Source organism: Panicum hallii, chromosome 3 (genome assembly GCF_002211085.1).
Source record: "Panicum hallii strain FIL2 chromosome 3, PHallii_v3.1, whole genome shotgun sequence".
NCBI lineage: Eukaryota > Viridiplantae > Streptophyta > Magnoliopsida > Poales > Poaceae > Panicum > Panicum hallii.
In genome coordinates this window covers 54,438,479-54,581,649 of record NC_038044.1, presented here as the reverse complement: position 1 = coordinate 54,581,649, position 143,171 = coordinate 54,438,479, and the positions used below count along the sequence as shown (strand labels likewise).

The 143,171-nt window shown below is 46.2% G+C and overlaps 7 protein-coding genes, 2 long non-coding RNA genes and 5 pseudogenes across 11 annotated transcripts; 6 read left to right on the top strand and 8 right to left on the bottom strand.

The window, feature by feature from the left end:
* Positions 1-4,258: 4,258 nt before the first annotated feature.
* On the top strand, positions 4,259-6,013 carry LOC112885501 (annotated as a pseudogene).
* A 15,157-nt stretch (positions 6,014-21,170) lies between these two features.
* LOC112885796 (L-type lectin-domain containing receptor kinase IX.1-like) lies at positions 21,171-23,972 on the top strand. Of its 2 annotated transcripts, none has more exons than XM_025951443.1 (3): positions 21,171-22,093; positions 22,262-22,781; positions 22,862-23,972. In XM_025951443.1, the coding sequence occupies exons 1-3, from the start codon at positions 21,178-21,180 to the stop codon at positions 23,553-23,555; spliced, it is 2,130 nt and encodes a 709-aa protein (XP_025807228.1). In that variant the 5' UTR covers positions 21,171-21,177; the 3' UTR covers positions 23,556-23,972. The 2 variants fall into 2 exon arrangements, with proteins under 2 accessions (XP_025807228.1, XP_025807227.1); XM_025951442.1 differs by having other exon boundaries at positions 21,172-22,093; positions 22,229-22,781.
* Positions 23,973-31,947: 7,975 nt separating this feature from the next.
* Positions 31,948-32,421, bottom strand: LOC112885500 (glucan endo-1,3-beta-glucosidase GII-like). The gene has a single exon (XM_025951108.1). The coding sequence runs from the start codon at positions 32,419-32,421 to the stop codon at positions 31,948-31,950; it is 474 nt and encodes a 157-aa protein (XP_025806893.1).
* Positions 32,422-33,492: 1,071 nt separating this feature from the next.
* On the bottom strand, positions 33,493-39,793 carry LOC112885499 (annotated as a pseudogene).
* Positions 39,794-44,048: 4,255 nt separating this feature from the next.
* LOC112885498 (acidic repeat-containing protein-like) lies at positions 44,049-47,554 on the top strand. The gene is made up of 2 exons (XM_025951106.1): positions 44,049-44,129; positions 47,195-47,554. The coding sequence occupies exons 1-2, from the start codon at positions 44,049-44,051 to the stop codon at positions 47,552-47,554; spliced, it is 441 nt and encodes a 146-aa protein (XP_025806891.1).
* A 32,535-nt stretch (positions 47,555-80,089) lies between these two features.
* LOC112885802 lies at positions 80,090-82,173 on the bottom strand. The gene is made up of 4 exons (XR_003227258.1): positions 81,998-82,173; positions 81,796-81,889; positions 80,519-81,720; positions 80,090-80,427 (listed from the first exon to the last, which is right to left on the bottom strand). It is a non-coding gene; the product is annotated as an uncharacterized LOC112885802 (long non-coding RNA).
* Positions 82,174-82,739: 566 nt separating this feature from the next.
* LOC112885797 (L-type lectin-domain containing receptor kinase IX.1-like) lies at positions 82,740-85,200 on the top strand. The gene is made up of 3 exons (XM_025951444.1): positions 82,740-83,658; positions 83,768-84,290; positions 84,372-85,200. Exons 1-3 carry the CDS (start codon positions 82,752-82,754, stop codon positions 85,063-85,065), a joined length of 2,124 nt encoding a protein of 707 aa, XP_025807229.1. The 5' UTR covers positions 82,740-82,751; the 3' UTR covers positions 85,066-85,200.
* Positions 85,201-91,565: 6,365 nt separating this feature from the next.
* Positions 91,566-92,215, bottom strand: LOC112885497 (glucan endo-1,3-beta-glucosidase GII-like). Its single transcript, XM_025951105.1, has 2 exons — positions 91,793-92,215; positions 91,566-91,676 (listed from the first exon to the last, which is right to left on the bottom strand). The coding sequence occupies exons 1-2, from the start codon at positions 92,213-92,215 to the stop codon at positions 91,566-91,568; spliced, it is 534 nt and encodes a 177-aa protein (XP_025806890.1).
* A 395-nt stretch (positions 92,216-92,610) lies between these two features.
* On the bottom strand, positions 92,611-97,786 carry LOC112885496 (annotated as a pseudogene).
* Positions 97,787-101,720: 3,934 nt separating this feature from the next.
* On the top strand, positions 101,721-104,146 carry LOC112885799 (annotated as a pseudogene).
* A 5,268-nt stretch (positions 104,147-109,414) lies between these two features.
* Positions 109,415-110,064, bottom strand: LOC112885495 (glucan endo-1,3-beta-glucosidase GII-like). The gene is made up of 3 exons (XM_025951104.1): positions 109,808-110,064; positions 109,610-109,721; positions 109,415-109,525 (listed from the first exon to the last, which is right to left on the bottom strand). Exons 1-3 carry the CDS (start codon positions 110,062-110,064, stop codon positions 109,415-109,417), a joined length of 480 nt encoding a protein of 159 aa, XP_025806889.1.
* Positions 110,065-111,013: 949 nt separating this feature from the next.
* LOC112885801 lies at positions 111,014-115,243 on the bottom strand. The gene is made up of 3 exons (XR_003227257.1): positions 114,804-115,243; positions 114,382-114,389; positions 111,014-111,332 (listed from the first exon to the last, which is right to left on the bottom strand). It is a non-coding gene; the product is annotated as an uncharacterized LOC112885801 (long non-coding RNA).
* Positions 115,244-115,585: 342 nt separating this feature from the next.
* LOC112885494 lies at positions 115,586-117,662 on the bottom strand (annotated as a pseudogene).
* Positions 117,663-121,974: 4,312 nt separating this feature from the next.
* LOC112885798 (L-type lectin-domain containing receptor kinase IX.1-like) lies at positions 121,975-124,629 on the top strand. Of its 2 annotated transcripts, XM_025951447.1 has the most exons (4): positions 121,977-122,307; positions 122,376-122,847; positions 122,980-123,532; positions 123,614-124,624. In XM_025951447.1, exons 2-4 carry the CDS (start codon positions 122,433-122,435, stop codon positions 124,305-124,307), a joined length of 1,662 nt encoding a protein of 553 aa, XP_025807232.1. In that variant the 5' UTR covers positions 121,977-122,307; positions 122,376-122,432; the 3' UTR covers positions 124,308-124,624. The 2 variants fall into 2 exon arrangements, with proteins under 2 accessions (XP_025807231.1, XP_025807232.1); XM_025951446.1 differs by having other exon boundaries at positions 121,975-122,847; positions 123,614-124,629.
* Positions 124,630-143,171: the final 18,542 nt, after the last annotated feature.

The window sequence follows — 143,171 nt, the reverse complement described above, 5'->3', positions numbered from 1 at the left end:
CAACCTCGAAAACCTCATAAGGTGGCAGAGGAGAGACATTTGGCACCTCTAGAACTCGTCCATTCAGATATCTGTGAGATGAATGACGTGTTAACAGAAGGTGGAAAAAGATATTTCATGACCTTGATTGACGATGCAACTAGATTTTTCTATGTGTACTTGTTGAAAATGAAAGATGAGGATCTTAACTGCTTTAAAATCTATAAGGCTGAAGTAGAAATCCAACTTGAGAAAAAGATCAAATGACTTAAATCCGATCGAGGAGGTGAATATTTCTCTAACGATTTTGACTTATTTTATGCGGAACACGGCATTATTCATGAGAGAATGCCTCCCTATTCATCTGAATCAAATGGGGTTGCCGAAAGGAAGAATCGCACGTTGTCTGACTTGGTTAATGCCATGTTAAACACCGCTGGATTATCTAAGGCATGGTGGAGGGAGGCAATATTGACTGCATGTCATGTCCTGAATAGAGTTCCCATGAAGAATAAGGAAAAGACTCCTTACGAGGAGTGGATTGGGAGAAGACCTTCACTCTCTTAGTTGCGCACATGGGATTGTTTGGCCAAGGTTAATGTGCCAATCAACAAGAAGCGCAAGTTGGGACCTAAAACTGTGGATTGTATCTTTTTGGTTATGCACATCACAGCATTGCTTATAGATTTCTAGTAGTTAAATCAGAGGTGCCTGATATGCATGTAAATTCAGTGCTTGAGTCTCGTGATGCTACCTTCTTTGAGAATATTTTTCCTATGAAAGACTCGCATGTTATCTTTTAATTACCTCTGAATGAAACAGTGAATACAACTCTTAAATCTGTTCAATTTTCTGAGTATGATGAACACACACTTGAATCAAATTATGAGGAGATTCACAGTGATGCTATTAGGAGGAGCAAGAGGCAAAAGACTGCAAAGTCTTTTGGTGATGATTTTATTATTTATCTCATAGATGATTCTCCCAAAACAATCACTGAGGCATTCTCATCTCCTGATGCGGATGATTGGAAAGAAGCTGTCCGTAGCGAGATGGACTCCATTCTCTCCAATAGAACTTGGGAGCTGGTCGAAAGACCGTATGGTTGCAAACCTGTGGGTTGCAAGTGGGTGTTCAAGAAGAAGCTTAAGTCTGATAGTACTATTGACAAGTACAAGGCTCGTCTTGTGGCTAAGGGTTACACCCAGAAAGAAGGCAAAGATTTCTTTGATACTTACTCACCTATTGCGAGATTGACCACTATTCGTGTTCTACTCTCCCTGGCTACCTCGTATGGTCTTCTCAGCCATCAGATGGATGTTAAGACGGCTTTCCTGAACGGAGAGCTGGAAGAGGAAATCTACATGACACAGCCTGATGGGTTTGTTGTAGAGGGTCATGAGAACAAGGTGTGCAAGTTGTATAAATCTTTGTATGGCCTGAAGCAAGCACCTAAGCAATGGCATGAGAAATTCAACTTGACACTCATATCAGTAGGTTTTAGTGTCAATGAGGCTGATCGATGTGTGTATTACCGCTATGGTGGGGGTCAAGGAGTTATATTGTGTTTGTATGTCGATGACATACTGATCTTTGGCACTAGTCTTGATATGATCAACGAGGTCAAGATATTCTTGTGTTGAAACTTTGATATGAAAGATCTTGGTGAGGCTGATGTTATTCTCAACATCAAGCTGATCAAGGGAGAGAATGGGATTACTCTTTCGCAATCCCATTATGTGGAGAAAATGTTGAATCGGTTTGGCTATAAGGATAGCAAATCTAGTCCAACTCCCTATGATCCGAGCTTGATCCTTCGAAAGAACAAAAGAATTGGCAGAGACCAATTGAGATATTCACAGATAATTGGCTCACTCATGTATCTTGCGAGTGCAACGAGGCCTGATATCTCTTTTGCTGTTAGCAAGTTGAGCCGGTTTACTAGTAATCCGGGAGATGATCATTGGTGTGCGCTTGAGCGCGTAATGCACTACTTGGTGGGTACTGTGGAATACGGGATTCACTATTCCAGTTTTCCTGCAGTACTGGAAGGATACAGTGATGCTAATTGGATATCGGATCTAGATGAGCTGTATCCCACCAGTGGATACGTTTTTACTCTTGGCGGTGCTGCTGTTTCATGGAGATCATGCAAACAGACGATCCTGACGAGATCTACTATGGAGGCAGAACTCACAACACTAGATACAGCTACAGTGGAAGCCGATTGGCTTCGTGAGCTCTTGATGGACTTACCTATTGTCGAGAAACCATTACCGGCAATAATGATGAACTGTGACAATCAAACTGTGATTGTCAAGGTAGACAGTTCAAAGGACAATATGAAGTCTTCAAGACATATCAAGAGACGGTTAAAATCAGTCAGAAAAGTGAGAAACTCCGGAGTTATCACTGTGGATTATGTCCACACTGAGAAAAATCTGGCTGATCCATTCACCAAGGGGCTGTCACGTAATGTGATAGACAATGCATCCAAGGAGATGGGTTTGAGACCTGTATAAGCTATTCCCTCGTGGCAACCCAACCTATGTGATCGGAGATCCCGTGAATTAGGATCTGGGAAGAACAAGCTAGAGGTTAATATGAGAGTAACCTTTTATACTCACTCGAGAAGGATGCAATACTCTCGATTACTGCATGGTATGTTGGCATTAGCCTTAATGTATTCTGTTGGCTTTAATTAGCAAAGACGTTATCCTACAGAACGTTGTTGAAAGAATACACCTATGTGAGCTCGACTGTTGGACGGTAGCAGTCTGTGAGATTCGGGTGATCTCTATTAAGCTCATGAAGAGATCAGGGAGTATGACCTATATGCTCCAACCGCGAAGTAGCCTACTGGAGGTCAAGTATCAGTTTGACTATAAGTGAAACTCATTTGCACAAAACTTGCAACTCAAGGCTTACTCCATTGTTCAAGTTGTAAATGAGTGTAACTTGCTGTTCTAGATGGAAATTCAACTCAACAGTCTCCATTGAAATACTGGAATATCAAACAACAATGGGTTGAGGCAAAATCATAATGAGACTTTGAGATTTGGTGGGGGATTGTTGGAATATTTGGGCCTAGCCCATGTAAATCTAAATAATTCCTATAAAATCTCAAAGGCCATTAGTGCATAGGTGCATGGCAACAAGTTAGTTCCACCTTGCTAGTGGAGGTGGTGGGAACCTAACTTAAATAGTTGGATGCTCTCCATGCTCTTACAAGTGTGGGTGAGAGGAAGAAGGAAAAACACGTGCGCGCTCGCTCACCTCGCCTCGCCTCGCCTCGACGGGCTCGGGCTTCAGGCGAAGTGCACGGGCGTGCGACGTGCGCGTGAATGGTCCGCCAAAATTCGGGTCCAATCCTTGTAGGCATGTGGCTTCTTTTTGCTGATCCGGTAAAGAGCCGATCGGCTCTCCGGTCTCGAACGAAAGAGCCGATTGTTCCCCGTGATCGGCTCTTCGGTAAAGAGCCGATCTGTTCTCCGGTCTCAGACGAAGGGCGCGCAATGTGCGCGTCAAAGGTCCCGAAATCGGTTGAAAGCCGATTGTTCTCCGGCGGCTTCCTCTTGCCACTTTGAATCTGTTACGGATTTCACGCGCGGAATTTTTGGGACTCGTAACCGACTAGGTTTTTGGGACACCAAAAACCCTACGGTTCTCCTTATAAATACGCGCGGGTGCCGGCACAGAATAAGAGACACAGAAGAAAACCTAAGACGCACAACACACCTCGACCTACCTGTTGCACTGCCGCGTACGCTACTTCATCCCGTTCGTCGGCGTGCACCGGCGATCGGGTGAGCAGATCTCCGGAACCTCGTCCTCAGTGATCCTGCACTGGGAGAGGGCAAATAAGGTTTTGGGAAGCGCTCTGCGCGACTGCTCGAATGATTCCACATCGCCGTCCGCTACGTCCTCGTCACCACAGCTCGTCTACCTCCTCGTTAGTGGGGCGCGACTCGGCGTCATCAAGCACGCGGAGGTGCTGATTGTCACCGTCGTCATCTTTGCCTGGTTATTCCAGTCACACAAGAAACGTACGGTTTTCTGTCGCTAACTCTACCTTTCATACCTAGTATGATCTGGTTAGGGTTGATCTTGATGTTGTAATATTTTATCTTAAATTGCATTATGAGCATGTTTAGATCTATTCGTTTTCTGTACGCAATTGTCATCATGGTCATGATTTATCTTCGGATTAATTTAAAACTAGAACTCTTATTTTTTCCAACATCGGATACTAGTAACTCCATCCACGCTGTTGAGTCTGATGTCCCGGCTAGCGGCGGAGGCTGCCGTCTCCGAGCTACTGCTGGCGAAAGGGAGCCTGGTGTACAAGGGATCGAAAGGCATCTCGCAGGTGATTTACGGGCTGGCACAGTGCACCAGGGACCTTAACGCCAGCGAGTGCAGCAGGTGCCTCACCTACTTCGTCGAGGAGCTGTTAAGCAGCTCACTCTCGGTAGAGATCAACGACGCCGTCAAGGGCTACAGCTGTAACGTGGCGTACAAGATTGGGGAAGACTTCGATAGCAGCATTCGACCTGCTATAGCATCGGCGCCCATGGCGCCGTCGACGATTGCACAACCACCAGGTAAGTGTTTGCAACTATCTCAAACTAATGCAACCAATTTTCTTGTAGTCACATTATTATCTGTAGTATACTGATAATCCTACGTGATGAAATGGCTAATAATAAAAATTGTGGTACAGACTTGTTCCATGAGAAAGATCCATCGCCTCGCACCAGACCGACGTTGGGGATAGTAGCCGGCGTAACAGGTGGTTCTATAGCTTTCGTCATCTGCACCGGCACCTTGGTTTGCATCTTGTTGCGTCACCGCAGCATAAAGGCAAGAGAGCGAGAAGTAGATGTGTTTGATGATGATCCTTTGGGAGATAACACGTTCGAGAAAGGAACAGGACCAAGACGATTCCGATACAGGGAGCTGGCCACCGCAGCCGGCATCTTCTCCGATGAGGAGAAGCTTGGAGAAGGCGGTTTCGGGTCGGTGTACAAAGGATACTTAAAAGATATGGACCTTCGGGTTGCCATAAAGAGTATCCAAGAGCTCCCAGCAGGGGAGAAAGGAGTACATTTCTGAGGTGAAGATCATAAGCCGTCTAAGGCATCGCAATCTGGTGCAGCTTATAGGCCTGTGTCATGGTGGCGGTGAGCTCTTGCTTGTCTATGAGCTGATGCCCAATGGAAGTCTGAACTCTCATATTCATAGCCAGAACAATGTGTTATCGTGGCAACTCAGGTACCACCACTAGCAGTATCTCCCGCTTGCTTTGTTAAATTTATTAATTAAAGGCTCATATTTATTGCGTTATTCCTTTAGGCATGGCATCGTGCTTGGAATTGGATCTGCACTTGTGTACCAGCACAAGGATTGGGAGCAGTGTGTTTTGCACCGTGACATCAAACCGAGCAATATCTTGCTTGACGCCTCCTTCAACGCCAAGCTTGGCGATTTCGGGCTCGCTAGGATGGTCGACCACGAACGACAATCTCATACAACTGCCCTTGCCAGCACTATGGGGTACATGGACCCAGAATGCATGCTAAGTGGTAGTGCCAGCACCACATCCGATGTCTACAGTTTGGCGTCGTCCTCCTTGAGATTTGTTGTGGCCGACGCCCGATCATTGTAGTAGAAGACAGCGGACAATACGCCACCATGCACCTGGTGCAGTGGATATGGGAATGTTATGGTCGCGGAAGGATCATCGACGCCGCCGATGCACGGTTGAATGGTGAATTTGATGGTGATGAGATGGAGCGTGTTATGATCACGGCTCTCTGGTGCGCGCATCCCGACCGCACCCTGAGGCCATCCATCAGGCAAGCAATTGGCGTGCTCCGGATGGAGGCACCCCACCAACATGCCGGTGGCGACATTCATGCCTCCGATGCATCACTTACAGGGCGAATCTGGGGCCACGACGGGCAGCAGCTGTGGCAGCGCAGGCACCAAACATTCAAGCATCGCGACCAAGATGTCTTCCTTGCTGAGGTGACAAATCCACCGATATTGAACAAAGCTAACTAAATATTCCGGGTATTACTCTGGTATGTCCAGGATTATTAGCAGCATGTCAGACCACTCCCAATAGGAGTTTCATTATTATTTAATATGGTGACACATAAGCAATTTGGATGATATGATTACACATGAAAAGCAGAGATCAATAGAAGTAGTTTTATCTACATGAAACTCCATATATTCACTCAGTGGGGGACCCAGCAACTTCGATGAGCCCGGGCGCCTCCACTCTACATCTCTACATATGCTGTTATCTAACAACTAGACATTGAAGAAGTTAATGAAGTTAGCGGACAGAGAGCCTAGGCTGGTGCCCAGGGTCGTCGGGCCCTGGGTCCGCCCCTGTATTCGCTATTGTTTCCATGTTATTAGAATGTGTCTTATAATTAAATGCAACATGCATATATGAAATATGTACCAAAATTGAAACTATGCATTTGGGGGGGGGTGTTTCAACATCAATTCATTGTTGTTTGTTGACCTGGAGTTCTTGAAAATATCGACCCAAAACTTGCCATTATTAGAATTGGCCTAAAGCATTTAGTTTGCTACTTTCTACCGAAGATTTATGGGAAAGATTGAAGCACTATATGTGGGACAGGTAGTCGCAGAATCACTCATAGCACTATTGTACTGCATAACATAAGTAGGAAGGTTCATTATAAAGTTCCGAGAGATAATAGCCATCAAGTTCCTGCAATGTTGAGCAATGACAAGCGATCTTGTAAACGAAGCATAAGAATTACTCTCTTCATTTCAAATTTTAGTTCGTTTTGATAAATTAGGATACATAAATTTTGCTATGCATGTGGACACAATGTATATATCTAGATATGCCTAGCAAAATCTATGTATCTGGATTTGCCAAAACAACCTACAACTTGGAACAGATGGAGTATCAACTCAGGGATTCTGGGAGTTAATTGATAGTAAGGCTCAGCATAATATTCAAGGATCTAACTATGTTTTTCTTCAAAGTTTATTGTGCTTAACTATTGTGCACTGATTTGATTGAAAAAGTTGAGCCGCTAGCTGGGCTGCTCTGAAATTGATGGTATATATGCTAACTATTCTTGATCTATGTAAAACCTTATATTGTACAAGAAATGTGTAATAATCGAGTGTCCAAGAGTCCTACACATTTAATAATTGCCTAGCCAACTAGTTTGTGCATGTAATCGGTTAGACTGTTGTGTAATCGAGTGCCCAAAAGACATTGCCGTTGGCCTTAGATGCTAGTATGGCTTGGTAACTTTTGTGTGTGTCGATAGAATTTGAACTCGTGGAGTGGTCGTGGTCGAATGATCACAACACATGGGATAGCTAAGAAATATTTGTGAACAACATTATCCGCATTTTATTTGTCCTGTACGCGGTGGCTCCCTTGTCCCCGAGTCCTCCCTCGTCCTCGAGCTTGAGCAGACGATCTAAGTCCTCCTCCAAGTCAAAGAGGGACTCAAAGCGTGTAGCCTCCTCAAATTTTTTTGAGTCCGATCCGACTAGTTCCGGTGCAGCACGAGTTGAAGTCGCGTCGAAAATAGACATCCTCTCGATCTTCCCGGCGAGATCGGGGAGCTGCAGTTCGTCGAGGTTGTCAACAAACTTATCGAGGTCGCTGCATTGACTTGGTGTAGAGGCCTCCGGCATCCTGGAGTTGGCTAGGTGGCCGTTGAAGCCACCCGAGCCGTTGGCGACGCAGACATACTCACTTGACTATTGGAACTCAGGAGTATTCCACTTTTGAGCAAGCTCCTCCCAGGCTTCTGCTGTCAAATCCCCATACTTGTCGAAAGGGTTCTCGTTCTACTTCCAACACTTTAAAAGCATGCACAACAAAATAATAAATCTGCATAAGCGACAGTAGATAATGAAAAAATGACAGTAAATGATAATAGTAAGTGACAACACTTTACTTGTTCTTGTAGCTCCTCCAGGCTTTAGAGATGATCTTCGTAGCATACTTCGTAGCCTTATCATGCAACTCTCTCGGATATTCAACATAGGGTTGAATATCGTTTGCGAAGATATTCTTTTTGTCATCCCAAGACAAGTCATCGAAATGTTCCAAGGTGAGTGGCACCCTTTGCCGGGCAGCGAGACTACGAACCCGTCCTAATCTCACTTTGACTGACGGGTCTTCAGCTGCTGCCTCAGAATTGACCCGGCCACAACTTTTCACATCTGATGGCCACATTGTCTGTGACCTTTTCTTTTTGACAGCACGAGACGTGTTAGCTCCTGACTGCGACCGTGACAGCCGTTCTGCAACTGCTCTATCATCTGTAGGTTGCTGCACACGGTCCTCACCGCCTGCCTCTTGCTGCACACGGTCCTCACCACTGGAGATCATGCTACACAAGAAAGAAAAATGAAAATCAGATACAACCATAGAGGAAGAGCCATCCATCTCTCTCATTACATTAGTTGATTGGAGGAAGAGAAGTAAAACTCTTTCCATTGATCACATCATACTAGGAAAAGGAAAACTGAAATCATAGCACGACGAGCATCGCATGCTAACCAGGGGATTGAATAGGGTATCATAGAATGTAGCATATTGTCTGAACTTATAGGGTCTTTCCTTACACTAACTATACTCTTTTCTACTCTTCAAATATATATAATACCTAATTCAAATATAAATAATACCTAATTCAAATATATATAATACCTAATCCAAATATATAATACCTAATTCAAATACAGGTGATCTACTACATGGATGAAAAGGAAAAGGAAAACTCTCATTACCAAACTAGGGCAAGGACGGCGTCGCGGGTCCGGGGAGATCGGGGAAGGGCTCGGGGTGGCGCTGCGGCGATGGTGGCTCGGGGCGGCGCAGCGGGCGACGGTGGCTCGGGGCGGCGCCGCGGGGCTGGGGACAACGGCGCGACGGCTCGGGGAAGGCACGACGGCAGCGGCACTCGCGGGTGGTGCGAGAGGACGGCGGCGGCGGGAAGCAGAGCACGGGAATGGCGTGGGTGTGAAAATTGGAATAAAGTCCCAAGAAGGCAGAGGGGCGGGCCAAATGCGAGACGCGCTGTGGCAGAACCAACCTGAATTATACCGGCTCAAGTACGCGAGTCCACTCCAGAGGGCTCCAACGTGCTTCAAATGGTATAATCCCTTGGCCTGTCGGGTAACGTCCCGATAAACCACCGATACACAGGATCAAATAAGGTTACCTCACACGAAGGTGAGTCCAGAGATACAATCACCATCACATTTTATATCACAGAGAATTACATTAGAAGAGTTTCCAAAAGAAATACGAAGTTTTAAACTTAAAGAAAACATTACAAACTGTTGAAGCTATGATCTTTAGCAGCGGAAAACATACGCGACGATTACAACACGTCGTTAAGACGGATGTCATGCTAAGCCCGGGCACGACATCACTCGGTATCATCAATGTTGGCCGGGGACGGCTCCCACTCCGCGGACCAACCTTCTGGAAGAGAGTAGGGCCAAAACAAGGAAAGAGTAGGATCTTCAAAGGCTTTACCTAAAAAACATAAAACTAGCAAGGCTGAGTATACTAATACTCAGCAAGGCTTACCCGGGATTGGGTATACTTTAGCCCATAACTAGACTTATGAAAGTGTTGCAGAGGCTCTGGGCTCATTTTAGCTGAAAGGCGACTAAGAGTATAACCTACTTTCAAGTTTTAGCTTTCAGATTCTAGCTTGATTAGCCATTCTAGGTTAGCACCTATACGAAACAAGCATGATAGATATTATCATCCACCAAGATTATCTCATCAACAATAACACTTTTTACTCAATGTGGTAAAAGGGATAAGTAGTCTCATGCATCGTGAGAGGCGAACGATTCGAATCGAATTTAACCTTGCAAGGTAAACCTAACATACACGCTTGGAATACCAACAGGGCGTTCCGAAGCAACCGTTTCCCTCATATTCCGGGTTATGGATCAGGGCCACCACAAGCGACTGCAGGACCGTACGCACATCACTCGTGCAGGACATACGTCTGTAGCGCGACTGCAAAACCCGTATTCCTGTTTGCCATGCAGAACGTACTCCCACACGTCGGTGCGTGTGAACATAAAATAAAGGTCGAGTGGTGGAGACAAGTCCATTTGCCGGGCCATTCGGGTACTAGGCTTACCGCTTACCATATTTTGCGGCATGTGGCTAGTACTTTCAAAAACTTAGCCACCACTACCACACATTTCGACCTTAAAGATTTTATCAAAACAGACAGGGTAAACTTCCAGGTCATGACACGGTACATGACCCTGTCCGTCATCCTTATAGTGGTTGCAGAATAGTAAACATGCAACTCCTATATCGCGCGAGTGACAGGAAATCACCCGACTTCTGCCGGTCCTATTTAGCAGAGCATCTAAGCGATAAGGACTCGGGAGCAATACATTGGATTCCTAAGATCTTATGCAACTAGGGTTTCATCTCAACTCCTAGACTTAATGCAAGATATAATATATATAGACATAGATTGTAGTGTAAATAAAGTAGTGGGATATGTCCGGGGCTTGCCTTTACTGGTGGGGCTGAAGTCAGAAATGTTAATATCTTCCGAACTTTGGTTCGGGGCTTCATTTGATCTCTTGGTGATGTTCATTTGATTTTCAGGAACATCCTCCGTAGACTCCGGGGAGATCTCGTAGGTACCGTTGCCGAAGTAATCGTATCTACATGCAATGCAACATTTCATTCAAAGTATGCACATAAAACTACCTTACTTCACAATTCAATTGCAATCTAGCACTCATATAACATACTATTTACATATCAATCAGAAAGATCGGAACTAAACTTAGATAGAGTTTTAAGAGGACAACCAATTTGGATCGGCTACTTGTTGAAGATTACAACAGAGCCGATGGAAACAACATGGGTTTAGCCGATTGATGAATGCACCGGGTTCCTAGATGATCGATGAAAGCATCGATTACCTTGGCAGAAGGATGATTCCTAAAGCAGTTGTCTTAATTGAGATGTGCTTAAGTGTTATTCTAGGTAACTAAGTGTGGTTGTATTGACTCGATTATGTCAGCACAACTATTTGAGTGACGTACAGCCGATTGGAGTATGGGTAAGGATATATGATCGATAGGTGTAAAGCTGACCTCTCAGTCGATAAATCGACTGATAGAAGTGTGTGGACAAGGATGGGGAAACTAAGGATTGATCGGCCGTGTTTGACCGACATGGAAAAGCAACCAAAAATTGGTTTGGGTCGGCCGATTGGCAAGAACCCTAAGATTGTGTGTGCATCTCCACTACATCGACTATGTGCAGTCGATGTAGGATAGGACAAAAGAATTGTATCGGCAGTAGCCGATACTAGAAAGGTAACAATCGTATCAGCTAACCAGCCGATGGTAGAAGTATCGACTGACAGCTGTTACACAGAAACATCCTAGACTCAAGGGAAACGGATGCCTAGCGGCTGAACAGATAGTCAACGCTGAAGCATAACCGCAGAGATGTTTTGGCTAAGCAGCAGACACACAAGAACTAACGGGGATCCTTATACGACAAGGAACTTAAAGAAACAACAATCAAGACGAGGATAACATCTTGACGGTAGGGACAGGAGCATTTGTGTGATGGATTAACTAATTACCACACTTTTCCACTTGAAACATACATCTTATGATTTATCTTTCAGTTAAAACACATGCATACAATATATGGTACAAACAAAGCATTCATTCCCTAACATTTAACCTAGACCACAGATCAAGACTTTCAATTCAAGAGCATAACACAAACTCGTAAATGTTCACTGATTTGAAACAAAGAAAGTTTTGAAAATTTTACAAAGGACACCCTAGAACTTTCTAAAACATAGCAATCAAGTCACTGGTCCGGGAAAACAGATAACAGGAAGTTAACGACGATATCCCGGCAAAAGAATCGCCGGCATTAAGAAGATTCAAAGAAACAGGGCAAACCTTGGGGCAGTTTCGGATGTGGAGGAAGAATGGGCGGAAAGTGAATTCCCGTGATGAACAGGATCGGCGATAAGATGAACTCGCCGATGACGAGATGTCGTGAGTGACGAAGAAGCTTGCTGGAAATGGTTGCCGTGGGTGGAAGATGGCCGAAGGAGTAGTCTCCGTGGTGACTCGTGGTCTTGCTCGGTGATCGACGAGGAATAAGAGCTGCTGGAAGTCGTGAATCCCTGGAACGAAACGATGGAGCCGAATGGGTTCACTATGCCATCTCCTCCACGAACCTCCAGGGTCCATCTGCTCACGAGCTAAACCTTCTTTTGCTCCCGCATCTCTGGCCCTCAACCTGTTCGCGCGTAGCCTGTTGCTTTGCATACGCACGTGCCTGCGGGAACGAGCTAAGCCGGCTGTCAGTCCTGCGTTGCGTGTCGGACCCGTGTCGCATTGCTCCTGCTTCGACCTCCGCACGGATAAAGGGAGCTTGCCGTGCGTGCCTCCTCTAAGCTCGTCATGCCTGACCGCCGCCTTCGCTCCGCAACTTCTCCTTCCGACTTGCCGCGCTATAAGCGCTTCTCCGCCTCCACGAGGATCAAGGGAGCTCACCGCATCCGATCGCCACCTCCACACATCATTGCTCTGCATGTCGTCACCCTGCATAGTTATTCTTCTTCCTCCTGTTGTCGGGCTCGCACTCGCCTCGGCCTTGCCGTGTTGCAGGTCCCTCCGCGACCGTTCTTGCCAAGGTACTACCGTGCGCGACCTCGTCGCCCTTCGTGCGAGTCGGTCCCGAGCCGCCACGCCTCACCTCCGCTCGAGTCCTGCTCCTGCACCCACACGCCCACGCCGCCTACATCTGCGCCGTGCTTGCTCCAGCCTTGCCATGTCATTCCCGCGCATCCACGCACCAGAGCCCACTCTGCTCCGCCGCGCACGTGCTACTCGATCCGTGCGCCCGCATCACCAGCTTTCGCCCCTGTCTTCGCCACTCCCAAACCGATGCGCTGTTTCCACTGTGCTGCGCTCCAACTCTTGTTCGCCCAACGCCCGCGAGCCAGCGCCGTCTCCTCGCCTGAAGCCGTCGGCTTCGCTCCTGCGCTCGGCTCACGCGCGCCACCCGCGCGCACGTAACTTCCCTGCACAACGTCGCCAGTTGCTCCCGTTCCAGCGCGCTCTGCTCCATCCCTGCACAGCCGGCCCCACTCCAATGCCTGCCTCCACCCGCTCCACTTCACATTCACGCTCTGCCTAGGCGCCGCTCCGCTGCTGCCTGGCCATCGCCCACCCGCGCGCCTAGCCTGGCCGCCAGTGTCTGCCGCTCGCCAGCCGCCGGCCCAACCGCTTGCGCGCGCGCCCGCACACGCTGCCGCCTGCCACCGCGCATGCCTCCACTCGCCCACACGCGCCCGGCGCCTACTCCGCACTGCCTGCTGCCACGAACCGCCTGCGCTAGCCTCCGCGCCGAACCGCGGCGCCCGCTCCTCCCGCGGCCGGCTGCCCGAGCCACGCACTCCTGGGCCCGCTGGTGCCGCTAGCGCCGCATCTCCCGCGCGCCTGGCCTGCCCGCGATATGCGCCGCCAGCCCAGCCGCAGCTAGCGCCCAGGCCTCCGCTGCCAGCCGCCGAGCGCCGGCCCGCTCCGCTTCGCGCGCGCGCCTGGGCCGTGTGCTCCCGCGTGCCCCCGAGCTCCGGCCGTCACCCGAGCCCGTGCGCTCGCTCAGGCCCATCGCTCCGTGCTGGCTCGTCCGGCCGCTGGCCTGCCTCTTGCTACTGCTGCCTGTGTTGACAAGAGAAAGGGGAAGCAGGAAGGGATAGAGATGGGGAAGAAGAAGGGAAAATGGAATTTAACAGAGCATGCGCCAGTGGGGAAAGGAAAAGAACAGAGACGCCAGGATAAGGGAGAGGAGAGAAGAAGGACGGATGGAATTCCCCAAGGACTTATACGTAATTATAGAAAATGGCAGGGACCTGGTTGTAAAACAAAAATTTCCCGTTGATTTAAAACCCTAATGAAGAGATGCCCAAAATGGAAGTTGGAGAGTTTTTCAAGCTCTACAACATTGCTTTAGGGCTCAAGTTCAAAAACTCAAAACTTGTATTTTTACACGTGCATTTTTGAACAAAAGTTGGATTTGTATTGTGTTTGTCCTAAAGAATGAAATTTTATAAAATTCAGGACCTAAATGCAAACATTTATGACACGTCATGATGACGGGATAGACTCGTCATAATGATTGGATAGACATGTCATGATGACTTGCACTTTTACACTCTAGTCCTGAGTAAATTTAAAAGTTACTTTTGTAAATCAGACATTTGCATAAAAGGACTTGTACTTTTATAAATTCACATAAATACCCTTATTTTTACCACTTTACCCAAAATTTTTACACAATTCACTACACACACATTTCAAATAAAACTTTCAAATAAACATACATTTTTACAAAGGATAACATAAGAAAAACATGTTTACCAAAACCACCTTTCACTTATTTTGAAATTACCCCCCATCCAAACACATTTTGCAAAAATAACCCTAGGTTTTTCTGTAATTACAAAAATACCCTTTTTACTTACACTTTAATTTTTTAAAAGTTTCACATAAACATACATAAGGTTTATACAAACAAACATATATTTCACACTAACAAAATATATGCCTAGCATTATAAATACACGAACTATCACACGCGCGTCAAGTAAGGCGCGTCTCTCATCCCAAATGCGAGACGCGCCTTAGTTGACGCGCATCTCGCATTTGGCCCGCCCCTCTGCCTTCTTGGGGCCATCCCCGTGTACCTAATGCGAGACGCGCCTTAGTTGATGCGCGTTTTGGATTTTCTCCCCCCCCCCCCACCCACTCACGCAATTCAGTCTCCAGAACTAAATTTGTTCAGTTCCAGAACTGAACATACGAATTCAGTTCTAAAACTGAATTCTTTTCAAATTTTCACTCAATTTTAAATCAAAACACAACACTTTCATTCAAATATTCACGCATTACCATATTTCACAAAGCAACAATTAAAGTCACACAATTACCATATTTCACAAAGGAACAATTAAAGTCACAAAATAACCGTATTTGACAAAGGAACAATTAATATACATTGTGTGCCCAATCATTTTGCTACTTTGCGTTGCTCCCTTGGTTTTTTGAAATTCTTGAATTTTTCTTGATGGTCGTTGCGCAAGTAGGGAGTTTCGTTGGCCGATGGTATTCTTGGCTTGATCATTTAGGTGGCGAAAGAAGGTATCTCATCAAACTGATCAAACTCTTCCTCATCGACCGCATTCTCAACACCGACGATTCGCCGTTTTTCAGGTATAACCACCTTGAGTCTTTTGTTTGTTGTGTCAGAAACATAGAACACTTGAGCCACATGTTGTGCGAGCACGAAAGGGTCCGTCTTGTATCCGTGACGACTAAGATCGACACTAATAAACCCGTACTTGTCTTTTTGTACACCTCTATTTGCATCAACCCAATTGCAACGGAAAAGAGCTATGTTAAACCGTGAAAGTCAAGCTCCCATATCTCTTGTATTTGGTACGCGGTTTTGTCCTCTCCGTCAACATCGTAAGCATCAACACGTACACCACTATTCTGATACATGCTTTTCTTATCTTGTCGTTCGGTGTAGAACGTGTATCCATTTATGTCATACCCTTGGTATCTCATAACGGTGAATATAGGACCAAGAGCCAACTTTTTGAGTTGTTCACTTATAGGAGTATCTGATCGTGAAATTCGATTCCGGAGCCAACCACAGAATTTTTTCATGTGTTCCTTTGCTAACCATGATTCACTGTGTCCAGGATTCTCTCTAAGCAACAGCTCCTTGTGCTCATCGAAGTACTTAGACACAATGTCCATCTGTTGCAACACGTGGAAATGCTCCATCTGAAATAAATCTCGATCTGGAATTATAGCCTTCTTCCCGATCGTCCCCGTGCCTGTGAGCCTCCCCTCATGACGAGACTTGGGAACACCAACCGGGTTACTCGGTTCAGCGTAGTTTAGGGCCCACTCAATGGCTTCCTCTGTACAATATCCTTGTACCATGCTGCCCTCGGGGAAAGCTTGATTTCTTACTAGTGACTTCAAGATGCTGTTGAATCTCTCATATGCATACATGTGGTGAAGAAACACAGGACCAAATAGCTTTATCTCCTTGACAAGATGGGCCGTGAAATGAAGGCTGATATCAAAAAAGGCAGGTGGAAAATAGATCTCAAGAACGCACAAAGTTTCATAGTGCTTCTTTTCCAATGACTCAAGATCTTCTTCACTTAGAATCTTTTGACCAATTGCATTAAAGAAAAAGCAAAGGGTCATAATAGCCTCCCGAACATTGACCGGTAGGATATTCCGAATTCCTACGGCAATCATCTGCGTCAGCAATACATGGTAATCATGAGACTCTATGCCGGGAGCTAGCTTTAGATCAGGCATTGAAACAAGCTTCGAGACGTTGGTTGAGTAGCCAGTTGGAACTTTCACACTTTTCAAGAACTCACAAAACTCGTTCTTCTCATTCTTTGAAAGGGTGATGCATGATGTGGGCAACTCCATTCCTTTCACGGAGTCATCATTGAGCCACAACTCTTCTCTAATTTTCATTTTCTTCAGATCAGCTCGTGCATATGCGTGATCTTTTGTTTTTCCGTCCATGTTAAGCAATGTGCCGAGAAGGCTCTCACACACATTCTTCTCCACGTGCATCACATCAATAGAATGACGGACGTCTAAGTCCTTCCAATACGGTAGCTCCTAGAAAATTGACTCCTTCTTCCACATCTCATCTTCTTCAACAATGACCTTCTTGCCCTTCTTGCCTTTCTATCTTCTCCCTTTTCCGCTTACCAAGGACAACATGGACATTCTTAACCATTTCATAGGCATCATGACCTGAGAAATACGGTGGAGGATGCCTCTTCTTGGCCTTACCGTTGAAGTGATCACACATGTTCCGGAACGGGTGTTTCATTCCAAGGTAGCGTCGATGTCCCATATACACTATTTTTTTTGACTCACTCAAGTACTCAGAGTCTGTCTCTCTCAAACAATGTGGGCACCCGCAACCTTCTTTCTTGCTCTGTCCAGACAAGTTACGTGCCGCTGGAGAGTCACTGATAGTCACGAACAAAATGGCTTGAAGCTAAAAGTACTCACATTTGTACTCATCCCAGACCTCCACTCCTTTACACCACAGCAACTTCAGATCGTCAACCAAAGGCCTGAAATAAGTATCGATGTCATTCCCAGGTTGATGTGGCTCCGGTATCAAGCCTGACAGCATAATGTACTTCCGTTTGTTACACAACCAAGATGGAAGGTTGTATATCGTCAGAACAATTGGCCAGGTGCTATGTGTGCTATTGTTCATGAATGGGTTCATGCCATCTGTGCTCATTGCAATCCTAATATTCCTCGGATCTTCCGCAAATTCAGGATTTCGCGAATCAATGTTCTGCCATTGTGTGGCATCAGCAAGATGTCTTATCAACCCGTCACCCTTATGCTTCTCCTTGTGCCATCGCAACAATTCTAACTCGTTTTTGTTTGCAAACCAGCGCACCAATCGAGGAATGATTGGAAAGTACCAAAACACTTTTTTAGGTCCGCCCTTTGTTCTGTTGCAGTCCTCATCATCACCACCATCTTTTCTATGGTTGAATCGATCGAGTCCACAAACAGGGCACTTCTCAAGGTCATGATAATCCGAGCCACGACAGAGAATGCAATCATTCTTGCACGCATGGATCTTTTCCACCTCCAATCCCAACGGGCAGATAATCTGTTTGGCCTCATAAACGGTCTCAGGGACGGTGTTGCCTTGTGGAAGCATATCCTTAAGGAGTGCTAACAACTCCTTGAAACTGCCATCACTCCATCTGTAGCTTGCTTTCAACTGGAAAAGCTCCACCATTGCAAATAGCCTTGAGTAATTCAGTGCACAACGAGGTTAGAAAGGTTTCTTAGAGTCTTCGATCATCCTCTTGTACGTTACGAATTCGCCTCCTTTGTACTCATCATCGCCGTGTCTCTCAACATTACGAACCATCTCCTCTATGTTATCAACCTATCAAGCCAGACATAAAAAGTCATATTAGCATGATCTTATTATACTAATTGTAAGCTTTATTATGGGGCCGAGTTTTATTACTACCTGATCCATGAAGTCGTCATTGCTCAACCCTAGTATATCCGCCTCGTCCACATCGTCGTCCTCTTCTTCGACAACGGTAGGGACCTCCCTCTCCACATAGGAATCCCTACTATCTGCTTCATTAAGTCTTTCTTCACCGTGTTTATTCCAATATCGATAATCCTCCATGAATCCACATTTGATGAAGTGTGATTTCAACACGTCCTCTTGAAGATATCTCTTCTTATTTTTGCAATTCTTGCATGGGCAATAAAGATACTGTCTACCATTGTCCACCATATCTTTCTTCGGGTTCTCAATGAAGGCATGAACACCATCCATATACACCTTGCAAAGGCGTGGACCATACATCCAACTCCGATACGACATCTATATAGAATATGAAATCAGAACGTTAGGATTCTCATACTACTACAAATCAAAACGACGAAATAATTAAATCTTGTGTTCGATAAGCTATAGATATAATACATGCATACTAACAAATTTAATCAACTACTATAAAATAAAAAGCAAAATCCAAACAAAATTCATAAATTTTGAATATATCCCAAATATATGCAACATCCACTTAAAAAAGCATAAAAGAGGAGGTAGGAAGGAGAAGAATTTGGAGAAAGAATTAACCTTGGAAGAAGATCACACCTAGAAAAGGAGGGAACACGCCCTAGTACTCTTTGCACAGCCTTCTTTATGCCCTCTTGGTCTAGGGAGGTTGTCAAATACACTTCCTGGACATGCCAAGTAATACGAAGGAATCATAATTCTTGTACTTCTAGCTGGTTGGCACTGACCCAGCCAAGGCCAAACGAATACCCTCAGAAAAGAAAAGAAATCAAGTGCAGTATCAGAAGAAATCTAACCTGCCTCCCAGCTCGCGCAAGTAGCGTGAACTTGTTATCCTTAGCTGGCACCTGTGTAATGAGATCTGACAGGTTATTCCAAGTTTTTAACATGATTCGCATCTGTAATATCCGGGACAGGCACTGGACAAATGCGAGACGCGCCTTTGGATGGCGCGCCTCGCATTACTTTCCCTAGGCGGGGCGGAGGTGGGGACAAATGCGAGGCGGGGTGGAGGTGGGGACAAATACGAAACGAGCCTTAGTAAGGCGCGTCTCGCATAGACAAATGCGAGACACACCTTTGGGTGGCGCGGCTCGCATTACTTTCCCCAGGCGGGGCGGAGGTGGGGACAAATGCGAGACGAGCCTTAGTAAGGCTCGTCTCACATAGACAAATGCGAGACGTGTCTTTGGATGGCGCGTCTCGCATTACTTTCCCCAGGCGGGGCGGAGGTGGGAACTAATGCGAGATGCGCCACCCAAAGGCGCGTCTCTCATTTGTCTACAGTAGAGTAAAGCGAGACGCGTGCCTATAGCACACATCTTTCTTTAGTCCCCTCCTGCTATTTAAGAAAAGAAATAGTCACAATGTACCGCTGAACCATGAGCACCGACAAAATCCCCCACCCTAGCGTCCCGGAGACCGCGGCGCTCAGCATCACCCTCCGCGGCATCCTCCGAGACCGCCGCGCTTCAGGAGGGCACCGCCTCGGAGATCACGGCGGTCGCCACCACCGGCAAATCAGCAGCGCCTCCTCCGAAGACCGCCACCAGCGTGCTTCTCCCGGAGCGCGCCGACACGGGGACCACAGCGCCCATCACCACCAACATCCCCCGCGTATCAGGATCGGGTACCCCCATTGTTACATGTATTTGTTAGAATCATCGCATTCTGCCTGTATCTGCATCAGCAAACCAACAAAACCCACGGGGGAAGTTTCTCTTTGTTTGCTTTAGTGGTAGGATTCTATTGATTTCTATTTTCTCACAAAACCCGAGCTGGTCCAAGATGAAATTTCCGAGCTAGTCGAAGCTGTTTAGCTGCTTCGGCGGCTGCCTCCCCTGCAGCAACTGTTCAACCAACGTAAGCTGCTGTGGCACGAACACGATAACCAACAATTACGGGGGGCAGGAATCAGAATGCCAAGCTAGCGCTAGTAAGCAAGCTGCATTGCTTGATTTAATATCCATGTAATAATTAATATCGATGTAATAATAATTGCTGGATTTAGCTAGACTAATTGCATCTGTGAGATGATTTGTATTGTGAGATATGAGATGTAATGTATTATAACTGTTGTAGCCGGGAACTCATGTAATCTTGTAGCCAGGAACTAATGTAATGTAATGTAATGAGATGTAATGTATTGTTATTTTTGGAAGTGGGAACTAATGTAATGTAATGTATTGTAGGGCAGGTACGACAAATGCGAGACGCGTCTTAGTAAGACGCGTCTCGCATTACTTTCCCCCGGCGGGGCTTGTCTCGGAGATGGGAACTAATGCGAGACACGCCACTCAAAGGCGCGTCTCAGATCTCAACGTGATCTGAGACGCGCAATCCAAAGGCGCATCTCGCATCTGTCTCACCATACGGTCACCATACGGGCGCGTCTCAGAACAGTAAAGTAAAGCGAGACGCGCTCCTATAGCGCACGTCTTCGCTTTAGTTAAGCGAGACGTACTCTATAGGGGCGCGTCTCGCTTTACCCTCCCCCACCCCGCGCAGCGCCGCATCCATATTTTTAGCGCGTCTCTCTTTCTGTAATCTGAAATGAGCCCCTAGATACTCGTGTCAGATTGTTTGCTCCTATTTGCTGTTTTGGCGTAGTGCTTCAATGAAATGAATTCAAAATTTTCCTTTCCTACAAGACCGCATATCATTAATGCGAATTACGGAGGACTCGAAGCAACTCCCGGTTGACGATAGCGTCGACCTGGACTGTGCTTGGTCTGTGCTGCCGCTCTCAGAAGATTCCGTCGTTGTTCCTTCTAAAAACTGTAGATTTCTCATACGAGCAAAATTCGTAATTTTTCATTGGCCTAGGGCAGAAGTACCCAAAGTTGGACAACTCAAACTTGTCGGAACGCGCGGACTTGGAAGTCAAGACATTTGTCTTCATTTGTCGACGTCCACAAAAATATCATACCCGAGAAATTATCCGAACTGACGAAGAGATGCGAAGACACGTATCTAAGTGCGCTGCCTCAGCACCTGCGCAATCTACTGCTCCTTCCCTACTAACCATGGCACCGCTGCATTTCCTCATCCTGCTCGCCATCGTCTCCTCATTTCCTTATTCCACTGCAGCGCCGGATTTAACGTTGACGATTTCGGCAGGAATCTTCATTCCCGTTGGACCATACTACTGCTCTACTACGGGCAACTACACCCTTAAGAGCCCGTACCAGGTGAACCTCCGCAAACTCATGGACGACCTCCAGTCGGGTGCCATCGCCAACCACGCCGGCTTCAATTACACTGTTGCCGGTGAGGCGCCCGATGCTGTGTTTGGTCTCACTATGTGCTACGCCGACCGTAACTGGACCCAGTGCCAGAACTGCCTCCAAGCGGCGACCAGTGAAGTGGAGCTGATTTGCCCATTCAGCCGGGAGATGAAGGCCCGCGAAGACGCGTGCGTGCTCCGGTACTCCAACGAGTCGTTCTTCTCCGTCGCCGATCTGACATCAGCGTTCCACGTCTCGGATACTAGTAACTCCTCCGTCACCAACGTGGCCGGCGTGAACGCCACGCTGTTGAGTCTGATGTCCCGGCTAGCGGCGGAGGCTGCCGTCTCCGAGCTACGGCTGGCGAAAGGGAGCCAGGTGTACAAGGGATCGAAAGGCATCTCGCAGGTGATTTACGGGCTGGCACAGTGCACCAGGGACCTTAACGCCAGCGAGTGCAGCAGGTGCCTCACCTACTTCGTCGAGGAGCTGTTAAGAAGCAGCTCACTCTCGGTCGAGATCAACGACGCCGTCAAGGGCTACAGCTGTAACGTGGCGTACAAGATTGGGGAAGACTTCGATAGCAGCATTCGACCTGCTATAGCATCGGCGCCCATGGCGCCGTCGACGATTGCACAACCACCAGGTAAGTGTTTGCAACTATCTCAAACTAATGCAACCAATTTTCTTGTAGTCACTTTATTATAGTTGCACGTTATTATCTGTAGTATACTGATAATCCTACGTGATGAAATGGCTAATAATAAAAATTGTGGTATAGACTTGTTCCATGAGAAAGATCCATCGCCTGGCACCAGACCGACGTTGGGGATAGTAGCCGGCGTAACAGGTGGTTCTATAGCTTTCGTCATCTGCACCGGCACCTTGGTTTGCATCTTGTTGCGTCACCGCAGCATAAAGGCAAGAGAGCGAGAAGTAGATGTGTTCGACGATGATCCTCTGGAAGATAACACGTTCGACAAAGGAACAGGACCGAGACAATTCCGATACAGGGAGCTGGCCACCGCAGCCGGCTTCTTCTCCGATGAGGAGAAGCTTGGAGAAGGCGGTTTCGGGTCGGTGTACAAAGGATACTTAAAAGATATGGACCTTTGGGTTGCCATAAAAAGAGTATCCAAGAGCTCCCAGCAGGGGAGAAAGGAGTACATTTCTGAGGTGAAGATCATAAGCCGTCTAAGGCATCGCAATCTGGTGCAGCTTATAGGCTGGTGTCATGGCGGCGGTGAGCTCTTGCTTGTCTATGAGCTCATGCCCAATGGAAGTCTTAACTCTCATATTCATAGCCAGAACAATGTGTTATCATGGCAACTTAGGTACCACCACTAGCAGTATCTCCGCTTGCTTTGTTAAATTTATTAATTAAAGGCTCATATTTATTGTGTTATTCCTTTAGGAGTGGCATTGTGCTTGGAATCGGATCTGCACTTGTGTACCTGCACCAGGATTGGGAGCAGTGCGTTTTGCATCGTGACATCAAACCGAGCAATATCTTGCTTGACGCTTCGTTCAACGCCAAGCTTGGCGATTTCGGGCTCGCGAGGATGGTCGACCACGAACGACAATCTCACACAACTGCCCTTGCCGGCACTATGGGGTACATGGACCCAGAATGCATGCTAAGTGGTAGTGCCAGCACCACATCCGATGTCTACAGCTTTGGCGTCGTCCTCCTTGAGATTTGTTGCGGCCGACGGCCGATCATTGTAGTACAAGACAGCGAAGAATACGCCACCATGCACCTGGTGCAGTGGGTATGGGAATGTTATGGTCGCGGAAGGATCATCGACGCTGCCGATGCACGGTTGAATGGTGAATTTGATGGTGATGAGATGGAGCGTGTTATGATCACGGCTCTCTGGTGCGCGCATCCCGACCGCACCCTGAGGCCATTCATCAGGCAAGCGATTAGCGTGCTCCGGATGGAGGCACCCCTGCCGAGCCTCCCCACCAACATGCCGGTGGCGACATTCATGCCTCCGATGCATCACCTACAGCGTGAATCTGGGGCCACGACGGGCAGCAGCAGTGGCAGTGCAGGCACCAAACATTCAAGCATCGCGACCAAGACGTCTTCCTTGCTGAGATGACAAATCCACCGATATTGAACAAAGCTAACTAAATATTCCGGGTATTACTCTAGTACCTCCAGGATTATTAGCAGCATGTAAGACCACTCCCAATAGGAGTTTCATTATCATTTAATATGGTGACACATAAGCAATTTGGATGATATGGTTACACATGGAAAGCAGAGATCAATAGAAGTAGTTTTATCTACATGAAACTCCACATATTCACTTAGTGGCGGACCCAGCAACTTCGATGAGCCTGGGCGCCTCCACTCTATGTCTCTACATATGGTGTTATCTAACAACTAGACATTGAAGAAGTTAATGGAGTTAGTGGATAGAGAGCCTAGGCTGGTGCCTAGAGTCGTCAGGCCCTGGGTCCGCCCCTATATTCACTATTGTTTTCATATTATTAGAATGTGTCTTATAATTAAATGCAACGTGCACATATGAAATATACACCAAAATTGAAACTATGCATTTTAGGGGGGTGTTTCAACATCAATTCATTGTTATTTTTTGACATGGAATTCTTGAAAATATCGACACGAAACTGGCCATTAGAGTTGGCCTAAAGCATTTAGTTTGCTACTTTCTACCGAAGATTTATGGGGAAGATTGAAGCACTATATGTGGGACAGGTAGTCGCAAAATCACTCATAGCACTATTGTACTGCATAACATAAGTAGGAAGGTTCATTATAAAGTTCCGAGAGAGAATAGCCATCAAGTTCCTGCAATGTTGAGCAACGACAATCTTGGAAACCAAGCATAAGAATTACTCTCTTCGTTTCAAATTATAGTTTGTTTTGACAAATTAAGATACATAAATTTTGCTATGCATGTAGACACAATATATATATATATATATCTAGATATGCCTAGCAAAATCTATATATTTAGATTTGCCAAAAGAACTTACAACTTGGAACAGATGGAGTATCAACTTAGGGATTCCGGGAGTTAATTGATAGTAAGGCTCGGCATAATAATCAAGGATCTAAATACCTTTTTCTTAATTGTGCTTAACTATTGTGCACTGATTTGATTGAAAAAGTTGAGCCGCTAGCTGGGCTGCTCTGAAATTGATGGTATATATGCTAACTATTCTTTATCTATGTAAAACCTTATATTGTATAAGAAATGTGTAATAATCGAGTGTCCAAGAGTCCTACACATTTAATAATTGCCTAGCCAACTAGTTTGTGCATGTAATTGGTTAGACTGTTGTGTAATCGAGTGCCCAAAAGACATTGCCGTTGGCCTTAGATGCTAGTATGGCTTGGTAACTTTTGTGTGTGTCGATAGAATTTGAACTCGTGGAGTGGTCGTGGTCGAATGATCACAACACATGGAATATCTAAGAAATATTTGTGAACAATATTATCCGCAATTTATTTGTGCTGTATTCGGCACACATGTTTTTATTCATAACTGAGACAATCAGTATTCATATCTGTATTCAAACTATACGTGTCTGACTCCGAAACCCAAGGAAAATATGGAAACAAATATGGGCAGTATCGGTACATTTTAAGTGATCGAATCAATTGGATGTAACCAAACTATAGTCCATGGTATAGGTGGGAGATAACCTTTGGTGAGTGCGATGAAAGATAGTACCGTTACTAATAACATCACTGTTTTATTTGAGATAAGATAGTACCGTTACTAATAACATCATTGTTTTATTTGAGATAAGATAGTACCGTTACTAATAACATCACTGTTTTCACCAAGCAATTGATATCATACTAAAAAAAATCTGCATGAACTTCGGGAACGTGAATAATAGGCTGTGGCGTCGAAATCACTGATAGAAGGCCTTCTTGTCCGTGGAAGATCGCAAGTGAAGAAGTCACGAATATGTTTAGAATTTATGGTAAAGCTCTTGGCAGTCCCTTGGAAGCCATCGGCAAAATAGTAATCTATTTTGACAAGCAATGTCTTAGGACGCTACAATAGGAAGAGTGTAACACCCTAAATTTTAAACTAGAAGTTTAAAATAAACTTGGTTAGTTGTTATTTAGAATTCACAAGATTTAATTAAAATTCTTTTGAATTTAGAACGGTTATCGTGAATTAAAAGTATTTTTATTTATCTATAAAAACAAATATAAGGGAATATAGGATACGTGCATTTCATGCCCTTTGCATTGTTTCATTGGTTGTGGTTCATTTGGATTTAAATTTTGGGGTTCAAATTCAAAGAAAACATTTGAATGGCATTTATAGTCTCCCTCTCTTTCTCCTCTTTGGGCCCAGCCCACTTGGCCCACTCCCTCTCCCTTCTCTTTCTCTCCTTTTCCCCTTTTGCAGCCTGGCCCACGGCCCCCTCTCTCTTTTCCCTTCTCTCCTTTCCCTCCCGCACGCGGCCCACCAGCCGTCGCCCAGCCCACAGCGTGCGCGTCCCTCCCCCTCTCTCTCTCCCGCGCTGACAGGCGGGCTCGTCTATCGGGCCCTTCGTTTCCCCCGCACCGGACTCGAACTCAAGTCCGGTCCGCCCCCTCCCGCGCCGTCTCCGCCGCCTCCGCCTCAGGCCCGCACGCCCAGGAGCCTCCGCGGCCCCTATTTAAAGCGCGGACCCGAGCCCGAGCCGCCCCAACCCACAGCCGCCGCCTCCGCAAGCCCTAAACCCTAGCCCCGAGAGCTCCCGCCGCCGCCGCCTTTGCCGCACATCGGGAGCCCGCCGCACCGCTGCTCCCCGCCGTCGAACAACCCCCGCAGGAGCACCACAGTGGGGTAAGGAAGCTTCCTGGCCGATCAAACCCTCTCTCCCGCTTCTCCCGTGCCTGCACGACGCTCACCGAAGGTTCCTCGCCGCCGGCCGCCGCCTACAGCCAGCACCCCACACTCTTAACCCCTCAATTGGGTTCTCCAACGCGCGGGCTACCTCTTGGTCCAGATCCGAGCCTAACCCGAGGCCGGAATCGCGATTTCGCGTTCCTCCGGCGATCTTCCGCCGCTCACCGTCGCGCTTCCTCATCGCTGGCGCCCCGCGCCGCCGCCCGCACCGCCCAGCCGCGATCCCCGCCGTCGGATCTAGATCCAATGGCCCAGATCCATTTCAAACCGAGTCAAATAGATCCAATATTGGTCAACCCGTGGCCTTTTTGCAGTTTAGCCCTTAAGTTTCTTGGAAATCAACCCGCAGTCCACCGCAGTTCAAAAGTAATCGCGGTTAGGTCCTTTTTCTTCTGTTTAGGCCCCTGCCTTTTCCTAAAATAGAACCCGCCGTCCTTAACCCTTCTATTTTTCAATCTAGCCCCTAGGTCTAAGGTTTAATTATGATCTAGCCCTCAGTTTCTTCTGTTGGAGCCCTTCTAGTTTCAAATCTTTCACAAATAAGCCCCTAGGATCATGTTTTAACCCTAATTTCTCCGTTTTAACTCCATTTTCATCGATTCTTGCGCTCACGCGATCCTTACAGCATGAGCAGTAGCTTTATTATATTATTTTGTTCTGTTTATATTGATTAGTGTACTGTTTCTTATTTATTGTATTTATTTGCTTGTGTGTGTTTGTGTACAACGATAGACGATACGCAGTTCGAGAGTCTGAAGAGCCGAACTTTGAAGAATTTTCTGAGCAGCAGCAGTTTGCTAATGAAGGCAAGTGGTCCTTGATCATGTTTCAGTCCTATTAATATTACAAATACACCTTTACTTTATATGCATGCATGTGTGTAGAATATGATGGGTCCCAAGTTAAGAATATGCCTAGTTTCAATTGAACTTCCTTGATCAAACCTGGGTGTTTATATTTATGTTGTAGCTACGCTAATTACTTTTACATAGATTTTGGTTGGATAACCTGGATATCATGATAATATTTTACTTATATTTTGGAATATTTATTGAGGATAAATAAGATTGTTTGAATCAATTGGAACATGGAGAACCACCCAAGGAAACAGTACAACCACAATACTACATGGCTCTGGTCTTGGCTAATTAATTAGAAACTCTAGTTTATGATGATCTTACCGAAAGGGCAAGAGGGGTTGCATCGTCGGGGTATAGCTTGGTCCTCTTGAGGGTGTGATATGGTCCTGGGTAAGGCGTCCGCCTCATTAGGGAGAGTTATGACCGCTTTGACTTGAAACCTTAGCAGATTGTCATAAGTTAGAAAATCTTTGTAAAGGCCTCGTAGTGAATCCCTGCCACTCACCTTGCAAGTGTTTAAAGGCCTTGCAAACCCGGGCATCAGGGGAAACACGAGTAGTGGGTAAAGTGTATAACCTCTGCAGAGTGAAAACTGACATATCAGCCGTGCTCACGGTCAAGAGCGGCTTGGACATTCACATGATAATTAAACTTAAAGATGATCTAAATTGCTGGTTCTTGTTTATTTATCTCTGTGTTATGGATTGATTCCCCTCAGATAGTTTAAGGGCTGGTATATACTTACACTTAGCTAATGCTTGCTTAACTAAAATTCAACCAACTAAAAATGCGTATCGCAGTCAAACCATATCAACTTTTCCTTGATTATAGCCTTGCATATTATATAATTTACTCCACTTGCTGAGTACCAACCATAAGTGTACTCACACTTGCTTTATTAAAAACAATGCTGCTCAGAACAAGATAATTGCCGGGTATTTCCCGAAGATTTTGAAGAATACTAGACGTATGTCTCCCAGTCATCTGCCTGTGAAGTTAAAGTCCGCTGCTATTTATCGACGTTTATTTATTCTTTTAAGATTAAGACTGTCGATCATGTAATAAAGTACTATTATACTCTATTTCATTAATGCATTGTTTCGGATATTCGCTCGTGACGTCTACTGTATGTGCGGAACTTGATCCTGGCGCACATATAGGATGCATTCGGTTATCTTTTCTAAACTGAGTGTGACAAAGAGTGCCCAGACCAGGGAAGATGATGCTGCCTAACAGCAAAACACACTACAAGTAAGCTAGATTGCTGTGCACCACCAGCAGCGCAGCAGCACAACACATTGTGATGACCACGGCCTTGTTGGCACCGCCCGAGGGAACAGCCCACACATCCGAACACCACCACTAGGGAAACAATCGCTAGGAATGCGCGTGTTCAGAGCCAGGCCAGAGAGCCGAGCCGTATAGCTGCACGTCACCAATAATGCAATCTCATGGTGTTTGAAGTAGCGTAGCTGCCTCATTTCCTTTTTATTCTTCCATTATCTGAATTCTGTTTGCATATATTTCTTCAACTCGAACATGAAATTTAGTAATGGAGAACCTCACAACTTCCAAAACTTCCTCTGTGATAAAGGAGATACTACTACACAAAACGTTCCCAAGGGCGGGTAAAATAGCATTTATAGAGGCGGATGCATTACCCGCTCCTATTTTTCGCAGCTATAAATAGTTATTTGCAGGAGCGAGTAACGTGCCCACCCCTGTAAATGCATTTCCAGGGGCGGGTCATGACGTCACCCGCCCCTAGAAATGGTATTTAGAGGGGAGGGTCATGGAAGACCTGCCCCTACAAATTAATTTCTAGAAAATAAAAAAATTGAAAACAGTAAAATAAAAAAGGAAAAATATCTCAGATAACCAGCCACTACCACGAGCTGTCGGTGTTTTACCGCCACGTCCATTGAGGATACGCCCGAGATGGTGAGTTTGTAGATAGGGAGTCGCTAAGATCAAAAGCTCGAAGGTGCAAGGAATATAAAGTTTAGACAGGTTCGGGCCGCGGAGAGCATAATACCCTATGTTCTATGTGGTTTGTATTGCCTTAGATGTTGAGGGTGATCTCCTGTTTAGAGGGGGTTCCTGCCCGCCCTTATATAGTTTGGGGCATATAGTTACGTGGAAGTTCTAGCCGGATACGAGCTCACGAGTTATACCCGAGTACTTCTCAGGTAGTTTCCTTCTGTTCCAACTAGTTCTAATACTGCTCGAGTAGTTCTACTTTGGTATGAGTAGTTACAATTGGTGTAGGGCGTGGGCCATATCCCACCCCTTATCCTGTAAGATGTACGCCATGTGCATAGTCCCGTGGGCCCGGGTATGACAAGCCCTCGAGCACTTCGTAGTCGAGTACTGCAGGCTTCTGAGTACTTCTGAAGGCGTCTTCGAGTTCTCCCGAACTCCATCTTGAAGGTATCTTCCAAGTACTTCCTTGGCTGCATCGAGGCTGTGAGGTGCTCATACCACGAGTAGTTGTCAAGTCTTCTTTTATATGGGGTACGATTAAACTCGCACTCCATATGTAGTAGCCCTAAGCCTTAGATTGACTCGTAGAATTAGGCAGAGGGTCAATTTAGTCTTGAGTCTTCTATCCTTATCTTTTAAAAGATTTAAAAAATAAGTTGCTGATGATACGTGTCTCTGTAGCCCCCGAGGCTTAAATCCAAATCCTCAAGGTTTTGAATAAAGGATCCAAAGAATCGTGGCATGCAATATATGCCGGTAAAGATTTGATGGTTAAGATGGGCAAATAGGTTCAGAAATTCAAAAACCGCTTTTTCAGAATGAATTCCCTGAAAAAATAGTTAAACACGTAACTTCTCCAAAAAAGTTCTAAATTACCGCTCAAATCAAACCTTATTCGCTGAGTGCTGTGTCGCCTACAGCCCCCGAACCTGGAAGCTAGATGAGTCGCATAAGTTACACCTAGTAGTCGTTGGCGCCAGCCCCCAAGCCTAGGCATTGCCAAATTGCTGCTGGATCTTTAACTGTCGATGAAGCCAACTAGTCTCCAGCGCCCCGGGCCTCTTTGGCGTGCCCTTAACAACATGGTCTGTGCATTCTCCACCGACGCCCCATAGTGTAAGAAACATGGTCCCATTAGGCAATAATTGTGATTGTGGCGATTGTGTGATAATATAGTCAATGGAACTAACAAGTTTGTGAAGTCAAGATTTGTAGAATTTCTAGATTCCATGGATGGAGTCCAATTCACAAGATGGTCCAAATCATTGTCAAGATGCTAAGTTACAGTGAAAATGACTGCCGAGACAATTTGGACAAGTGACAGCAGAAAAAGGGCGATCGGTTAAACCGATGGTCTGGAAAATGAACTGACCGGTGCATTAGAGAATTGCTACTGTAATCAAGTCAGTAGCACCGGTTTAACCAACGGTATGCGTCAGTGCATATGTCAGCTACAATGATGATCAAGTGAAGAAACACAGAGGCACCAGTTGAACCGACGGTCAAAAAGAAGGCATAGGTGCATTTGTATTTCAATGATGCAAAATAATTTTTGGAGTCGGAGATGGTTGCTTCAGTAAAATCATCAGCACCGGTTGAACCGACGGTGCGTTGGTGCAATGTATCGATGCAATGATGCAAGCAAGGTCAGGCGTGGCAGAGAGACGTTCAACGGCTAGCATGCAGATTCAGAGTGACGGGTTAAACCGACAACTATGGCTGGTTTAATCGACGCTTTAGACTTTTCAGTAGAAAATCATGCAACGGTTAGGAGTGGATCTCTAGCATATATAAGGCCTCACCCGGGGTCATTTGATGCTCTTGGAGTTCGTGAAAAGCTACAAAGACTCTGCTGAAGTTCTCCAAGACAACCAAAGAGCTCGTTGATCAAATCCTTACGATTAGTACAAGCTTTGTGAGGTGTAGTGCTAGGCTAGCTCTAGAGAGAGTGTGAGAACAAAGTGTTGTGACCTTGTGCTGATTCTTGAGTGAACCTCAGCTGTAATCTCGGTGTGCTAGCCCCTTGGAGTTTTTGTGACTCGTCGGCGAGTCTTCGACCCTCCGGCTTGGTGTAGAGCGGCGACGACGGTTTTATGTGGGGGATAAGGAGACTCCTCCTTCGTGGGAAGCTCCGTAGTGAAGGCAACATCAAGATGACCGAAAGACCTGGCGTGAATCTTAGTGGCCGAGCCTTTATGGCAAGCCAAGAGGAGCTCCGGAAGAGACTTGGTGACCAAAAAGTAATAATCTTTGCGAGTGTTTCAACAACATGGACTAAGAATGGCTTAGTGCCTACCGATACCACGGGATAAATCCTTGCGTCAAGAGTTTGCTTCCTCTTATCCCCTCCTTTACGTTTCAGCATTTCATTCTTACAACTTGTGTGCCTTTATTTTCTTAGCGCAGTATATTGCTAGGATTGGGTATAGGTTGCAAAACTTGTTTGGGATGAGGTTTTTATATTAGAGGAACCATACTTACACATCTGGATAGCATGTTCACCATAGTTCACCATAGTTCCACATCTAGATAGCTTCTAGATTATGTTTTATGCAAATTAGTTTAAGCCACATGTTAAGGTTTTTAGTTTGTCTAATTTACCCTCTTCTCCTCTTTAAGCTACGAACACGATTCCTTTCATGGAACCGCCGTCCAACGGCCACTCGCTCTACGACACGACGACGATCGACACGTTCGACGCGCCTACCTTCACCATCGCCGAATAGATCGCGTCAGTCATTGCATCGAAGATGTTATTGTACTCAGGTCCATTCGATGTCTGTGAGCTTAGCTTGAAGAGCGCGTAGTTGAGCCATTTGCACCCTTGTAGGCCAAGGGTAGACGTTGGCCAGCAGCGGTGAACCGTTGCTCGCCAAGAACTTGACGATGGGACCTCCATGACCATGGGTCGGCGAGTGCGCCGTCAGACGAAGGCAAGGAGGTGGCGGCAAGCACGCCCATTTTGACAGCCCTTGACACCTTGATGCTGCTGAGGCCTGCCGCAGAGAGCGCGCGGTGTTGTGGTTCTGCATGGCCGGGAGGATCTTCTGCGTATCACCGCCTTCGACCTCGTTGCCGACGGTGCTGTACTTGAACAAAACATTGCCCAAGTATAGCTGGAAGTTGGCCTGCACCCAACCGGATGTGTCAGAGACGAGGGCGTTGAGGTTTGTCTCGTCGATGATGGCATCGATGCCTGAGCAACAGAGGGCTTGCAGGCTGCAGGATGGTGGCATCGGCGGAGTAGATGCGCGTGCCGTTGGACCTATCCCGCACCATGTCTCAGCCGCCGACGGTACGCCGTCGTCATGCAGACCATAGCACATGTCGATGGATTGCACTGCTGTTGCTCATGCTAGCTAGTGATATAGTAGTATATTATTTTAAATATGCTAGCTAGATGCATGTTCATGTGCAGAGATGACATGGATGTTATCGTGAACTGAGCATGCCCGGTTTCTTGAGAGAGAACATACCTCCCTGATTCGAGTCTTTGGTTTGGTACAAGTGCTCATATTTTTCTCGATTTATATTTCTATAAATTAGTAGTGCTATAAATTAAGAGCTGAGCGCTCTCTCCGTGTCCAACGTTGCACCCGTTGGTAACAGCATGGATGGACCTATGGGATAAGCTATAGTGCTATACCTTAGTGAATGCTTTATAGTAAAGCTCCTAAGGATCCTCCACGATCCATGGTGCTATACCATAGTAATAGTGAACACTCTGTAGAAGCTAAGTAAGATCTTCCAAATATTTTTATGAACCAAGCAGAAAGCTTCTACACTGTTTAGACTGTAAGATATGACCTTATGTCACAAGGAACAACTAGAAATTTCATTATTTGAAGATTCGTTTTGCACAAATTATCCATGGAACAAAAAAAATAAATACTTTAAACGGCAACAAACACTGTACCACAGCCTCAAATTGCCGACTGCATAGTAGCCGTTATAAGTCGTTTCAGCGACGAATCATCAGGCGGCGTAGAGTTATGCTAACCCTAACTATTTATCGGTAAAAGTGGCGTCTGGGTAAACCTATACCGACCGACTGTCCGATGCATGGGGAAAGAAATGCCGACCAACAATCTAACGGTAACTAGTCAAATGGACACAATATATATTCAGTATATATATGTACACGTGTCTCAAAATTATTCTGTAAACAATGGATAAACAGCCATCAATGGATAAATCAACAATTGGAACTTTGTGATTCATTGAAAATGAGCATATAACATTGATATTAAGTCATCCATACATATATACATGAGCTAAGCTAGCAGCTAGCTAAGCTACTACAACACTACAAAGTGACATGGGCTCACAGCCATTTGGTTTGCAGATATCTATGCAGTCAGGGACCAAAAGTCATCAAGTTTGCATATGAGCAAGCTCTCAACCATTAAGGTTGTGCAAAACATTCATTCCCAGGAACTCAAAAACAAAACAAACATAAAAGCTTGCATGAATTTTTTTTTTCCAGCTTGCAACCAGCTTCAAGCATCCTTCCTAGCATTTCTTCCGGAACTACCTGAAAGTGAATATAGCATGGAATCAGTGACAATTTTCAGCAAAATATGAGAAAATGAAATGACATACAACCACTCAAAATAGTATCAGTCATATTAGTGGATATCACAGAACACAACTAAGCATACTAGTGCATTTTCTTACACATGTACACACTACACAAGCATCATATATTTTTAGTCATTGGAGCAGCACCTAGCTTAGCACAAGACTCATGCAAACAAATAATGCTCATTGTGAGTTTATATGGCAGCCAATAGAACAAAACATGACTAGAAACAATTTCTCATCTATTCCCAGCTAGTTCTCACTCCAAATAATGCTCAGCTTGCAGAATTCTCACACTATTTCGACGATTCCAGCTCCAAGGATAAGCTAATTGCTATGCAGATTACTCTATGCAATAACATGCTATCTAAATTTATAAATTCATATTTGTCTCATGAACAGAAGCAGCACAGATTGCTCTATGTTGTTAGTTGAAAGTAAAATTCAGACTAAATACCTGCAGTACCTAGGGAGGATTTTGATGCCTTGCTAACCTTCAACTAACAATAACTTCACAATATTGCTTTCCAAGAGGCTGACCTCCTACTAGGGTGTTGGATTAGTTGAAATAATTGTGCGATGATCTCTTGATAAGGTACTGCCTTGGACCTTGGCTCATCTATAGTTTATATGCTCTTTAGCTAAAACATAAACAGGATGCTCCTTACCTGAATGATTGACCCCTACCTGAAATGACTAGTCCAGATATCTACAGAAAAGAACACTACTGACAAATGCCTACTTGCATGATAATGACAACAATTATTTCCTCTAAGCACGCACCACATCAAGCTTTACTAAAAAAATCAAACTATGTATTTAGTATTAACACAGGGAGGTCATGAGTTTTCAGCAAGTACTCATAACACAGGGAGGTCATGAGTTTTATGCAAGTATAGTACAGGGAGGTCATGAGTTTTCTGCAAGTACTCATCTGGAATGAAGCATGCATGTACAAAGCAAAAAAAAAAGAAAGGTTACCTGGAAGGCAAATTACAATAATTTAGTATACAATGTCTACGAATACATGCTCAGATACTGCTTTTTTACCCAGATTGAATACATAATAATGCATCAAATCAAGGATAGCAAGGCGGGTACATACCTGCACGGCTGCAGTCCAGGTGTCAATGTTGAGTGATGTCATCCCAGGTGAGAAATAGTGGGAAGCCATCATATGGAAATAAACAAACTGATTAGTTCATGATGTCCAGAGACAAATCAATACCATGCGTGACCTTCCGTTCTAAATTTGTGAACAAAACATTGTGAACAGAACAATAGCAGGTTTGCAGGAGACTCAACAGCGCAATGCTGCGCACATCTAAAGGCAACAATCGTAACAAATCATGGGGATAATATATCATAATGGTTAAGAGTTGAACTCGACTGAGCATCTGAGTGCACATCACGGATAAAATTTGTTTACTTTGGTCTTATGTTTGGAACTTGCAAGTCCATAGAGCTAGATCTTTTGGTTCAGGGACATACATGGCATAAACAATAGCAAGAACGTTTATTTCATACCTCCCGTCATGAGATGCGCCCGTCCCCACCTCACGGAGGCGGAGCTGCGCGCCAGTGCCGAGCCGCCGGCGGCCGCTGCTTGCTTTTCCGCCCGCGTCTCGCGGAGGCGTAGCAGCACGCCGGCCGCTACCTGCCCGTCCGCCAGCGCCTCGCGGAGGCGGAGCTGTGCGCCGGCCGCGCCGAGTCGCCGCCCGCCGCGTAGCCCTGTGCGGCGTGCGGGCCCGCCGCTCACTAACCTCCTGCGGAGGATCTGAGGAGGCGTCGGTGGGGTGGGAGCTTCGTGGATCTGAGGAGGGGGGTGGGCAGGGCCGGGGGATGATCTGAGCAGGGCTGGCGGCAATTTGGGGGAGACGAGGTAGTTGGGGCTGGCGACGGTGAAAATTTGGTGAAGTGGAGGTAGAGGAAAGGTAGGGTTTGTCAATGACCGACCAGCGGGCCTTTTGGAAAGTTTTGGACGCCAGTTATAATTGGACCGCAGCAGGCGTGGAGGAAAGTGGGCCTGGGCACTTATACCAACCGTTGGGTCAAGGTAAATATTTGGATATACCGACTGACATTTGTTCGGTAAATAAAAATAGATATACTAGATTTCGTGAAAGATTGTCAGCTACGATAGTTAACGTCTAGTTAGTCTTCACATGAAATCATGAAACTTACTTGAACTTGCTTCGGTTTGTAAGCATTGCTTTCACGAAACTTTGTCAAATTTTTATCACGGCCTCCACATATGATATCATGACATCTGGGCAAATTTAATGATTTTCTGACCAAATTTGCTTTTTATACAATTTAAAAACAATCCGATCCCAAGTTTGTGGTCATACTTCGTGAATATAAGATGTTTGAAATTATTGTCCGTTCATGAATAAGGTGTCGAATTAGGCTCAATAATATGAATATCATTTTTCGATTCATTTTTTCCACTCTTTGAATGACATGGAATTCAAATTTGAATTATTCCAAGAAATTTAATCAAATGAAATAAATTGACCGGCAAACAATTCGAGTAATATGTCAAACTTGCATATGTAGTTCAAGGTAATCTAGAATCACAACAGAAAAAGTTTGGGTGGAGAAAGGAAAAAAAATAAATATGTTTTGCCGAGTGCCAAAGAATAGCGCTCGGCAAATATCGTATTTGCCGAGTATCCGGTTTGTGGACACTCGGCAAAGGTTGCCATATTTCAACAGTTCACGCTGATGCGTTGAAAAATAAAAAAATAGAAAACTTTGTCGAGTGCCCGTGATCAGGCACTCGGCAAAGAAACCTTTGCCGAGTGCCCTTGTTTTGGCACTCAGCAAAGATCTATTTGCTAAGTGCCCGTGATCTGGCGCTCAGCAAAGTTTCCTTTGCCGAGTGCCCGTGCTCTGCACTCGGCAAAGGGCTTCACAGGCTATCTGAACACTTGTGCACTTCGTCGGCTCTTTCATTCCTTTCGTCGCCCAGCTCCACGCTGCCCAGCTCAGCTCCTCCCCGCTGCGCCCCGGCCCCCGCCGCCCGGCCGCCGCCGCCGCACAATGGACTCGGAGCTGGCGGTTCAAGAAGAAACAGAAACAAGTTTTTCAGAGCGCTTAGCATGATCATAATACCTTGCAAGTAAGTAAAGATGAAACTAGTTTGTTCACAGAAAACAGACACAGGAGTATTACAATTACCTGATGCTTCCTTCCTGTACAAGGAAATAGTTCTAACCAAGTGTAGCCTACAATTATAGAAAACTTTCAATATTATTGAACCACAATAATAGTTATCTGGAAGTGAAGTCCACAAAACTTAAAGCAGAGTCTCACCGTATCACATTTTGCTTCATACTGATAATTTCACAAACTCATCACAAAAAAGACAACAATTTTCAATAAAATAATGCATCATGTTTCAGTAGCAACAGATTGCTGAATATCTGATTTGCTTGCTAAGCTTACAATGGCTATCATCATCCAGGATAATATAAGGTTAAAGCACTAGGAAATATGAAATTGGAACATCAATGATAGTCAGACAAATCTCTACAATTACTAAAGCAAGCATTGATTCCCTAGTCCATCAATTGGAGTTTTAATCAGAATTCGGATGATCGTATGTTGAGTTAAGGGTCTGAAACCATTTAGAATTAAGTTTGGCGAGTAAAATAGAAAAAGACTAAATATTTAGATATACCGACAGTTGTTCGGTAAACAAAAATAGATATACCGATGGATGATTGGTTGGAAAAACCTAAAATACTGAAAAATGGTCCAATGAGATATTATACCGACATAAAGAGTTCAACATTGCTTATCTACTTGTACTGTCGGATGTCTGACGCTAAAAAGAAACAGTCCATTTCAGAGTGCCAATCGCATATCAAACATCTTAAGAAACTGTAGAAAACAATATGATATATACCTGAAGTACTCAACCATGTAGTTTTGTTATTGTAACAGGGATGAGATCTCCATCTCACTGATGGAACTAGTCGCGGTGATCCATGTGCTGCTGCCGCCGGTCGCACTATCGGAATTAGTCGGGAACTTGACCAATGGTAGCGGCAGGAACGTCGCGATCGGCATTTTTGGAGGGAGGCTTGGCAACTGCTCCTCCAGGTGCAGCACGTTCATAGCCTCCCTGATGGAAGGCCTCTGGGTGCGGTCAGCAGTGTGCGCACACCATAGTGCGGTGACCAGCACGCGCTCCATCTCTCCGATACTAAAGTCGCCGTTGAGACGAATATCAGCTGCATCAAGGATCCTTGGCTGTAGAACTCCCAAACCCATTGGACCAGGTGCATGATGGTATCCTTTGTGACCTCAATTGTTGGCGGCCGTCCACAAGCGATCTCGAGGACGACGACGCCGAAGCTGTAAACGTCGGACTTGATGCAGGTGCTGCCGGTGACCATGCACTCTGGGTCCATGTAACCCATCGTGCCAGCGAGCACCGTCGTGTGCGTGCCCCTGCCGTGGTCGACAAGCCTTGCCAACCCAAAGTCACCAAGCTTTGCGTTGAATGATGCATCCAGCATGACGTTGCTTGGCTTGATGTCGCGGTGAAGAACACATTGCTGGCAATCCTAATGGAGGTAAAGAAGTGCAGAACCAATTTCGAGCATGATATCATGCCTATATAAAGCACATAAAAAATTAATAAAATCACATGAGAGGGTATTGGAAGTGATAAAACTCTGTGAGTGGCGTAATTATAAATACCTGATCGTCCATGGTAACACTTTGTCTGGATTATGAATATGAGTATCAAGACTTCCATTGGGCATGAGCTCGTAGACAAGCAACAGCTCATCATCACGATGGTGCCAGCCAATGAGCTCCACAAGGTTGCAGTGCCTCAGCCGGCTTATGATCTTCACCTCAGACTCATATTCTTTCCTGCCCTGGTTTCAGTTCCCAGACACCCTTTTTATAGCGACGTGAAGGTCCATATCGCTTAAGAAACCATGGTACACTGAGCCAAAGCCCCCTTCGCCAAGTTTTAAGTCATCGGAGAAATACCTGGTGGTGACAGCCAGTTCTAGGTAGTGGAAGCGTCTAGGAACTGCCCCTTTCTCAAACTCCTCTTCTTGTGGTTCAGCATCGAGCACATCACCTAGATCCTGCTCCACTGGAATACACTTTGTTCTGCATCGCCAAAAGATCCAAACCAAGATGGCCAAGGTGACTAGGAGTAGAAGAGAGCCCATAGACGCTCCAACCACAAGGACAGCCATAGGGTCATCAAAGGAGGGAGGCGGTGTAGCTGTTGCATAAAACACACATACATAGACGTAATACAATTGTAAGGGGTTGTCATGACACACTCAAAATTTACAGTTGTGTGACGCATGTAGCATCATGGATACTCAGTTGCTGACCTTGTAGCTGTGGAGTAGTTGTTGACGGCGCTGAGGGCTGCGTCAGCGGTGGTGGCGCAGGCGGAATGGTGATGGTTAGGTCTCGCCCAATCTGATACACCACGTAGCAGCTGAAACCCTTTACGGCGCCATAGGTGTGGTTCGAACCCGAGCTCGATAGAATTGCCACGAAATTGGTGAGGCACCTCATGCACTCGCTTGCGTTGAGGTCCCTCGTGCACTGCTTCGAACTTTTCACTCCCATTGGCTAGACGCAGTGGCGAGCCGGATGCCTTTCTTGCAAGGTGGCCCATTAGCCTCCACCGCGTGGCGTTCATGGTGCCTATGTTGGTGGCAAGACATCAAATGATATGTAGGATGCCACGCTAAGGTCAGCGACGGAGAAGAATGACTCATCGGAGTACTTTAGGACACAGGCTTCGTAACTGGCCTTCATCCTCCTTCTGAATGGGCACATTTGCTAAACACCTATGGTAGCAGCTTTGAGGCCTTTCTGGCACTGATCCCAGTTGCTGTCGGCGTAGCACATTGTGAGGCCGAAGATGGCATCAGGTGGGTTTCCTGCTTTACTCTTATTGAAGCCACGGTTGTTGATGGCGCCCACCTCAAGATCAGCCATGAGCTTGCAGAGGTTCTTCTTGTATGAGCTTACCATGTTGTAGTTTTCCACGGTCGAACAGTTGGGCCGAGAAGATGTGTAGTTTTGGCTAAACACTGCTACTGAGCAATGAGATCGCTGTAAGGAGGGACAAGAGGTGCCTTGGAGCCATGGTTGGCAGAATAGGTGGCTCTGCGGATCTGGAAGGCTTCGTACGCTTTATCGACTCTCATGAGTCTTCAGCCTCAAGTCAATGGCTGCGTTCCAGCAGGTTTTAGTTGTTTAACGTAATGTTTCTTTACTCCACTTGCATAATGACACTGATGTGAGTTCTACCGTACCATTGTAGCTTATGCAATGATTAGTGACAGGGTTCCTTCCGTAGTCCCATTGGCGAAAGAATGCTGGAGGACTGTTACAATCATTGAGTCTGATGTTGAATCGCTATCAACCCTTTAGAATACAACTACCGTGTTTGGTTGCTTGAACTAGTAGAACTATGGAAAGGATCATGGGTATGTGCCTGCATTTGGTTGACAAACTGAATTGAACTCACAAGAAGAACTAGCTCAACCTTGCTAGGACATTTGGATTTTCCAATACTTCTTAGTTGCTCCCAAATTTAAGGGAATACCACTAATAAGCATTAAGCAACTAATTATGAATAGACATACTTGTTTCGATATAGTGAAAAATAAAATACGATCCAGAGAACATTAGTTTATGATTACATATGTGCGAAAGACATAATAGGTAGGAACCTTGATTTGGATTTGTCTTGGCATTTGTTTGTTTGCGATGCACGGTGGGTAGGCATGTATGTACAGTCCTTCCTGATATACAAGTGGGATATTGTTACCAACAACTAGCTAGGCTTTCGCTTTGTTACAAGAACTACTCCATTGTTAATATGGTAGGCACATCTTTCCTGCTGTTTAGTTGATTAGTTACTAACAAACGCTCTTTGTTTTCAGCAAGTGCTTTCATCTGAAATGAATCAGATCTGGTGGCAAGTGTTGAATTAACTCTGAAGGTGGAGAATACAAGCGTGAAAAGAATGTCAGAACTTGCACAACACTTTGATGCCAGATGTGTACTGCTCTCCATAAATAACAAAGTTATAAAGTTTTCCTCAGGATTTATAAAGATTTATAAAGAAAATTATTTCCGGTTGGATAGAACCCAAGATATAACACTACCGGATTCAGGGGCTTTGCCGAGTGTCTGGGACACTCGGTAAAGCCCCGATTACTTTGCCGAGTGTAACACTCGGCAAAGGGCACTCGGCAGCGATTTCGTCGGCAAAGACGTCTTTGCTGAGTGCCCGACAAGGGCACTCAGCAAAGGCTTTGCCGAGTGCCAAAAAGCACTCGGCAAAGAGAAGCACTCGGCAAAATGTAAATCGAAAAAAATCCAAAAAAATGAAACAGGAAAAAAATTATCGTGGGAGGCATGCACAGCCAGCCAGTGACCCATCTAATGGGTTGCACATTTTTTCAGCAATTTTTCATAAGTTGTGGATAATAGATTCAAACTCCTCCTGCACATAAACAACTCCCTTTACCACTGCACCATTGGACCAAGTGTGTCAACCTTACGTTTTTATTCTCCACATATTATAATTAACCGAGTGTAAATTGTTTGTTTGAGATAGTAACTAAATTCAAATGAAAAGTTGTTAACTACAAAGTGGCATAACTTTTCGAGATCTACAACTTTTATTTTTTAGTTTCTTCATTCGAGATCGTTTATAATATTTGAATTTCAAATTTGAAAACTTCAAACGTATTTTAATATGACACAATGATTTCAAATCAAAAAGTTATCAACTACAAACTTTTATAACTTTTTGAGATGTACAACTTTAATTTTGATGGTTTTTCCATTCGAGGTCATTTGCAAAATTTGAATTTTAAATTTTCTATATTCAGATGCAGTTTTTGTTGACAAAATGACTTCAAATTAAAATGTTGCCAACTGTAAAATCTGATAACTTCTCAAGATCTACAAAATTTATTTTGGTTGTTTTATCATTTCTTCATCTGACATGATAATTCTAATATTGTTCACAAATCTTATATCTCTCTTGTAGTTTATGAAACTATAACTCTTATAGTTTCATAAACTACGATACATATATATATTGTGAATAAATTTTATATTTATTTTATCAAATGAAGAAATATTCAAAACAAGAATTGTGCATCTTGATGAGTTATACAACTTTGTAGTTGAAAATATTTTTATTTGAATTAATTTACTACTTTAAAATATGATTTGAAAATTATCTTTACCTAGTGTTCTAAAAAAGCACTCGGCAAAGCGACTCTTTACCGAGTGTCGAAAAAAGGCACTCGGCAAAGAGCTTCTTTGCCGAGTGTCTAAAAAAGGCACTCGGCTAAGATGTCTTTGCCGAGTGCCGAAAACGACACTCGGCAAAGACGCTGTTTGCCGAGTGCCCGAAAAAACACACTCGGCGAAACACTTGACACTCGGCAAAGATCTTTTTTCCAGTAGTGTAAGATTCTCAATCGGACTAACAGATTTTTCTGTCAGATTCTGCACTCGAGGTTTATACGTAATTAGGTCATCCTATATATTTTTAACTGCAAAGGTCCGTAGCATAAAAGTTGTGGAAGACACGATGTTCCATATAATGGTGATGTTTCATAATTGTTGGATAGGTTGTGTAGTAGATAATGGCATTAAACTAATGATTATCAGATCTTAAGGCTGAGTCGTCTATAGTCTGGATTGAACTAAAGATTAGGACTAATCAGTGTTTGAATAAAAATAGTTTGTCTGGTGAAAGTTGTAGGTCTTTCTCTCTTTAGTTTCTAAAAGTGTATTTATTTACTAGCATTGTTGTTTTGATTCTTATGATGGGTTGGGGAGTAGTAGCTTATCTTACTTGTCATTTACTAGCATTCGCTTCCAGCCCGAATGTGTGGGGCGGTGCTGAGCAGCGGCAGCGCATGCACTGCATGTTCAGGCAGCACGATTGAGACTTCATTTCTGCAGCCTTATTAATCTCCTGAGTAAGTGTTTGTTTGGGAGGGCTCTGGCTTCTCCCAAAAACAGCTCCAGCTCCGGTTTCGGCTTCTTGTTTATTAGCAAACATTTTGGCAAAACAGTTTCTTCTATTTGATGGTAAATGGATGTAGGGTCAAATGTCCGATATACCCTAATATTACTTTTTATGTAATAGAAATTGATAAATAGAAATTACAGATAGCGTTGCTTTCGTTTTTTGGCCAGCCATGGCCGAGCACCTGGATCTCCGTCCGGCGGCAGAGCGAGAGTGAGCAGAGGATCCAGGAAAAGGCGGAATCTGTGGCCTAGGATACGAGGAGCTCGTCTGCGGTGGAAACTGGTGGAGGGGAGCACCATGTTGGCGGCGGTGGCGGCCCTACTTCCCAACGTGACACCGCCGACTACAGCGCTGCTTCGTGCGCAGCGCCGCCTCATGCGCCTACTCCGCTCGCTGGCGGCAGCCAGCTCACCCCTGCTCTGGTCGCGCAAGAGATCCTAGAACCTAGCGCTACCGCCGGTTCCGGAGTAAGTTGGTAAAGCACAGTGGGGAATGACGAAGGAGCCATGGAGAGCTAGTTTTTCTGCTCCTCCTCCTCCTCCTAGCTCCTCTCAGCGGAAACCCCGGGACTCCTCCAGCGCGGAGCTGTTTCGTGCGTTTTGTAGGGCTCCGACAGAAGCCGCGTGAGGAGCCGGAGCTAGAGCCGTATCAAAGGGGCGGCCTAAAGCACGTTTTAGGTATATATGGTTTTGGCTCTTGGCGTGGATTAGGAAAATAGTCCTTCGACGTGCCAGAATGGCTGTCAGACCGAACAAAAGATGCATGCTTGTCCACATTGATGGTTCGCAAGTGGGCCCAGTAGTCGTAAAGACCGATGTCACGCCACAACCTCGTCTGCAGTAGTTTGCTGATACGTCAGTGTCCATCTAGTTACTAAAAAACGCTAGTAGTGATCAAACAAACAACTCATTTTTATAAAGCGCTAATCCAAAACAAGACAGTAAACGTTATTTGATCCGTGTACGTTGTCATCTCAGCTAGGACGCGATGCCTCAGTCAACACGGTACTGGAAGGCGTCGTGCCATTGCCGGATTAGGTAGTTCTGCTTCATGCTTAGGCTTGATTGGCTTTCATACAAAACGTTAGAACTTGTCCATCATGAATCCGGTAGGATCATCGAGCCTAATTGCAATTGATTATCATCATCAAACTGACGAGGTCGCCCACGTCACGCGGATACACGTACGGTGCAGGCATCGTTGTAGTCTTGTAGAGTCGTCATGTCACGGTCGGTTGCTGACACCGTGCTTTTGTCATCAGTGATGATGTGGATTGCCGTCAGAGACAGGTGGCAGCTGGCTGTACGTGGCCTTTATAACTGACCCAGTGCTGCCTCTAGATCGGATTGGGTTTGGGTAGACTGGCCATAATGTGAGAAGCGTCTGCACACAAGAGATCCCCACCTTATAGCATGGATGGGCATGGAACTAATTATGCCGTTGGGTTTCTTGTGTCCCTGATCAAAACGTTGTCAGGGCCTTTTAAGCCTGCTAAAGGTTGGCTATCAATGAAATGAATGTCATTACTTGCACAACTTTGATGTTACATGCCAAAGAACACATACAGGGCAGAAAATGCATTGCATTTGTTGGGTGAGGGCTCAGTTGTGAGAGAGCAGCTAGCCCAAACGGAAGACGCTGATAGTACTTCTCGTGTCTTTGTTCTCTGGAACCACCCGCTCATTTTGCAAGTTTGTATAAACTATAATTGCTAATCTGTTTTAGTAGAACATTGAGCAGTATACAAGTCGGAGAAGGTGTAAGAACTGCCCAATTTAATACCATTTTAAGCAAACCGCCGGTTATTATCATTAAGATGAGAGCTAACACGGGCTCGCGCTCTCAGCATGCCACGTGTTAACCCACATCTAAGTCATAACAACCAACACGTCATTCGTCCAAAATAATATCAAATCCGGTAGTCCCGTTATGTGTTGCACCATATGCCCAAGATCACGCATACACACATACCGTTTACAATCTCGTATTTTGCCAATGAACCACAAAGAGCAAATTTTAAGCCACAATGTTCAAATCTGAAATTTAAGATTTAACAAAATACAAGCTTCGGGCTCACAATTCAACATTTAGGAAGGGACATGAATCATAAAGTTTAATGTTTAACATGATATCCCCAAAAGAACGATTGCGCAGCGGATAACTTGATAACGCGGATAAAAATAATGGAGTCTTGCTCAAGGATGCCATCAAGACCACATCGACCTACTCCTCGCCCGCACTGGGATTGGCGGGGTAGAAGTGGCCAAACACGATTTCTGACTCACCTACAACTTAGTTTATATAGCAACGTGAATACAAAGGTACTCGCAAGACTTACGCGAATAATTAATAACCAAGGATTATGCAAATGAAGACTCACAAGATAAGGCTTTAGGGTTAAAAAATTAGCATAAGCATGAGATCTCTAATCCAACACCTAGCTTTCTAGCATTTTAATTATCTTGCCAAACCACCTCAAATTTTAGTTAATCAAATTACAAAACAAATAAAGTATCATGAGGTGATATAAACCAATTCCGAACATAACCGATACTTCTACGAAGACTTCATTGGATATTGAGCTTGCTCATAACCGAAAGCGTGGCAATTCGAATTGATTAATTTAACCTTGCAAGGGTGTGCTCCTTTACCCACATGACACAAGGACCATGCGACTCACCCAACCGATCCTATTGGGCAAGGGGTACTCGCATCAACCTTTTCCGTCAAGTTTCAACATTTGAACGTCACGCCTAACTGTTGTCGGTCAAAACCCACCGGCGAGCAGCGACAGGCAACACGAGGAGCCGAGAGGCTTCCGAGACTACTGGTGGGCCCCGGTCCCTCGGTCAACGGCCCAGGATCCAGCACACGACCTGGCTTTAGAGTTTGCTAGGCGTGCCACCTGACCTATACCTGATCAGGAAGGTGTTGACGTGCTTTCAGTTAATTTTCTGTGCACATAGACATGGTCAAACATTAGTCCGAGCCGGGATCGGCTCTCCGGGTGATCCCTAGAATCGGCTGTAAAGAGCCGATTGCTCCTCTGCATCAGATCGGATCTGCATATATGAATAAGCATATAGATCTAATGTTATCGGAAACTTACTTTGTGATCAGAAAACTAATTCAATCTACGACGGTTAAAAAAACTTTCACCACGTGATCGGAACGTCCTACGCGTAGCCAAGCCTAATAAACATGAAAGATAGCAAAACGCCGACCTAAGACGAGGCCTAAAAATCGGAAAGCCGATTCCCGGAACAATCTCTCTCTAGATCAATCGTAAAGCGTCAGGCATGCTATCGGAACATTCAACTCGTTTGAAAGGCCTAATCATGTAGATATTAAACCAAATCTCTAATGAACAGAGACTAACCATAACAGATCAAATCTACTACATGAAATAGAGCAAGGTGCTGCCCTTGCACCCGAGACCGTGCACAAAGATAGCTAAACGCTTACATGATAGCATCAAAGCATGAATACAATGTAAAACCAATGCAATCATATAAACGATAAGATAACTAGTGTTACTCGTCATCAACAATGCTTCAGCACGAGAAACACAAAGATATCAGGCAAGAACGACGCTGCCCCGATCACGTACGTGATCGGGGCAGCATGGCGATTACCTGGAAACCCTGAAAGTAGGGGTGGCGATGCGCCGAGATGTTGTTTGCAGATGTGTTTTTCGTATATTCATTCGTAACCAAAGGTACATATTTATACTCCGGAGACTTGCCTTTCCTAACTAATCCTGATGGACCAGGACACGAGTCCTGCTTATCTATCTCTAAGCTAATTTAAATACACATTCCTATCTAGATACGCGACCTATCCTGGCCTTAAACTGCCTACGCAGAGGCCGATTCGCAAACCCATTACAACCATCCTTTAAGCCCAATTTGCTCACAGCCCACCTTCTGGCCTAGCCGAATTATGGCGATAACACATGCCCCCCCTGGTTTTAGTAATAATAATTCTGAAACCATTTTTTCTTTTCCGGCCACCTCGCCTCTTCGACTTCCAAGATTTGTACATGCGTGCTGCTTCCACTGCCGTAGGATGTGACCATTCGTATCTACCTCCTTGGAAACCGTCACGGTGTCGATTCATCTTCCACTCCGGCCTTCATAAACTCACCCCGGTGGATCTTCCACTCATCTTTTCCCTTTAGCCATTAGCAACCGCACCAGTACGCTCCCCTTTCTCCTGCCATGGCCTCCTCATCCTCTGTTTCCTCCTGCTCTGTCATCTCCTTCGAATCCGAAACCACCCGGGAGGCTACCCTAGAGTTTGACCCTATAGCAGCCTACGAGGCCTGTGCTCCTTTGCATTGGGATGCAGAGGAATGGGATTTCTAGGCTTGGTCAGAGGATGATGAATCCTTGACCGACGGCGAAGACCTCCAGCTTCTCCTTGATAGAGAGCTGGATGAAGATGACGACGACGACACCTCCTGGGTTGGAGATTTCTTCTCCTCAGAGGAAGAAACCGAGGACACGTCATCCGACGACGACTCGGCGGCGGGGGATTTCCTGCGCGGCGGGTACTCGAAGGACGACGAGGAGACCGACGATGACACCTGCGACAGCAGCAACGACGACGGCGGAGACGCCAACAGCTACAGTAGAGACGACAGCGACGATGACGACGATGACAGCGACGGCAGCGCGGCCCCTCCACCCAAGCGCCGCAAGGTCCTGGGCGTCTACTGGTGGTAGATGGTAGGATTAGTACCGTAGTGTTCTAAGCCGATAGATCGGCCTTTGGGAGCAATCAGCTCCCCTTTTGTAAGGATCTCTCTTGTGAATAACATCTTTGATTTGCAACTGTCCAGAAGCCGATTAACTGGGAGCCGATGGCAATGCATCGGTCCCTTTCCTTAGAGTGCTGATTCGGATCTCAACCATCCCTTGAACCGATTCCGCTTTCCGCTCAAATTTGGAACCTTCTCGAAATAGATCTACACAGGATTCTGAATCCAAGTTCGAGGTTGCTTCCAATCAAGGACATCTTGCACTTTTCTAGGATCGACGGCAATGCCACCCTTAGAGAGAATATGACCAAGAAAAGATACTTCTTCAAGCCAAAACTCACACTTGCTAAACTTGGCATAAAGACGATGCTCCCTAAGCTTTTGTAAGACAATATGGATGTGACGAGCATGATCTTCTTGAGTCTTCGAATAGATAAGAATATCATCAATGAAAATAACCACAAAGACATCGAGTTCCTCCATGAAGATACTATTCATCAAATACATGAAATAAGCTGGTGCATTGGTGAGGCCGAAGGACATGACGGTGAATTCATAGAGACCATATCTAGTAGAGAAAGCCATTTTTGGAATATCTTCTTTGCGAATCTTGATTTGATGATAACCCAATCTTAGATCAATTTTGGAGAAATAACGAGCTCCCGAAAGTTGATCAAACAAGATATCAATGCGAGGAAGAGGATATTTGTTCTTGACGGTGACATCATTTAGCGGACGGTAATCAACACACATCCGCAAACTATCATCCTTCTTCACGAAGAGAGCCGGGCATCCCCAAGGAGAGGAGCTTGGATGAATGAAACCCTTATCCAATAAGACCTTGAGTTGTTCCTTCAACTCTTTCAACTCATTAGGGGGCATACGGTACGGATGCTTGGAGATTGGAGCCGTCCCGGGCATTAGTTCAATGACAAACTCCACATCACGATCCGGAGGCATGCCCGGTAATTCTTTTGGAAAGACATCCGGATACTCGCAAACCACAGGAATATTATCCAACGCCGTGGCATCGGTACCCGTCAAGGCGTAAAGACAAACTTCCTTTTTGGCGAGAGAGAGGAGGACCCTATTCCCGGAGGGGTGCAAGAGATCGATGGTGCATGGCCCACATTTGATAACCCTATCATGTTTACCCAACCAATTCATCCCAAGGATTACATCTAGACCTAGCTTATCTAGAATGAGAAGATTTGCTTGGAAGGTAGCTCCCTCAATGAGAATTGGAACTTTATCTACAAAATGCCTTGAGATGATTTCCCCACCCTGTGAATCTATATGGTATGGTAGTTGTAGGGTTTGCATTTGAAGTTTACTATGCAACATGAATTTCTTGTTGATGAAAGGAAGAGTTGCTCCGGAATAAAAAAAGGACAATGGTGGGATAAGAATTTATGAGAAGCGTACCCATGAGCACTTCGGCGTCCTCCGGAATTTCTTCCGCGGTGGTGTAGTTGAGGCGACCACGCTTAGGAGCTTGTTGTGGCTTGGTCCCTTGACGTGGTGCTTGCGGTGGAGGGTTGTCGGCCCTCGGTGCATTGGAGGCACCGCCTTGCCTTGGAGATGGGCAATTCTTGGAGATGTGGCCCATGCCACCACAATTGTAGCATGGACCCCTTGCGGCACCGCTTGGGTTGTTCCAATAGGCATTGGTCGGCCTTGGAGCTTGTCCTTGAGGAGGTTGAGGGTGGCGTACGACCCACATAGGATGCGGTGGTTGAGCACCCGGCGCACGAGGTGGAGGAGGATGTGGCCCCACATGTGGGCGTGAGGAGCTACCACCCGCCGAGTTAGGAGCGGGACGCTTGTTCTTGGCCTCAAGCCTCTACATCTTATGTTCGGCGCGAATAGCAATATTCACCAAGTCATTGAAGTCCTCAAACTTGGTGGTAGAGAGTTTGTCTTGCAATTTCTCCGAGAGACCATCATAAAACCGCTCTCGCTTCTTGGCATCGGTAGCCACTTCGTCGGTTGCATATTGGGAGAGAGTGTTGAAAGCATTGATATATGACATTACATCCCGATGGCCTTGGGTGAGATTGAGAAACTCCTTTTTCTTGATGTCCATGATGCCCTTGGGGATGTGGAAGGAGCAAAATGCCGTCCGAAACTCCTCCCACGTGAAGCGGTGATCATCGGGTTGTGAAGCTTTCCAATTCCGCCACCAAGCCCAAGGGGCGTCATGAAGTTGGTAAGCGGTGAATAGAACCTTCTCATGTTGCTCACATTGAATAAGACCAAGCTTCTCCTCAATTACATTAAGCCAAAAATCCGCATCAAGAGGATCCTTGGAGCCACGGAAGATGGGCGGGTTGGTGCAAAAGAATTCCCCATACTTGTTAACTTGAGGCTCTTCTCTAGGAGCTTGATTGCCGGCATTGCCCATGTTGCCAATGTGGTTGACTAATTGCCCAAGGAGCTGAGTTTGTTGGCAAGCACGTCCACGAGAGTGGGGTGGATGGCAGGGTTGGGAAGGTCGTCGTCGTTGTTGTTGTTATTATTATTGTTCCTACCCGAGCCATTAGCGCGGTTTGTTCCGGTTCCCAAACGCAAATTCATCCTAGCAAGAATTGAGATAGGTTAGCGATCGAGAGTGGAAAAGGAATGATATTAAAGAGAAATGGCGGAAGGACAATGCATAGGTAACGATTGGATATAAGATTGAGACTCGAACAACATTATAGAAGAAAAAGGCACAACCGGTCACTAGAAACGCAAGTTTGACAAGCGCGAACGTACTCGGACAGCAACACTTAAGATTAATTAGGTGCAGATTTGGAGACCAAAAAGAGTGAGAAATTGTCACTGATATATTTCAATAATTATTATATGCGTATGAGTGCATGCATGCGAGGTATGAGTGCAATATGTTGTCTCCTCACATCGCCGCACACAATAACATAAGCTCCATAAATAAATAAAATTTCAGCAAGCATGCATGAATTAAAACAAGGTTAACTTGCACAAATAAATCCACACTAAGAATATTTAGGCATAACCATAACAACGAGACCGATTTAACTTAATCCCACAAGCATTCAACAAGTTGAGCCAACACATAATGAGCGCGTCTTAACGTCTTAACGCTTACTTCCACCATTACAACCTCATTACTCGAAGTGCTACGACCCTCCTATTAGCACTTGGGGTAATGGGCAACTCTCCCTCTCATGAAGCGATAGGCAAATCAAGGGTCAAAAGGCTTCGGGGCTCCCAAAAGAGACTCGCGAGTGGTGGGCTTCATGTGGAACCGACGCACACGCAACCCCATTGAAATGAGATTGTACGTTTCCCTCGCTTCGGCCCACGTACCCGCCACATGCGGAAAGCGATGAGAAGGAGGCGCTTCCTCTTGCGGGGTGTGTCATGGCCAATTACCCATGACCTTCTTGGGCAACTTCATCGACCTTAGGTACAGCTCCATTTGGTATTGGAGGTGGACGAGATGGCTCCTTGTCTCATCCAACTCCCAAACTAAGCTCCGGTGCGCCATCTCATAGGCGGAGATGGTGTCCGCCATGCACCTCTCCAAAGTAAAGGGCCCAATCGGAGGTGAGACAACATGCGCAATGGGGTCCTCGGGTCCCCGCACCGGAAGGTAGGTGAAGGGATCCTCCCAAAGCTCACGGTGCTCGTGATGAATTGTGACGCCCTGAAAATTCACCAAAATAAATCACGCGCTAGAGTGCTTCGTTTAAAAGTCATTCGTCGTCAAAACCCTAACCCTAACCGGATCGCTGTTCCGTTCAGCACCGCTCGATGGCTTGTCGCTCACGCGTGACCGCCCGCCGTGATTAGCGCCGACACGACTCCTTTTCTTTTCCCTCTCTCCTCGCGCGAATACCGCGCGCGTGGCCGACCGGCCGCGGTCGCCGCCGCGACCGGCGCCGACGCGTCTCCCCCTCTCTCTCCCCTTTTCTCTTTCTCTCCCTCCCATTTCTTCTCTCTTCTTTTTTTTCCCTTTTCCCTCTCTTTCCGTTCTCTCTTTTTCTCTTCCCTCCTCTCTTCTCCTCCCTTCTCTTCTCACCTCCTCTGCTCCCGGGCACTGCTCAGCCCGCGCCGCCCCTCCTGCTTGGCTCCCGAGCCACGCCACCCCGCCGTACGCGCGCGCATCGCCCCGGACCCGCACGGCCGCCGCGCCGCCCACCACTGCCGCCCCGGCCTCACCGTTCGCGCCCTCGCCCCGGACCCGCGCCACGCCGCGCCACGCGCGCACGCGCGTGCCCTGTTCCCCCGCGTGCCGCACCGCTCGCCGTGCTACCCGTCGATTAGCCGCGCCGCTCGCCGCTGCTCCCCTGCCGCACCCGCCCTGTGCCCGCTCAGTGCTCGCCCCACGTGCCCGAGCTGTCACGTCACCCCGGCCTTGCCGTCCGCGCCGCCGCCCCACGACACGGATGCCATTAAGGTGCTCCGCACCACTCGCCGGCCTCCTCACCGGCCACCACCGCCCACCGCCTTTAGCCGCCTATAAAAGGGGCCAAGGAGCGCCCTGGCACCCCCACCATCCCTGCTGCTCGCCCAGACCCCCGCCTCCCTTGCTCCAGCGCCGCCCCGCCGGCCCGCACTGCCCGCCGCCGCCCGCCCCGTCGGCCGGCCGCCTCACGCCACCCCCGCCCAAAGTAAGGCCCGAAATAGGACCCCCTCCTCCCCCTCTCCCTTTTCCCCTCAACCCCGAGCCGCCCCCGGGCCCCGGCCGCCGGGATTTGGCCAGCGCCGGCGCCCCACCTCCCCTCCTCTGTTTTGCACGGGGGAGAGGAAGGAGAAGGGCAGTTTTTGCCCAAAACCCCCCTTCTTTTTCTGTTTTCCCCAAAGGAACCCTCCCATCTACTCCCTTTTGCAAACAAAGCCCTACTCTTTCCGTTATTTTAAACCAGGCATCCCCATTACATAAACCTAGAAATACTTGACACCTTTTAGCATGCTCAGGGTATTTCTAGGATTTACAAATAGGTCCTTACTCTTTCCGGATAGTTGCGAATAAGCCCCTGGACCCCTGTTTAGCCCCTGAAACCCCTTCGCCTTGTCATTTTATGCGCCAAACGACCTCCGATCGACCCGAAACTTTACCACGCCCTTTCTAGTATAGTTCTAGCCATGCCATTAAGAAACCACCCAAAAATATTACCCCTACCTCCGTAACTAAATTATTTCCGATTCAAGCTTAACGATAAAAGCTTTTAGTTCTTTCGCTTGATTGTATGCCTGTTTGTTTGCGTCGTAGGACACGGAGTGAACGAGAAAGGTCCCGAGTGTGAACAAGTGAACGAGGACCAGTTCTGCGACCCCGAGCCCGAGGGACAGTGCTTCGATCAAGACCTCCCGCAAGGGTTCGATGATGGCAAGTTCAATCCCGCCCTTTGATGCATGTTTCTGTCCTAGTTTTTATAAACACAACCCAGTGTCCTGTTTTATAAAATTGCATGGTTTTGCTTGCTGAAAACATGGTAGGATAGCCACCCTTGTTTGTGATAACCATACCTTGACCACCTAGTTTTATAAAGAAATGTGTGCGTGTGGGAAGGGATAAAATGTGGTTTTGAAAGATGAGTCAGACGGGATGGATGGCATTTCTGTGTGAATTGCCGTTGGTGTGCTCGTACTTGTGTGGTTGAGCGAGGAAGGGAGATATCCATCTTGTCACCCCTAAGGACCGAGTTGATGTGTCATCTCACCTAGCTTCCTGTCGTGCAAACCACTTGACCGTTGTATGGGCAACGGCTTAGCCTAACCCCACTAGTTAGTCTGATAGCCATCAGGAGAGCTGGGAGCAGCGGGTGATCAAGGAGACGGCATAAGCTCTGTGTGACTTATGCCCCGGTTAAACCTCTGTGATAGGTCGAATGACCCCTTGATAGATCCCGTGGTGGCTAGCCAGGTCTAGCTAAGGTGGGTAAGGGCTTTGATGGGATCTGCACCGGCACTAAGGTGTTCGTGCTGTGGTACCTCACCTGTGGGTAAAGTTGCACACCTCTGCAGAGTTAAAATCTATTCGAATAGCCATGCCCACGGTATTGGGCAAGTTACGGTGTGGTCACATAACTAGTGTTTCTCTCAGGGAATGATTGGGCTGGTGTGGGTTGTTTGGAACGTGTCCGGCAGTTGTGCCGTGCTCTACGGCGGACGAGGAGTCCGGTAGCAGTTTAAAACTTGGATCCTGTGTGGATCAACACCGTGTGCTCCTTGGTACAAGAAAACTCGTTTTGAAAATGCTTTTAAAACGAACCCCTGCATACAACTGAGTTTTCCGCAAATGAACCATAATCTTATCCTTGGAATATCCTGTGCATTTAATTCTGTTATAACCCCCTCCGCGGGTGTGATTGGACTTGCTGAGTACATTCGTACTCACCCCATTCTTACTTTTACAGTGGAAGATCCCGACTACATCCCCGAAGACGTCGAGTAGGGTTCCGTCCTGCACCCAGTCTTGCCTGTGGTCAGGGCCACCACTGAAGTTCCACATGGCGCAAGACTCTGATGACCCCCTTTTCGTAGCTGGTGTAGTAGTGTGGGTTCTAGTTGTAATACTCGCGATAGTGGCGCTTCACTGCCCATTACCGCGTAGAGTTGTACGGTGATGTACCATCTGATGTAATGAAAGTGTTATCAGCCTCCTGGGACTGATAAAGCAACACTTTTAAGTCTTCCCTGATGGGGGGGACGCTTCAGGTGGTATCAGAGCCGTAGACTGGCCGTAGGACGTGACCCTAGTAGCGAGACCCTGTTTCAGACCCTAGGACTTGTTCTGACCTAGATATTTTTCTGCGCAAACACTCACTGCTGATCTTTGCCCTGTTCCAGATGGCTGACAATGGATGGGTCAACGGAATCTGCCACGCAGAGCCCGGCCTTCCTAAGTTATTATTGCTCAGCCTGGAACGCGTTGGGGTTATGGAACCGCCAGAGTATGCCTACCGAGAATACATCTCCGGAGGCACCCTTCGGTGCGATATGATGGTCTTTGTGGAGAGGAGCACCCGCTACCCTGATGTGGACCCCTGGTTCATCTCCACCTCTAGTTTCCGCTTCCCCGACACCTACCGAAAGGCCGCCCGTAAAACCCTGCGACGGCTGCGTGTGCTCTACAGGCACCACCTTCAGCGGACTCTTATGGGATTTTTCCCACCCGCTGAGGGAAGAGGACGCACTTGGATTGCCCGAATGAGAGGACTTGGACGAGAAGAAGAAGACCTAGAAGATACGGTCTCCCACCTGTCCATCTACCTTACTGGCTTGGATGCACTCTACCGCGAACAGGCGGCACAACTGAAGCAGCTAATCCGTGGGATTGAAAGGATAACCCAGGAGCTGGAGGAACAACGGACAAGAGCCGTAAGCGCCGAGTATTCCTTAGCCGCCCTCCAAGCCCAGATGCAAGAATACGAGAACCGCAACGGAATAGGTGGATGGATAGAGGAAGAAGAAGAAGAAGAACCCATGGAGACCCATTGGGATAAAGGTACTCAGACCGAAGATGAGGAGATGGATCGAAGCCTCCCAATAAAGAAGCGCCCTATCAGGATCGAGGAAGAATCCCCATGATAGGATTAGCACTCCAAGCTAGAGCCCTACCCTAATGACAACGTATCCATGAAAACTGTACCATCCCTGTTGTAATAACAAATGTTATCTACTCCCTTTGCACCTGCGCCAGATTGTTTACCCTGTCCTTGTTTCAGATGGCTGAGGAAGGATGGACCCAGGGCGATTGCCAAGCTGCACCTGGATTTCCCAGCCTTTTTATCAACACCCTGGAAGGCCTTGGCGTTACAGAACGCCCGAGGTACTACAGCCGAGAGTACGAGCACCATGGTACCCTCCGCTGCAGGGTGATCCTGGTCATCGCCAGGAGCAACCGCTACCCCGACATCCAGCCATGGCGAGTGACTGCCACAGGGTTTAGACACCAGGACACCTACCCCTTGGCCATCAGAAAAGCACTCCGTTATTTGTGCCGGATTTTTGAAGAACACCTCGCCCCCACACCAGCGAAGTTCTTCCCGCCGGCCATCAGAACCCCAGTCTGGGAGGCACGCATGAGAAACCTGGAATGACGTCGCCACGAAGAAGGCCCCCTGTACCAAGTGGCTACTTACCTAGTCGCCTTGGACCAACTCTTTGATGAGCAAGCCAACCTTCTGAGGGAGCAAACCCATCGAGCCGAGCAGGCGGAGCTCGCAGTGAGATTACAGCAGATCCGAGCTGCCCACGCTGAGGCAGCAGCCGCGGTCAGTAGCGAAGCAGTCGCCCAAGAGAACCTCAGGCAGGCCCGAGACCGGCATATGCAAGATTGGACCCAAAGTGGAACACCAGTCCCGGCAATTGGAGAAGACCATGTTTTACTCGGGACACCCGTCATAGGATGGGGAACACTCTTTGGGAACACTCACGAGAACCCTGAAAGTTCTGCCGCCGCCATCGAAGGGGGTGCTGCAGCGCAACCCTTGACAGATGGAAACCCAGGGGACGGCGAACGAGGATCTCTCACCCTTCCCGCCCCAGAAGAAGGCCTGCCTCGCGAGTAAAATAATCGACGCCACCCTAGAGATGTGTCCCCAGCCGCTTTTGTCGTGCCTGATCCCGGACGAGTAGTACGAGACCTAGCCTTACCCCAAGCTGTACCTCCCCCGTTGCAATAATAAAGTTGTTTGTGCTTGTTATTTGTGATGATGTGTGCTGGTTTGTTGTGTATGAGTACCGGCAGAAGGTAGATTCTGCCTTATATATATACGAATTAAATAACTTAAACATCACATAAACGTAACCCCAATCTACCCGATCAACAGGTGACCCCCCGGAACGTCGCGAGGGCCTCCCGTAGCCGGAACCCCGCAGCCGCTGGTGCCGGAGCACAGCCTGTTGAACAAGACCTCCCTCAGGAAGAACAGAAAGTCAGCCAGAACCGAGGGGAAAATCAAGGAGGAGAGCAACTACCACCACCCCCACCCCTCGGAGACCTGGCACAAATAATCCACAACCAGACCCTCATACTGGAAACACTGGCCAACGCCCTTGTTAACCGGCAACCACGAGGGCAGAACATGAACGACAAGCTGACAGCCTTTCTGAGGACCAAGCCACCCACCTTTGCTGGATCCTGCAACCCCCTGGATGCAGACGACTGGTTACGAGTAATTCAGAGGAAACTCGAACCGTTCGAATGCCAGGACCGAGACAAAGTCCTTTTGGCGGCCCACCAACTCACCGGAACAGCATTATCCTGGTGGGAAAACTATTGTGCCGCAGACGAGGATGCCTCTACCATCACTTGGGAGGAATTCGTGAAGGAATTCCGCCGTTATCACATCCCCTCAGCCACCATGAAGCGCAAGGCGGATGAATTCCGCGCACTGCAGCAAGGAAGCATGACGGTGGAAGAGTACACCCACCGGTTCATTGAGTTGGCCCGATATGCACCGGAGGAAGTAAACGACGATTACAAGAAGCAAGACATGTTCAAGAAGGGGCTAAGCCCAGAACTCCGGACCCTGCTTACCCCTCAGATCTATCCCGACTTCAACACCCTAATGAACAAGGCTATCCTCACGGAAAGGGCCAAAACCGAAGAGAGGAAGGACAACAAACGGAAGTTCCTGGAAAGTAAGTCCCGCCAACAGGACCGTTTCCAAAAGTCGAGGAACTTCGGCTATACTGCGCCGAGATCTCAGGCCCCAATGCAGTATAGGACTCAGTCTCAAGTGACAGGACCACGGGCCCCCGACACACAGCCTAGGAGCCAGAATACCATGAGGGCCCCGCAGAACAATGCAAGCCTGGCCGCCTCCGACAACAACAACGTTAGGGCCTGTTTTAACTGCCGAGAGACAGGGCACTTCATCGCCAATTACCCTTATGCCAAGAATAAGCCGGCTACATCGGCCTTTTCCAACACGGTGAATGGACCCAGACCAGCCCTAACCGGTGCCAACCGAGTGCCCATCCGCAACAACGACAACAGCCAGCAGATGAAGTGTGACACCCTAGGTGTCAAATTGTACCATAATATGTATGAAATGTAATGCATGTGTTGATTTGTAAAAAAGTTGGATGTATTTGTAGCAATAAGACCCTATGTGTAATTTTATAAAAATAAGAGTCCTTTTGTGCAAAATGCACGAGTTACAAAAGTAATTTTCAAAAGTTACCAGGGGCCAAATTATAAGAATGCAAGTAATCATGACAGCTCTGAAAACTTGCAATTAGGCCCAAGTTGTGTGTAAAATATGCAACAAGGACAAATTTTTATAAAACTTAAAGTTAGTCCAAAATCTCAAAATAAAGTTGTATATTTTGAGTTTTTGAATTCAAACCCTAAAACAAAGTTGTAGAGCTTGAAAAGTTTTACAACTTTCATTTTGAACACTTTTCCTTTTGAGCTCTAGTTTAAAAGTTATCGCTTGTTTACAGACAGGTCCCTGGAATTTTGAAAAATTACATTTGGGTCCAGTCGTCCCCAACCTTCCTTCTTCTTCCTCTGGATAATCCTCTCTGCTCCCCTGCTTCACTGTTCTGGCGCCGCAATTCTTGAAATTCCAGCCGGCAGTGCAGCCCCCCTTTCTCCCCCTCTCTCCTAGGCGCCGCCCTAGGCCTGCCCCTTGCCTTAGCCCGCCTCCGTGGCCTTTCCTCGCGCCCCTACGTGTCTGCCGCTGCCGCCCGAGCTGCACGTGGCCGACCTCCCCACGCCACCTCCCTCCAGCGCGCTTCCTGTCCATCGTTGCCGCGGCCCTCTCCTTTCCGTGCACCTCCCCTTCCACGTCCTGCCCCTGGGCATCGCTCGTCGTTGGTGCTGCAGCCATTCTTTTTCTTCCCCAGTCCTCCTGCACGGTTCCTGCTTCCTTTCTTTTCCCGTGCACTTTCATCCGCACTGCGCCTGCCAATTTCTTCCTCCTCCCTGCTGTGCGCCGCCCCTCTGTTCCAGGCCGCCTCCAACCTCGCCTCCGGGTCCCTGTACCGCCCCTGCCCTTCCCCAGGACAGAGCTGCATCGTCGCCTCCTGCCCAACCGGCCAGAACAGCAGCACAGAACAGCAGCACCTGTAAGTTTTTTTCCCCAACGTCGATGTCTCCCTGTGGCCCTTCTCCTCACTTCCTGATCGCCAAAAGGAGTCCCCAGGGTGCTGCTCGACCTCCCCGACCGCCGGCATAGTCCCCTCCCGTTGGAACCGAACTCCCCAAGCGCCTCCTCTGTTCAAGCTCGCCTTGAGGACCTTGTGCAACAATTAGAGCAAGCTCAGGGTGTTTTCTGCGAAGTCTAGACCCATAGGAACAGTACAGTTCGAGGACCTGTGTATAAAGGATGCTTGCTATTTCATGTGAAGTGATGCTGCTGACTTGTAAAATTAATAGAAAATAGTAGAAAATTCAAAAAAATGTGAAACCAGTTGGATTTGAATCCTCATTTCAAAATCTATCACTTTTGTTTTATAACCATGTTATGAAAGTATATGGTTTGTTCCGTGTTAAAAATAGAAGTAAAGGGATGCTTGTTATTTCATGTGAATGGTATTTCTGATTTGTAAATTCAATAGAAAATTGTAGGAAATTCCAAAAATTACAAAACCAGTTTTGTTTGAAACTAGATTTTGAACTCTACAACTTCTATTAAATAAGTTTGATATGAAACCAAATAGTTTTGAATCTTTGTTAAATCTAAGATAAGAAAGTGTAATATTCATATCTCCTGCATGGTAACTGTGTTGATCTTGATTTTTGGTATGCAATCCCTATGGATTAAGCATGAATTGATATGGAATTTTCAAACCTAAGTTTATTTTGTAATTTAAATTCTTTTAAGTTGATCAATTCAATTTATTTTATAATTAGCTAAATCTAGTCTATTCGGTAAAGCTTATCTAATTAGATCTTTTAGTTAGAATCAGTTAAGTATGCGATTGATCTGTGTTTAAATTTTCAAAACTTTATAACCTTAATTGTCCAAGCTTCACATTCAAATTTGAATAAATTGAGTATCTTAATTCTTGCTTTCAATTAAATCAATGCTATAGTCATGTTAGTCATGAGTTGAATGTTTAGGATTCAAGGCTTAGGTTTCCCTCTTGTATCGTGAGTTCTCGAGTGTTAACCTTCTGGATTGCAGTTTATCGTAAAATAAAATAAGAAGACTATACATTCTTTAATTTTATATTCTTGCATATCATATAGATCCGACTGTTTTTGCCGACGATGTCTACAAGCTGATCGTGGATCGAGCCGTGAAAATTCCTACAGATCCCGGAACCAGAAGAAGGTTGTTCTGAAGACCTCAAGAACTTCGTCAGGAAATTATCTGAAGGCCCGAACCAAAGTTCGGACGTTATTAACTTGACTAACCCCAGCCCCGCCAGTAAAGGCAAGCTCCGGACATAACCCACTATTTTATTTACACTACACTTTATATCTATTTACGTATTCTATGCATTAAGTTCTCAGGAATTGCTTGAAACCCTAGTTGCATTTCCCTAGGAACCAATGTGATGAATACTAGTACTTGAGTCCGACTAGCTGCTATGCTAATAGGGCCGGTAGAAGTCGGGTGATTTCCTGTCACTCGCGCGATATAGGAGTTGTAATGTTTACATTCCTGTTATCACTATAAGGATGCCGGACGGGAGTTTTGTGAGGTATCATGGTTGAGGTGATACCCCGTCTGTGTTGTTGAATTGGATAAGGCCGCAGGGTGTGTTAGCGGTGGTTAAGCATTTGAAAGTACTAACCACATGCCGCGAAATATGGTAAGCGGTAAGCCTAGTAGCCAATCGGCCCGAGGAGTGGACATACCTCCCACCACTCGATTTGCTTCTTTTGGTTACTCATGTTCGACTGAGGAAATACGTGTTGCAAGGGCAACCAGGAATACGGGTTTTGTAGTCGCGCTACAGACGTATGTCCTGCACACATTGGGTGTGCGTATGTTCCTGCAGTCGCTTGTGGTGGATCTGATCCACGAGTCGGAATGAAAGGTAAACGGTTGCTTCGGAACGGCCCTGTGGTGTTCCAAGCGTGTGAGTTAGGTTTACCTTGCAAGGTTAAATTCGATTCAGAATCGTCCGCCTCTCACGAAGATTGAGACTGCTTAATCCCTTTATCACATAGAGTAACAAGAGCAACATTATGGTTATCAAAGATGATGCTTGACCAAAAATTATACCATGCTTGCTTAGTTATAGGTGCTTACCTAGAATGGATAATTAACTAGAATCTGAAAGCTAAAACTTGAAGTTAAGGATCTACTCTTTGATGCTTTTCAGCTGAAACTAAACCCAGAACCATTATGAGCTCTCATAAGTCTAGTTATGGGCTAAGTATACCCAATCCCGGGTAAGCCTTGCTGAGTATTAGTATACTCAGCCTTGCTAGATATATGTTTTGCAGGTAATGTCTTGAAGACCCTACTCTTCCCTTGCCCTGGCCCTGTGCTCTTTCAGAAGGTTGGTCCGTGGAATGTGACCCGTCCCCGGCCAGCACTGGTGATATCGAGCGATGTCGTGCTCGGGCTTAGCATGACATCCGTCTTATCGACGAGTTGTAATCATCGCGTATGTTTTCCGCTGCTAAAAACCATAGTTTTAACAATTTGTAATATTTTCTCTGAATTTAAAACTTTGTATCTCTTTTGGAAACCCTTGTAATGTAATTTTCTCTATGATGTAAAATGTAATGGTGATTGTATCTCTGGACTCACCTTCGTGTGAGGTAACCTTATTTGATCCTGTGTATCGGTGGTTTATCGGGACGTTACCCGACAGGCCAAGGGATTATACCGTTTGAAGCACGTTGGAGCCCTCTGGAGTGGACTCGCGTACTTGAGCCGGTATAATTCAGGTTGGTTCTGCCACAGCTGGTATCAGAGCTATAAGGTTACCCTGGGGATACATTTTACCTTAAAAATGTTTTCGGCATAAAAGTTTGATCAACCAAAGGTTTGGCAAAACTACGTTGGATTCGTTAAGGATCGTGCTTAGTACGTAAAGCCCTAGGGTAATGTTTATGAGGGAAATAGAGGTGGCTCTATATATATATAAATATAACCCTAACTACCAGCATTACTTTTCTGTCAAAACTTAAATTCATGCACAACCCAACCTTACTTTCTGTAACGACATCTTCGATCGTGAGGTAAGAAGGTAAGGATCCTCAGCCAACTGAGGGAGCTTGGCCTTCCCGTCGGTGATGCGAACCGAACGCTGTTTCTCAAGCAGTGGCCTACTTGAGATGCTGCCAATGTACCAACCTCGGTTGACTACATTGGGAGTATATGGTTCGGCGCAGGATATGGCGATCGCTGTTCATATCCCCGCATTTTGCGGTACCCCCGTGAATACGTTATCTCGATAACGTATGCTAACGTTGTCTGTACGGCGGTAATTGTACAGATGCTGTTTCTATAGTGAACAGTAATGATTGGGAACGCTTTCATGACATGCTGGCATGAAAGGTTCATTGGATATATATTGTGGTTTTCTGCAGGTACACTAACCACGAATACGAAACTAGGACGGATAGGGTTTATCGACTAGTTAATAGTGAGAGACGTATGTATTATGCCACCGAAACTAACCATGTAAGTCCGAAGATGTTCGGCAGTTGTTTTTGGTTTGTGAGGACGAGTAGAACGTGCATGCATAATTCATCATCATATAATGTGTGTTTGGGTTCTTTCAAGGATGTGTGGTAGAATGTTGATCTTTGGTGTGGTTAGTGGGATTCTTGTAGTAGTGTTGATAAAGTCTCTTAGGTATCTTTCTGCTTTCCAGCCCTTGTCATATCCAAATCAGTTATCTCGTCCTATTTACCTTGTAAGTCCTCAGCAGGGTAACTAAATTCTATCATCTGAATTCTTGTTTCAGATGGTTGGTGCCACACGTGGAACCCCGGAAGGTTTCCGGGCAGATCAATCCAGCAATACCCAACCACCATCCCCATCACTTTCACATCTAGCCGAGGCTATGGCTCGGCAAACTGAACTTCTCAATCTGTTGGTTCAGGCACAACAGAAGCAACAAAACCAGCAGTCACAAGGTCGTGACGAACCTCTGGCAGCAACCTATCAAGATTTCCTCAGTACTCAGCCCCCGCTGTTCAGCAAAGCGGAGGAGCCCTTGGATGCCGATGTTTGGCTCCGCACCATTGAATCTAAGTTTGCTCTTCTTACGATTCCATGTGCGGATTCCAACAAGGCTCGGTTTGCTGCCCAACAATTGCATGGAGCTGCCCGTATTTGGTGGGATACTTTTTGTGCTATGCAAATTGATGGTCATGTTATCTCCTGGGAAGAATTCCGTAATGCCTTCAGGGCATATCATATACCTGAAGGGCTGGTGGAACGGAAACTGAATGAATTCTTGGCACTTACTCAAGGCACCCGCACTGTACTGCAGTATGCACAGGCTTTTAATCATCTGTGTCAATACGCGGGCTACCATGCTGATAATGATGCCAAGAAGCAAGATCGTTTTCATCGAGGTTTGGATACTAAGCTTAAAGAGCATCTGAATCTTGTCAAGGCGAATACTTTCAGTGAGTTGGTCAACATGGCACTGACTCAGGAGGATTGCATCACGGCACACCGCGCCGAAAAGAAGCGTAAGGTCTCCACTGGATCCACGAGCGTTCAACCCTCGTGGTATCAAGTTGATCAGAATATATTGCTTGAAGCACCACAGCGAGATGTTCCGATCGGCAGACTGATTCTTAGGCCGTCTCAACAACCAGAAGAGTATCAACCTCCTATACTTCTACAACAACCACAACAATTTGGCCCACGGCCGAATGTTCATCAAGCTCGACAGAAAAACAACACTCATTGCTATTTAAAGTGCGGAAGTGCGGATCATCTCTTTAGAAATTGTCCGCAACTCAAGAGACCTAATCAAGGGTAGAGTTCCAGTCAGAATGATCACAACAAGGGTAAGAGGCTGATGATGCAAGTCCGGTATGGACACATCAATTTCACTACCCTTGCAGAACTTCCGGATGGAGCTCCTATTATGTCGGGTACATTCTTTATACACCATAAACCAGTTGTTACATTATTCGATTCTGGAGCAACCCATAGTTTCATCAGTAACAACTGCGGTACCCGAATAGGACTTGATCTTTGCTCTACTAAGGGGTCATATATGATTTCTACCCCTGGAGGAAAGATTAATTCTAACCAAATGGTTAAAAGTGTGCCAATTCAGTTCGGCAGTAAACTAATCAAAACTGATTTAGTACTGCTAAATCTAGAGGGTATTGATGTGATACTCGGGACAAATTGGATGACAGAACATGGAGTACTGTTAGACATCTCATCCCGAGTTATTGAGATTAACTCACCACATCAAGAAGCTATTATCCTCTATCTGCCTCAGCAAGAGTATTTGCACTCTTGCGCTTATGCCATCACAGACGTCAAAGTAAAAGATATCCCAGTAGTCTGTGAATATCCCGATGTCTTTCTGGACGACTTGCCTGGAATGCCACCTAACAGAGATATTGAGTTTATTATTGAACTCCAACCAGGCACAGCTCCTATCTCGAAGAGGCCGTATCGCATGCCTCCAAATGAATTGGCTGAATTGAAAATCCAACTCCAAGATCTTCTTGATAAAGGTTTTATACGCCCAAGTGCGTCACCTTGGGGTTGTCCCGCTCTCTCCGTTAAAAAGAAGGACAATAGCCTAAGGCTATGTGTTGATTATCGTCCACTCAATGCGGTTACCATCAAAAGCAAGTACCCTCTTCCCCGCATTGACATATTGTTTGATCAGTTAGCTGGAGCTAAGGTCTTCTCAAAAATTGACTTACGCTCTGGCTATCATCAGATCAAGATTAGGCCTTGCGACATTCCAAAAACGGCCTTCTCAACCAGATATGGACTCTGTGAATATCTGGTTATGTCATTTGGGCTTACCAATGCACCGGCATATTTCATGTATCTTATGAATTCAGTCTTTATGCCGGAACTTGACAAATTCGTCGTGGTCTTCATCGATGATATTCTGATATATTCCAAGACTAAAGAAGACCATGCTAATCATTTACGTGTCGTGCTTCAACGACTACGTGATCATCGCCTTTATGCCAAATTCTCAAAATGTGAATTTTGGCTAGATAGTGTGAAATTTTTAGGACACACTATCTCTAGTGAAGGCATATCGGTTGATCCAACTAAAGTCCAAGAAGTTATGGATTGGAAACCTCCAACTTCAGTCCATCAAATTCGGAGTTTCCTTGGATTGGCAGGATATTATCGCCGATTCATTCCAGACTTCTCCAAGATAGCTAAACCAATGACTGAGCTACTGAAGAAAGAAGCTAAGTTCTGCTGGGATACTAAGTGTGATGAAGCATTCCACACTTTGAGAAGACTTCTGACAACTGCCCCAGTACTAGCTCAGCCGGATAATACTCAGCCTTTTGATGTCTATTGCGATGCCTCTGGAACTGGCCTTGGTTGCGTTCTTATGCAAAACAACCGAGTCATCGCTTACGCATCCAGAGCACTTCGAAATCATGAGCAAAATTATCCAACTCATGATCTTGAATTGGCAGCGGTTATTCATGCTCTCAAGATCTGGAGACATCATCTTATGGGTGCAAAGTGTAACATCTACACTGACCATAAGAGCCTCAGGTATATCTTCACCCAAGCTGATCTGAATATGAGGCAAAGGCGTTGGTTAGAATTGATTAAAGACTACGATCTTGAGGTACATTACCATCCTGGTAAAGCCAATGTGGTTGCGGATGCCCTTAGCCGCAAGGCACGATGTCATTGCTTATCCGTTGAGGCTTTCAATGACACTCTCTGTAATCAGATGAGGAAACTCAATTTAGAAATCATTCCTCAAGATAGTCTGAATCATTTATCCATCAAGAATACCCTTCGAGATAAAATTATCAAGTCTCAACTACATAATGAGGGTATCAATAACATCAAGCTAAAGCTATCACAGGGAGAAGCTAAATATAAGTGTTTTCACACCGATCATCAAGGAGTTCTATGGTTCAACAACCGTATTGTTGTACCTAAAGATCATCAGCTTCGCAAGCAAATCCTTGATGAGGCACATCTGTCCAAGTTCTCTATTCATCCTGGTAGTACCAAAATGTATCAAGATCTACGACAGAATTTTTGGTGGACCAGAATGAAAAGAGAAATTGCTAAATATGTATCCGAGTGTGATACGTGCCAGAGAGTTAAAGCTAGTCATCTTAAGGCATCTGATACACTTCAACCATTACCCATTCCATCATGGAAATGGGAAGACATTAGTATGGATTTCATTGTTGGTCTTCCCAATACATCTCAAAAGCATGATTCTATATGGGTAATTATAGATAGACTTACCAAAACGACACATTTTCTTCCTGTGCATACCACTTATTCAGCTAAGAAGTATGCCGAAGTCTATCTAGATCAAATTGTTCGGTTGCATGGTGTTCCTAAGACTATTATTTCTGATCGAGGGCCCCAATTCATTGCACGCTTCTGGGAACAGTTGCAGTCTACTCTTGGAACTAAATTGATTCGAAGCTCTGCATATCATCCCCAAACTGATGGACAGACTGAGCGAGTCAACCAAATTCTTGAAGACATGCTCCGAGCTTGTGTTATACATTATGGTACAAGCTGGGACAAATGTCTTGCCTTGGCCGAATTCTCTTACAATAACAGTTATCAATCTAGCCTTCAGATGGCTCCTTTTGAAGCGTTATATGGTCACAGATGTCGAACTCCCTTGAATTGGTCTCAGACCGGTGAACGCCACATCTTCGGACCCGATCTGGTTGTAGAAGCCGAAGATAAGGTCAAGGTTATTCAAGCCAATCTCAAAATAGCTCAGTCCAGACAGAAAAGCTATGCAGATAAAAGGAGGAAACCTTTGCAGTTCCAAGTAGGAGATTTTGTCTATCTCCGAGTATCTCCTACCAAAGGTGTCCAGCGTTTCGGCATAAAAGGGAAATTAGCACCACGGTATGTTGGACCCTTTGAGATTCTTAAAGTCTGTGGCCCAGTGGCTTACAAAATTCGCCTTCCATCGCAATTGGCTGCCATTCATGATGTCTTCCATGTATCTCAACTCAAGAAGTGTATTAAAGTACCTACGGAGATCATTGAAACCACCGCCATTGAGATTGAGCCTGATCTGTCTTACACCGAGCAACCTCTTCAGATTTTGGATACCAAGGAAAGAGCCACCAGAAGAAAGACAGTTAAGATGTACAAGATCTTATGGAATCACCACACCGAAGAAGAAGCAACCTGGGAAACGGAATCTTATCTTCAACAAAATTTCCCAAACTTCCTTCAAACCAATCCCCAAACCTAATCGTCTAATTCTTTCTGCCTTCGAATCTCGGGACGAGATTCTTTTTAGGGGGGAGGGTTGTGACACCCTAGGTGTCAAATTGTACCATAATATGTATGAAATGTAATGCATGTGTTGATTTGTAAAAAAGTTGGATGTATTTGTAGCAATAAGACCCTATGTGTAATTTTATAAAAATAAGAGTCCTTTTGTGCAAAATGCACGAGTTACAAAAGTAATTTTCAAAAGTTACCAGGGGCCAAATTATAAGAATGCAAGTAATCATGACAGCTCTGAAAACTTGCAATTAGGCCCAAGTTGTGTGTAAAATATGCAACAAGGACAAATTTTTATAAAACTTAAAGTTAGTCCAAAATCTCAAAATAAAGTTGTATATTTTGAGTTTTTGAATTCAAACCCTAAAACAAAGTTGTAGAGCTTGAAAAGTTTTACAACTTTCATTTTGAACACTTTTCCTTTTGAGCTCTAGTTTAAAAGTTATCGCTTGTTTACAGACAGGTCCCTGGAATTTTGAAAAATTACATTTGGGTCCAGTCATCCCCAACCTTCCTTCTTGTTCCTCTGGATAATCCTCTCTGCTCCCCTGCTTCACTGTTCTGGCGCCGCAATTCTTGAAATTCCAGCCGGCAGTGCAGCCCCCCTTTCTCCCCCTCTCTCCTAGGCGCCGCCCTAGGCCTGCCCCTTGCCTTAGCCCGCCTCCGTGGCCTTTCCTCGCGCCCCTACGTGTCTGCCGCTGCCGCCCGAGCTGCACGTGGCCGACCTCCCCACGCCACCTCCCTCCAGCGCGCTTCCTGTCCATCGTTGCCGCGGCCCTCTCCTTTCCGTGCACCTCCCCTTCCACGTCCTGCCCCTGGGCATCGCTCGTCGTTGGTGCTGCAGCCATTCTTTTTCTTCCCCAGTCCTCCTGCACGGTTCCTGCTTCCTTTCTTTTCCCGTGCACTTTCATCCGCACTGCGCCTGCCAATTTCTTCCTCCTCCCTGCTGTGCGCCGCCCCTCTGTTCCAGTCCGCCTCCAACCTCGCCTCCGGGTCCCTGTACCGCCCCTGCCCTTCCCCAGGACAGAGCTGCATCGTCGCCTCCTGCCCAACCGGCCAGAACAGCAGCACAGAACAGCAGCACCTGTAAGTTTTTTTCCCCAACGTCGATGTCTCCCTGTGGCCCTTCTCCTCACTTCCTGATCGCCAAAAGGAGTCCCCAGGGTGCTGCTCGACCTCCCCGACCGCCGGCATAGTCCCCTCCCGTTGGAACCGAACTCCCCAAGCGCCTCCTCTGTTCAAGCTCGCCTTGAGGACCTTGTGCAACAATTAGAGCAAGCTCAGGGTGTTTTCTGCGAAGTCTAGACCCATAGGAACAGTACAGTTCGAGGACCTGTGTATAAAGGATGCTTGCTATTTCATGTGAAGTGATGCTGCTGACTTGTAAAATTAATAGAAAATAGTAGAAAATTCAAAAAAATGTGAAACCAGTTGGATTTGAATCCTCATTTCAAAATCTATCACTTTTGTTTTATAACCATGTTATGAAAGTATATGGTTTGTTCCGTGTTAAAAATAGAAGTAAAGGGATGCTTGTTATTTCATGTGAATGGTATTTCTGATTTGTAAATTCAATAGAAAATTGTAGGAAATTCCAAAAATTACAAAACCAGTTTTGTTTGAAACTAGATTTTGAACTCTACAACTTCTATTAAATAAGTTTGATATGAAACCAAATAGTTTTGAATCTTTGTTAAATCTAAGATAAGAAAGTGTAATATTCATATCTCCTGCATGGTAACTGTGTTGATCTTGATTTTTGGTATGCAATCCCTATGGATTAAGCATGAATTGATATGGAATTTTCAAACCTAAGTTTATTTTGTAATTTAAATTCTTTTAAGTTGATCAATTCAATTTATTTTATAATTAGCTAAATCTAGTCTATTCGGTAAAGCTTATCTAATTAGATCTTTTAGTTAGAATCAGTTAAGTATGCGATTGATCTGTGTTTAAATTTTCAAAACTTTATAACCTTAATTGTCCAAGCTTCACATTCAAATTTGAATAAATTGAGTATCTTAATTCTTGCTTTCAATTAAATCAATGCTATAGTCATGTTAGTCATGAGTTGAATGTTTAGGATTCAAGGCTTAGGTTTCCCTCTTGTATCGTGAGTTCTCGAGTGTTAACCTTCTGGATTGCAGTTTATCGTAAAATAAAATAAGAAGACTATACATTCTTTAATTTTATATTCTTGCATATCATATAGATCCGACTGTTTTTGCCGACGATGTCTACAAGCTGATCGTGGATCGAGCCGTGAAAATTCCTACAGATCCCGGAACCAGAAGAAGGTTGTTCTGAAGACCTCAAGAACTTCGTCAGGAAATTATCTGAAGGCCCGAACCAAAGTTCGGACGTTATTAACTTGACTAACCCCAGCCCCGCCAGTAAAGGCAAGCCCCGGACATAACCCACTATTTTATTTACACTACACTTTATATCTATTTACGTATTCTATGCATTAAGTTCTCAGGAATTGCTTGAAACCCTAGTTGCATTTCCCTAGGAACCAATGTGATGAATACTAGTACTTGAGTCCGACTAGCTGCTATGCTAATAGGGCCGGTAGAAGTCGGGTGATTTCCTGTCACTCGCGCGATATAGGAGTTGTAATGTTTACATTCCTGTTATCACTATAAGGATGCCGGACGGGAGTTTTGTGAGGTATCATGGTTGAGGTGATACCCCGTCTGTGTTGTTGAATTGGATAAGGCCGCAGGGTGTGTTAGCGGTGGTTAAGCATTTGAAAGTACTAACCACATGCCGCGAAATATGGTAAGCGGTAAGCCTAGTAGCCAATCGGCCCGAGGAGTGGACATACCTCCCACCACTCGATTTGCTTCTTTTGGTTACTCATGTTCGACTGAGGAAATACGTGTTGCAAGGGCAACCAGGAATACGGGTTTTGTAGTCGCGCTACAGACGTATGTCCTGCACACATTGGGTGTGCGTATGTTCCTGCAGTCGCTTGTGGTGGATCTGATCCACGAGTCGGAATGAAAGGTAAACGGTTGCTTCGGAACGGCCCTGTGGTGTTCCAAGCGTGTGAGTTAGGTTTACCTTGCAAGGTTAAATTCGATTCAGAATCGTCCGCCTCTCACGAAGATTGAGACTGCTTAATCCCTTTATCACATAGAGTAACAAGAGCAACATTATGGTTATCAAAGATGATGCTTGACCAAAAATTATACCATGCTTGCTTAGTTATAGGTGCTTACCTAGAATGGATAATTAACTAGAATCTGAAAGCTAAAACTTGAAGTTAAGGATCTACTCTTTGATGCTTTTCAGCTGAAACTAAACCCAGAACCATTATGAGCTCTCATAAGTCTAGTTATGGGCTAAGTATACCCAATCCCGGGTAAGCCTTGCTGAGTATTAGTATACTCAGCCTTGCTAGATATATGTTTTGCAGGTAATGTCTTGAAGACCCTACTCTTCCCTTGCCCTGGCCCTGTGCTCTTTCAGAAGGTTGGTCCGTGGAATGGGACCCGTCCCCGGCCAGCACTGGTGATATCGAGCGATGTCGTGCTCGGGCTTAGCATGACATCCGTCTTATCGACGAGTTGTAATCATCGCGTATGTTTTCCGCTGCTAAAAACCATAGTTTTAACAATTTGTAATATTTTCTCTAAATTTAAAACTTTGTATCTCTTTTGGAAACCCTTGTAATGTAATTTTCTCTATGATGTAAAATGTAATGGTGATTGTATCTCTGGACTCACCTTCGTGTGAGGTAACCTTATTTGATCCTGTGTATCGGTGGTTTATCGGGACGTTACCCGACAGGCCAAGGGATTATACCGTTTGAAGCACGTTGGAGCCCTCTGGAGTGGACTCGCGTACTTGAGCCGGTATAATTCAGGTTGGTTCTGCCACATGAAGCAGCCCCAGCAATCATTTGGACGAGCCTGCGTCAATCACATCGACGCGCAGGAGGCTCAAGAAGCTCAGGGCGTAGTGCTCGGTGAGTACCTAGTCAACTCAGCTCTGGCAACGGTACTATTTGATTCTGGAGCATCGCACTCGTTTATATCCTCAAGCTTTGTGGAGAAACACAAAATACCTACAGTACTACTAAAAACACCCCTATTAACCCGGACGCCTGGAGGCGACATCAATTGTCAATTAGGCTGTCCACGGGTAAGGATCAATTTAAGTGGGGTAGAATTTCTAGCAGATTTGGTAGTACTTAAGTCTAGGGGAATAGACGTGATTCTTGGGATGGACTGGTTTAAGCCGACACAATGGACTCATAGGTTGTACCGACAAAGTGGTACACCTAACAAACCCCGAAGGAGTACAAGTGATCTGCCATACCCGGGATAGTAAGTTTGACCCAATGGTGTTTAGCATGGAAGCCAAGCCATTAGAAGGAGTCCCGGCAGTAAACGAATACCCAGACGTATTCCCCGAAGAGCTTCCCGGTATGCCGCCGGACAGGGATATAGAGTTCGTCATAGACCTTATCCCCGGAACATCCCCTATAGCCAAGAGACCCTATAGGATGGCGGCCTCTGAGTTAACAGAATTAAAGAAGCAACTAGAAGAACTGCAACGAATTGGCTTCATTAGACCAAGCTCGTCGCCATGGGAAGCCCCAGTGCTGTTTGTCAGGAAGAAAGATGGGAGTATGAGGCTGTGTCTAGACTACCGAGCACTGAACAAGGTTACCATTAAGAATAAGTACCCCCTCCCCAGGATTGATGACCTGTTCGATCAACTAAAAGGAGCCAAGTACTTTTCCAAGATCGATTTAAGGTCAGGATATTTTCAGCTCAAGATTAGGGAAAGTGATATCCCCAAGACGGCTTTTGTCACCCGCTACGGGCAGTTTGAGTTCACCGTAATGTCCTTCGGACTAACCAATGCCCCTGCCTATTTTATGAACCTCATGAATAAGGTATTTATGGACGAGCTGGATAAGTTTGTCGTAGTCTTTATCGACGACATACTTGTCTACTCCAAGAGTATTCAAGAACATGAGCAACACCTGCGGGTAGTATTGGAAAAGCTAAGAATACATAGGCTATATGCCAAATTTAGCAAGTGTGAATTCTGGCTGGAAAGAGTAGCTTTCCTTGGTCACATTCTGACCGCGGAAGGCGTAGCAGTGGACCCAGAGAAGGTCGAAGCAGTTTCCAACTGGCAGCGACCGACCAATGTTAGTGAAATCAGAAGTTTTCTTGGACTGGCCGGGTGCTATCGGAGGTTTATTGAGGGATTCTCTAAGATAGCCCGACCCATGACGGAACTTCTTAAGAAGGAGAAGAAGTTCGCCTGGACGGAGTCTTGCGAAAGAAGTTTCCAAGAATTGAAGCAAAGGTTGACAACCGCCCCAGTGCTGACCCTACCGGACATTCATCGGGATTTTGTCATCTATTGTGACGCATCCCGACAAGGATTAGGGTGTGTACTGATGCAAGACGGGAAAGTCGTTGCATATGCTTCTCGCCTACTCAGGACTCATGAGCGGAACTATCCGACCCATGATTTGGAATTAGCAGCCGTAGTGCATGCCCTTAAGATTTGGAGACACTACCTGATTGGAAATAAGTGTGAGGTTTACACCGACCACAAGAGTCTGAAGTATATCTTCACCCAGTCGGATTTAAACCTAAGGCAAAGAAGATGGTTGGAGTTGGTGAAGGATTACAATTTGGAAATCCACTACCACCCCGGAAAGGCAAATGTGGTAGCCGACGCCTTAAGCCGGAAATCCTATGGACCCAAGGATGACAATCTGCGCAAGGAAATGGCACGATTAAATGTGCACATTGTTCCTCGAGGCTCCAGCCATGTGCTAAGCGTCCAATCAACACTAGAGGATAGAATTAGAGAGGCTCAAAGCTCGGATCAGGAGCTAGTAAAGATCTGCAAGCAAACTGGAGAAAACAAAGCACCGGGCTTCAGAGTAGATGATAAGGGAACGTTGTGGTACGAGAATAGGATTTGTGTACCCCAGAAAGGAGACTTCCGGTAGATAATCATGGACGAAGCCCATAACTCGGCCTACTCCATCCACTCAGGATCCACCAAAATGTATATGGACATAAGGCAAAAGTATTGGTGGAACGGAATGAAAGCGGATCAAGGCCGAACATCAAAAGCCAGCCGGGTTACTGCAACCCTTACCCATTCCGGTTTGGAAATGGGATGAGATAGGAATGGATTTTGTAGTGGGTCTACCCCGAACACAGAAGGGGCACGATTCCATATAGGTAATAGTGGATCGACTCACTAAATCGGCTCATTTTATACCCGTACGAACCACTTATGGCGGAGAAAAGCTGGCAAAGCTTTATGTAGAAAACATAGTAAAGTTACATGGAGTACCTAGCAGAATTGTCTCAGATAGAGGAACCCAATTTACCTCTAGATTTTGGAAAAGCTTGCATCAAGCCATGGGCACCAAGTTAGATTTCAGCTCCGCATATCACCCACAGACGGACGGTCAAACCGAAAGGGTAAATCAGATCATGGAAGATATGCTGAGAGCATGTGTCCTAACCTATGGAAATGATTGGGAACAGAGTCTGCCTTATGCAGAATTCTCGCACAAAATTAGTTACCAAGCCAGCTTGGGCATGTCGCCATTCGAAGCTCTCTATGGAAGAAAGTGCAAAACTCCCCTGATATGGTCAGAAGTTGGAGAACGTGCACTAGTAGGACCCGCACTTATAAAGGAAGCAGAAGAAAAAGTAGCAGAGGTCCGTGAGAAGTTGAAAGCAGCTCAGTCCCGACAATAGAGCTACGCGGACAAGAAAAGGCGAGAAATAAGTTTCGACCCAGGAGATTTTGTCTATCTCAAAGTCTCACCCATTCGAGGAACGCGAAGATTTCAGGTACAAGGAAAATTAGCCCCTCGATACATTGGACCGTATCGAGTTCTGAAGAGAGTCGGAGCAGTGGCATACCGACTGGAGTTATCAGAAGAAATGTCGGATATACACCCAGTGTTTCATGTTTCGCAGTTAAGAAGGTGTTTGAGAGTACCCGAGGGAGAACATGTGCCGGTGGAAACAATAGACCTGCAGCCGGATCTGCGAAACCAGGAAGTACCGGTCAAAATTCTGGACACTGTCACTAGAAGGACAAGAAACTCCGAAGTACGGATATGCAGGGTTCAATGGAGCAGACATGGAGTAGAAGAAGCGACATGGGAACGCGAAGAGGCGCTAAAGAAGGAGTTTCCCCATCTATTTAGGAGCCAGCCGAATCTCGAGGACGAGATTCATTTAAGTGGGGTAGGTTTGTGACGCCCTGAAAATTAACCAAAATAAATCACGCGCTAGAGTGCTTCGTTTAAAAGTCATTCGTCATAAAAACCCTAACCCTAACCGGATCGCTGTTCCGTTCAGCACCGCTCGATGGCTTGTCGCTCACGCGTGACCGCCCGCCGTGATTAGCGCCGACATGACTCCCTTTCTTTTCCCTCTCTCCTCGCGCGAATACCGCGCGCGTGGCCGACCGGCCGCGGTCGCCGCCGCGACCGGCGCCGACGCGTCTCCCCCTCTCTCTCCCCTTTTCTCTTTCTCTGCCTCCCATTCCTTCTCTCTTCTTTTTTTCCCTTTTCCCTCTCTTTCCGTTCTCTTTTTCTCTTCCCTCCTCTCTTCTCCTCCCTTCTCTTCTCACCTCCTCTGCTCCCGGGCACTACTCAGCCCGCGCCGCCCCTCCTGCTTGGCTCCCGAGCCACGCCACCCCGCCGTACGCGCGTGCATCGCCCCGGACCCGCACGGCCGCCGCGCCGCCCGCCACTGCCGCCCCGGCCTCGCCGCTCGCGCCCTTGCCCCGGAACCGCGCCACGCGCGCACGCGCGTGCCTTGTTCCCCCGCGTGCCGCACCGCTCGCCGTGCTACCCGTCGATTAGCCGCGCCGCTCGCCGCTGCTCCCCTGCCGCACCCGCCCTGTGCCCGCACAGCGCCCGCCCCACGTGCCCGAGCCGTCACGTCACCCCGGCCTTGCCGTCCGCGCCGCCGCCCCGCGACACGGACGCCATTAAGGTGCTCCGCACCGCTCGCCGGCCTCCTCACCGGCCACCACCGCCCACCGCCTTTAGCCGCCTATAAAAGGGGCCAAGGAGCGCCCCGGCACCCCCACCATCGCCGCTGCTCGCCCAGACCCCCGCCTCCCTTGCTCCAGCGCCGCCCCGCCGGCCTGCACTGCCCGCCGTCGCCCACCCCGTCGGCCGGCCGCCTCACGCCACCCCCGCCCAAAGTAAGGCCCGGAATAGGACCCCCTCCTCCCCCTCTCCCTTTTCCCCTCAACCCCGAGCCGCCCCCGGGTCCCGGCCGCCGGGATTTGGCCGGCGCCGGCGCCCCACCTCCCCTCCTCTGTTTTGCATGGGGGAGAGGAAGGAGAAGGGCAGTTTTTGCCCAAAACCCCCCTTCTTTTTCTGTTTTCCCCAAAGGAACCCTCCCATCTACTCCCTTTTGCAAACAAAGCCCTACTCTTTCCGTTATTTTAAACCAGGCCCCCCCCATTACATAAACCTAGAAATACTTGACACCTTTTAGCATGCTCAGGGTATTTCTAGGATTTACAAATAGGTCCTTACTCTTTCCGGATAGTTGCGAATAAGCCCCTGGACCCCTGTTTAGCCCCTGAAACCCCTTCGCCTTGTCATTTTATGCGCCAAACGACCTCCGATCGACCCGAAACTTTACCACGCCCTTTCTAGTATAGTTCTAGCCATGCCATTAAGAAACCACCCAAAAATATTACCCCTACCTCCATAACTAAATTATTTCCGATTCAAGCTTAACGATAAAAGCTTTTAGTTCTTTCGCTTGATTGTATGCCTGTTTGTTTGCGTCGTAGGACACGGAGTGAACGAGGAAGGTCCCGAGTGTGAACAAGTGAACGAGGACCAGTTCTGCAACCCCGAGCCCGAGGGACAGTGCTTCGATCAAGACCTCCCGCAAGGGTTCGATGATGGCAAGTTCAATCCCGCCCTTTGATGCATGTTTCTGTCCTAGTTTTTATAAACACAACCCAGTGGCCTGTTTTATAAAATTGCATGGTTTTGCTTGCTGAAAACATGGTAGGATAGCCATCCTTGTTTGTGATAACCATACCTTGACCACCTAGTTTTATAAAGAAATGTGTGCGTGTGGGAAGGGATAAAATGTGGTTTTGAAAGATGAGTCAGACGGGATGGATGGCATTTCTGTGTGAATTGCCGTTGGTGTGCTCGTACCTGTGTGGTTGAGCGAGGAAGGGAGATATCCATCTTGTCACCCCTAAGGACCGAGTTGATGTGTCATCTCACCTAGCTTCCTGTCGTGCAAACCACTTGACCGTTGTATGGGCAACGGCTTAGCCTAACCCCACTAGTTAGTCTGATAGCCATCAGGAGAGCTGGGAGCAGCGGGTGATCAAGGAGACGGGATAAGCTCTGTGTGACTTATGCCCCGGTTAAACCTCTGTGATAGGTCGAATGACCCCTTGATAGATCCCGTGGTGGCTAGCCAGGTCTAGCTAAGGTGGGTAAGGGCTTTGATGGGATCTGCACCGGCACTAAGGTGTTCGTGCTGTGGTACCCCACCTGTGGGTAAAGTTGCACACCTCTGCAGAGTTAAAATCTATTCGAATAGCTGTGCCCACGGTATTGGGCAAGTTACGGTGTGGTCACATAACTAGTGTTTCTTTCAGGGAATGATTTGGCTGGTGTGGGTTGTTTGGAACGTGTCCGGCAGTTGTGCCGTGTGCTACGGCGGACGGGGAGTCCGGTAGCAGTTTAAAACTTGGATCCTGTGTGGATCAACACCGTGTGCTCCTTGGTACAAGAAAACTCGTTTTGAAAATGCTTTTAAAACGAACCCCTGCATACAACTGAGTTTTCCGCAAATGAACCATAATCTTATCCTTGGAATATCCTGTGCATGTAATTCTGTTATAACCCCCTCCGTGGGTGTGATTGGACTTGCTGAATACATTCGTACTCACCCCATTCTTACTTTTACAGTGGAAGATCCCGACTACATCCCCGAAGACGTCGAGTAGGGTTCCGTCCTGCATCCAGTCTTGGCTGTGGTCAGGGCCACCACTGAAGTTCCGCATGGCGCAAGACTCTGATGACCCCCTTTTCGTAGCTGGTGTAGTAGTGTGGGTTCTAGTTGTAATACTCGCGATAGTGGTGCTTCACTGCCCATTACCGCATAGAGTTGTACGGTGATGTACCATCTGATGTAATGAAAGTGTTATCAGCCTCCTGGGACTGATAAAGCAACACTTTTAAGTCTTCCCTGATGGGGGGGACGCTTCATGAAGTCGGGCGATGGCCTCCCGAGCCACCTCTTGTATGGCCATCTCCACCGAAGTACCCCAAGCGTGGAAGTCGTACGTCTCTGCTCCAACCACCACCCTTGCCTCAAGGTGGAGGGTCGCCATGTAATCCACCAAGCCGACTCCGTATCCACGGGCATAGACCTCGTACTCGGGCTGAAAGGTGTAGTGCACCCGCCTCAACATCTCGTTGAGGAGCGCCGGGAATCCAATCGTCTCCGGAGCTTGAGTCGCCATGATCAACTTGGCCATCTATCCATAAAGACAAGAGGGATTAAGCACAGTTAAATAACAAGTGAAGCAATAGAGGAGAAAATAGCTCTATTTCAAGGGAGAAAGTTAGCAATTAACCCTTAGGTTCAACTTTTACAAGAAATAAATATTAGTGCAAGTACTCAATTTTTATTATGCTCTCAACACATTAAGCAAAGTTTTAAGTTCACTTCATCGAACCTCGGCTCTGATCCCCGTTGTAAGAACCGCCCAATTTAACACCATTTTAAGCAAACCGCCGGTTATTATCATTAAGATGAGAGCTAACATGGGCTCGCGCTCTCAGCGTGCCACGTGTTAACCCACATCTAAGTCATAACAACTAACACGTCATTCGCCAAAAATAATATCAAATCCGGTAGTCCCGGTATGTGTTCCACCATATGCTCAAGATCACGCATACACACATACCGTTTACAATCTCATATTTTGCCAATGAACCACAAAGAGCAAATTTTAAGCAACAAGGTTCAAATCTGAAATTTAAGGTTTAAAAACAAAATACAAGCCTCGGGCTCACAATTCAACATTTAGGAAGGGACATGAATCATAAAGTTTAATGTTTAACATGATATCCCCAAAAGAACGATTGCACAGCGGATAACTTGATAATAGGAATAAAACAATGGAGTCTTGCTCAAGGACGCTATCAAGACCACATCGACCTACTCCTCGCCCGCACCGGGATCGGCAGGGTAGAAGTGGCCAAACATGACTTCCGGCTCACCTGCAACTTAGTTTACAAAGCAACGTGAGTACAAATGTACTCGCAAGACTTACACGAATAATTAATAACCAAGGATTATGCAAATGAAGGCTCACAAGATAAGGTTTTAGGGTTAAGTAATTAGCATAAGCATGAGCTCTCTAATCCAACACCTAGCTTTCTTGCATTTTAATTATCTTGCCCAAACCACCTCAAATTTTAGTTAATCAAATTACAAAAAAAAGTATCATGAGGTGACATAAACCAATTCCGAACATAACCGATACTTCTACGAAGACTTCATTGGATATTGAGCTTGCAAATAACCGAGAGCGCGGCAATTCGAATTGATTAATTTAACCTTGCAAGGGTGTACTTCTTTACCCACACGACACAAGGACCATGTGACTCACCCAACCGATCAAATTGGGCAAGGGGGTACTCGCATCAATCTTTTCCGACAAGTTTCAACAATTGAACGTCATGCCTAACTTGCGCGGAGAGTTACCTAGGTCCACCGGGGATACCCCTAAGCCTCTCTACAAAGCCCTATGGCCACACATCTAGGACCGTGCATCAAAGATTAAAACTTAGAAGGTAATCAGCTCATCCATACCATGATTGGATATGTGGTAGTACGATAAGTTTCTCAAAACCGAGGTCATCCACGGACGGTCCTTAACCGATTCAAGCGGACTATGCCTCCAAGACTCCTTTCTCTAGGTCCTACATTCCGCCCAAACCATGAAACTATTTTTCCAACTAGACCAATCCGAACTTCCATCATTCCAACACCGGACAAGCGCGATTTAGATAACAAGTCGTGTAGTGAGCCAAGTGATTCTAGTCCAATATTTCCCTACAAGTTATAGACCATCTCTAAGCATGGCTAAGCATTTATTCAATTGATTGGCAACTAACTACAAGTGTCAAGGACATGGATATATGAAAACAAGGGAGGACAATGTACGAAAATAGGATCAACGATGTAATAGATAAACATTTAGCATAAGCACATGTACCCAAGTGAGATAACTAATTTCAATCAAGTTAAGCGGGTCAAGGAATCATGCTTAGCTGCTTGCCTTGGTTTTCTTCCGGCTCGATAACGAACTCAACTCCCGGCTCAGTTTCGACGGCCTCGGCAGGCTCAACAGGCTCGTTCTCCGGCGTTTCGGTCACTATAGTGCATGAATGAAATGCATGCATTAGCATGATGCCGATGATATGAAAATGATATGGTATGAAATGAAGAATGAATATCACAATTAAACAAGGAAGCAACACTAATGCTAGAAAAAGAATCTCGCTTATTACACTCTTAAACACAAAGGCCGAAAGTGAGAATTGCTCAAACAATTCCCCTAGCAAGCATAAATCAAGATTTAATTTTTGCATACAGGGGACATCATAAGGAACTCATGGGAGTTGGATTTGCAGCAAAATCATTTTTATAGAATTACTTATGCATTTTACAATTTTCAGCTACTCTAAAGAAGTTAAATCTTAAAAGACATGCAAAACATTTCTACAAATTCTCAGAAAATTACCACGGAAAATAGACATGACAAAAAACAGAATAGAAGTGGTTTTGACATTTTATCACATTTCACAAGGATTCTAACAAGATTTAATTTGGCATTTTTAGAGCATCCTACCAATTATCAAGAAATTAACTCACTTCGAAAAAGATAAAGCATAACTAAGTGTACAGAATATTAACATGTACAATAATAATTTTTCCATGTAGATCTATCACAGAGGAACCCAAATAAACAAGTTTCATGATTTTTGGAGGTTTCCACAATTTTCCATGGAATTTACAAGATCACAGCATAAATAAAACAAAGAAAGGCTTGGAAACGGGCTAGGGCCACCCAGATCTGGCGCACCCAGGCGCCGACAAGTGGGCCCAGGGGGGTCAGCGAGGCCCGGGCCGAGTCAAGGCCGGCCGCTGGCCTTGACTCGCCGTGGGGCGTGGCCAGTGCGCGCCCATGACGCGGCCCGCGCGCGGCGCGACGTCGCGGCGGCCGACGAGGGGCGGCGTGGCAGGAGCGCGAGCGGGGTGGGGGCAGCGCGCGCATGAGGGGCATGGCACGATGGGTAAGCTCACCCGCAGCACCGACGGGCGGAGCAGGGCAGCGAGTGGCGGCACGGCGAGGAGCGGCGGCGGCGGCGGAGGCTGTCGTCGGGAAGCTCCTGCGGGGAAGAAAAAGGGTCGGTGAGAACTTGAACAGAGCGAGGGGGTTGAAGGGGTGCTGCGCGCATGAGCAATCGGGCGGGGACTCACCGGCGGCGGCGAATTGCGGCGGCCGGCAGAGAGGAGGAAGGAGGAGGCAGCGGCGAATGGGGAGCTAGGGTTTTTGGGGAGAGGAGGGGGCAGTGTTTGAAGGCAGGTGGGGAGGCGAGCGGGCGGCCGTGGGGTGGTTCCCACCCGAGGCCACGTGGGCCCAGCCAGTGGCCGACGGGGTGGCGCCGCCGCGCGGCTGGCCAACGGGGGAGGCTGAAGGCGCGAGAGATGCGGGAAGAGGCGAATGATAGGTGGGCCCGGCGGTGGAAGAAAAAGAAAAATGGGGGTTCAATTTCTAAATTCAAAAAGGTATACTTCCCTGGCTTCAAAAATCGCCAAAATTTTACTGGAGTAAGTTCAAGCTGCCAAGAACACAGTGCAATAACAAGAACTCAAAAAGCTATTACGGATTGCTAACAAAAATTTAAACAAAACTGCAGTTTTCAAAGTTTTCAAGAATTTTATGGCTTGGGATAAACATAAAAATTTAAGAAAAAATATCTAAAATTCACCATTTGAAATCTAGTATTTGAATAAAATTTTTGGAAGCACAGCCACATAGAAAAATTTGTACTTGCTTCACAACATTCACTTAAACAAAGCAAGAAAATGGATTAACTCTGGCCAATTACATGCACATGATGCTTCATTATGCTTGGATGATGCTCATGATGATGTTGTTTAAATTGTTAATCATGTTTCTTGACTTTGGGTCGTGACAGAAGGAAGCCGTCAATCGGAGGTATCAAGCTTTCCAGAGCAGGATATTTCCCGTAAGCAAACAGGGAGCTGACGCGTGAATAAAACCAACAGGAGGGGTAGATGAGGACCGTAAATCACAAATAGGATGGTAATTGCCTTTTACTGAAGTGGAGCATCTGGCCGTCGTAATAATTAGGCATAAACACGACTTGCAAAGTGCGCTATATATACATATGGAGCAAGGAGTATGGACTTATCTAACATTGCAATTAGGCATGGCGTCGTGGCGGCGCATCCTCCTCCTCCTCACCACCTTCTCGTCGGTTGCAGCACTAGCTGTTAGCCAGCCCTACATACACGCCTCTTGCGCCCAAGTGCTCAACCACGGACAACTTCACCAACGCCAGCCCGTACCAGGCGAACCTTGCCTCGGCCATCGCCAACTGCGGCTTCGGCATCAGTACTTCAGGTGAGGCACCCAACATCAATCTGGTTTTGATCTGGGAGAGTAGAAGGAAGTTAATGAAACATTAATCTTAATCTCAAGAAGTTGAGTAGCACACGAGCGTGGTTACTCGGGCCGGCGCTTCCACCATTATCCATATTTGATCGACAACTTCTCTTTGGATGACGGCGCTCCCACCGTTATTCTACTAGTGCCTTCTATTTCTACAAGATAAATCTTTAAGATAAATAGTAAAAATATATACATCTAGAAATATCAAAACGATCTATAATTTAAAACAGGAGGAGGAGGAGTAGAAGACTGCTTTTCACCGGCACGGAAAAATGGCCGTCCGCCACTGTCCTCGGCGCTGCACAGGCTTCCGCCAGCAGGTTTGAGCAGCTGCAGAGTGAACAAGGGGACGAAAGGGAGGCGGTGGCAGAGGCTCTTGTTCACCACCCTAGTCGCCCCTGAGGCCTGAGCAACGCGGGTGCGTTCCGGTTTCCATCCTCTCGTCTATGAGTTTCACTTAGAAACTTTTCATTGCTAAGACAAGTTTCAACTAACCTTATAATTATATCCTTGAGCGATAACATTATAATTATGGCTGCCAGGACCCGGACCATAACAAATAATAATAAAATATATAAAGAGAAAAAAATTCTTGTCTCCCTTCAATGAAATGAATTCAAAATTTTCCTTTCCTACAAGACCGCATATCATTAATGCGAATTACGGAGGACTCGAAGCAACTCCCGGTTGACGATAGCGTCGACCTGGACTGTGCTTGGTCTGTGCTGCCGCTCTCAGAAGATTCCGTCGCTGTTCCTTCTAAAAACTGTAAATTTCTCACACGAGCAAAATTCGTAATTTTTCATTGGCCTAGGGCAGAAGTACCCAAAGTTGGACAGCTCAAACTTGTCGGAACGCGCGGACTTGGAAGTCAAGACATTTGTCTTCATTTTTTGACGTCCACAAAAATATCATACCCGAGAAATTATCCGAACTGACGAAGAGATGCGAAGACACGTATCTAAGTGCGCTGCCTCGGCACCTGCGCAATCTACTGCTCCTTCCCTACTAACCATGGCACCGCTGCATTTCCTCATCCTGCTCGCCATCGTCTCCTCATTTGCCGAGGCCGGTGGCGGTAATTCCCCGGTGCCGGAACTTTCGATAGGCTTCGTCTGCCAGAGCATTAGCGGGATTATCGGATGCTTGAGTCCCATTGAACCATACTACTGCTCTACTACGGGCAACTACACCAATAAGAGCCCGTACCAGGTGAACCTCGGCAAACTCATGTACGACCTCGAGTCGGGTGCCATCGCCAACCCCGCCGGCTTCAATTACAGTGTTGCCGGTGAGGCGCCCGATGCTGTGTTTGGTCTCACTATGTGCTACGCCGACCGTAACTGGACCCAGTGCCAGAGATGCCTCCAAGAGGCGACCACAGTGGAGCTGATTTGCCCATTCAGCCGGGAGATGAAGGCCCTCGAAGACGCGTGCGTGATCCGGTACTCCAACGAGTCGTTCTTCTACGTCGCCGATCTGACATCAGCGTTCCACGTCAAGGATACTAGTAACTCCACATGGGCTGGGTCCAAATATTTCAACAACTCTGTCACCAACATGGCCGGCGTGAACTTCACGCTGTGGAGTCTGATGTCCCGGCTAACGGCGGAGGCTGCCGTCTCCGAGATACGGCTGGCGAAAGGGAGCCAGGTGTACAATGGATCGAAAGGCATCTCGCAGGTGATGATTTACGGGCTGGCACAGTGCACCAGGGACCTCAACGCCAGCGAGTGCAGCAGGTGCCTCACCTTCTTCGTCGAGGAGCTGTTAAGCAGCTCACTCTCGGTCGAGATCAACGGCGCCGTCAAGGGCTACAGCTGTAACGTGGCGTACAAGATTGGGGAAGACTTCGATAGCTTCATTCGACCTGCTATAGCATCGGCGCCCATGGCGCCGTCGACGATTGCACAACCACCAGGTAAGTGTTTGCAACTATCTCAAACTAATGCAACCAACTTTCTTGTAGTCACTTTATTATAGCTGCAACTTTCTGTAGTATACTGATAATAATAAAAATTGTGGTACAGACTTGTTCCATGAGAAAGATCTATCGTTGGGGATAGTAGCCGGCGTAACAGGTTTCGTCATCTGCACCGGCGCCTTGGTTTGCATCTTCTTGTGTCACCGCAGCATAAAGGCAAGAGAGCGAGAAGTAGATGTGTTTGACGATGATCCTCTGGAAGATAACACGTTCGAGAAAGGAACAGGACCGAGACGATTCCGATACAGGGAGCTGGCCACCGCAGCCGGCTTCTTCTCCGATGAGGAGAAGCTTGGAGAAGGCGGTTTTGGGTCGGTGTACAGAGGATACTTAAAAGATATGGACCTTTGGGTCGCCATAAAAAGAGTATCCAAGAGCTCCCAGCAGGGGAGAAAGGAGTACATTTCTGAGGTGAAGGTCATAAGCCGTCTGAGGCATCGCAATCTGGTGCAGCTTATAGGCTGGTGTCATGGCGGCGGTGAGCTCTTGCTTGTCTATGAGCTCATGCCCAATGGAAGTCTTAACTCTCATATTCATAGCCAGAACAATGTGTTATCGTGGCAACTCAGGTACCACCACTAGCAGTATCTCCCGCTTGCTTTGTTAAATTTATTAATTAAAGGCTCATATTTATTGCGTTATTCCTTTAGGCATGGCATCGTGCTTGGAATCGGATCTGCACTTGTGTACCTGCACCAGGATTGGGAGCAGTGCGTTTTGCACCGTGACATCAAACCGAGCAATATCTTGCTTGACGCCTCCTTCAACGCCAAGCTTGGCGATTTCGGGCTCGCGAGGATGGTCGACCACGAACGACAATCTCACACAACTGCACTTGCCGGCACTATGGGGTACATGGACCCAGAATGCATGCTAAGTGGTAGTGCCAGCACCACATCCGATGTCTACAGCTTTGGCGTCGTCCTCCTTGAGATTTGTTGCGGCCGACGGCCGATCGTTGTAGTACAAGACAGCGGAGAATACGCCACCATGCACCTGGTGCAGTGGGTATGGGAATGTTATGGTCGCGGAAGGATCATCGACGCCGCCGATGCACGGTTGAATGGTGAATTTGATGGTGATGAGATGGAGCGTGTTATGATCACGGCTCTCTGGTGCGCGCATCCTGACCGCACCCTGAGGCCATCCATCAGGCAAGCGATTGGCGTGCTCCGGATGGAGGCACCCCTGCCGAGCCTCCCCACCAACATGCCGGTGGCGACATTCATGCCTCCGATGCATCACCTACAGCGCGAATCTGGGGCCACAACCGGCAGCAGCAGTGGCAGCGTAGGCACCAAACATTCAAGCATCGCGACCAAGACGTCTTCCTTGCCGAGATGACAAATCCACCGATATTGAACAAAGCTAACTAAAATATTCCGGGTATTACTCTGGTACCTCCAGGATTATTAGCAGCCTGTAAGACCACTCCCAATAGGAGTTTCATTATTATTTAATATGGTGACACATAAGCAATTTGGATGATATGGTTACACATGAAAAGCAGAGTTCAATAGAAGTAGTTTTATCTACATAAAACTTCATATATTCACTCAGTGGCGGACCCAGCAACTTCGATGAGCCTGGGCGCCTCCACTCTACATCTCTACATATGGTGTTATCTAACAACTAGACATTGAAGAAGTTAATGGAGTTAGCGGACAGAGAGCCTAGGCTGGTGCCCAGGGTCGTCGGGCCCTAGGTCCACCCCTGTATTCACTATTGTTTCCATGTTATTAGAACGTGTCTTATAATTAAATGCAACTTGCACATATGAAATATATACCAAAATTGAAACTATGCATTTTAGGGGGGTGTTTCAACATCAATTCATTGTTATTTGTTGACATGGAATTCTTGAAAATATCGACACGAAACTTGCCATTAGAATTGGCCTAAAGCATTTAGTTTGCTACTTTCTACCGAAGATTTATGGGGAAGATTGAAGCACTATATGTGGGACAGGTAGTCACAAAATCACTCATAGCACTATTGTACCGCATAACATAAGTAGGAAGGTTCATTATAAAGTTCCGAGAGAGAATAGCCATCAAGTTCCTGCAATGTTGAGCAACGACAGGCGATCTTGGAAACGAAGCATAAGAATTACTCTCTTCGTTTCAAATTATAGTTCATTTTGATAAATTAAAATATATAAATTTTGCTATGCTTGTGGACACAATGTATATATCTAGATATGCCTAGCAAAATCTATTTATTTAGATTTGCCAAAATAACCTACAACTTGGAACAGATGGAGTATCAACTCAGGGATTCCGGGAGTTAATTGATAGTAAGGCTCGGCATAATATTCAAGGATCTAAATACCTTTTTCTTCAAATTTAATTGTGCTTAACTATTGTGCACTGATTTGATTGAAAAAGTTGAGCCGCTAGCTGGGCTGCTCTGAAATTGATGGTATATATGCTAACTATTCTTTATCTATGTAAAACCTTATATTGTATAAGAAATGTGTAATAATCGAGTGTCCAAGAGTCCTACACATTTAATAATTGCCTAGCCAACTAGTTTGTGCATGTAATTGGTTAGACTGTTGTGTAATCGAGTGCCCAAAAGACATTGCCGTTGGCCTTAGATGCTAGTATGGCTTGGTAACTTTTGTGTGTGTCGATAGAATTTGAACTCGTGGAGTGGTCGTGGTCGAATGATCACAACACATGGAATATCCAAGAAATATTTGTGAACAATATTATCCGCAATTTATTTGTGCTGTATTCGGCACACATGTTTTTATTCATAACTGAGACAATCAGTATTCATATCTGTATTCAAACTATACGTGTCTGACTCCGAAACCCAAGGAAAATATGGAAACAAATATGGGCAGTATCGGTTCGTATACGATCCGTTTCTACACAGTAACTAAAGGTACATTTTAAGTGATCGAATCAATTGGATGTAACCAAACTATAGTCCATGGTATAGGTGGGAGATAACCTTTGGTGAGTGCGATGAAAGATAGTACCGTTACTAATAACATCACTGTTTTATTTGAGATAAGATAGTACCGTTACTAATAACTTCACTGTTTTATTTGAGATAAGATAGTACCGTTACTAATAACAACACTGTTTTCACCAAGCAATTGATATCATAGTAAAAAAATCTGCATGAACTTAGGGAACGTGAATAATAGGCTGTGGCGTCGAAATCACTGATAGAAGGCCTTCTTGTCCGTGGAAGATCGCAAGTGAGGAAGTCACGAATATGTTTAGAATTTATGGTAAAGCTCTTGGCAGTCCCTTGGAAGCCATCGGCAAAATAGTAATCTATTTTGACAAGCAATGTCTTAGGACGCTACAATAGGAAGAGTGCCCAGACCAGGGAAGATGATGCCGCCTAACAGCAAAACACACTACAAGTAAGCTAGATTGCTGTGCACCACCAGCAGCGCAGCAGCACAACACATTGTGATGACCACGGCCTTGTTGGCACCGCCCGAGGGAACAGCCCACTCATCCGAACACCACTACTATGGAAACAATCGCTAGGAATGCGCGCGTTCACAGCCAGGCCAGAGAGCCGAGCCGTATAGCTGCACGTCACCAATAATGCAATCTCATGGTGTTTGAAGTAGCGTAGCTGGCTCATTTCCTTTTTTTATCTTCCATTATCTGAATTCTATTTGCATATATTTCTTCGACTCGAACATGAAAATTAGTAACGGAGAACCTCACAACTTGCAAAACTTCCTCTGTGATAAAGGAGATACTACTGCATAAAACGTTCCCAAGGGCGGGTGCAGTACCCGCTCCTATTTTACGCAGCTACAAATAGCTATTTACAAGAGCGAGTAACGTGCCCACCTCTGTAAATGCATTTCCAGGGGCTGGTTATGCCGTCACCCGCCCCTAGAAATAGTATTTAGAGGGGAGGGTCAAGGAAGATCTGCCCCTACAAATTAATTTCTAGAAAATAAAAAACAAAAAAATTGAAAACAGTAAAATAAAAAAGGAAAAATATCTCAGATAACCAGCCATTATCACGAGCTGTCAGTATTTTATCGCCACGTCCATTGAGGATACGCCTGAGATGGTGAGTTTGTAGGTAGGGTGTCGCCAAGATCAAGAGCTCGAAGGTGCAAGGAATACAAAGTTTAAACAGGTTCGGGACGCCGAGAGCATAATTCCCTACATTCTGTGTGGTTTGTATTGCTTTAGGTGTTGATCAGGGTGATCTCCTATTTAGAGGGGATCCCTGCCCGCCCTTATATAGTTTGGTGCATAGGATTACATGGAAGTCCTAGCCGGATACGAGCTCAGGAGTTATACCCGAGTACTTCTCAGGTAGTTTCCTTCTGTTCCAACTAGTTCTACTACTGCTCGAGTAGTTCTACTTCGGTACTAGTAGTTACAATTGGTGTAGGGCGTGGGCCATATCCCACCCCTTATCCTGTAAGATGTACGCCATGTGCACAGTCCCATGGGCTCGGGTATGACAAGCCCTCGAGCTCTTCGTAGTCGAGTACTGCAGGCTTCTGAGTACTTCTGAAGGCATCTTCGAGTTCTGTCAGACCCGGGGCCACCGGGCTGGGCATGTTACGGAGTTTAAGAGATTAAGCCCATCTTATCTCTTATTCATTTTGTTTATCTCTTGTTTATCCCGTTTAAATAGGAGATAGAGCTAACCAACACGGAGAGGATCTACTCGAGATCAATTCTGGTGTGATTCCTCGGAGGGGGTTGGTTAGCATCTTAGTAACCCTGGCCTCTCGGATATATAAGGGAGGTCAGGGACCCCTCTAAAAAGAGAAGATTATTAGGTCATTCTACACCAAAGAGAATACAAACCACCACACAGGACGTAGGGTGTTACGCTCCGTGCGGCCCGAACCTGTCTAAAGTCTTGTGTTCTTCACACCTTCGAGTTCTTGATCTCGACGTTCCCTCACCCAAAACTTACCACCTTGGGTATATCCCTCGGTGGGCAGTCGGTTAAACACCGACAGCTGGCGCGCCATGTAAGGGAGCGCGTTGAAGATCCACCGGCGAGCTCGATGGCATCTTTTAAATTCATCAGGTCAGTTCCCTCTCAGGGTACGACGCTTGTTTTTAGCTCGTGGGTTTGCATCGCAGATGGTGCGGGCAACTTTCAGCGATTCCTCGTCGACATGACGCCAAAAACCATCGCTGCGGATCTTCGCAGCGGCCTCGACAAGTTTGTCGACGAGCTCGATAACTTGTCGCTCCACGCTTCCGCGGCACAGGTCGAGATGGAAACTGTTCCAAGCTCGACTTCTTCTGGTGTCGCGACAACTTCCCCTGGTTTGGACTTGTTCCAATCTAGGGATTCGCATGGTCGGACTCAACCCGGCTTGTGCGAATCGGCCACTGATCTTCAGGAGGCTAACGCGCCTGGATCCCTCTTCATGTTAGAGAAGGATCTGGACCTGCTGCTCCGGGACGGAAACCCTGAAGCCACCGTGTGTCGGGAGGCTTCGGGTTGTTCTGGCCCCGGTGATTTGGTGATCGCCTCCTCGCCAAAGGGGCACATCGTGCATTCATCAAGCTCCGTGCGGCCCGTGCGGCCCGAACCTGTCTAAAGTCTTGTGTTCTTCACACCTTCGAGTTCCTGATCTCGACGTTCCCTCACCCAAAACTTACCACCTTGGGTATATCCCTCGGTGGGCAGTCGGTTAAACACCGACAAGTTCCTCCGAAATCTATCTTGAAGGTGTCTTCCAAGTACTTCCTTGTCTGCATCGAGGCTGTGAGGTGGTCATACCCCGAGTAGTTGTCAAGTCTTCTTTTATATGGGGTGCGATTAAACTCGCACTCCATATTTAGTAGCCCTTGAGCCTTAGGTTAACTCATAGAATCGGGCTGAGGGTCAATTTAGTCTTGAATCTTCTATCCTTATCTTTCAAAAGATTTGAAAAATAAGTTGCTGATAACACGTGTCCCTGCAGCCCCCGAGCCTTGAATCCAAATCCTCAAGGTTTTGAATAAAGGATCCAAAGAATCGTGGCATGCAATATATGACGGTAAAGATTTGATGGTTAAGATGGGCAAATTGGTTCAGAAATTTGAAAACCGCTTTTTTCGGAATGAATTCCCTGAAAAAATAGTTAAACACATAACTTCTCCAAAAAACGCCCTAAATTACCGCTCAAATCAAACCTTGTTCGCTGAGAGCTGTGCCGCCTACAGCCCCCGAACCTGGGAGCTAGATGAGTCGCATAAGTTACACCTAGTAGTCGTTGGCGCCAGCCCCCAAGCCTAGGCATTGCCAAATTGCCGCTGGATCTTGAACTGTCGATGAAGCCGACTAGTCTCCAGCGCCCCAGGCCTCTTTGGCGTGCCCTTACCAACATGGTCTGTGCATTCTCCACCGATGGCCCATAATGTAAGAAACATGGTCCCATAGCCAATAATTGTGATTGTGGTGATTGTGTGATGATATAGTCAATGGGACTAACAAGTTTGTGAAGTCAAGATTTGTAGAATTTCTAGGTTCCATGGATGGAATCCAATTCATAAGATGGTCCAAATCATTGTCAAGATTCTAAGTTACAGTGAAAATGACTGCCGAGACAATTTAGACAAGTGACAGCAGAAAAAGGGCGATCGGTTAAACCGATGGTCTGGAAAATGAACTGACCGATGCATTGGAGAATTGCTACTGTGATCAAGTCAGTAGCACCGGTTTAACCGACGGTATGCGTTAGTGCATATGTCAGCTACAATGACGATCAACTGAAGAAACACAGAGGCACCAGTTGAACCGATGGTCAAAAAGAAGGCATCGGTGCTTTTGTATTTCAATGATGCAAAATAATTTTTGCAGTCGGAGATGGTTGCTTCAGTAAAAATCATCAGCACCGGTTGAACCGACGGTGCGTTGGTGCAATGCATCGATGCAATGATGCAAGCAAGCTCAGGCATGGTAGAGAGATATTCAACGGCTAGCATGCAAATTCAGAATGCCAGGTTAAACAGACAACTATGGCCGGTGTAATCGACGCTTTAGACTTTTCAGTAGAAAATCATGCAACGGTTAGGAGTGGATCTCTAGCATGTATAAGGCCTCACCCGGGATCATTTGATGTTGTTGGAGTTCGTGAGAAGCTACAAAGACTCTGCTGAAATTCTCCAAGACAACCAAAGAGCTCGTTGATCAAATCCTTAGGATTAGCACAAGTTCTGTGAGGTGTAGTGCTAGGCTAGCTCTAGAGAGAGTGTGAGAACAAAGTGTTGTGACCTTGTGCTGATTCTTGAGTGAATCTCAGCTGTAATCTCGGTGTGCTGGCCCCTTGGAGTTTTTGTGACTTGTGGGCAAGTCTTCGACCCTCCGGCTTGGTGTAGAGCGGCGACAACGGTTTTATGTGGGGCACAAGGAGACTCCTCCTTTTTGGGAAGCTCCGTAGTGAAGGCGGCATAAAGATGACCGAAAGACTTGGCGTGAATCTTAGTGGCCGAGCCTTTATGGCAAGCCAAGAGGAGCTCCGAAAGAGACTTGGTGACCAAAAAGTAATACTCTTTGTGAGTGCTTAAACAACATGGACTAGAAATGGCTTAGTGCCTATCGATACCACGGGATAAATCCTTGCATCAAGAGTTTGCTTCCTCTTATCCCCTTTACGTTTCAGCATTTTATTCTTGCAACTTGTGTGCCTTTACTTTCTTAGCATAGTATCTTGTTAGGATTGGCTATAGGTTGCAAAATTTGTTTGGGATGAGATTTTTATATTAGAGGAATCATACTTACACATCTGCATAGCATGTTCACCATTCACCATAGTTCCACATCTAGATAGCTTCTAGATTATGTTTTATGCAAATTAGTTTAAGCCACATGTTAAGGTTTTTAGTTTGTCTAATTTACCCTCTTCTCCTTTTGAAGCTACGAACACCGATTCCTTTTACGGAGCCGCCGTCCAACGGCCACTTGCTCTCCGACACGACGACAATCGACACGTTCGACGCGCCTACCTTCACCATCGCCGAACAGATCGCGTCAGTCATTGCATCGAAGATGTTATTGTACTCAGATCCATTCGATGTCGGTGAGCATAGCTTGAAGAGCGCGTAGTTGAGATCGATTTGACCATTTGCACCCTTGTAGGCCAAGGGTAGACGTTGGCCAGCAGCGGTGAACCGTTGCTCGCCAAGAACTTGACGATGGGACCTCCATGACCATGGGTCGGCGAGTGCGCCGTCAGACGAAGGCAAGGAGGTGGCGGCAAGCACGCCCATTTTGACAGCCCTTGACACCTTGATGCTGCTGAGGCCTGCCGCAGAGAGCGCGCGGTGTTGTGGTTCTGCATGGCCGGGAGGATCTTCTGCGTATCACCGCCTTCGACCTCGTTGCCGACGGTGCTGTACTTGAACATAAAATTGCCCAAGTATGGCTGGAAGTTGGCCTGCACCCAACCGGATGTGTCAGAGACGAGGGCGTTGAGGTTTGTCTCGTCGATGATGGCATCGATGCCTGGGCAACAGAGGGCCTGCAGGCTGCAGGATGGTGGCATCGGCGGAGTAGATGCGCATGCCGTTGGACCTATCCCGCACCATGTCTCAGCCGCCGACGGTACGCCGTCGTCATGCATACCATAGCACATGTCGATGGATTGCACTGCTGTTGATCATGCTAGTGATATAGTAGTATATTATTTTAAATATGCTAGCTAGATGCATGTTCATGTGCAGAGATGACATGGATGTTATTGTGAACTGAGCATGCCCGGTTTCATGAGACCGACTGTCCGATGCACGGGGAAAGAAATGCCGACCAACAATCTAACGGTAACTATTCAAATGGACACAATATATATTCAGTATATATATGTACACGTGTCTCAAAATTATTCTGTAAACAATGGATAAACAGCCATCAATGGATAAATCAACAATTGGAACTTTGTGATTCATTGAAAATGAGCATATAACATTGATATTAAGTCATCCATACATATATACATGAGCTAAGCTAGCAGCTAGCTAAGCTACTACAACACTACAAAGTGACATGGGCTCACAGCCATTTGGTTTGCAGATATCTATGCAGTCAGGGACCAAAAGTCATCAAGTTTGCATATGAGCAAGCTCTCAACCATTAAGGTTGTGCAAAACATTCATTCCCAGGAACTCAAACACAAAACAAACATAAAAGCTTGCATGAATATTTTTTCTTCCAGCTTGCAACCAGCTTCAAGCATCCTTCCTAGCATTTCTTCCGGAACTACCTGAAAGTGAATATAGCATGGAATCAGTGACAATTTTCAGCAAAATATGAGAAAATGAAATGACATACAACCACTCAAAATAGTATCAGTCATATTAGAGGATATCACAGAACACAACTAAGCATACTAGTGCATTTTCTTACACGTGTACACACTACACAAGCATCATATATTTTTAGTCATTGGAGCAGCACCTAGCTTAGCACAAGACTCATGCAAACAAATAATGCTCATTGTGAGTTTATATGGCAGCCAATAGAACAAAACATGACTAGAAACAATTTCTCATCTATTCCCAGCTAGTTCTCACTCCAAATAATGCTCAGCTTGCAGAATTCTCACACTATTTCGACGATTCCAGCTCCAAGGATAAGCTAATTGCTATGCAGATTACTCTATGCAATAACATGCTATCTAAATTTATAAATTCATATTTGTCTCATGAACAGAAGCAGCGCAGATTGCTCTATGTTGTTAGTTGAAAGTAAAATTCAGACTAAATACCTGCAGTACCTAGGGAGGATTTTGATGCCTTGCTAACCTTCAACTAACAATAACTTCACAATATTGCTTTCCAAGAGGCTGACCTCCTACCAAGGTGTTGGATTAGTTGAAATAATTGTGCGATGATCTCTTGATAAGGTACTGCCTTGGACCTTGGCTCATCTATAGTTTATATGCTCTTTAGCTAACAAATAAACAGGATGCTCCTTACCTGAATGATTGACCCCTACCTGAAATGACTAGTCCAGATATCTACAGAAAAGAACACTACTGACAAATGCCTACTTGCATGGTAATGACAACAATTATTTCCTCTAAGCACGCACCACATCAAGGTTTACTAAACAAAATCAAACTATGTATTTAGTATTAACACAGGGAGGTCATGAGTTTTCTGCAAGTACTCATAACACAGGGAGGTCATGAGTTTTATGCAAGTATAGTACAGGGAGGTCATGAGTTTTCTGCAAGTACTCATCTGGAATGAAGCATGCATGTACAAAGCAAAAAAAAAAAGGTTACCTGGAAGGCAAATTACAATAATTTAGTATACAATGTCTACGAATACATGCTCAGATACTGCTTTTTTACCCAGATTGAATACATAATAATGCATCAAATCAAGGATAGCAAGGCGGGTACATACCTGCACGGCTGCAGTCCAGGTGTCCATGTTGAGTGATGTCATCCCAGGTGACAAATAGTGGGAAGCCATCACATGGAAATAAACAAACTGATTAGTTCATGATGTCCAGAGATAAATCAATACCATGCGTGACCTTCCGTTCTAAATTTGTGAACAAAACATTGTGAACAGAACAATAGCAGGTTTGCAGGAGACTCAACGGCGCAATGCTGCGCACATCTAAAGGCAACAATCGTAACAAATCATGGGGCTAATACATCATAATGGTTAAGAGTTGAACTCGACTGAGCATCTGAGTGCACATCACGGATAAAATTTGTTTACTTTGGTCTTATGTTTGGAACTTGCAAGTCCATAGAGCTAGATCTTTTGGTTCAGGGACACACATGGCATAAACAATAGCAAGAACGTTTATTTCATACCTCCCGTCATGAGATGCGCCCGTCCCCACCTCACGGAGGCGGAGCTGCGCGCCAGTGCCGAGCCGCCGGCGGCCGCTGCTTGCTTTTCCGCCCGCGTCTCGCGGAGGCGTAGCAGCACGCCGGCCGCTACCTGCCCGTCCGCCAGCGCCTCGCGGAGGCGGAGCTGTGCGCCGGCAGCGCCGAGTCGCCGCCCGCCGCGTAGCCCTGTGCGGCGTGCGGGCCCGCCGCTCACTAACCTCCTGCGGAGGATCTGAGGAGACGTCGGTGGGGTGGGAGCTTCGTGGATCTGAGGAGGGGGGCGGGCGGGGCCGGGTGATGATCTGAGCAGGGGCTGGCGACGGTGAAAATTTGGTGAAGTAGAGGTAGAGGAAAGGTAGGGTTTGTGAATGACTGAGGGCCTGTTTGGATCCAATGGAAAGAGAAAGAGAAAGTGCAAAACTTTTGCTTTTTTTTACTTTTTTTGCACTTTTAGATCCAAACACTCCAAAGTGCAAAAGGGCAAATGCTACCGTAATTTTGCTAATTATGGATTAATTAGGCTTAATAGATTCGTCCCATCATTTAGTCCTCATCTATGTAATTAGTTTTTTAATTAAATTATATTTAATACTTCTAATTAGCGTCCAAACATCTGATGTGACAGGAGCAAAAATTTTACTATTTACCCTTTTACCATTTGCCCTTGATCCAAATAGGCCCTGAACAGTGGGCCTTTTGGAAAGTTTTGGATGCCAGTTATAATTGGACCGCAGCAGGCGTGGAGGGAAGTGGGCCTGGGCACTTATAGTTGTTCGGTAAACAATAGATTTGCTAATGGATGATTGGTCGGGAAAATATAAAATACTGACTAATGGTCCAATAAGATACTATACCAATATAAAAAATTCAATATTGCTTATCTACTTATACCATCAGATGTCTGGCGCTGAAAAGAAACAGAGTCCATTTCAGACTGCCAATCGCATACCGAACATCTTAAGAAACTGTAGAAAATAATATGATATATACCAGAAGTACTCAACCATGTAGTTTTGTTATTGTAACAGGGATGAGGTCTCCATCCGATGGAACTAGTCGCGGTGATCCATGTGATGCTGCCGCCGGTCGCACTATCGGAATTAGTCGGGAACTTGACCAATGGTAGCGGCAGGAACGTCGTGATCGGTATTTTTGGAGGGAGGCTTGGCAAACTGCTCCTCCAGGCGCAGCACGTTCATATCCTCCTTGATGGAAGGCCTCTGGGTGCGGTCAGGGTGCGCACACCATAGTGCGGTGACCATCACGTGCTCCATCTCTCCAATACTGAAGTCGTCGTTGAGACGAATATCAGCAGCATCTAGGATCCTTCCTTGGCTGTATAACTACCAAACCCGTTGGACCAGGTGCATGATGGTATCCTTTGTGACCTCAATTGTTGGTGGCCGTCCACAAGCGATCTCGAGGACGACGACGCCGAAGCTGTAAACGTCGGACTCGATGCAGGTGCCGCCGGTGACCATGCACTCTGGGTCCATGTAACCCATCGTGCCAGCGAGCACCGTCGTGTGCATGCCCTTACCGTGGTCAACAAGCCTTGCCAACCCAAAGTCACCAAGCTTTGCGTTGAATGATGCATCCAGCATAACATTGCTTGGCTTGATGTCGCGGTGAAGAACACATTGCTGGCAATCCTGATGGAGGTAAAGAAGTGCAGAACCAATTCCGAGCATGATATCATGCCTATATAAAGCACATACAAAATTAATAAAATCACATGAGAGGGTATTGGAAGTGATAAAACTCTGTGAGTGGCGTAATTATAAATACCTGATCGTTCATGGTAACACTTTGTCCGGATTGTGAATATGAGTATCAAGACTTCCATTGGGCATGAGCTCGTAGACAAGCAACAGCTCATCATCACGATGGTGCCAGCCGATGAGCTCCACAAGGTTGCGGTGGTTCAGCCGGCTTATGATCTTTACCTCAGACTCATATTCTTTCCTGCCCTGGTTTGAGTTCCCGGACACTCTTTTTATAGCGACGTGAAGGTCCATATCACTTAAGTAACCATGGTACACTGAGCCAAAGCCCCCTTCGCCAAGTTTTAAGTCATTGGAGAAATACCTGGTGGTGATAGCTAGTTCTAGGCAGTGGAAGCGTCTGGGAACTGCCCCTTTCTCAAACTCCTCTTCTTGTGGTTCAGCATCGAGCACATCACCTAGATCCTGCTCCACTGGCATACACTTTGTTCTGCATCGCCAAAAGATCCAAACCAAGATGGCCAAGGCGACCAGGAGTAGAAGAGAGCCCACAGACGCTCCAACCACAAGGCCAGCCATAGGTTTGTCAAAGGAGGGAGGCGGTGTAGCTGTTGCATAAAACACGCATACATAGACTTAATACAATTGTAAGGGGTTGTCATGACACACTCAAAATTTACAGTTGTGTGACGCATGTAGCATCATGGATACTCAGTTGCTGACCTTGTAGCTGTGGAGTAGTTGTTGACGGCGCTGAGGGCTGCATCAGCGGTGGTGGCGCAGGCGGAATGGTGATGGTTAGGTCTTGCCCAATCTGATACACCACGTAGTAGCTGAAACCCTTTACGGCGCCATAGGTGTGATTCGAACCCGAGCTCGATAGAATTGCCACGAAATTGGTGAGGCACCTCATGCACTCGCTTGCGTTGAGGTCCCTCATGCACTGCACAAGCCCGTACATCACCTGGGACCTACCGTTAGAGTCTTCGAACTTTTCACTCCCATTGGCTAGATGCAGTGGCGAGCCGGATGCCTTTCCTGCAAGGTGGCCCATTAGCCTCCATCGCGTGGCATTCATGGTGGCTATGTTGGTGGCATTGACATCAAATGATATGTAGGATGCCACGCGAAGGTCAGCGACGGAGAAGAATGACTCATCGGAGTACTTTAGGATGCAGGCTTCGTAACTGGCCTTCATCCTTCTTCTGAATGGGCACATTTGCTGCACACCGGTGGTAGCAGCTTTGAGGCATTTCTGGCACTGATCCCAGTTGCTATCGGTGTATCACATTGTGAGGCCGAAGATGGCATCAGGTGGGTTTCCTGATTTACTCTTATTGAAGCCACAGTTGTTGATGGCGCCCACCTCAAGATCAGCCATGAGCTTGAAGAGGTTCTTCTTGTATGAGCTTACCATGTTGTAGTTTTCCATGGTTGAACGGTTGGGCCGAGAAGATGTGTAGTTCTGGCTAACCACTGCTACTGCCGTTTCAGCTAGCAATGAGATCGCTGTAAGGAGGGACAAGAGGTGCCTTGGAGCCATGGTTGGCAGAATAGGTGGCTCTGCGGATCTCGAAGGCTTCGTACGCTTTATTGACTCTCATGAGTCTTAAGCCTCAAGTCAATGGCTGCGTTCCAACAGGTTTTAGTTGTTTAACGTAATGTTTCTTTACTCCACTTGCATAATGACACTGATGTGAGTTCTACCGTACCATTGTAGCTTATGCAATGATTAGTGACAGGGTTCCTTCCGTAGTCCCATTGGCGAAAGAATGCTGGAGGACTGCTACAATCATTGAGTCTGATGTTGAATCGCTATCAACCCTTTAGAATACAACTATCGTGTTTGGTTGCTTGAACTAGTAGAACTATGGAAAGGATCATGGGTTTGTGCCTGCATTTGGTTGACAAACTGAATTGAACTCACAAGAAGAACTAGCTCAACCTTGCTAGGACATTTGAATTTTCCAATACTTCTTAGTTGCTCCCAAATTTAAGGGAATACCACTAATAAGCATTAAGCAACTACTTATGAATAGACATACTTGTTTCGATATAGTGAAAAATAAAATACGAGCCAGAGAACATTAGTTTATGATTACATATGTGCGAAAGACATAATAGGTAGGAACCTTGATTTGTCTTGGCATTTGTTTGTTTGCGATGCACGGTGGGTAGGCATGTATGTACAGTCCTTCCTGATATACAAGTGGGATATTGTTACCAACAACTAGCTAGGCTTTCGCTTTGTTACAAGAACTACTCCATTGATATATAAAAGTTGTGGAAGACACGATGTTCCATATAATGGTGATGTTTCATAATTGTTGGATAGGTTGTGTAGTAGATAATGGCATTAAACTAATGATTATCAGATCTTAAGGCTGAGTCGTCTATAGTCTGGATTGAACTATAGATTAGGACTAATCAGTGTTTGAATAAAAATAGTTTGTCTGGTGAAAGTTGTAGGTCTTTCTCTTTTTAGTTTCTAAAAGTGTATTTATTTACTAGCATTGTTGTTTTGGTTCTTATGATGGGTTGGGGAGTAGTAGCTTATCTTACTTGTCATTTACTAGCATTCGCTTCCAGCCTGAATGTGTGGGGCCGTGCTGAGCAGCGGCAGCGCATGCACTGCATGTTCAGGCAGCACGATTGAGACTTCATTTCTGCAGCCTAATTAATCTCCTGATTAAGGGTTTGTTTGGGAGGGCTCTGGCTCCTCCAAAAATAGCTCCGGCTCCGATTTTGGCTTCTCGTTTATTAGCAAACATTTTGCCAAAATAGTTTCTTCTATTTGATGGTAAATGGATGTTGGGTCAAATTTCCGATATACCCTAATATTACCTTTTATGTAATAGAAATTGATAAATAGAAATTACAGGTAGCGCTGCTTTCTTTTTTTGGCCAGCCATGGCCGAGCACCTGGATCTTCGTCCGGCGGCAGAGCGAGAGTGAGCAGAGGATCCAGGAAAAGGCCGAATCGGTGGCCTAGGGTACGAGGAGCTCGTCTGCGGTGGAAACTGGTGGAGGGGAGCACCATGTTGGCGGCGGCGGCACTACTTCCCAACATGACACCGCCGACTACAGCGCTGCTTCGTGCGCAGCGCCGCCTCATGCGCCTAGTCCACCGGCGGCGGCCAGCTCACCTCTGCCCTGGTCGCACAAGAGATCCTGGAACCTAGCGCTACCGCCGGTTCAGGGGTAAGTTGGTAAAGCACAGTGGAGAATGATGAAGGAGCCGTGGGGAGCTAGTTTTTCTGCTCCTCCTCCTCCTGGCTCCTCTTAGTGAAAACCTCGGGACTCCTCCAGCGCGAAGACGTTTTGTGCGTTTGGTAGGGCTGCGACAGAAGCCGCATGAGGAGCCGTATCAAAGGGGCGGCCTAAAGCACGTTTTAGGTATATATATGGTGTTGGCTCTTGGCGTGGATTAAGAAAATAGTCCTTCGACGTGCCAGAATGTCTGTCAGACCGAACAAAAGATGCATGCTTGTCCACATTGATGGTTCGCAAGTGGGCCCAGTAGTCGTAAAGACCGATGTCAGCTAACTCATTTTTATAAAGCGCTAATCCAAAACAAGAACTGGAAGGCGTCGTGCCATTGCCGGATTAGGTAGTTCTGCTTCATGCTTAGGCTTGATTGGCTTTCATACAAAACGTTAGAACTTGTCCATCATAAATCCTGTAGGATCATCGAGCCTAATTGCAATTGATTCTCATCATCAAACTGACGAGGTCGCCCACGTCACGCGGATACACGTACGGTGCAGGTATCGTTGTAGTCTTGTAGAGTCACTGTTGGTTGCTGACACCGTGCTTTTGTCATCAGTGATGATGTGGATTACCGTCAGAGACAGGTGGCAGCTGGCTGTACGTGGCCTTTATAACTGACCCAGTGCTGCCTCTAGATCGGATTGGGTTTGGGTAGACTGGCCATAATGTGAGAAGCGTCTGCACCTTATAGCATGGATGGGCATGGAACTAATTAAGCCGTTGGGTTTCTTGAGTCCCTGATCAAAACGTGGTCAGGGCCTTTTAAGCCTGCTAAAGATTGGCTATCAACGAAATGAATGTCACTACCTGCACAGCTTTGATGTTACATGCCAAAGAACACATACAGGGCAGAAAATCAGAAAAATGCATTGCATTTGCTGGGTGAGGGCTCAGTTGTGAGAGAGCAGCTAGCCCAAACGGAAGACGCTGATAGTACTTGTCGTGTCTTTGTTCTCTGGAACCACCCGCTCATTTTGCAAGTTTGTGTAAACTACAATTGCTAATCTGTTTTAGTAGAACATTGAGCAGTATACAAGTCGGAGAAGGAAGCCGTCAATCGGAGGTATCAAGCTTTCCGGAGCAGGATATTTCCCGTAAGCAAACAGGGAGCTGACGCGTGAATAAAACCATCAGGAGGGGTAGATGAGGACCGTAAATCACAAATAGGATGGTAATTGCCGTTTACTGATGTGGAGCGTCTGGCCGTTGTAATAATTAGGCATAATCACAACTTCGCCATGGACAACTTCGCCAACGCCAGCCCGTGCCAGGTGAACCTTGCCTCGGTCATGCACAATCTCCCTTCCGGAGCCATCGCCAACCGCGGCTTCGGCATCAGTACTTCAGGTGAGGCGCCCAACATTAATCTGGTTTTGATCTGGGAGAGTAGAAGGAAGTTAATGAAACATTAATCTTAATCTCAAGAAGTTGAGGAGCACACGAGCATGGTTACTCGGGCCGAGTTTTGGATGACGGCGTTTCCACCATTATTCATCTTTGATCGACAACTTCTCTTTGGATGACGGCGCTCCTACCGTTATCCTACCAGTGCCTTCTATTTCTACAAGATAAATCTCCAAGATAAATAGTAAAAATATATACATCTAGAAATATCAAAACGATCTATAATTTGAAACAGGAGGAGTAGAAGACTGCCTTTCACCAGCACGGAAAAATGCCCGTCCGCCACTATTACTAAGACAAGTTTCAACTAACCTTATAGTTATATCCTTGAGCGATAACATTATAATTATGGCTGCCAGGACCCGGATCATAACAAATAATAATAAAATATATAAAGAGAAAAAAAATTCTTGTCTCCCTTCAATGAAATGAATTCAAAATTTACCTTTCCTACAAGACCGCATATCATTAATGCGAATTACGGAGGACTCGAAGCAACTCCCGGTTGACGATAGCGTCGACCTGGACTGTGCTTGGTCTGTGCTGCCGCTCTCAGAAGATTCCGTCGTTGTTCCTTCTAAAAACTGTAGATTTCTCACACGAGCAAAATTCGTAATTTTCATTGGCCTAGGGCAGAAGTACCCAAAGTTGGCGCGGACTTGGAAGTCAAGGCATTTGTCTTCATTTTTCGACGTCCACAAAAATATCATACCCGAGAAATTATCCGAATTGACGAAGAGATGCGAAGACACGTATCTAAGTGCGCTGCCTCAGCACCTGCGCAATCTACTGCTCCTTCCCTACTAACCATGGCACCGCTGCATATCCTCATCCTGCTCGCCATCGTCCCCTCAGTTCCCGAGGCCGGTGACGGTTTTCCCCCTGCCATGACTGCAAAGCCGGAATTAGGGCCAGCCTTCTTCAGGCCCATTGGACCATACTACTGCTCTACTACAGGCAACTACACCATTAAGAGCCCGTACCAGGTGAACCTCGGCAAACTCATGGACGACCTCCAGTCGGGTGCCATCGCCAACCACGCCGGCTTCAATTACGCTGTTGCCGGTAAGGCGCCCGATGCTGTGTTTGGTCTCATTATGTGCTACGCCGACCGTAACTGGACCCAGTGCCAGAACTGCCTCCAAGCGGCGACCACTGGAGTGGAGCTGATTTGCCCATTCAGCCGGGAGATGAAGGCCCGCGAAGACGCGTGCGTGCTCCGGTACTCCAACGAGTCGTTCTTCTCCGTCGCCGATCTGACATCAGCGTTCCACGTCTCGGATACTAGTAACTCCTCCGTCACCAACGTGGCCGGCGTGAACGCCACGCTGTGGAGTCTGATGTCCCGGCTAGCGGCGGAGGCTGCCGTCTCCGAGCTACGGCTGGCGAAAGGGAGCCAGGTGTACAAGGGATCGAAAGGCATCTCGCAGGTGATTTACGGGCTGGCACAGTGCACCAGGGACCTTAACGCCAGCGAGTGCAGCAGGTGCCTCACCTACTTCGTCGAGGAGCTGTTAAGCAGCTCATTCTCGGTCGAGATCAACGACGCCGTCAAGGGCTACAGCTGTAACGTGGCGTACAAGATTGGGGAAGACTTCGATAGCTGTAACGTGCAACTATCTCAAACTAATGCAACCAATTTTCTTGTAGTCACTTTATTATAGTTGCACGTTATTATCTGTAGTATACTGATAATCCTACGTGATGAAATGGCTAATAATAAAAATTGTGGTACAGACTTGTTCCATGAGAAAGATCCATCGCCTCGCACCAGACCGACGTTGGGGATAGTAGCCGGCGTAACAGGTGGTTCTATAGCTTTCGTCATCTGCACCGGCACCTTGGTTTGCATCTTGTTGCGCCACCGCAGCATAAAGGCAAGAGAGCGAGAAGTAGATGTGTTTGACGATGATCCTCTGGAAGATAACACGTTCGACAAAGGAACAGGACCGAGACGATTCCGATACAGGGAGCTGGCCACCGCAGCCGGCTTCTTCTCCGATGAGGAGAAGCTTGGAGAAGGCGGTTTCGGGTCGGTGTACAAAGGATACTTAAAAGATATGGACCTTCGGGTTGCCATAAAAAGAGTATCCAAGAGCTCCCAGCAGGGGAGAAAGGAGTACATTTCTAAGGTGAAGATCATAAGCCGTCTGAGGCATCGCAATCTGGTGCAGCTTATAGGCTGGTGTCATGGCAGCGGTGAGCTCTTGCTTGTCTATGAGCTCATGCCCAATGGAAGTCTTAACTCTCATATTCATAGCTAGAACAATGTATTATCATGGCAACTCAGGTACCACCACTAGCAGTATCTCCCGCTTGGTTTGTTAAATTTATTAATTAAAGGCTCATATTTATTGCGTTATTCCTTTAGGCATGGCATTGTGCTTGGAATCGGATCTGCACTTGTGTACCTGCACCAGGATTGGGAGCAGTGCGTTTTGCATCGTGACATCAAACCGAGCAATATCTTGCTTGACGCTTCATTCAACGCCAAGCTTGGCGATTTTGGGCTCGCGAGGATGGTCGACCACGAACGACAATCTCACACAACTGCCCTTGCCGGCACTATGGGGTACATGGACCCAGAATGCATGCTAAATGGTAGTGCCAGCACCACATCCGATGTCTACAGCTTTGGTGTCGTCCTCCTTGAGATTTGTTGCGGCCGACGGCCGATCGTTGTAGTACAAGACAGCGAAGAATACGCCACCATGCACCTGGTGCAGTGGGTATGGGAATGTTATGGTCGCGGAAGGATCATCGACGCCGCCGATGCACGGTTGAATGGTGAATTTGATGGTGATGAGATGGAGCGTGTTATGATCACGGCTCTCTGGTGCTCACATCCTGACCGCACCCTGAGGCCATCCATCAGGCAAGCGATTGGCGTGCTCCGGATGGAGGCACCCCTGCCGAGCCTCCCCACCAACATGCCGGTGGCGACATTCATGCCTCCGATACCTCACCTACAGCGCGAATCTGGGGCCACGACGGGCAGCAGCAGTGGCAGCGCAGGCACCAAACATTCAAGCATCGCGACCAAGACGTCTTCCTTGCCGAGATGACAAATCCACTGATATTGAACAAAGCTAACTAAATATTACGGGTATTACTCTGGTACCTCCAGGATTATTAGCAGCATGTAAGACCACTCCTAATAGGAGTTTCATTATCATTTAATATGGTGACACATAAGCAATTTGGATGATATGGTTACACATGGAAAGCAGAGATCAATAGAAGTGTGGCGGACCCAGCAACTTCGATGAGTCTGGGCGCCTCCACTCTACATCTCTACATATGGTGTTATCTAACAACTAGACATTGAAGAAGTTAATGGAGTTAGTGGATAGAGAGACTAGGCTGGTGCCCAAAGTCGTCAGGCCCTGGGTCCGCCCCTGTATTCACTATTGTTTTCATATTATTAGAATGTGTCTTATAATTAAATGCAACGTGCACATATAAAATATACACCAAAATTGAAACTATGCATTTTAGGGGGGTGTTTCAATATCAATTCATTGTTATTTGTTGACATGGAATTCTTGAAAATGTCGACACGAAACTTGCCATTAGAGTTGGCCTAAAGCATTTAGTTTGCTACTTTCTACCGAAGATTTATGGGGAAGATTGAAGCACTATATGTGGGACAGGTAGTCGCAAAATCACTCATAGCACTATTGTACTGCATAACATAAGTAGGAAGGTTCATTTTAAAGTTCCGAGAGAGAATAGCCATCAAGTTCCTGCAATGTTGAGCAACGACAATCTTGGAAACGAAGCATAAGAATTCCTCTCTTCATTTCAAATTATAGTTCGTTTTGATAAAATTAAGATACATAAATTTTGCTATGCATGTAGATACAATATATATATATTTAGATATGCCTAGCAAAATCTATGTATCTAGATTTGCCAAAACAACCTACAACTTGGAATAGATGGAGTATCAACTCAGGGATTCCGGGAGTTAATTGATAGTAAGGCTCGGCATAATATTCAAGGATCTAAATACCTTTTTCTTCAAATTTAATTGTGCTCAACTATTGTGCACTGATTTGATTGAAAAAGTTGAGCCGCTAGCTGGGCTGCTCTGAAATTGATGGTATATATGCTAACTATTCTTTATCTATGTAAAACCTTATATTGTATAAGAAATGTGTAATAATCGAGTGTCCAAGAGTCCTACACATTTAATAATTGCCTAGCCAACTAGTTTGTGCATGTAATTGGTTATGACTGTTGTGTAATCGAGTGCCCAAAAGACATTGCCGGTGGCCTTAGATGCTAGTATGGCTTGGTAACTTTTGTGTGTGTCGATAGAATTTGAACTCGTGGAGTAGTCGTGGTCGAATGATCACAACGCATGGGATATCCAAGAAATATTTGTGAACAACATTATCCGCATTTTATTTGTCCTGTACTCGGCACACATGTTTTTATTCATAACTGAGACAATCAGTATTCATATCTGTATTCACAACTATACGTGTCTGACTCCGAATCCCAAGGAGAATATGGAAAAAAAATATGGGTAGTATCCGTTTGTATATGATCCGTTTCCACACCGTAACTAAAGGTACATTTTAAGCGATTGAATCAATTGGATGAAACCAAACTATAGTCCATGGTATAGGTGGGAGATAACCTGTGGTGAGTGCGATGAAAGATAGTACCGTTACTAATAACATCACTGTTTTATTTGAGATAAGATAGTACCGTTACTAATTAATAACATCACTGTTTTATTTGAGATAAGATAGTACCGTTACTAATTAATAACATCACTGTTTTATTTGAGATAAGATAGTACCGTTACTAATAACAACACTGTTTTCACCAAGCAATTGATATCATACTAAAAAAATCTTCATGAACTTAGGGAACGTGAATAATAGGCTGTGGCGTCGAAATCACTGATAGAAGGCCTTCTTGTCCGTGGAAGATCGCAAGTGAAGAAGTCACGAATATGTTTAGAATTTATGGTAAAGCTCTTGGCAGTCCCTTGGAAGCCATCGGCCAAAATAGTAATCTATTTTGACAAGCAATGTCTTAGGACGCTACAATAGGAAGAGTGCCCAGACCAGGGAAGATGATGCTGCCTAACAGCAAAACACACTACACGTAAGCTAGATTGCTGTGCACCACCAGCAGCGCAGCAGCACAACACATTGTGATGACCACGGCCTTGTTGGCACCGCCCGAGGGAACTGCCCACACATCCGAACACCACCACTATGGAAACAATCGCTAGGAATGCGCGCGTTCACAGCCAGGCCAGAGAGCCGAGCCGTATAGCTGCACGTCACCAATAATGCAATCCTTTTTTATCTTCCATTATCTGAATTCTATTTGCATATATTTCTTCAACTCGAACATGAAATTTGGTAACGGAGAACCTCACAACTTCCAAGACTTCCTCTGTGATAAAGGAGATACTTCTACAGAAAACATTCCAAGGGCGGGTAAAATGGCATTTATAGAGGCGGATGCGGTACCCGCTCCTATTTTTCGCAGCTACAAATAGCTATTTGCAAGAGCGAGTAACGTGCCCACGCCTGTAAATGCATTTCCAGGGGCGGGTCATGCCGTCACCCGCCCCTAGAAATGGTATTTAGAGGGGAGGGTCATGGAAGACGTGCCCCTACAAATTAATTTCTAGAAAATAAAATACAAAAAAATTGAAAATAGTAAAATAAAAAAGAAAAAATATCTTCGATAACCAGCCATTATCACGAGCTGTCGGTGTTTTACCGCTACGTCCATTGAGGATACGCCCGAGATGGTGAGTTTGTAGGTAGGGTGTCGCCAAGATCAAGTGCTCGAAGGTGCAAGGAATACAAAGTTTAGACAGATTCGGGCCGCCAAGAGCATAATATCCTATGTTCTGTACGGTTTGTATTGTCTTAGGTGGTGATTAGGGTGATCTCTCCTGTTTAGAGGGGGTCCCTGCCCGCCCTTATATAGTTTGGAGCATAGGGTTACATGGAAGTCCTAGCCGGATACGAGCTTAGGAGTTATACCCGAATACTTTTCAGGTAGTTTCCTTCTGTTCCAACTTGTTCTACTACTGCTCGAGTAGTTCTACTTCGGTACGAGTAGTTACAATTAGTGTAGGGCGTGGGCCATGTCCCACCCCTTATCCTGTAAGATGTACGCTATGTGCACAGTCCCGTGGGCCCGGGTATGACAAGCCCTCAAGCTCTTCGTAGTCGAGTACTACAGGCTTATAAGTATTTCTGAAGGCGTCTTCAAGTTCTCTCGAACTCCATCTTGAAGGTGTCTTCCAAGTACTTCCTTGGCTACATCGAGGCTGTTAGGTGCTCATACCCCGAGTAGTTGTCAAGTCTTCTTTTATATGGGGTGCGATTAAACTCACATTCCATATGTAGTAGAATCAGGCTGAGGGTCAATTTAGTCTTGAGTCTTCTATCCTTATCTTTCAAAAGATTTAAAAAATAAGTTGCTGAGCTTTAGGTTAACTCGTAGAATCAGGCTGAGGGTCAATTTAGTCTTGAGTCTTCTATCCTTATCTTTCAAAAGATTTGAAAAATAAGTTGCTGATGACACGTTTCCCTGCAGCCCCCGAGTCTTAAATCCAAATCCTCAAGGTTTTGAATAAAGGATCCAAAGAATCGTGGCATGCAATATATGACGGTAAAGATTTGATGGTTAAAATGGGCAAATTGGTTCAGAAATTTGAAAACCGCTTTTTTCGGAATGAATTCCCTGAAAAAATAGTTAAACACATTACTTCTCCAAAAAACATCCTAAATTACCGCTCAAATCAAACCTTGTTCGCTGAGTGCTGTGCCGCCTACAGCCCCCGAACCTGGGAGCTAGATGAGTCGCATAAGTTACACCTAGTAGTCGTTGGCGCCAGCCCCCAAGCCTAGGCATTGCCAAATTGCCGCTGGATCTTGAACTGTCGATGAAGCCGACTAGTCTCCAGCGCCCCAGGCCTCTTTGGCGTGCCCTTACCAACATGGTCTGTGCATTCTCCACCGATGGCCCATAATGTAAGAAACATGGTCCCATAGCCAATAATTGTGATTGTGGTGATTGTGTGATGATATAGTCAATGGGACTAATAAGTTTGTGAAGTCAAGATTTGTAGAATTTCTAGGTTCCATGGATGGAATCCAATTCATAAGATGGTCCAAATCATTGTCAAGATTCTAAGTTACAGTGAAAATGACTGCCGAGACAATTTAGACAAGTGACAGCAGAAAAAGGGCGATTGGTTAAACCGATGGTCTGGAAAATGAACTGACCGGTGCATTGGAGAATTGCTACTGTGATCAAGTCAGTAGCACCGATTTAACTGACAGTATGCGTCAGTGCATATGTCAGCTACAATGATGATCAAGTAAAGAAACACAGAGGCACCAGTTGAACCGACGGTCAAAAAGAAGGCATCGGTGCATTTGTATTTCAATGATGCAAAATAATTTTTGGAGTCGGAGATGGTTGCTTCAGTAAAAATCATCAGCACCGGTTGAACCGACGGTGCGTTGGTGCAATGCATCGATGCAATGATGCAAGCATGCTCAGGCGTGGCAGAGAGACGTTCAACGGCTAGCATGCAGATTCAAAGTGACCGATTAAACCGACAACTATGGCCGGTGTAATCGACGCTTTAGACTTTTTGGTAGAAAATCATGCAACGGTTAGGAGTGGATCTCTAGCATATATAAGGCCTCACCCGAGATCATTTAATGCTGTTGGAGTTCGTGAGAAGCTACAAAGACTCTGCTGAAGTTCTCCAAAACAACCAAAGAGTTCATTGTTCAAATCATTAGGATTAGCACAAGTTTTGTGAGGTGTAGTGCTAGGCTAGCTCTAGAGAGAGTGTGAGAATAAAGTGTTGTGACCTTGTGCTGATTCTTGAGTGAACCTCAGCTGTAATCTCGGTGTGCTGGCCCCTTGGAGTTTTTGTGACTCATGGGCAAGTCTTCGACCCTCTGGCTTGGTGTAGAGCGGCAGCAACGGTTTTATGTGGGGCACAAGGAGACTCCTCCTTTTTGGGAAGCTCCGTAGTGAAGGCGGCATCAAGATGACCGAAAGACTTGGCATGAATCTTAGTGGCCGAGCCTTTATGGCAAGCCAAGAGGAGCTCCGGAAGAGACTTGGTGACCAAAAAGTAATACTCTTTGTGAGTGCTTAAACAACATGGACTAGAAATGGCTTAGTGCCTACCGATACCACGAGATAAATCCTTGCGTCAAGAGTTTGCTTCCTCTTATCCCCTTTACGTTTCAGCATTTTATTCTTGCAACTTGTGTGCCTTTACTTTCTTAGCATAGTATCTTGTTAGGATTGGGTATAGGTTGCAAAATTTGTTTGGGATGAGATTTTTATATTAGAGGAACCATACTTACACATCTGCATAGCATGTTCACCATAGTTCACCATAGTTCCACATCTAGATAGCTTCTAGATTATGTTTTATGCAAATTAGTTTAAGCCACATGGTAAGGTTTTTAGTTTGTCTAATTTACCCTCTTCTCCTCTTTAAGCTACGAACACCGATTCCTTTCACGGAGCCGCCATCCAATGGCCACTCGCTCTCCGACACGACGACGATCAACACGTTTGACGCGCCTACCTTCACCATCACCGAATAGATCGCGTCAGTCATTGCATCGAAGATGTTATTGTACTCAGGTCCATTCGATGTCGGTGAGCTTACCTTGAAGAGCGCGTAGTTGAGGTCGATTTGACCATTTGCATCCTTGTAGGCCAAGGGTAGACGTTGGCCAGCAGCGGTGAACCGTTGCTCGCCAAGAACTTGACGATGGGACCTCCACGACCATGGGTCGGCTAGTGCGCCATCAGACGAAGGCAAGGAGGTGGCGGCAAGCACGCCCATTTTGACAGCCCTTGACACCTTGATGCTGCTGAGGCCTGCCGCAGAGAGCGCGCGGTGTTGTGGTTCTGCATGGCCGGGAGGATCTTCTGCGTATCACCGCCTTCGACCTCGTTGCCGACGGTGCTGTACTTGAACATAACATTGCCCAAGTATGGCTGGAAGTTGGCCTGCACCCAACCGGATGTGTCAGAGACGAGGGCGTTGAGGTTTGTCTCGTCGATGATGGCATCGATGCCTGAGCAACGGAGGGCCTGCAGGCTGCAGGATGGTGGCATCGGCGGAGTAGATGCGCATGCCGCTGAATCCATTGGACCTATCCCGCACCATGTCTCAGCCGCCGACGGTACGCCGTCGTCGTGCATACCATAGCACATGTCGATGGATTGCACTGCTTTTGATCATGCTAGTGATATAGTAGTATATTATTTTAAATATGCTAGCTAGATGCATGTTCATGTGCAGAGATAACATGGATGTTATTGCGAACTGAGCATGCCCGGTTTCTTGAGAGAGAACATACCTACCTGATCCGAGTCTTCAGTTCGGTATCGGTGCCCATATTTTTCTCGATTTATATTTCTATAAATTAGTGTTGCTATAAATTAAGAGCTGAGTGCTCTCTCCGTGTCCAACGTTGCACCCGTTGGTAACAGCATAGATGGACCCGTGGGATAAGCTATAGTGCTATACCTTAGTGAATGCTTTATAGTAAAGCTCCTAAGGATCCTCCACGATCCATGGTGCTATACCATAGTAATAGTGAACACTTTGTAGAATCTAAGTAAGATCTTCCAAATATTTTTATGAACCAAGCAGAAAGCTTCTACACTGTTTAGACTGTAAGATATGACCTTATGTCATAGGGAACAACTAGAAATTTCATTATTTGAAGATTTGTCTTGCACGAATTATCCATGGAACATACACTATACCATAGCCTCAAATTGCCGACTGCATTATAGTCGTTATAAGTCGTTTCAGCGACGAATCATCAGGAGTTATGCTGACCCTAACTATTTATCGGTAAAAGTGGCGTCGGGATAAACCTATACCGACCGACTGTCCGATGCACGGGGAAAGAAATGCCGACCAACAATCTAACGGTAACTATTCAAATGGACACAATATATATTCAGTATATATATGTACACGTGTCTCAAAATTATTCTGTAAACAATGGATAAACAGCCATCAATGGATAAATCAACAATTGGAACTTTGTGATTCATTGAAAATGAGCATATAACATTGATATTAAGTCATCCATACATATATACATGAGCTAAGCTAGCAGCTAGCTAAGCTACTACAACACTACAAAGTGACATGGGCTCACAGCCATTTGGTTTGCAGATATCTATGCAGTCAGGGACCAAAAGTCATCAAGTTTGCATATGAGCAAGCTCTCAACCATTAAGGTTGTGCAAAACATTCATTCCCAGGAACTAAAAAACAAAACAAACATAAAAGCTTGCATGAATATTTTTTCTTCCAGCTTGCAACCAGCTTCAAGCATCCTTCCTAGCATTTCTTCCGGAACTACCTGAAAGTGAATATAGCATGGAATCAGTGACAATTTTCAGCAGAATATCAGAAAATGAGATGACATACAACCACTCAAAATAGTATCAGTCATATTAGTGGATATCACAGAACACAACTAAGCATACTAGTGCATTTTCTTACACATGTACACACTACACAAGCATCATATATTTTTAGTCATTGGAGCAGCACCTAGCTTAGCACAAGACTCATGCAAACAAATAATGCTCATTGTGAGTTTATATGGCAGCCAATAGAACAAAACATGACTAGAAACAATTTCTCATCTATTCCCAGCTAGTTCTCACTCCAAATAATGCTCAGCTTGCAGAATTCTCTCACTATTTTGACGATTCCAGCTCCAAGGATAAGCTAATTGCTATGCAGATTACTCTATGCAACAACATGCTATCTAAATTTATAAATTCATATTTGTCTCATGAACATGATCAGTGCAGATTGCTCTATGTTGTTAGTTGAAAGTAAAATTCAGACTAAATACCTGCAGTACCTAGGGAGGATTTTGATGCCTTGCTAACCTTCAACTAACTATAACTTCACAATATTGCTTTCCAAGAGGCTGACTTCCTACCAAGGTGTTGGATTAGTTGAAATAATTGTGCGATGATCTCTTGATAAGGTACTGCCTTGGACCTTGGCTCATCTACAGTTTATATGCTCTTTAGCTAAAAAATAAACAGGATGCTCCTTACCTGAATGATTGACCCCTACCTGAAATGACTAGTCCAGATATCTACAGAAAAGAACACTACTGACAAATGCCTACTTGCATGGTAATGACAACAACTATTTCCTCTAAGCACGCACCACATCAAGGTTTACTAAACAAAATCAAACTATGTATTTAGTATTAACACAGGGAGGTCATGAGTTTTCTGCAAATACTCATAGCACAGGGATTTCATGAGTTTTATGCAAGTATAGTACAGGGAGGTCATGAGTTTTCTGCAAGTACTCATCTGGAATGAAGCATCCATGTACAAAGCAAAAAAAAAAAGAAAGGTTACCTGTAAGCGTAGCGAAAGGTCAGGCTTTTGATGACCTTTATCAACGGCTAGGTACGAAGGAAGGAGAGAAGGATATTTATAGAATCGCTAGGACCCGCGAGAGGTAGACAAGGGACATAAACCAAATCAAATGCATCAAGGATGGGACAGATCGACTTCTGGTGAAGGATGAGGAGATCAAGGACAGATGGCGAGAATACTTCGACAAGTTGTTTAATGGGGAAAATGGGGGTCCTAACTTCGAGTTGGACGACTCATTTGATGATACCAACAGACGCTGTGTGAGGAGGATTCAGGAGGCAGAGATCGGGGAGGCGTTGAAGAGGATGAAGGGAGGTAAAGCGATGGGTCCTGATGGCATCCCCATTGAGGTGTGGAGATGCCTGGGCGAGAGGGCGGTAGTATGGTTAACTAAGCTTTTTAACCTAATTTTCCGGTCAATCAAGATGCTAGAGGAATGGAGGAGAAGTATATTAGTACCGATCTTCAAGAACAAGGGAGATGTTCAAAGATGTACTAACTACTGGGGGATTAAGCTGATGAGCCATACGATGAAGCTTTGGGAGAGGGTTATCGAGCATCGCATAAGAAGATTGACAAGAGTGACCCAAAATCAGTTTGGGTTCATGCCTGGGAGGTCGACCATGGAGGCGATTTTCTTAGTACGACAATTGATGGGGAGATATAGAGAGGAGAAGAAGGACTTACACATGGTCTTTATTGACCTAGAGAAGGCGTATGACAAAGTACCGAGAGACGTCATGTGGTGAGCCTTGAAAAAACACAAAGTCCCAACTAAGTATATTACCCTCATCAAGGATATGTACAAGGATGCGATGACTTGTGTTCGAACATATGATGGCGATACCAGTGACTTTCCAATTAAAATAGGACTACATCAGGGGTCAGCATTGAGCCCTTATCTATTTGCTTTGGTGATGGATGAGGTCACAAGGGACATACAGGATGATATCCCTTGGTGTATGCTCTTTGCTGATGATGTGGTGCTAGTTGACGAGAGTAGGGCAGGGGTGAATATGAAGTTAGAGCTGTGGAGACACACGTTAGAGTCGAGGGGGTTCAGACTGAGTAGGACCAAGACCGAGTATGATGTGCGACTTTAGCCCGACTAGGCATGAGGATGGGGACGTTAGCCTCGAAAGTCAAGTGGTGGCCAAGAAGGATACTTTTCGGTATTTAGGATCAATGCTTCAGAAAGATGGAGACATTGATGAAGATGTTAGGCATAGAATTTCAGCCGGTTGGTTGAAGTGGCGGCAGGCTTCTGGCGTCCTCTGTGACAAGAAAGTGCCATAGAGGCTAAAAGGTAAGTTCTATAGGACGGCGATTCGTCCGGCGATGCTATACGGTGCTGAATGTTAGCCTACAAAAAGACGACATGTCCAGCAACTGAGTGTAGCAGAGATGCGTATGTTGCGTTGATTCTGTGGGCATACAAGAAGGGATAGAGTTCAGAACGAAGAGATTCGAGATAGGGTCGGGGTGGCACCTATCAATGAGAAGTTGATTCAACATCGGTTGAGATGGTTTGAACATGTACAACGGAGGCCTCCCGAGGCGCCGGTGCGTAGTGCAGTTTTAAAACGGGGCGATAATATAAAGAGAGGTAGAGGTAGACCTAGACTAACTTAGGATAAGACGGTTAAAAGAAACCTTAAGGAGTGGAATATCGCTAAGAAATTAGCTATGGATTGGAGCGCTTGGAGATTAGCAATTAACGTACCTGAACCGTGATCTTTGTTACTTTTTGTTTAACCCCTAACTCTTCCTTTGACTTGTGACTTTTGTGTTTCTTATTCTTATTTTCCGTGGGTTTCATCTCTAGCCTACCCGAACTTACTTGGGACAAAAAGCTAAGTTGTTGTTGTTGTTACCTGGAAGGCAAATTACAATAATTTAGTATACAATGTCTACGAATACATGCTCAGATACTGCTTTTTTACCCAGATTGAATACATAATAATGCATCAAATCAAGGATAGCAAGGCGGGTACATACCTGCACGGCTGCAGTCCAGGTGTCCATGTTGAGTGATGTCATCCCAGGTGACAAATAGTGGGAAGCCATCACATGGAAATAAACAAACTGATTAGTTCATGATGTCCAGAGACAAATCAATACCATGCGTGACCTTCCGTTCTAAATTTGTGAACAAAACATTGTGAACAGAACAATAGCAGGTTTGCAGGAGACTCAACGGCGCAATGCTGCGCACATCTAAAGGCAACAATCGTAACAAATCATGGGGCTAATACATCATAATGGTTAAGAGTTGAACTCGACTGAGCATCTGAGTGCACATCACGGATAAAATTTGTTTACTTTGGTCTTATGTTTGGAACTTGCAAGTCCATAGAGCTAGATCTTTTGGTTCAGGGACACACATGGCATAAACAATAGCAAGAACGTTTATTTCATACCTCCCGTCATGAGATGCGCCCGTCCCCACCTCACGGAGGCGGAGCTGCGCGCCAGTGCCGAGCCGCCGGCGGCCGCTGCTTGCTTTTCCGCCCGCGTCTCGCGGAGGCGTAGCAGCACGCCGGCCGCTACCTGCCCGTCCGCCAGCGCCTCGCGGAGGCGGAGCTGTGCGCCGGCAGCGCCGAGTCGCGGCCCGCCGCGTAGCCCTGTGCGGCGAGCGGGCCCGCCGCTCACTAACCTCCTGCGGAGGATCTGAGGAGGCGTCGGTGGGGTGGGAGCTTCGTGGATCTGAGGAGGCGGGTGGGCAGGGCCGGGGGATGATCTGAGCAGGGGCTGGCGGCAATTTGGGGGAGACGAGGTAGTTGGGGCTGGCGACGGTGAAAATTTGGTGAAATGGAGGTAGAGGAAAGGTAGGGTTTGTCAATGACTGACCAGTGGGCCTTTTGGAAAGTTTTGGACGCCAGTTATAATTGGACCGCAGCAGGCGTGGAGGGAAGCGGGCCTGGGCACTTATACCGACGGTGTTCAAGGTAAATATTTAGATATACCGACAGTTGTTCGGTAAACAAAAATAGATATACCGATGGATGATTGGTTGGAAAAATGTAAAATACTGACTAATGGTCCAATGAGATACTATACCGACATAAAGAATTCATCATTGTCGGATGTCTGACGCTAAAAAAAACAGTTCATTTCAGAGTGCCAATCGCATATCAAACATCTTAAGAAACTGTAGAAAACAATATGATATATACCAGAAGTACTCAACTATGTAGTTTTGTTATTGTAACAGGGATGAGGTCTCCATCTCACTGATGGAACTAGTCGCGGTGATCCATGTGCTGCTGCCGCCGGTCGCACTATCGGAATTAGTCGGGAACTTGACCAATGGTAGCGGTAGTAACGTCGCGATCGGCATTTTTGGAGGGAGGCTTGGCAACTGCTCCTCCAGGCGCAGCATGTTCATAGCCTCCCTGATGGAAGGCCTCTGGGTGCGGTCAGGGTGCGCACACCATAGTGCGGTGACCATCACGCGCTCCATCTCTCCGATGCTGAAGTCGTCGTTGAGATGAATATCAGCTGCATCAAGGATCCTTCCTTGGCTGTAGAACTCCCAAGCCCATTGGACCAGGTGCATGATGGTATCCTTTGTGACCTCAATTGTTGGCGACCGTCCACAAGCGATCTCGAGGACGACGACGTCGAAGCTGTAAATGTCGGACTCAATGCAGGTGCTGCCGGTGATCATGCACTCTGGATCCATGTAACCCATCATGCCAGCGAGCACCGTCATGTGCGTGCCCCTGCCGTGGTCGACAAGCCTTGCCACCCAAAGTCACCAAGCTTTGCGTTGAATGATGCATCCAACATGACATTGCTTGGCTTGATGCCGTGGTGAAGAACACATTGCTGGCAATCCTGATGGAGGTAAAGAAGTGCAGAACCAATTCCGAGCATGATATCATGCCTATATAAAGCACATACAAAATTAATAAAATCACATGAGAGGGTATTGGAAGTGATAAAACTCTGTGAGTGGCGTAATTATAAATACCTGATCGTCCATGGTAACACTTTGTCCGGATTGTGAATATGAGTATCAAGACTTCCATTGGGCATGAGCTCGTAGACAAGCAACAGCTCATTATCACGATGGTGCTAGCGATGAGCTCCAAAAGGTTGCGGTGCCTTAGCCGGCTTATGATCTTCACCTCAGACTCATATTCTTTTCTGCCCTGGTTTGAGTTCCCGGACACTCTTTTTATAGCCCCCTTCACCAAGTTTTAAGTCATCAGAGAAATACTTGGTGGCGGCAGCCAGTTCTAGGTAGTGGAAGCGTCTGGGAACTGCCCCTTTCTCAAACTCCTCTTCTTGTGGTTCAGCATCGAGCACATCGCCTAGATCCTGCTCCACTAGCATACACTTTGTTCTGCATCGCCAAAAGATCCAAACCAAGATGGCCAAGGCGACCAGGAGTAGAAGAGAGCCCACAGACGCTCCAACCACAAGGCCAGCAATAGGGTCGTCAAAGGAGGGAGGCGGTGTAGTTGTTGCATAAAACACACATACATAGACATAATACAATTGTAAGGGGTTGTCATGACACACTCAAAATTTACAGTTGTGTGACGCATGTAGCATCATGGATACTCAGTTGCTGACCTTGTAGCTGTGGAGTAGTTGTTGACGGCGCTGAGGGCTGCGTCAGCGGTGGTGGCACAGGCGGAATGGTGATGGTTAGGTCTAGCCCAATCTGATACACCACGTAGCAGCTGAAACCCTTTACGGCGCCATAGGTGTGGTTTGAACCCGAGCTCGATAGAATTGCCACGAAATTGGTGAGGCACCTCATGCACTCGCTTGCATTGAGGTCCCTCGTGCACTGCACAAGCCCGTACATCACCTGGGACCTACCGTTGGAGTCTTCGAACTTTTCACTCCCATTGGCTAGATGCAGTGGCGAGCCAGATGCCTTTCCTGTCAAGGTGGCCCATTGGCCTCCATCGCGTGGCGTTCATGGTGGCTATGTTGGTGGCATTGACATCAAATGATATGTAGGATGCCACGCTAAAGTCAGCGACGGAGAAGAATGACTCATCGGAGTACTTTAGGACGTAGGCTTCGTAACTGGCCTCCATCCTTCTTCTGAATGGGCACATTAGCTGCACACCGGTGGTAGCAGCTTTGAGGCATTTCTGGCACTGATCCCAGTTGCTGTCGGCGTAGCACATTGTGAGGCCGAAGATGGCATCAGGTGGGTTTCTTGCTTTACTCTTATTGAAGCCACGGTTGTTGATGGCGCCCACCTCAAGATCAGCCATGAGCTTGAAGAGGTTCTTCTTGTATGAGCTTACCATGTTGTAGTTTTCCACGATCGAACAGTTGGGCCGAGAAGATGTGTAGTTCTGGCTAACCACTCCTACTGCCATTTTAGCTAGCAATGAGATCGCTGTAAGGAGGGACAAGAGGTGCCTTGGAGCAATGGTTGGCAGAATAGGTTGCTCTGCGGATCTGGAAGGCTTCGTACACTTTATCGACTCTCATGAGTCTTCACCTCAAGTCAATGGCTGTGTTCCAGCAGGTTTTAGTTGTTTAACGTAACATTTATTTACTCCACTTGCATAATGACACTGATGTGAGTTCTACTGTACCATTGTAGCTTATGCAATGATTAGTGACAGGGTTCCTTCCGTAGTCCCATTGGCGAAAGAATGCTGGAGGACTGTTACAATCCTTGAGTCTGATGTTGAATCGCTATCAACCCTTTAGAATACAACTACCGTGTTTGGTTGCTTGAACTAGTAGAACTACGGAAACGATCATGGGTATGTGCCTCCATTTGGTTGACAAACTGAATTGAACTCACAAGAAGAACTAGCTCAACCTTGCTAGGACATTTGGATTTTCCAATACTTCTTAGCTGCTCCCAACATTAATCTGGTTTTGATCTGGGAGAGTAGAAGGAAGTTAATCAAACATTAATCTTAATCTCAAGAAGTTGAGGAGCACACGAGCATGGTTACTCGGGCCGAGTTTTGGATGACGGTGTTTCCACCATTATTCATGTTTGATCGACAACTTCTCTTTGGATGACAGCGCTCCCACCGTTATCCTACTAGTGCCTTCTATTTCTACAAGATAAATCTCCAAGATAAATAGTAAAAATATATACATCTAGAAATATCAAAACAATATATAATTTGAAACAGGAGGAGTAGAAGACTGCTTTTCACCAGCACGGAAAAATGCCCGTCCGCCACTGTCCTCGGCGTTGCTTTTCACTAAGAAACTTTTTGTTGCTAAGACAAGTTTCAACTAACCTTATAATTATATCCTTGAGCGATAACATTATAATTATGGCTGCCAGGATCCGGACCATAACAAACACTACATGAAAATAGTGTAATTTCGTCGGCCAGAAACTGACGAAAATAGCCCAAAAGCCGTCGAAAATATCTATTTTTGTCGGTCGGCCGACGAAATTAGACCGACGGAATAAAGTAGACGAAAATAGCTTTATTTTCATCAGCAACCGACGAAAATAAAGCTATTTTCGTTGGCCAGCACAACCGACGAAAATATGTTCATATTTTCGTCGGCCTCGCTGGCCGATGAAAGGCCGACGAAAATAATGGTAGGTGGCCGACGAAAATACTGGACACGCTACAGTATTTTCGTTGGCCATGGCCGACGAAAATACTGGGATCCTGTTTAAGAAAAAATAGCTGATACAAATATAGTAATTGAAGAATCTGTAAGAGAATCCAGAGTTTCTGACATACATTCTCAAGAACAAATATGTATTCTGGCCATCGGCAAATGATAACTTCATACTCTGTCAATGTATTCTTCAGTAAATCATACATCTCATCCACAAAAGGTGTTGTCATATGCTGAGTCCTAACTCCTGACCATTTGACCTGATAATTGGCAAAGGTAGTATGCAATGAGATCCAGAAGAATAAATAATGAAAATTTGGCCGCACTCTACACAATAATTGTTTCGGACACACTAAAATCTTTTGAAAATAAATTACGGATAAGTTTATATGCATTTTATCTGCCCTATTCCTAATGGCACTACAAGTAATATTAAGCAAACATTTCCACGACTGTCTAATTTATAATTACGAAACACATTTCTGCATGTGCACGCATGGAAGCATGCCCAATGTGCTGCCATGGTAGGAAAAAAAAGCAGAACCAACATTATGGAATCTATGAAAGAAGATTGACCATTAGCCACCTTTCAATTTCAGTTCTGATTGTCTTAAGTCAAAATTGTTTAGCTTTGACCATCAATAGCTAAAAATACAAATAGTTCTCCAGCATAAGGTTCATGCTACTAGATTCATCATTAGAAATGATTTACTAATATATGTAACCTTTTATACTCAAAATAACATATTTTTACAGAAATTGGTGGTCAAAGTTGCACCTAGTAGACATTGTCGATGTCCTAAACTGCTTATATTTGTGATCGGAGGGAGTAAAATGTTTGGCAAGTAACAAGCCTTTTGAGAAAATCTAAGATAAATTTGATATAACCTTTCCAATAAAAAAACTATCATACACCATCAAGCCAGAGATGAGCTGATCCAGATACTGTTATTCTCAGGTTAATAAGAATCAAAACAGCAGCTTGCGAGCCTTCAACTACTGTGACATTTACATCTCTAGTAAATTAACCATCAATAAACGAATATAGTAATAGCATGTGAGCTGGTTACAGTCTACCATGAACTAAGGCCAACAAATTATATTAGATAAATATGTAACATATTCAGAGAGCTGAATTGGCAGCATCTGTACCTTCATGTTGTTCTCATCAGCAGCAGTGGTATAGTGGATATATAGTTGTATGCGACCCACAATTTCATGCTCAGGTTCCCGATATATTGACCACCAGCGCAGCTTGTCAGCCTACACAAAGAAATTTTGATGTTTTTAGAGGAGAATTAGTTTTATTGAGGCACAAAAGTTACATGACGCATTGAGAACAATAGGGTATGAACACAAACAAGATGACAGGCATACTTAGTTACTTACGCTGAGTGCTTCCAAATAAGTAAACTGTCTTCCCATATAGTTCTCCCCCTTCTTCTAGTGTTTTCTGCTCACCAACAACAATCAGATATCACTATGGAGAAGATAAACATTCAAAAAAGAAAAAAATCTAACAAGATTAATTTCTACCATCATACCTCTAAATTTTTCAAGTTCCAGTTGAACTCCTTTATCTTATCAATGTTTTCCCACTGCAGATGATAAAGTCAAGTTATATAAATTTTTAAAAGCAAGGCAAAGTGCACAGTTTAAGCTGTATGCTATGTCCAAGTGCGCACCACTAACATACACAATACAAAATAAAAGGTAGGGATGGGAACAAACCTCAGTTCCGATAGGAAAAGCGGATAACCAAAGATAGCCTGAACAAAGCGACAAATCAGTAGTCAAAACGTGCAAAAATCAGAATAACAAGACAATCATACAGGACATTCATGCACAATTCCAATCACAACATTGCTTCCAGAAGTGGTTGAAACAGTTGCTTTTCAAATAGAAAAGCTACATCAGTTGCATCCATTTACAGTTAAGACCCAACAGATAAGTCAACTCCAATTCAGAAAAAACAGAATTGGCCGCGGCAAGGGGGCGGCGGCGGGGGCCGTGGCGGGGGCGGGGGCCCCCGGGGCGGCGGTGGGGGCCCGCGGAGCCGGTGGAGGGGGGCCGCGTGGGGCGGCAGCAGGGGGCGGCGGCGGTGGCGGCGGGGCGATGGGCCGGGGCGGTGGCAGCGGGGCGCGGGGCCGGCCGAGGCGCAGGGGGGCGCGTGGCGCGGCGGGGGTGGCGGGCCGCGCGGGCGGCGGGTGCAGCCGGGGCGCGGGGGAGGCGGGCGGCCGGGACGAGGGGGGCTGGGGGTGGGCGGGAGTGATAAGTGTGGCGGCTGGCGTCTGTCTTGCATGGCGACTTAGGGCACACATACTTTCATCGGTCAATGGGCCGACGAAAATAAAAAGCTTAATTTCGTAGGCCTGAAAGGTCCGATGAAAATAAAGAGCTTAATTTCATGGGTCTCAGTGGGCCGACGAAAATAGGATCTTATTTTCGTCGGCCTAGGGTTAAGCCGACGAAAATAAGCCATTTGTTTCGTCGGCCCTTTTCAGGTCGATGAAAATAAGTTAATTTCGTCGGCTTTGACAAACCGACGAAATAATTTACGTATTTTCGTCGGCTTAGCTTAGACCGACGAAAATAAATCTGGCCGACGAAATTGACCTGTTTTGCTATATTGAAATAATAATAAAATATATAAAGAGAAAAAAATTCTTGTCTCCCTTCAATGAAATGAATTCAAAATTTACCTTTCCTACAAAACCGCATATCATTAATGCGAATTACGGAGGACTCGAAGCAACTCCCGGCTGACGATAGCGTCGATCTGGACTGTGCTTGGTCTATGCTGCCGCTCTCAGAAGATTCCGTCGCTGTTTCTTCTAAAAACTGTAAATTTCTCACACGAGCAAAATTCGTAATTTTTCATTGGCCTAGGGCAGAAGTACCCAAAGTTGGACAGCTCAAACTTGTCGGAACGCGCGGACTTGAAAGTCAAGACATTTGTCTTCATTTTTCGACGTCCACAAAAATATCATACCCGAGAAATTATCCGAACTGACGAAGAGATGCGAAGACACGTATCTAAGTGCGCTGCCTCAGCACCTGCGCAATCTACTGCTCCTTCCCTACTAACCATGGCACCGCTGCATTTCCTCATCCTGCTCGCCATCGTCTCCTCATTTGCCGAGGCCGGTGACGACGGTTATTCCTCTGCCACTGCACTGCCGATATTACCGGGAGCCTTCATGCCCGTTGAACCATACTACTGCTCTACTACGGGCAACTACACCCTTAAGAGCCCGTACCAGGTGAACCTCGGCAAACTCATGGACGACCTCCAGTCGGGTGCCATCGCCAACCACGCCGGCTTCAATTACGCTGTTGCCGGTGAGGCGCCCGATGCTGTGTTTGGTCTCACTATGTGCTACGCCGACCGTAACTGGACCCAGTGCCAGAACTGCCTCCAAGCGGCGACCACTGAAGTGGAGCTGATTTGCCCATTCGGCCCGGAGATGAAGGCCTGGGGAGACGCGTGCGTGCTCCGGTACTCCAACGAGTCGTTCTTCTACGTCGCCGATGTGATATCAGCGTTCCACTTCTCGGATACTAGTAACTCCTCCGTCAACAACATGACCGGCGTGAACGACACGCTGTGGAGTCTGATGTCCCGGCTAGCGGCGGAGGCTGCCGTCTCCGAGCTACGGCTGGCGAAAGGGAGCCAGGTGTACAAGGGATCGACAAGCATCTCGCAGGTGATTTACGGGCTGGCACAGTGCACCAGGGACCTTAACGCCAGCGAGTGCAGCAGGTGCCTCACCTACTTCGTCGAGGAGCTGTTAAGCAGCTCACTCTCGGTCAAGATCAACTACGCCGTCAAGGGCTACAGCTGTAACGTGGCGTACAAGATTGGGGAAGACTTCGATAGCTGTAACGTGCAACTATCTCAAACTAATGCAACCAATTTTCTTGTAGTCACTTTATTATAGTTGCACGTTATTATCTGTAGTATACTGATAATCCTACGTGATGAAATGGCTAATAATAAAAATTGTGGTACAGACTTGTTCCATGAGAAAGATCCATCGCCTCGCACCAGACCGACGTTGGGGATAGTAGCCGGCGTAACAGGTGGTTCGATAGCTTTCGTCATCTGCACTGGCACCTTGGTTTGCATCTTGTTGCGTCACCGCATCATAAAGGCAAGAGAGCGAGAAGTAGATATGTTTGACGATGATCCTCTGGAAGATAACACGTTCGAGAAAGGAACAGGACCGAGACGATTTCGATACAGGGAGCTGGCCACCGCAGCCGGCTTCTTCTCCGATGAGGAGAAGCTTGGAGAAGGCGGTTTCGGGTCGGTGTACAGAGGATACTTAAAAGATATGGACCTTCGGGTTGCCATAAAAAGAGTATCCAAGAGCTCCCAGCAGGGGAGAAAGGAGTACATTTCTGAGGTGAAGATCATAAGCCATCTGAGGCATCGCAATCTGGTGCAGCTTATAGGTTGGTGTCATGGCGGCGGTGAGCTCTTGCTTGTCTATGAGCTCATGCCCAATGGAAGTCTTAACTCTCATATTCATAGCCAGAACAATGTGTTATCGTGGCAACTCAGGTACCACCACTAGCAGTATCTCCCGCTTGCTTTGTTAAATTTATTAATTAAAGGCTCATATTTATTGCGTTATTCCTTTAGGCATGGCATCGTGCTTGGAATCGGATCTGCACTTGTGTACCTGCACCAGGATTGGGAGCAGTGCGTTTTGCACCGTGACATCAAACCGAGCAATATCTTGCTTGACGCCTCCTTCAACGCCAAGCTTGGCGATTTCGGGCTCGCGAGGATGGTCGACCATGAACGACAATCTCACACAACAGCCCTTGCCGGCACTATGGGGTACATGGACCCAGAATGCATGCTAAGTGGTAGTGCCAGCACCACATCCGATGTCTACAGCTTTGGCGTCGTCCTCCTTGAGATTTGTTGCGGCCGACGGCCGATCGTTGTAGTACAAGACAGCGGAGAATACGCCACCATGCACCTGGTGCAGTGGGTATGGGAATGTTATGGTTGCGGAAGGATCATCGACGCCGCCGATGCACAGTTGAATGGTGAATTTGATGGTGATGAGATGGAGCGTGTTATGATCACGGCTCTCTGGTGCGCGCATCCCGACCGCACCCTGAGGCCATCCATCAGGCAAGCGATTGGCGTGCTCCGGATGGAGGCACCCCTGCCGAGCCTCCCCACCAACATGCCGGTGGCGACATTCATGCCTCCGATGTATCACCTACAGCGCGAATCTGGGGCCACGACGGGCAGCAGCAGTGGCAGCGCAGGCACCAAACATTCAAGCATCGCGACCAAGACGTCTTCCTTGCCGAGATGACAAATCCACCGATATTGAACAAAGCTAACTAAATATTCCGGGTATTACTCTAGTACCTCCAGGATTATTAGCAGCATGTAAGACCACTCCCAATAGGAGTTTCATTATTATTTAATATGGTGACACATAAGCAATTTGGATGATATGGTTACACATGAAAAGCAGAGATCAATAGAAGTAGTTTTATCTACATGAAACTCCATATATTCACTCAGTGGTGGACCCAGCAACTTCAATGAGCCTGGGCGCCTCCACTCTACATCTCTACATATGGTGTTATCTAACAACTAGACATTGAAGAAGTTAATGAAGTTAGCGGACAGAGAGCCTAGGCTGGTGCCTAGGGTCTTTGGGCCCTGGGTCCGCTGTATTCGCTATTGTTTCCATGTTATTAGAATGTGTCTTATAATTAAATGCAACGTGCATATATGAAATATATACCAAAATTGAAACTATGCATTTTAGGGGGGTGTTTCAACATCAATTCATTGTTATTTGTTAATATGGAATTCTTGAAAATATCGACACGAAACTTGGCATTAGAATTGGCCTAAAGCATTTAGTTTGCTACTTTCTACCGAAGATTTATGGGGAAGATTGAAGCACTATATGTGGGACAGGTAGTTGCAAAATCACTCATAGCACTATTGTACTGCTTAACATAAGTAGGAAGGTTCATTATAAAGTTCCGAGAGAGAATAGCCATCAAGTTCCTGCAATGTTGAGCAACGAAAAGCGATCTTGGAAACCAAGCATAAGAACTACTCTCTTCATTTTAAATTGTAGTTCATTTTGATAAATTAAGATATATAAATTTTGCTATGCATGTGGACACAATGTATATATCTGGATATGCCTAGCAAAATCTATGTATCTAGATTTGCCAAAACAACCTAGAACTTGGAACAGATGGAGTATTAACTCAGGGATTCCGGGAGTTAATTGATAGTAAGGCTCGGCATAATATTCAAGGATCTAAATACCTTTTTCTTCAAATTTAATTGTGCTTAACTATTGTGCACTGATTTGATTGAAAAAGTTGAGCCGCTAGCTGGGCTGCTCTGAAATTGATGGTATATATGCTAACTATTCTTTATCTATGTAAAACCTTATATTGTATAAGAAATGTGTAATAATCGAGTGTCCAAGAGTCCTACTTATTTAAAAATTGCCTAGCCAACTAGTTTGTGCATTTAATTGGTTAGACTGTTGTGTAATCAGAGTGCCCAAAAGACATTGCCGTTGGCCTTAGATGCTAGTATGGCTTGGTAACTTTTGTGTGTGTCGATAGAATTTGAACTCGTGGAGTGGTCGTGGTCGAATGATCACAACACATGGGATATCCAAGAAATATTTGTGAACAACATTATTCACATTTTATTTGTCCTGTATTCGGCACACATGTTTTTATTCATAACTGAGACAATCAGTATTCATATCTATATTCACAACTATACATGTCTGACTCCGAAACCCAAGGAAAATATGGAAACAAATACGGGCAGTATCCGTTCGTATATAATCCGTTTCCACACCGTAACTAAAGGTACATTTTAAGTGATTGAATCAATTGGATGTAACCAAACTATAGTCCATGGTATAGGTGGGAGATAACCTTTGGTGAGTGCGATGAAAGATAGTAGCGTTACTAATAACATCACTGTTTTATTTGAGATAAGATAGTACCGTTACTAATAACATCACTGTTTTCACCAAGCAATTGATATCATACTAAAAAAATCTGCATGAACTTAGGGAACGTGAATAATAGGCTGTGGCGTCGAAATCACTGATAGAAGGCCTTCTTGTCCGTGGAAGATCGCAAGTGAAGAAGTCACGAATATGTTTAGAATTTATGGTAAAGCTGTTGGCAGTCCCTTGGAAGCCATCGGCAAAATAGTAATCTATTTTGACAAGCAATGTCTTAGGACGCTACAATAGGAAGAGTGCCCAGACCAGGGAAGATGATGCTGCCTAACAGCAAAACACACTACACGTAAGCTAGATTGCTGTGCACCACCAGCAGCGCAGCAGCACAACACATTGTGATGACCACGGCCTTGTTGGCACCGCCCGAGGGAAAAGCCCACACATCCGAACACCACCACTATGGAAACAATCGCTAGGAATGCGCGCGTTCACAGCCAGGCCAGAGAGCCGAGCCGTATATCTGCACGTCACCAATAATGCAATCTCATGGTGTTTGAAGTAGCGTAGCTGGCTCATTTCCTTTTTTTATCTTCCATTATCTGAATTCTATTTGCATATATTTCTTCAACTCGAACATGAAATTTAGTAACGGAGAACCTCACAACTTCCAAAACTTCCTCTGTGATAAAGGAGATACTACTCCAGAAAACGTTCCCAAGGGCGGGTAAAATAGCATTTATAGAGGCGGGGGCAGTACCCGCCACTACTGGAAACGTGGCCTTTGCCAAGTGTTCAGAGCTTTGCCGAGTGCAAAATATCAGGCACTCGGCAAAGAGCCTCTTTGCCGAGTGCTGTACTCGGCAAAGGAAAACACACGGTGAACTCCTCCTTTGCCGAGCGCCACACACTAGGCAATGAAAAACACTCGGCAAAAATTTTTTTGCCTAGTCTCGAGCACTCGGCAAACGAGCGCCACGGCGTTGATGCAATTAACAGCGTTAGTCTTTGCCGAGTGCCTAGTCGAAGACACTCGGCAAAGAGGAGTTTTGCCGAGTGCCTAAGAAAGAAACTCCGCAAAATATACATTTTTTTTCTTTATTTTGTCCAAAATTTTTTCTATCGAAGTGTTTTTTCTATTGTCATCCTACATTATCCTCAACAACATATGTAATTTAGGTTCATTTATCGAAGTGTTTGCTATATTTCATCAATTCATTTTATTTTATTGAATATCTTGAATAATTCAAATTTGAACCGCGTGATCATTCGAATAGCGGAAAAAATGAATGAAAAATTGTTATTCATGTTAATGAGCATGCTTTGAGGTCTTATCGAAGAAAGGACCAGAAATTTCGAACCTACTATTCACAAAACATGGCGACTAAATTGTGTTCAAGTCGTGTTTAAATTGTATAAAAGGCAAATTTGGTCGAAAAATTATGAAACTTGTCGAGATATCATGTTTTCATGTGGGGATACTGTGATAAAAAATTTATAAGATATCATAAAAATTTGACATCTACGATGCTTAACACCTAATCGGGCTTCACATAAAATCATACATCTGTTCGGAGAACTTTCAATTTGTAAGCATCGTATGTTCTAACTTTCGCGAAACCTCATCAGATTTTTATCACAGCTACCCCATGTGATATCATTACATCTCGACAAGTTTCATAATTTTTTGGACCATATTTGGTTTTTATACATTTTAAAAACAACTGGACAAGAAGTTCGTCGTCATGTTTCGTGGACAAGAAGTTTGAAATTTCTGAATTTCTTCTCGATAAGGTCTCAACGCATGCTTCAATAACGTGAATATCATTTTTTCATTCATTGTTTTCCATTATTCTTGTGACTTGTAGTTCAAATTTTAATAATTACAAGAAATTCAATAAAATAAAATAAATTGACAAAATATAGCAAACACTTCGAGCAATGGGCACAAATTGCACATATTGTTGCATATAATGTAAGTATCACAGCAACAAAAGTTCGGTGCCAAAAAGTGAAAAAAATGAAAATTATTTGCCGAGTGCCAGGATAAGCACTCGGCAAATAGGTCCTTTGTCGAGTGCAGGGCTCAAAGCACTCGACAAAGAATATGAATATTTTAAAAAATTGGATAGTTTGTCGGATTTTAAAATAGTTTCAAAACCCTAACTCTTTTGAAGCTGACCCTTAAATCAAAGTTATAGTTCTTTTTACACTCTACACTTTTGCTTTTGGGCATATTTTCATTTAGGGTATGGTTTGAAAGAAAATCTTACTTTACAGTGAACCCTTGAACTTTTGCAAAATTGCGAACAAGTAATGCACTCTAACTTGAACTCATTTAGATTTGTGCAAAGTAAGCTTGAAATAAAGTAAATTTATTCAAGCATGTTACTGATGCCATCATGATTAGATTTTTTTTTACCATGTGCTGTTCTGATGTAGAGTAATTCATAGTAAATTTTTCATAATTTTATAGCACTGTTTAACTTAATTAGATTAATGTATAGTAAATAAATTTGAATTCTTAGAATTCAATCCTTTGCTTTTTAGTATTTTGAATGTGAATTGTAGGATTGCGACCTTATCATGAAGAAAATATATTGACTTAATAATCACTTAATTCAAATCATTGCATATCATGTAGAATCGACGCCGCTTGAAGACGGAACTTGCAAATTGGTCCCGAAACCCGAGCAGGGTATATCTGAAGACCAAGTGAACGTCTCCGAGAATCTTACTGAAGCCCCGCACTTCATGAATTCTTGTCATGTACACCTTTTTGTAATAAATAAACGCAAATTCATGTATTCCTCATTTTAACAAAAATGCCATTATGTTAGACCTGGTTGATCCCGGACGTAGAAGTAAATCATCTGCCCCTGCCCACATGAAAAAATAAAGCTTTCGAAATCTCGCATTCCTCTGGGGAACAAGCTGCTCCTTCCTTTTGAAATTTTAATTTACAATTCGTTGAGGACAAGCCTTTGACCAGCAATTAGCCTATTGTAGTACATAATTTTTATGACACAAAGCTGATGCATTAGATTCATATTTGAAGATACTTTTGCCTCACATAAATGAAATATTAATAGAGTAACTCTTGGTCAAAGCCTTGTCCTCACAAAACGAAATACACCTTATAATTTCAAAATGGAGGTAATATATGTAAACAGATGCATCAAACAAGCTGATCGACCACAAGTTTTACAAGAGTTTAACGATGAAGTTAACAAGCAATGCAAAATAGTTTTACAAGAGTTCAACGGATAAATTCATAAAGTTCACAAACATTACATTACATCGCCATTAATGATTACATAGATATGAAATTAGGCATTTGAGCTGGATTACTAGGGGTAGCTTGCCTTTCTGATTCCTGCCCCCCGTAGTTGTTGGTTATCGTGGCCGTGCCATAGCAGCTTATGTTGGTTGAGCAGCCGCTGCAGGGGAGGCAGCCGCCGAAGCAGCTAAACAGCTTCGACCACCCTGGCCACTTCATTTGTGCTGACCAGCTCGGCTTTTGTGAGAAAAAATAAATCGATACAACCCTAGCACTAAAGCAAACAAAGAGAAACTTTGCCCGTGAATACGCCTAGTTTGCTGATGCAGATACATGAAGAATGCGATGATTCCAGCAAATGCATGTAACAATGGCGAATACCCGATCCTGATGCGCGGGGGATGTTGGTGCTGATGGGTGCTCTGGTCCCCGTGTCGGCGCGCTTCGGCAGAAGCTCGCTGGTGGCGGTTTCCGAGGAGGTGCCGCAGATGTGCCGGTGGTGGCGACGGCCATGATCTCCAAGGCGGTGCACTCCGGGAGCGGGGCGGTATTGGAGGATTCGTCGCGGAGGGTGATGCTGCTGATAAGATAGTAAATAGTTATCAAATGATATGTGAACAAAAATGAATTTTCAGTTACAGAAAATCCAAGCATAGGCAGCAAGGTAAAACTGTAATGTAATTAACATGTACTAGCAAATATGCCCGTGCGTCTCTACGGGAATCCATATAAGTGAATTGATTAGCTTATAAAATGTATATATTATACACGGTACGTATTTTATCATAACATAGTACGTGTCGGTCGAGAACTTTAGTCTTTTACTATTTTACTAGCCAAACTTAATTCCAAATGGTTTCAGACCCTTAACTCGACATACGATCGTCCGAATTCTGATTAAAACTCCAATTGACAAACCAGGGAATCAATGCTTGCTTTAGAAATTGTAGAGATTTGTCATCTCTGGTAGTATCGATCTATCATTGATGCTCCAATTTTATATTTCCTAGTGCTTTAATCTTATATTGTCCTAGATGATGATAGCCACTGTAAGCTTAGCAAATAAATCAGATATTCAGCAATCTATTGGTACTGAAGCATGATGCATCATTTTATTGAAAATTGTTGTCTTTTTTGTGACGAGTTTGTGAAATTATCAGTAAGGAGCAAAATGTGATGCGGTGATACTGCTTTAAGTTTTGTGAACTTAACTTACAGATAACTATTACTGTGGTTCAATAATATTGAAAGTTTGCTATAATTGTAGGCTACACTTGGTTAGAACTATTTCCTCATACAAGAAGAAAGCATCAGGTAATTCTAATACTCCTGTGTCAGTTTTCTGTGAACAAACTAGTTTCATCTTTTCTTACTTGCAAGGTATCATGATCATGCGGGGTCCATTGGGCGGCGGCGGTGGCGGGGCGACGGGGGGCGGCCGGCGGGGGCGCCGGGGGTGCGGCGGGCGGGCCGCGGCGGGGCGCGGCGGACAGGGCACTGTGGGGGCGCGGCGGGCAGGGCGCGGCGGGGCCGGCGGGGGTGCGGCGGGAGTGGCGCGGCGGCAAGGGAGGGGCAGTGGCATGGTGGGGGCAAAGGCGCGGCAGCAAGGCGGGGGCAGGGGCGCGGCGGGGAGGGGGGGAGGCGCGGCCAGGCAACGGGGGCAGGGGTGCGGCGGGGGGAGGGGCGGCGGCACGGCGGGGGCAGGGGCAGGGGCGCGGAAGGGGTAGGGGCGCGGTAGGGGGGAGGCGCGGCCGGGCGTGGTGGGTGGGGGCCTGGAGGCGGGGGCAGTGGCGCGGCGGGGCGGGCGGGGGCAGCCGGGAGGCGGGGGCAGTGGTGCGGCGGCCGGACGCGGCGAGGGGCGGGCGCGGCTGGGGGCTGGCGGTGGCGGGGTCCGGGCGGCGGGGGCAGCGGCGCGGCGACGGGCTAGCGGTGGCGGGGGCAGGGGCACGGCGGCGGGGTCCGGGCGGCAGGGGCAGGGGCGTGGCGGCGGGGGCCGGGCGCGGCGGGGGCAGGGGCGCGGCGGGGGCAGGCTGCGGCGGCCGAGAGGCGGGGGCAATGGCACAGTGGCCGAACATGGTGGGGGGCCGGGCGCGGCGGCGGGGTCCGGGCGGCGGGGGCAGGGGAGCGGCAGGAGGTGCGCGAGTGTCAGGGGTGTGAAGGTAGCGCACAAGTCTGATGCGTATAGGAATAACTTGCCTCCGTGATCTGATGCTCGGCAAAGACGTCTTTGCCGAGTGTCCATGATCTGGCATCTTTGCCGAGTGTCCACGATCTGGCACTCGGCAAAGATGTCTCGGCAAGGACGTCTTTGACGAGTGTCCGTGATCTAATGCTCGGCAAAGAGGCAAGTTATTCCTATAAGCATCAGACTTGTGCGCTTCCTTCACAGCCCTAACACTCGTGCACCTCCCCCCGCTCCCTCGCCCCCGCCGCCGCCACCCCACCGCCGCGCCACTGCCCCCGCCTCCCGGCCACCGCGGCCCGCCCGCCGCCGCGCCCCTGCCCCCGCCGCGCCCGGCCCTCGCCGCTGCCCGCCCGCCGCCGCGCCCCTGCCCCCGCCGCGCCCGGCCCCGCCGCCGCCGCGCCCGGCCCCGCCGCCACCGCGCCCCTGCCCCCACCGCCCGGACCCCGCCGCCACCAGCCCGCCGCCGCGCCCCTGCCCCCGCCGCCCGGACCCCGCCGCCGCCCGCTCGCCGCCGCGCCCCTGCCCCCACGGCCCGGACCCCGCCGCCGCCCGCCTGCCGCCGCGCCCCTACCCCCGCCGCCTGGACCCCGCCGCCGCACCCAGCCCCCACCGCGTCCGGCCGCCGCGCCACGGCCCCCACCTCCCGGCCCCCGCCGCCTGCCCGCCGCCGCGCCCCTGCCCCCGCCGTGCCCCTGCCCCCACCACGGCCGGCCGCCGCGCCTCGACCCCCACCGCCGCCCGCCCGCGCCTCCCCCTATCGCCGCGCCACTGCCCCCGCCGTGCCCCTGCCCCCGCCGCGCCATTGCCCCCATCTTGCCGCTGCCCGGCTGTAGTTAATCCAGGGCTCCCGCCGCGTCAGCCGCCGCCGCTGCCCGGGTGTATAGGTTTAGAGTATGGAAGACCGTGAGTGGATGTACAATGGCCGCTTAGGTCAGGGTCAGGTCACCAATGAATGGATCGACAAGACCGTTGCTTTTTTGGAACGGGCGTTTCGCGAAGCAGCTAAAGAAGCGAGTAAATTATTCTGTCCATGCAGCAAATGTGTAAACAGGAAGAGACAAACAAAGAAGATAATGGGGGAACATCTTTTGTGGAATGGATTTACGGCAGGCTATACCCGGTGGGTCTACCACGGTGAAGACGGTCGTATGAGAGAGGAGGTGGTGAGACCACGCGTGGAGGATTATGATGCCGATGCTGGGGTAGCGGACATGCTAAATGACTATCATGAGGCACGGTTCACTGAAGGACATACGGCGGAGGAGCCAGAGGCAACCGCAAAGGTGTTCTATGACATGTTTGCCGCGGCGCAGAAACCCCTTCATGAATAGACAAAGCTTTCTCAACTGGATGCCATTGGATGCATAATGGCGTTAAAGTCGCAATATAGCTTGAGTCGAGACGCCTTCAATGGCATGTTGACAGTTATTGGCAGCCTGCTTCCGGAGGATCACATTCTGCCGAAGAGCATGTACGAGGCACATAAACTTCTTCGTGCACTCAAGATGCCGTATGACCGGATACATGCTTGTCCGAAGGGGTGCGTCCTGTTTAGGAAAGAATACGTGGAATTAAAGTACTGTCCAAAGTGTAAAGCCTCTAGGTTCATGGAGGTAGCCTCTGGTGATGGCCGCAAGAGGTAGCTTGACATCCCCGTGACAATCCTACGTCACCTTCCATTCATACCAAGGATCCAGCGGTTATACATGACTGAGGAATACACGAAATAGATGACATGGCACAAAAATAGCAAACGATACAAACCTGACAAGATGGTTCATGCGTCCGATGGTGAAGCATGGACCCACTTTGACAGCATTCATCATGAGAAAGCCAGAGGGGCTTGTAATGTACACGTTGCGTTGGTAACAGATGGGTTCAATCCTTATGGAATGATGGCTGCCACATACACATGTTGGCCGATATTCGTTATCCCCCTCAATCTCCCACCAGACGTATGCTTTCAACGACAGAACATATTATTGTCGTTGATTATTCCAGGACATCCGGGGAATAATATGGGTGTGTTCATGGAGCCTCTAATTGATGAATTGGTTCGTGCTTGGGAGGAAGGGGTATGGACGTACGACCGGGCCACGAAGACAAACTTCAAAATGCATGTTTGGTACCAATACTCCCTGCATGACTTGCTGGCCTATGGGATATTCAGCGCCTGGTGTGTTCATGGGAGGTTCCCATGCCCAGTATGCAAGGAAGGTCTTAAGTTCATTTGGTTGCAGAAGGGTGGCAAGTATTCGGCGTTCGACAAAATCGGCAATTCCTCCCTCGTGACCATGCATTCAGACAAGACCAAAAGAACTTCACGAAAGGTGTCGCGGTGACAGATCTTGCACCTCCGATGAAGACTAGTGCCGCGGTCCGTCAACAGATAGATGATCTCGTGGTCAATCCAGAAGGTGGCTTTGTGGGATATAGCCAGCACCATATGTGGACTCATAAGTCAGGCTTGACTCGGCTCCCCTATTATGATGATCTTCTCCTTCCACACAACATTGATGTGATGCACACTGAAAAGAATGTGGCTGAGGCACTTTGGGCAACAATCATGGACATTCCCGGTAAGACAAAGGACAAAATTAAGGCTAGAGTGGATCTGGCAACGTTGTGTGATAGACCAAACCTATAGATGAAGCCTCCTGGTCGCGGTAAGACATGGAGAAAGCCTAAGGCCGATTTCATCTTGACCAAGCCCCAAAGGAGGGAAGTACTAGAATGGATCAAGACGTTGATGTTCCCTAATGGGTATGCAACTAATCTGTGTAGGGGGGTCAACTTATCTACTATGCGAGTCTTAGGGATGAAGAGTCATGACTACCACATATGGATTGAGCGACTTCTTCCGGCAATGGTTCGAGGGTATGTCCATGAGAATGTCTAGCTAGTGCTTGCAGAGTTGAGTTATTTCTTCCGCCAGCTTTGTGCCAAGGAGTTATCTAGGACCGTGGTTGCAGACTTGGAAATAATGGCACCGGTGTTGCTCTGTAAGTTGGAGAAGATCTTTCCACCTAGCTTCTTCAATCCGATTGAGCATATGATTTTGCACCTCCCGTATGAGGCACGAATGGGGGGTACCATGCAGGGTCGTTGGTGCTATCCAATCGAGAGATATCTAAAGGTTCTTCGGAAGAAATGTGGAAATAAATGCAAAATTGAGGCTTCCATTGCAGAGACATACATTCTGGAGGAAGTGTCAAACTTCACAACAACATACTATGGTGACAACCTCCCTATCATGCATAATCCACCACCTCGTTACAATGCTAGAAAAAATGAATCAAACCTCAGCCTTTTTCGAGGGCAACTCGGAAGTTCAAGTGGTTCGAGCACCAAGACATTGAGACATGAAGAGTGGCGCCAGATCATGCTATATGTGTTGACCAACCTTGACGAGGTGGTGCCGTACATGGAGCAATTTGTTCATAAATTTTGGTGTCGATCAAGGTATCCTACCCAGCAGGAATGTGATACCCTTCTTAGACAGGGTGCGGGAAATGGATTGCCCGATTTTATTTCTTGGTTCAAACAGCAGGGCCATAGGGTGAGTGCCAATTTGAGATAGGTTGCCGATGGCTTTGCCTATAGGGTCAGGCCATATTCTATTTATGACGTGAATGGATATCATTTTTCTACAACAAGCTACGAGGCAAGTCGACCCAACCGAAAGACCACAAATACTAGAGTTTTTACTCTTGGCCTTGATGGGGTCGAGTATTATGGAAGAATTGAAGAAATATACGAACTCAGTTTTCATGGTTCCAAACCTCTTAATCCTGTCATATTCAAATATCATTGGTTTGATCCTGAAATAACGAGACGGACATATTCTAATCTTGGGCTAGTCGAAATTCGGCAAGATTCCGTCTTACCAGGAGACGATGTCTATATTGTGGCCCAACAGGCCATACAAGTTTATTATCTCCCATATGCGTGCCAAACCAAAGAGCATCTTAAGGGTTGGTATGTTGTGCACAAGGTGTTACCACATGGTAAAGTACCTGTCCCAAACGATGAAGATTATAACTTAGACCCCAACACATATGACGGAGAGTTCTTTCAAGAAGAAGGGTTAGAAGGACGATTTGAGATAGACATAACCGAAGCGGACGGAATGGAAGTTGAAACGATTGTTGATGAGGAGGAGGAGGATGAGGAGGATGAGGTGCAGAATGCGAAGGACTTACAAATGTTACAACGATTACATTTAGGCAATTCCATTGACGACATTGATTCTTCAGATAGTGTTGATTATGACATGGTTGATAGTGATGATGAGACTTATGATCCAGCTGCTCCCGATTATGAAGATTATTTTTAATCAATGTAATACTAAATTATTATGTAATTATGTTTAATTTATGTTGCATATCTTTCTAAGTACGTCTTGTTTATCTGTATGGATTGCTTTACTCTGCTTAATTGCAGGTGATTGAACAAAGATGGTGGGCAGTGGCATGAGGAGCGTTTGGTCGCTTAACCAGAGGGCTAGGTCCGCTGAAGCTGGGTCGTCTGAGAGGAGGAGGGGGACGACGCAGGTGCCCCTGCAGGAGGCCACGGAGGAGGAGGCGTAGGTGGCCTCACAGGACGACACGGAGGAGGAGGCGCATGTGGCGCAGGAGGAGGACGAGGAGGCGCAGCAGGAGCACGAGGCGCAGCAGATGGCCTCTAGTTCGTCTCCCGTCTACTCGTGAGGTAAGTAACTTTATATGTTTTTATGGCCTCTTCATGTTATATGTTCAAATTCAAAAGTATAAACTAATAATTTTTCTTAATCACTTGTGCAGGTCCCGTGAGTTTGCCTAATCGACCGATACCTAGTGAGAAACGACCGTTGATTCGACCCGACGGGCAAAAGTAAGTAAATTTTTATGTTTTCGTTGCCTTTGTTCAAATTCAAATTAGAAACTAAAAGTGATGGCTAATCATTTGTGCAGGTCCTGGAAGATTATGGAGAGTGCAGGTGCTGCTCACAGACGCTCCGTCAATGGCATCCTCGGTCTTCTGTGCAGGGATCACTTTCCTGGCCTGGTTGAGTACGCTGGAGTTTTGGGGCCGGCCTATACGTTCGAGCAATACGCCGCCGCCCCCGATACTAAAGATCGGGATGGTAGGGTATTTAACAATAAGGCGGAGCGGGTGAAGCAGGAGCTATGGGTAAGTGCTACATACATCGCAATCATTGCAAATTCTTGAAATAATGAATGGTAATCATATTTGCATGCAGGATTTCTTCAAATGCCAGGATGGGTTTGAGGCCAAGGCTGATGTGGTGGCTACCAGATGCTGTAAGAAACTAGTCGTGGACATGCACTATGAGGCGCGTCTCCAGGCCATTATAAGTTTCCACGCCACCGTCCTTGGAGAGAAGGTCACCAAAACGGACGCAAGAACCATGTCGTTGACTGAGGAGCAGTACTTGCAGGTAAATATAGAATATTAATGTTTATTCTTTTTACATTAAGTATTCATTCCTTTTGACATTACATTAGGTACGATTAATGTAATCTTCTAATATGTCATCTACTTATTGGCCTGTAGATGATTCCTTATTGGTGCGCTGCGCATCCCGGGTGCTGGCAACAGATGGTGCAAAAGTGGTGCTCCAATGAGTGGGAGGTGTCGCACAACGCTTGCCGGGAGCGGCATATGATGATGCCTGGTAAACCATACCATCAAGGCAGTCGCAGCCTCAGCGGATACGCAGAAGCATGGGTACGCGAATTCATTTATTTAAACCAACACTCAATTATGCATGATTTCTAACTGTCTTGCTAGTTTTCTCGCAGTTGTCGTCACATGGTGGCCAGCCTTGCTCCCTCTTCAAGGCATTTGCTATGGCCCACAAGGGAAAGGCGACGTGTGATGTCAACTACAACCCGGAGGACGGGCCAGAGGCATACAGCAACACGACCGCCCACAGCCGCCTCAGTGAGTACACATCGATGGCAAGGGAGGTCCATGGTTCAGATTATGATCCGACCACCGAGGACCTTGACGGTGAAGTCATCATGAGGGTCGGAGGAGGTAAGAAGCATGGGCGGTACTGGATTGCCGACGGCGCAATCGACGCGTCCTCTACTCCTACTCTATCTCAGATTAGAGAAAGGAGCACCAGCGTGAGCCCAGCCATACTGTGACACCCTAGGTGTCAAAATTGTAAAATATTAGAAAGAATGTGAAATGTAGATACATTGACTTAAATAAAATTGGATGAATGTGTGAAATTTGAGTGCATATGTGAAAATAAGGACTTATGTGTAATTAGTTTAAGAATATGAGTCCTTTTGTGTAAAATGTTTAAGTTACAAAGGTAACTCTTAATTTACACTAGGAGTCAAAGTGTAAAAATATTTGTCATCATTACATTACCTGAACTTGCAATTAAGTCCAAAGTTATATGAAATTTATTTAACTAAGGTCAAATACTTTGGAAAGTTTGATTTGAGTCCAAAGTTTTTAAATAAAGCTCTATCCTTTGAGTTTTTGAATATGAACCCTAAATGAAAGTTGTAGGGTTTGAAAAGTTCTACAACTTTCATGTTGACCATCTCTTCATTTGAGCTCTAGAACGGTGGGGTATTTTAATTTACAGAGAGGTCCCTGTAACTTTTGATTTTGCAAATCAGCCCTGGCGCCCCCCCTGTTCCTCTTCCTCCTCTGCCTCCTCTGCCGCGCGACAGCACCACCACCCGCTGCTGTTGCCGTGCCGCCCGAGGCCAGCTACTGCTTCAGCACCACTCCACGCATCGCCCCCGAGCTCGCCCGCCGCCCTAGCCTCTCTCTGCTGGCCCTCCCCGAGCACGCCACGCCACCCTACCGTCCGCCCGATTTGCCTTCTCTCTGCCGCCGCAGGCCGCAGCTGCTCGTCATCGCTGCCACGCTGCCGGCGCCATCTCCTGCTCTGATAGCTCCTAGGCACCGTCTCTAGGCCGGCCGCCGCTCTAGCTCCTCCCCTCTGGCTCTTCCCCACGTATGCCACGCCACCCGCCTCTGTTGAGTTCTGCCCGGCCGCCACCTTGCCGCCGTCGTGCTTAGCACCGTACATGCTTCCCCCACCCTTCTTTGCTGGTATAAAACGCTCAGTAGTTCCCCCTCCCTCCATTTCGCCCTCTCGTGCACTCGCATTTCACACCGAGCTTCAAATCCACCGTCGCCGCTCGAGTTCGTCTCCGGCGACCTCTCTGCTCACCGTGGACAGACCACCACAGCTCCTCCCGGTCCATGACAGCCCCTCCTCTAGCTTCGCCGTACTCCCGTGAAGCTCACCGTCCTTCGCTCGACTACTTTTGAACTCCAATTTCACCTTCCCGATGCTCGCCGGTATTCTTCTCCTCCGCCGTCGTCACGGTCACCGCCGGTCACTTCTTTTCCGAAGCTTATAGCCTCAAGTGTATGCAGCAGTGTGTCACCCGTGGCTCACTGATGCTTGTGCGCAGGACCATCGCCGACGTTGATCACCGAAACCTCCCCGTCGCCATTGACCTCTTCGTCGCAGCCTCGGTCTGCCGCAGGAATCCACCTCCTCGACTACTTCCACCCACGCCAAGGTGCTTACCCGGACCATCTAGCTTCCCTTGAGCTTCTGCCCCACCTCTGACCCACCGCTGGTGAGCCAACACGTCGGAACACCGTCGCCGTGATTGAGCTCCACCGCCGCCGCCTCGGTTCATCGCCGTTCTACTCCCTCCGGCAAACCCCGACCCGCACATCACCCCTAGCTAGGACCGCTCTAGTCCCCTGAATATTCCTGGTCGATTTCCCCTCGCCACCGACGACCGCCGTCGCCAGAATTCGACCGGCAAGTTTCAACCTCTCTGTTCTCAGGAACCAAGGACCCAATTGCGTTGATTTGAATCTTCCCGAGTGCCTGGCCGCAAGATTCCAGTCCCTCCCCTCTTTTCAAAATCAGTGATCTTGGAAAATTTGTAGAAATTCGTAGAAAAATTCAAAAATTGTAAAACCTATTTTATTGTACTCTAGAAGTTTAGCTCGACTACTATTGTTACTAAAGTTTGGTTTGAAACCAAATACTTTTTGAGTTATTTTAAAGTTTGACAAAAGGGTATTTTGAACATAACTTTTACATGCTAGCTCTATAATTTGTGATTTTTGGTGTGTAACCTGATTATGTTATGAGTAAGCTTGTGTGCAAATTTCAATTATAGTACTGGACCATAGCTTGATTAAATTGGAACTTATGCAAATCAAGCTTGAAATAGTTTAAATTTATTAAAACATGTTCCTAAAGTGTTCATACTCAGATCTTTCTACCATGTGTTAATCTGTTGATAACTAGTTCATGGTTAAAATTTTCAGGATTTATAGCACTGATTTGCCTAAGGTTTAGATTTAAATTTGAAAATTTAGCTTAATTCAAATGCTTTAATTTCTCTTTTCAGAAAATTATGAAAAATTAGTAGTAAGCTCATCTGTTAGAAGTGAGCTTACCCACAAAAATTCAAGGCCAAAGCCTTTGTAGATTTCAAACTACAAATAAAACTTGTTATCATTGATTTAATTTATAAAGAGTAGATTTAAATTCTTGAAATTCAAACCTTTACTTTGTAATGCTTTACATATAAGTTGTTGCACTACAACTTTATCGTGAAGTAAAACTCTTACCTCAAGAACCGTCTAAATCAAATCATTGCATATCATGTAGATTCGACTACACTCACTGACGGAACCTACGAGTTGATTCCGGAACCCGAGCAGGGCATTTCGGAGAATCAAGTAAACGTCACCGAGGAATTAACTAAAACCCCGAATCAAAGTTCGGGAGATATTGACATCTCTGACCCCAACCCCACCAATGAAGGCAAGCCCTGGACATAAACCACTATTTTACTACACTGCAATTTATATATCTACCTATCTATCTACTTGTGCATTTAAGTCTTGAGGAATTGTATTGAAACCCTAGCTGTATATTCCTAGGAACCTATGTATTGAATCCTAGAACCAAAGTTCGACTAGCTGCTAAGCTAATAGGACCGGTAGAAGTCGAGTGATTTCCTGTCACTCGCGAGCTTTACAGGAGTTGCAATGTTTACATTCCTGCAACCACTATAAGGATGACAGACGGGGTTGTGATTATGATTCATGACCTTGGTAAGAACCCCATCTGTGTTGATGAAAATTGATAAGGTCGCAATGTGTGGTAGCGGTGGTTAAGCGTTTGAAAGTACTAGCCACATGCCGTGAAATATGGTAAGCGGTAAGCCTAGTAACCGATCGGCCCGAGGAGTGGACATACCCCCCACCACTCATAATTTGATTTTTCACACGCACCGATGTGTGGGAGTACGTTCCGCACAGCGGACAGGAGTACGGCCATGTAGTCGTGCTACAGACATACGTCCTGCATATTGGATGTGCGTACGGTCCTACAGTCGCTTGTGGTGGCACTGATCCACGAGTCGGAATGAAAGGCAAATGGTTGCTTCGGAACGATCATTGGACGTTCCAAGCGTGTGAGTTAGGTTTACCTTACAAGGATGAAATTCGATTCAGAATCATCCGTTTCTCGCGGAGATTGAGACTGCTTCAGCACCTGGCTAAGTATACCAGGAAACGGGTAAGTCTTGCTGAGTATTTGTATACTCAGTCTTGCATTGTGACTTTTTGTTCCAGGTAATCCCCGTGAAGACTTTGCTCTACCTGTGCCATGGCCCTACGCTCTTCCCGGTGTTTGGTCTGTGGAGTGGGATCCGTCCCCGGCCAACACAGGTCCTTCCGAGTGATGTTGAGCATGGGCTTAGCTCAAACATCCATTGTGCGACGTCTGTAGAGTAGCATTTATTTTCGGCTGCAGATACTATAACTTTGAAAAAGTCTTGTATAAATTCAAACTAGTTAGGTTTTTATACTACGGTTGTATAACATATAATATTATATCTGTGATGTAAAAATGGTTGGTGATTATATCTCTGGACTCGCCTTCGTGCGAGGTACCTTGTTTGATCCTGCATTGGGTGGTTTATCGGGACATTACCCGACAGGCCAAGGAGTTACACTGTTTGAAGTACGATTGAAGCCCTTGAAAGAGGACTTGCGTACTTGAGCCGGTGTAATTCAGGTTGGTTCTGCCACAGCTAGTATCAGAGCTAACAAGTGTACATTGGAGATATGAATTGCCTTAGAAATGCTTTTAGTATAAAATCTAACCAACAAAGTATTTTGCAAAACTACGTTGGTTTCGTTAAGGATTGTGCTTAGTACGTAAAGTCCTAGGGTTATGTTTATTAAGGGAAATTAGAGGTGGCTATAGTATATATATATATAACTCTAACTACCAGCATTACTTTTTTGTCAAAACTTAAATTTATGCACAATCCAATTTTTCATTTTGTAACGACACCTTCGATGGTGAGGTAAGAAGGTAAGTTTCCTCAGCTAACTGGGGAGTTAGCCTTCCCGTCGGTGATGCGAACCGAACGCTGTTTCTCAAGCAGTGGCCTACTTGAGATGCTGCCAATATATCAACTTAGGTTGAATATATTGGGAGTATATGGTTCGGCGCAGGGTATGGCGATCGCTGTTCATACCCCCGCATTTTGCGGTATCCCGTGAATACGTTATTTCGGTAACGTATGTTAACGTTGTTTGTATGGCGGTAATTGTACAGATGTTATTTCTATAGTGAACAGTAATGATTGTGAATGCTTTCATGACATGCTGGCATGAAAGGTTCAATATATACAATTGTGGTTTTCTGCAGGTACGCTAACCATGAATCGATAGGTTCTGAACGGTTAGAAATTGTCGACTAGATATTATAGGGAGAGATGTATTTATAGTATGCCACCATAACTAACCACGTAAGTCCAAAGATATTTGGCAGTTATTTTGGTTTGTGAGGACGTTAATGCATGCATACATCTTTGAATTGAATGTAAATTAAACTCATGTCTATGTTGTGATGGGGATGTTTAGGGTGTAGTAACCCATAAGTGCAGTCTAGAAATGATCACATAGCCATAGGATTTAGTATCTCGGTATCCTCGTTTCATCCGTCAAATATATCATAATTATCTGATCTCCAGTCCTTGCTGTGCCCAGAATCCAATATCTTGTTCCACTTACCTTGTGAGTTCTCAGTTGGATGTCTATCTTGGTGCATTCCAGCATTTTCATAAGTCTGATTCACATCTTTGCATGGCCTATATCAAACTTTAAGAAGTTATATCCAATCTAACAATTGAATCCTTTTGATTTGGATGGCAGATGTTTAGAGCATTTATTGGGATGCTTAGGGATATGCTCACACCGCTTGCTTACATTGGGAAGGGTTTCCGAAAATCTTGTGGGATACACTTCGTATATTTCACTATCGGTACCCACCTCAATATAAGGGTCGTGAGTTTACGGAGGTCGGAGTCCCTCGATGCCGTGCTACTGTTACTGTTCCCCAACATCCTATCCTTGAGTGGCAATCCATTGAAATAGAGATTGTTGGATATCGTCTAGTGGATGCTTTTGAAGCAGTGGCCCTCAAAGCTATTACCACCTTTTGTGAACAGCATCCGATTGAGGTAACCGCTTATCCCATCGGACTGTTTCTAGCAGTATTTGCACAAGATGCTGAGTTGATCTTCAGAACAAACCATCTTGGGCATTTAGTTGGAGATTTAGCTGAAGAGACCCTTAAGGAAGTGATCAGATATATGAACACACAGTATCGCCTCCGGTCACTTACATGAAGGTGTATGGACGATATGGTGAACCTGGCCCA

What these genes read in the sequence shown, in the direction of transcription:
- LOC112885796 (XM_025951442.1), top strand. Translation starts at nt 21,178, where the DNA reads ATGCGAAGACACGTATCTAAGTGCGCTGCCTCAGCACCTGCGCAATCT. An exon ending in GACGATTGCACAACCACCAG is followed by an intron (nt 22,094 to 22,228) that starts GTAAGTGTTTGC and finishes ATTGTGGTATAG; the next exon opens with ACTTGTTCCATGAGAAAGAT. An exon ending in GTGTTATCATGGCAACTTAG is followed by an intron (nt 22,782 to 22,861) that starts GTACCACCACTA and finishes TTATTCCTTTAG; the next exon opens with GAGTGGCATTGTGCTTGGAA.
- LOC112885500 (XM_025951108.1), bottom strand. Translation starts at nt 32,421, where the DNA reads ATGCCACCATCCTGCAGCCTGCAAGCCCTCTGTTGCTCAGGCATCGAT.
- LOC112885498 (XM_025951106.1), top strand. Translation starts at nt 44,049, where the DNA reads ATGTCACGGTCGGTTGCTGACACCGTGCTTTTGTCATCAGTGATGATG. An exon ending in GAGACAGGTGGCAGCTGGCT is followed by an intron (nt 44,130 to 47,194) that starts GTACGTGGCCTT and finishes TGGGATTTCTAG; the next exon opens with GCTTGGTCAGAGGATGATGA.
- LOC112885497 (XM_025951105.1), bottom strand. Translation starts at nt 92,215, where the DNA reads ATGCCACCATCCTGCAGCCTGCAGGCCCTCTGTTGCCCAGGCATCGAT. An exon ending in GGCCTACAAGGGTGCAAATG is followed by an intron (nt 91,677 to 91,792) that starts GTCAAATCGATC and finishes GCGATGGTGAAG; the next exon opens with GTAGGCGCGTCGAACGTGTC.
- LOC112885495 (XM_025951104.1), bottom strand. Translation starts at nt 110,064, where the DNA reads ATGCCACCATCCTGCAGCCTGCAGGCCCTCCGTTGCTCAGGCATCGAT. An exon ending in CAGGCCTCAGCAGCATCAAG is followed by an intron (nt 109,722 to 109,807) that starts GTGTCAAGGGCT and finishes ATGGTCGTGGAG; the next exon opens with GTCCCATCGTCAAGTTCTTG. An exon ending in TCAACTACGCGCTCTTCAAG is followed by an intron (nt 109,526 to 109,609) that starts GTAAGCTCACCG and finishes GTGATGGTGAAG; the next exon opens with GTAGGCGCGTCAAACGTGTT.
- LOC112885798 (XM_025951446.1), top strand. Translation starts at nt 121,986, where the DNA reads ATGCGAAGACACGTATCTAAGTGCGCTGCCTCAGCACCTGCGCAATCT. An exon ending in TGGGGAAGACTTCGATAGCT is followed by an intron (nt 122,848 to 122,979) that starts GTAACGTGCAAC and finishes ATTGTGGTACAG; the next exon opens with ACTTGTTCCATGAGAAAGAT. An exon ending in GTGTTATCGTGGCAACTCAG is followed by an intron (nt 123,533 to 123,613) that starts GTACCACCACTA and finishes TTATTCCTTTAG; the next exon opens with GCATGGCATCGTGCTTGGAA.
- LOC112885797 (XM_025951444.1), top strand. Translation starts at nt 82,752, where the DNA reads ATGGCACCGCTGCATTTCCTCATCCTGCTCGCCATCGTCTCCTCATTT. An exon ending in GACGATTGCACAACCACCAG is followed by an intron (nt 83,659 to 83,767) that starts GTAAGTGTTTGC and finishes ATTGTGGTACAG; the next exon opens with ACTTGTTCCATGAGAAAGAT. An exon ending in GTGTTATCGTGGCAACTCAG is followed by an intron (nt 84,291 to 84,371) that starts GTACCACCACTA and finishes TTATTCCTTTAG; the next exon opens with GCATGGCATCGTGCTTGGAA.